General features: G+C 38.1%; 3 protein-coding genes and 1 pseudogene across 8 annotated transcripts; 2 read left to right on the plus strand and 2 right to left on the minus strand.

Annotated features, from left to right (window-relative positions):
* The first annotated feature begins 14,150 nt into the window (after positions 1-14,150).
* On the plus strand, positions 14,151-16,914 carry LOC114267387 (exopolygalacturonase-like). The gene is made up of 6 exons (XM_028208423.2): positions 14,151-14,441; positions 15,018-15,158; positions 15,271-15,447; positions 15,825-16,114; positions 16,215-16,443; positions 16,642-16,914. The coding sequence occupies exons 1-6, from the start codon at positions 14,151-14,153 to the stop codon at positions 16,867-16,869; spliced, it is 1,356 nt and encodes a 451-aa protein (XP_028064224.2). The 3' UTR covers positions 16,870-16,914.
* A 27,671-nt stretch (positions 16,915-44,585) lies between these two features.
* On the plus strand, positions 44,586-75,622 carry LOC114292564 (pantothenate kinase). 2 transcript variants are annotated; one of them, XR_014329076.1, is made up of 13 exons: positions 44,600-44,944; positions 45,312-45,377; positions 47,483-47,549; positions 47,649-47,717; positions 48,059-48,199; positions 57,191-57,319; positions 57,419-57,505; positions 72,538-72,612; positions 72,696-72,773; positions 72,903-72,980; positions 73,986-74,137; positions 75,206-75,268; positions 75,397-75,622. XR_014329076.1 is itself a non-coding variant. In XM_028236553.2 (12 exons), the coding sequence occupies exons 1-12, from the start codon at positions 44,775-44,777 to the stop codon at positions 75,475-75,477; spliced, it is 1,104 nt and encodes a 367-aa protein (XP_028092354.2). In that variant the 5' UTR covers positions 44,586-44,774; the 3' UTR covers positions 75,478-75,622. The 2 variants fall into 2 exon arrangements, 1 of the variants encoding a protein (XP_028092354.2); XM_028236553.2 differs by lacking the exon at positions 73,986-74,137 and having other exon boundaries at positions 44,586-44,944.
* LOC114300911 (small nucleolar RNA U3) lies at positions 49,524-49,710 on the minus strand (annotated as a pseudogene).
* A 10,864-nt stretch (positions 75,623-86,486) lies between the features above and the next one.
* On the minus strand, positions 86,487-111,153 carry LOC114292551 (CMP-sialic acid transporter 2). 5 transcript variants are annotated; one of them, XM_082868145.1, is made up of 16 exons: positions 111,059-111,153; positions 110,822-110,958; positions 110,174-110,240; positions 109,982-110,045; positions 109,766-109,877; positions 109,457-109,536; positions 109,238-109,313; positions 109,052-109,152; positions 108,479-108,550; positions 108,009-108,057; positions 107,712-107,915; positions 107,459-107,580; positions 106,958-107,017; positions 88,205-88,253; positions 86,995-87,089; positions 86,487-86,805 (listed from the first exon to the last, which is right to left on the minus strand). In XM_082868145.1, exons 2-16 carry the CDS (start codon positions 110,852-110,854, stop codon positions 86,754-86,756), a joined length of 1,236 nt encoding a protein of 411 aa, XP_082724271.1. In that variant the 5' UTR covers positions 110,855-110,958; positions 111,059-111,153; the 3' UTR covers positions 86,487-86,753. The 5 variants fall into 5 exon arrangements, 3 of the variants coding, with proteins under 3 accessions (XP_082724271.1, XP_028092338.1, XP_082724270.1); XR_014329078.1 differs by lacking the exon at positions 111,059-111,153 and having other exon boundaries at positions 88,205-88,704; positions 107,874-107,915; positions 110,822-110,977; XR_014329077.1 differs by lacking the exon at positions 111,059-111,153 and having other exon boundaries at positions 88,205-88,704; positions 110,822-110,977.
* Between the last annotated feature and the right edge of the window lie 7,738 nt (positions 111,154-118,891).

The following is a 118,891-nucleotide window of genomic DNA, read 5'->3' on the forward strand; positions in this document are numbered from 1 at the left end:
TAAGGTCATTTTGACATAAATGAGTGAGCCGAAGGCCGTTTTGACAGGAATGTATGGGCCGAAGGCCGTTTTGACGTAAACGAATGGATCGAAGGTCGTTTTGATAGAAATAAATGGACCTAAGATCGTTTTGACATAAATGAATGGGCTGAAGGCCGTTTTGACATAAACGAATGGACCGAAGGTCGTTTTGACATAAATGAATGGACTGAAGGTCGTTTTGATAGAAATGAGTCGACCGAAGGTCGTTTGGACATATATGAATGGACCTAAGGTCGTTTTGACATGAATGAGTGGGCCGAAGGCCGTTTTGACACGAATGTGTGGACTGAAGGCCGTTTTGACGTAAACGAATGGGCCGAAGACCATTTTGACATAAATGAATGGGCCGAAGGCCGTTTTGACATGAATGGAAATCTGAATGGGCCAAAGGCCAGAATGTTTGGAACTACAGTCACTTGATTTGAATTTCATATAGTTATATATCTGTTAAATAGAAATATGAATTGGGCCCAAGGCCGTTTGGAACATGTTGTTCTACATTATTATGTAACTTCTATATTTGATTTGATATTATTCACTAGGCTTTCGCTCATGCTCATTCATGTGTTTGTAGGTAAGCCAAGAGAAGTCCAGACCCAGCCTCAATGAAGTCTGTATGAAACAACTAAGGTTTTGAGAGAGTCAGCCCTTGTGTCTCACGCACGAGACCCGTCTTCGCCCTTTTGTTATGTATTTGCATTTTGTCAGGTTGGCGAAGTTTTGAATACGTCTGTATATAGTTTTCATGGGTTGACTTAGTTTGGATGATCCTGTCTGTATAGAATCTTATGTCATTACACTTTCTGTTGTGAGTTATTAACATATGTACATATGGAATGTTATGGTGTGCATATAAGCACGGCTCTATGGACAAAGTTTTAAATTTGCTTCTGCTTGGCCCCTTTTACTCTGATGAGTCTTGTCTTATTTGGTTTGAGGCCGTAGGTAATCTCGTGATTATTGGCCGGTTATGGCCTTAACCCATAGGGGCGAGTTCGGGTCGTGACAAAGTGGTATCAGAGCACGAGTTAATAACTCACACACTTGTCCAAAAAGAGCAATAAGCATCTAGATAAGATCTATGATGCATTCATGTGACAAATATGAATCTAAAGGCATCAAGAATATGCTTAAGTGTTTCGATATGAACAGTTATGTGCTATAAATCTGTGAATTACCATTTGAATATGTATGCTCACTGGTATATGCATACTTGTGAATCTTTTGTATAAAGTATAATGCAAGTTTAATCAGATGGTGAGTAATAACTCTGTAAAGTCATGTTTAACCTTAATTATTTTCTGATGATATGAAATGACAAGTTCCCTGAAATGCTATGTTTTGTATGAATGGATGATTGTCCAAATTTTCTTTGAACGTAATTGTGGTATCCGTAGCAGAGGCCCTCGCCCAGGGGATATAATACTGTGGCTTATGGTCGTGAGGCCATAGCCTGGGGGAAATAATACCGTGGTACAGGCCCTCGCCCGGGGGAAACAATACCGTGGCCTATGTATGTGATATGTTACCTGGTATCAGAGGTTCCATCATGGAACTTGATATGCTTGACCAACATGATATGTTAGGCTAAAGGAAATACCACACATGATTTGAATATGAAATATGAACTGTTGCGCTAATGTGTACCACAAGTTTGTTTTGCTATAATGCACATACATGAATCATGAAAAGTTGCATATGTGCATTCGGTTCTGCAAATGGGTGTCTATGTGAAATATGACCATGATTTGAATATATAATTACTTAATAAATGTCAGCATGCGATATCTGATAAGTAAGCAATCATCTGTTACGCATGTGGTTAATTGTGTCTTGACGATACATAAAATGAGGATATAACAATGTGCCTATGTGCGAATGTACGCATGTGTATCTGTGTTTATTTTGTATTGGGCATTCCAGTGTTTGGCAAGGCTTAATAAGAATTTGTGTAGAACGTGGATAAAGTTAGGGTATACGAGTTGGCAGACTCTTTCACAGCCCGACTTAATAGTCCGGAAAGAATAGTATAAGGGATGTCAGAGATTTTGAGACAAAAATGTCAGTTGTCATTACGGCAAGAACCTTTGCCACCAAAAGTGTAAGAAACACCGAGGAGTTGTTATCGGATTTTTGGGGTTTGTTGTAGGTATGGTAAAATAGACCATGTGGTAAAGAACTGTCCCCGAACTGAACAAATGTGAATAAATCTTCTGCCTCAGTTGGATTCGTACCAATGGTAGGAATTGCTGATCAAGATAGAGTAATTGCACTCGTCCTAGGAAGTACTTAGAATGCTGTAACTGTTATCCTAGGTATCTGTACTGTTATAAACGAATGCTTATTGTTGATTGATTCTGAATTAGTACATGTATACATCTTTGCTTGGGATATTAATTGATTCAGATTGGCATGTTCTTTCGTATCTGCTGCATGTGTATTTAGATTGGTTAAACCCACAAGATCGAGACCGTATCCCTTAAATGTATATACTCCATTTGAGAAATTTGTGAAATACGTATTGGGATATCGATTAACTCTGCACATACGCATGTACATCTAAACCTATGCTCAGGACGATTTGTTATACTACTGTCCTCCATGACTAAACCATCAGAATTATGACTTTGTGATTGTGTAATGGAGTTGAGTACCCTAAATGATAAACTCTATAATTTTGAGACCATGCATTTTGATGGGTAGAAAATTGACTGGATTATGTGACTATACTGGGCTCGACTCATAAACCTACATTTTGTGACTAATTTGGAACTTTTGTGTAACAGACCTTATCTTATGTACAATCGAGAAACTCTGTTTAATGTGTTACTGTGCACCATGTGCTTGTATATAAGACTTGTTTGGGAATTGCTGTATTGATTATGGTACATACTGCCTGATCTGAATAATTGCATGTTCATGCAACTACCCCCGAATTTATGTAATCAATGCCATATTGTACATGACTTGAAATGCTTTGATATGAACAGTTATGATGAATAATTCTGATATGACTTTGAGAACTGATAAACTTAGGACAGTTGTGAAACTATCAGCCGTGTGCCTAAACAAACGAAGTGAGCCTCACAGAACCGAATGTACCCATTTGAGAAAACTTTTATCTGATTCGGTCCGATAGAACCTTTGTCTGATTTGACCTGATAGAACCCTCATTGGATATAATTTGATGGAACCTTTGTTTGATTTAATCCGATAAGACCTTTGCTTGGGTTGATTTGATTTTGTTAAGGGAAGACCACGAATTGTTCATGAATAAATAACCAGATTATTCTTGGCAGAAAAACTGATAGACCCAAAACTTGAAATCGTTTGGAATGCTTGACTTGTTTGAAAGACCTTTTGTGGGCTATCAACAGATTGATCTAACCATGAACACCATTGAGAACCGACCTTCAATAATTGCGGCATAAGTGTTATAAAGGAATAGAATTGTACAAATCCCGTGATTGGGTGTCTTAAGGAACAATGCTGGTGTGTTGTCATATTCTTACTTGTTTGACCCTATGGAAACCGATGACAACAGATTGATTTGATTGTGAACCGTACTGAATATTTATCCTCGACTAATTAGAATATGTTTCATGTGTTTGCTTCAGCACTATCGAATTTCGGGAAATCGGGTTATAGTAAGTGGTATTGTGTTTGTTTTGATGACATTCTTGAGACGTCCTTTCGTGCTAGGGGACGTTAAGCCTATGTAGCACATTTGTTGAGAAATCTCTTTTGCCACCGACGGTTTTGTACTGGTGGGTTTGTCTAATCGATCTCGAGTCGGCCACCGACGGTCGTGGACGGGTGTGCTTTGATTCCGAGACGATTATTCCTTTGTTTTGTTCGGAATGTCATCCTTTGGTATTATCTAGATGTTATTAACATCCGAAAATTTAAAAAAAAAAAAAAAAAAAACAGATTTGTCCGAAAATGTGTGAATCCAGTACGCCTTGTGAATAACTGCTCAGTGCCATTCTATTCTGTGATTAGGGCTCTGAGGATGTGTAAATTGGGTCTAACATGTGACTGACTGTTTTGGTATTATCTTTGACATCATAGGGATTAATATATGAATTGCCTTCTGCTTTTGGCAACTATGAAATAGTGTGGAAAGACTCGATGGAACAAGGAATTGAATGTTGAACCGAATTGTAAACTGTTGAATGAATGAAGAACATGTGTATTCTATTAGAAGTCGACTGCCTCAGTGTTATTGCATTTTACAATTGGTACTATGGGGATATGAGTTACGTATGTCGTGTGGTTGATCGCTTCGTTGTTATCTTTGTTGACTCGGGAATCAGTGCCTGAATTCACTTTAAATTCCTGAAGACTTTTGATTAACCTTGAATAGCTATAATGAGCTACTGATAATACCGAATCGGATTGTGTATTGTGGAATTATTGAAGAATGAATTGAACTTTTGTGACAAGGGAATGGACTGAACTTCTATGATAAAGTTGGCTGGCATCTGAAATGAATATGTTGGTGACTTACTTTGAAGAGGGCAATTATTGAAATTGTGTCTAAATATTTTCGGTATCTATAAGTCGAAGTTGAACATCAGGTATAGACGGGGCTACTTCGACCTCCCTCTATTTCGGAATGGAATTAGGGATATGTGACTATGAATTTCATTGTGGGGCTACCTTAAGTACTCAAGGTGTAAGTCCCATTTGGGTTATTGTATGAAGAATTACTAAATTCGCTCATTTCCTTCCTGTGACATTTTCATATGATGCTTGTAGACTAGCCACTGTTTACATCAATAAGGTTGCTTGTTGTATGGGGTCCCAGTATCTATTGTTTAGACAGAAATCCTGAAATGTGTTTGAATTCTGTCAAGCCTTCAAAAGGCGATGAGAACTAAATTGGGATTCAGCGCTACTTTCCATCCACAAATCGATATATAATCAGAAAGAGCTATTTAGACTCTGGGAGAAATGCTCCAAATGTGTATTTTAGATCTTCGGGGAATTGGAAAAATCTATCCATCATTGGCAGACTTTGCTTACAACAACGGCTCACACTCTAGTTTCGGTATGGCACCATACAAGCCTTGTATGGAAGAAAAGGTAAGTCCCTGACTGATTGAGAACAGAGTGTTACTCGATTTTGAGACGAAGTAAATGGTTATCAAAAAAGATTGGAACCGTTGAATGAAAGGTGTTCCGAATTGTGTTCGACTAAAGGTAAAATAAGTTTGAGGGACCAAACTTCCTAAAAGGGGGAAGACTGTAATACCCCTGTTCTGTAGTATGCTAATTGGTCCTTAATACGAGTATGATGATGTGTTTAATATGATTTTATGTGCCATTTTGTGAACATATGTGATTTCGAAGTTCTATCTGTTCACCGTAGGAATATCTGTTTAAATAATCTGCTTTGGAAATTAAATTGGAGGCCTTATCGGCCACAAAACCCGAAATCGATTACGCCATTGTGATTGGCATAATTTTTAGAACCTACGGTGAAATTTAATTGGAAATTGATTCGGATCAAAATAATTAGATTCAAAACGATTAATTAGTGCCCCATTACCTTATTATTATTATAATGCCAATAGTGGGTTTTGTTGGGTAAGGGCACTACACCCTCTATTCTCCCTTCTTGCTTCATTTGACTAATTTGGGACTCAAATCAGAAGAGAGTCGGCTGTAGAGAGGGAGAGAGGAGAGAATTGTGCAAATTGTAACTTAAAGCTTGGGAACCTTGAAGATAATCCAAGAATTGTTATAGATTATGAGAATCAAAGCTTCTAGATGAGTAATTCTTGGATTATAGTTTGTAATTTTGTGTGTTCAAGCTAATTGGGTGATCAAGAGTAAGATTGAAATGAAATTGGATTGGTTTTGTTGAATTAAAGCTTGACATATGCATGCATGTAAGAAATTGTGTTAAAATAGCATGTATAAGCTTGAAATACATGATTCAAGTAGAGTTTTGGTTGAAACTCATGTTTTGATCACCATTTGTGTTGTCTAAGTTGAGAATATGGCTAATTCATCACATGCATGTACAATTTATGAAGATATGAGCTTGAATGTATGAATTTGTTATGTTAGAATGAGTTTGATGGGAGATTGGGGCATGCATGTGAATTAATTGTGAATTGAGCTCCATTGGGTTGAGATTTGGGGTTTACATCATATTAGTATACTTATATTTGAGAATTGATCCATAACATACATGATTTGTTGGTTGAAAATCGAATTGGAGCTCAAGAACTCAATCTGGAAAACCCAGATTTTTTTTGTCCCCTTGAGCGGGTTAAGTGCTGCTCGAGCGGGAAAATCGTGCTCCCAGCACTTTTTGCAGACATGGTTCTCGCTCGAGCGGGGAAGTTGACGCTCGAGCGGGGAGCTATGTAGACAGGCCATCCGCTCGAGCGGCAGAGTTAACGCCCGAGCGTGATTTTGATGTAACCAGTATTTTTACAGGCCTTAAATGTCCGCTCGAGCGGGGACCTTATTTTCTGAAATTCTGAAATTGCATTCTGTGTTCTGTTTTCCGTTCTCTTTCACTTGTAAGTACTCTTAGGCATGCATTGAGCATTGTAAATGAGTTAACGAGATAAGAATAAAGCCTAAAGATGAATATGTGAATTAAAGAACAGATTGAACTGTTAGTGACCATTTTGTATTCATGAAATGTGTAGGATCAAGCTCCAGGGCAAATCTACGAGCCGATCACTATGAGTAATATCGATATTTGAAAGCTTAGCAATGTCCAACTGTTTATTCCCTTATAAGCTTTATGAGTTGCTAATTGGAATTGTGGACAAAAGTCTAACATAAACGAATGAATGGACCAAAGGTCGTTTCGATATGAATAAATGGACCTAAGATCGTTTTGATAGAAATAAATGGACCTAAGGTTATTTTGACATAAATGAGTGGGCCGAAGGCCGTTTTGACACGAATGTATGGGCCGAAGGCCGTTTTGACGTAAACGAATAGACCGAAGGTCGTTTTGATAGAAATAAATGGACCTAAGGTCATTTTGACATAAATGAATGGGCCGAAGGCCGTTTTGACATAAACGAATGGACCGAAGGTCATTTTGACAAAAATAAATGGACCGAAGGTCGTTTTGATAGAAATGAGTGGACCGAAGGTCGTTTGGACATGTATGAATGGACCTAAGGTCGTTTTGACATGAATGAGTGGGCCGAAGGCCGTTTTGACACGAATGTGTGGGCCGAAGGCCGTTTTGACGTAAACGAATGGGCCGAAGGCCATTTTGACATAAATGAATGGGCCGAAGGCCGTTTTGACATAAATGAATGGGCCGAAGGCCGTTTTGACATGAATGGAAATCTAAATGGGCCAAAGGCCAGAATGTTTAGAACTACAGTCACTTGATTTGAATTTCATATAGTTATATATCTGTTAAACAGAAATATGAATTGGGCCCAAGGCCGTTTGAAACATGTTGTTCTACATTGTTATGTAACTTCTGTATTTGATTTGATATTATTCACTGGGCTTTCGCTCACGCTCATTCATGTGTTTGTAGGTGAGCCAAGAGAAGTCCAGACCCAGCCTCAGTGAAGTCTGTATGGAACAACTAAGGTTTTGAGAAAGTCAGCCCTTGTGTCTCACGCACGAGACCCGTCTTCGCCCTTTTGTTATGTATTTACATTTTGTCAGGTTGGCGAAGTTTTGAATACGTCTGTATATAGTTTTCATGGGTTGACTTAGTTTGGATGATCTTGTCTGTATAGAATTTTACGTCATTACACTTTCTGTTGTAAGTTATTAACATATGTACATATGGAATGTTATGGTGTGTATATAAGCACGGCTCCATGGACAAAGTTTTAAATTTGCTTCTATTTGGCCCCTTTTACTCTGATGAGTCTTGTCTTATTTGGTTTGAGGCCGTAGGTAATCTCGTGATTACTGGCCGGTTATGGCCTTAACCCATAGGGGCGGGTTCAGGTCGTGACATGTTGTCTGGTTGACTATGAGCTCGGAGTCACAGAAGACTATTACTTCATCTGCTTCTGCTGCTACCGCCAGCTTTAGTCCTGCAATCAATGCTTTATATTCTGCTTCATTATTTGAGGCCTTGAACCCCAATCGGATGGACTGTTCCAATATCTTTCCATCTGGAGATACCAGTACTACTCCTGCCCCCGCTCCTTGCCGGTTTGAGCTCCCATCGACAAACAGTCGAAAGGAGTCGCCAATGTAAATGTTGCAGGGTCTGAGTTTTTCCGTTTTCCTTTGTTCTGTTGCATTTGACTGGGCTTCTCCTTGCTTGCTTGGACATCGTTCACCTCAGCTCAACGGAGCCCGATGTACGATGGATTCTGGTGAGAACTCGGCCACGAAGTCGGCCAAAACTTGGCCTTTGATTATTGTTCTGGGTCTGTACTCCAAGTCATACTGTCCCAAGGCCACTGTCCATCTGGCTATTCTTCCTGTCAGGTCTCCTTGTTGTAGCAAAGACTTCAAAGGGTGTTCTATTAGCACCACAATTTTATGGGCCTGGAAATAATGGTTCAGTTTCTTTGAAACCATTACTAAAGCCAGTGCCAATTTCTCTAAGGGTAGATACCTTGTTTCTGCATCGGCCAGGGTTTTGCTTACATAGTAAACAGCCCTTTGCTCTCCTTTTTCTTCTCGGATTATCACTGCGCTTACTGCGTGTTCTGAGACTGCTAAGTACAAAAACAACTCCTCCCTAGGTTCTAGATTTGAAAGAACTGGAGCTGTAGTCAAATACTTCTTCAGGTCGGCGAGGGTGGCCTCGGATTCTTCTATCCATAAAAAATCTATGGCTTTCTTCACTACGTTGAAGAAAGGTTTGCACTTGTCGAAGCTTCTGCTTATGAACCTATTCAGTGTTGTGGCCCTTCCAGTCAACATTTGTACCTGTTTTGCCGATATCGGGCTCTTTAATTCCAGGATGGCCTTAATCTGATCTGGGCTGGCCTCAATGCCCCTTCTAGTCACCAGGTATCCTCAAAACTTACCAGATCCCACTCCAAATGCACACTTCGCTGCATTGAGTCAAAGCCGATATGTTTTAAGGATGTTAAAGACTACTTTTAGGTCGGCCAGATGACCTTTAGGTTCCTTTGTCTTTACGACCATGTCATCGATGTAAACTTCCACCATTCTGCCAATCAGGTGCTTGAACATCTTGGTTACCAGCCTTTGGTAAGTTGCTCATGCGTTTTTCAACCCAAAAGGCATCACTCTGTAGCAGTACAGACCTTTTGGGGTGATAAACGCAGTCTTCTCCTCATCTGGGGGATACATGGCTATTTGATGGTATCCCCTGTAGGCATTCAGGAAGCTCATCCTTCCATGCCCCGAAGTGGCATCTACCAGCTGGTCAAGCTTGGGTAGAGGAAAACTGTCTTTGGGACAGGCCTTGTTCAGGCTGGTAAAGTCCACGCAGACCCTTTATTTACCATTCTTCTTCTTCACCACTACTGTGTTTGATAGCCATGTCGGGTAATTTACCTCTCGAATGGCCCTAGACCCCAGAAGTCTGTCTACTTCCTCTTCCACTGCTTCGACGTGTATCAACGTCGGTCTTCTTGCTCGTTGGATTACAGGTTTTGCCGACCTATTAACATTCAGTTTATGGCAAGTGACCTCGGGGTCAATGCCAGGAATCTCATAAGGTGTCCAAGCAAACACATCAATATTTGCTCTAAAAAAAGCTTCCAACTCTTTTTCCTCTTCTTCAGCTAAGCCCAAGCCGAGAAGAAAGAAGCGTTCTTCATCCCCCTCCTGGATGAGGATTTTCTTCGGTGCTTCTTCACTCTTCTCGGCTAGCTCCTTACCAACATCCTCTAAGACCTCCACGTCTTCGCCTTCGATCTCTGCCTTCTCTGGTTCTCTTATGCTGCAGGTGGATTTCATCACTGCCATGGAGCAATTCTTTGCCTGCAGCTGATCTCCTCTGACCTCCTCAATCCCATGCTCTGTTGGGAACAGCAATAGTTGATCCAATGTTGAGGCAACAGCCCCCATTGCATGCAACCATGGCCTTCCCAAAATGATGTTGTAAGGGGAGGGTGTGTCGATTACGGTAAACTCTGTTGTTATCTTCCTGATGCCTGCCTGCACCTCCAAGTTGGTTAGTCCCAGTGGCCATGTCGGCGTTCCATTGAACCCGACCATTGGGCTATTGGATTGCTCCACATCGTCTGGGTGAAGGCCGAGCTCCTTGTAACATCGGACGTACATGATGTTACAAGAGCTGCCTTGGTCAGTCAGGATGCGCTTTACTTGGCATTCCCCAACCTGGAGGGATACTACCAAGGCATCATTATGCGAATGCTGCACCGTCTCAAGGTCGGCTTCAGAAAAGGACACTACTGGTCCCTGGCACTCCTGTGCCCGATGTTTCTTCTCCCCGACTTGGTAGACATGCTGCAAGTGCTTCACCTTCTGGGTCTCCCCCCTAATTTCATTTTTGCTGACCTTCGAGTGAATCACATTAATTACCCGAGGTCCTCCTGCTTGTGGTTGCTGTGCTGGGAGAGGTGGAGCTATTATCGCCTGAGGCAATTTTGCCTGTTCTTCCCTTGTTCTGGCCTCATTGACAAGGTCTCTCAGATGACCTTGCCTCACCAGGTCTTCCAAGTATGTTTTCAAGGCTCTGCATCCCTGAGTCATATGCCCGTTTTCATTATGGTAAGCATAATGCCTCCCAAGGTTTCTTCCCATGAATTCTCCTGGTGCCTTTGCTAGTGTTCTGAAGTAGGGTTAATTCTGAATTTAATCCAGGACTTTGTGAATTGGGATTCGAAACACAGTTGTCACTGCCTGTGTAGTTCTTAGTCCTATTTCTTGCTTGTTGGATCCGTTGTTACCTCGGCCTCGCTTCGGCGAGCCGTTTCCCTTTTCTTGCTTTGCCTCCTTGGTCCCCGATGTATCTTCTTCAGCTCTGGCATACTTCTCGTTCCTCGCCATGAGCTCTTCCATGCTTTTTGGCAATGTCTTTGCCAAAGATTTTCGTAGTGGACAGTCGTCTTTTAGGCCGTTCTTGAAAGATACGACCGCCACCTCTTGATTACACTCTGGTATTCGGTTGAACACCTCATAGTACCTTTTTGCATAGGCCATAAGGCCTTCATCCTTACTGATCTTTAGAGCCATTAATGCGTCCACCCTTAATGGTTGCAGCTTGTTTGTCACGAACCTGGCCACAAACATCTCGGCCAGGCCTTCCCAGGTCTTCACACTTCTTTTCGGTAGTTTGTGAAACCAATCTGATGCAATCTCCCCAAAAGATGAGGGGAACACTTTGCAGAGCAACGACTCGTTCCCACTATACAACGCCATTGAATTCAGGTATAATCCAACATGAAAGTTGAGGTCTGACTTACCATCGTATATTTGGAACCTCGGCATACTGAATCTCTTCGGCGCCTCAAATTTGTCTAACTCTATTGAGAATGGTGCTCTCGGTTTATCAGGGAAAGTTACCTTGGCATCGGCATTCTGCTGCTTCCTCTTGAGGTAATCTCTCAAGTCTTCTTTGCTCCACCCAGGAGCTCGGCTATCTCCTGAGTTCAGTCTTTTCGGCATACTACTATCAGCTTCATGGTGGGTCTTTTTCGATCTTTCTCCGTGAGTTGTGTCGAAGCAGAGCGCATGCCCCTGAACATGCCGATGTTCTTTGGGGTCTGCCTCCTTGGCGCGATGCGTCCTCCGCGACTCTTCTCTCCTCGACTCTCCTCGTCCGACCTCCCTTGAAGGCTGGTGAGAGTGTTTTTCACTCCTGGTGTGCTGGGGGATTTCTGGGATTGGTTTCTGTCCTCCCTTCTGTATATTGGCCGCTGGAATCGGCGTGCCCTGCAGCGGGAATGGTGGTTGCATGACATTGTTTTGCATCATAAAATTGATGACCGATTGTAGGTCTGCCAACTTGTTTGCCATCTCTTTTGCCTCTTCATCCCTCCACAGGCATCTATCCTTCCATACCTGGAGGTCATCCTCATTGTAGTACCCACTTCGGTTTGGCTTCTTTGGTATGTCACCATCCTGGCCGACGTCTTTCTTGCTGTGATTTTGGTCACGAGTTTCTGTGTTGCAGTTGTCTCCTTCGACGTCAAGGTCGATAGGTCTGCCACTCCCAGCAGGAGTGTCGTCCCCAATCTTTTCCTTCTGTCCGTCACTGGCCATCTATTCTCCTTTCTTTCCCACAGACGGCGCCAAATTGTGTGAGTGATTTTCCGATCACACTGCCAACTCAGTAATCAACTGGAGAGAACTAGCAAAATAGATGACACTTGGCTGACCTGCAACAGAAAGAGAAGATTCCGGCGGTGGTTCGTCCACCCGGGGGCACTCCGACGATTAAGTCAGTATATCTCTCAAAGATAATCAATAGTGCTAAACTCACTGTTCAGAATATAATTTTCGTACCTTAGACCCATCGGGGGTGCCTCTCTTTTATAGTTACCTCAATCCTAGTCCCCATAGAAGTCTAGCTTCAATGGACTTCTATTCAGTACTTATCCAGGACTCTCCAACAGATAAAGATAAACTCCCTAAGAGTGTTATCCTTATCCATGCTAAAGTCCTTCCTCATTCTAGGATTCTTGTCCCTTATCCACTTATCTCGGCTTCCGATATCTTCGGAGATAACCTCGGCGTCATAACCTGGACACGTGGCACCTCGGCTAACACGTCGGCGTCACCTTGACCACGTGTTGGGACTCAGAAAACATATCCCCGCAAGACCTAAACTACCATAATATTTATAAATAAGACTTTTAGATAATCAACTCTTTATTTTTTATGTTCTCCTAATTTACAAAGTAATTGCAAACATGCTTCCTGTTACCAAGAGAAATTGATTTTCCAACTGCCAAATTTTTCACACATATTGAGAACTACAAGGATAATTAAATTTCTTGTACAACCCATATTAGTATTGTAATATTTTATATATATATATATATATATATATATTTTAAAAAACATTAAAAAAAAAATTCAATGCAAGGAATTACTTATAATTATAATTTCAAATTTATCAATCTTTTTCTTACAAAATTTTTATCCTAATAACTACTTGCAACCCGTATTGGCATTGCATCTCTACACACACTAGTGGTGGATGTAAATACGTTGCATTTACAATTTTACATTAAAAGTTTTTCGACAGTTTGATGATTGAGAAAAAAATTGATTATGAATTTTTAATTGTTTAATGAATGAGAAAAATCATTCAACAGTTATTGGATGTGACGATTATTGGATAAGAAGAATATTCTCGGGAAAGAAAAAAAACAAGTGATAGTGTTCACACCAATTCAAGTGTACGCTTTATAATTTTCTAAAAAAGAATGTAGTGACAGTTGAGAGATTTTTTTTAATTGTTCTTATAACTATTGCTCTTGTGGGCATTTTGAAATTTAAAAAAAAAAAAAAAAAATACATGACATTCACACCAAGTGTGGTGTGTACTTCATACAATAACTAATAACTAGTAGTGTCTACTCAGTAAATCTAAATAATATAACTTTTGATTTTAACTCAAAAGCACACATATGCTGCTAAAGTGGTAAGGGCCTTGTCTTGAGTTCCAATCTTCTCTTTACATAATTTTGGACATTTTCATAAATCAAAATGTCACATTGTATCATCTAAAGACTTCTCTTTGTAATAGTACTAACGCGATCTGTGCCCACCCGATAAATGTGCTATTAAATTTATAAAATATATAGTTTGTTTTTTAATTTAAAAGTATATATGTTATGTGCTGTGTAAGTGATAAAAATGTTTTTTTCTAGACCTAAGGTCTTGGGTTTAAGATATGAAATTATCTGATGTAGGGCGAAGGTTTGATAACTACTGAATACCTATAATGATGTATGTTAGTGGGGTAGGAGAGGAAGTTATGGACGGTTACTACTGTTACTGCTGCTACCTTTGAACTCCAAAAGCCCGCCTGCCTGCCCTTTCAAATTTTTTATATTTTAAAAAAACAGACATAATATAATTAATACTACTGAACTTAATTAGAAGAAACCAGACCACTCCACTCTGTCTCTCTCTCTCACAAGTTACAACTCCCCATTTGTGGAACACTCACTCAGAAAACACACATGATTAAGATGATGAGCATCATAGACATTAGTGCTGTTATCAAACTGCTCTTCTTGTTGCTTATGTTTACCCTCTTTTGTTTTGACGTTCTGCCTGCTGTCCAAGGATTAGGAGCAGATACAGTTGCCGGTGCTTCTTCGGCTTCAGTTTCAGGTTCAGGTTCAGGTATAGTAGTAGGAGGAGGAGGAGGAGAGATCAGAAGCCTACTACATTTACAGCAAAAGGGAAGCAGCTCCTCTACTCTATTCAATGTCAAAAGCTTTGGCGCCCAAGCCAACGGCCATGATGATGATACCAAAGTTTGTTATAATCTCTCTTCTTCTTCTTACTTCATTTCTTTTTTTCCTCTCCGTGTGTTCACTGAGTTAGTGAAATTCCTAGCATTCTAAATTCAAATTGAGAACGGGAACTTCTTTTTTTTTGGTCCCCTTTAACATGCTTCTACTCCACTCACAAATGTTTGTTCTTTTGCCTATTATACTCTCAAATTGCCAGAGGGAGACTGTATAATTATGTTATATGTTTCCAATAAATTCCCCCATTTTACCTTTCATCATAATTAACATTGAAAGATCTACCAACTGAATTTACGACATACTAGTCTAATCCTAACATTCTTTCACATCATTTCAAAATGGAAAATCATCCACAAACATATTATGATCAACTTATGGTTGGCTAAAGATTACATTTAAAGATCAAAACGAGTTTGATGGATTGTTTTGTACATGTGTAGCATTGGAAACCCATAATGTGCTCTAATAGAGTTCGGGCTTGGATGGAATATAGATCGGTTGATCTAACATGTAAGATGTACGTCATGTGCTCATTGGAAATTCTTATGGCTAATGCGCAATTGGTACTTTTGTTTTTAGGCCTTCATGGCAGCATGGAAGAAGGCATGTGGGTTCTCAGGCACTGTAATTCTACTGATACCAAAAGGGACATACCTGATTGGCCCCATTAAATTCACTGGCCCCTGTGAAAATGTATCTTCTCTCATTGTTCGAATGAAGGCAAGATTTTTTAAATTTTCTTCTGCTTGTCACACCTCTCTTCTACTATCATCAGAATTTTGCAGATCAGATTTTTTCGCAGCTGATCAAATTTAAGAAATGAGCTTTGCAGGGTTATTTGAAAGCTACAACAGACTTGTCAAAGTATGGGTTGAGTGCAGGTTGGGTTGAATTTGGATGGGTAGAGGGATTGACCTTGACCGGAGGCGGGACTTTTGATGGCCAAGGTGCCAAAGCATGGCCTTACAACAAGTGCAGCATCGATTCGAGTTGCAAACTTCTTCCCACTGTTTGTTTCATGACCCTTACTCCATTGAATTGCTTTTTCTAATCAAGCATGTTCATAAAATTGCTTAAGAGTTCCAGCAGTAGTTTTGTGGCAAATTGAGTCAGAATCTTTCCATTAGGCCTCTAAAACCTTAAAACACGCAACAGGCATCTGAACATGTGATTGATGTAATTATATTCATAGAGTATACCACTTTTTGCCACATTAGAGTGGCCTCTGAGAAGAACTTCATTGATCAAATAACCTAATAATTTCAGGAACTAATCAGGGCATAAGAACTGTGAAAATCTTGCTGGCGCCATGATAAAAGCCAAAGAGAATTGAAACTTGAGACCAATAAGAAGAAAAGCTAATGATCAAACATACTGTTTTTTCAGAATTTGAAATTTGTGGCAATGAACAAAACAGTTGTTCGAGGCATAAGATCACTGAATAGCAAGTTCTTTCACTTAGCTCTCGTAGAATGTAAGAACTTCAAAGGGAGTGAAATCAATATTTCTGCACCAGCAAACAGTCCTAATACTGATGGAATCCATATTGAAAGAAGCACTTCTGTTTATTTTTCTCGGTCACTCATTGGCACCGGCGATGATTGCATTTCTGTTGGACAAGGAAATTCCCAGGTCACTGTCACAAGCATCACTTGTGGACCTGGTCATGGAATCAGGTAGACATACATATTTATTATTTCAATGTTCCATATATACATAGACTTGGTTTATCTTTTCAATTATACATCTTTGGTGTTTGGTTGAATATCTGTCTAGTGTGGGAAGTTTGGGAAGATATCCAAATGAAGGTGACGTAAGAGGCCTTGTGGTCAGAGATTGCACCATGACTGGGACCATGAACGGCATTAGGATAAAGACATGGCCCAACTCTCCTGATCAGAGCGCTGCCACAAACATGACATTCGAGAACATTGTCATGAACAATGTCACCAATCCAATCATTATTGACCAGGAATATTGTCCATTCACATCTTGTGCTTCCCTGGTAAAGTACTGATCTTTTTATTTATTTATTTATTTATTTTTTGTAAGAGCAGCAAAAAATGGTTGGACTAGCTAGCACAGCTTTGGAACTATTCAATTTTTTTTTTTTTGGGATGAATTTCAAGGTTGAAACACAGATGCTCAGTAGATAACTGGTTGGTTTGGTTTACTAATTTTACTTTTTTTTGGGTGACTGCAGGCACCATCCCGAGTGAAGCTAAGTGACATATATTTTAAGAAGATAAGAGGGACGTCGTCTTCAGCAGTAGCAGTGACACTGGAGTGTAGCAAAGGGATACCATGCCAGAATATATACCTAGAAGATGTCCACTTGGATTTCTTGTCAGGGGAAAAAACAGCCACTTCCTCCTGCAGAAATGTTAAAGTCAAATACATTGGCACCCAAATTCCACCACCATGTACTTAATTACATTAATCAATTGCCTCACCCTCATCTATACCTATATCTATATCAAGCAACGCATCACATGCAGTTTCAGGGTGTCAAATCAAATGATGAAGTCTGTTTAATGGATATGTCTTTTAAATTAGTCGGATTATGGATTTTGTAGATTTTGCACTTATTCTACGCAATACATTATTGTTTGAAATGTATTTCCCATTTTCACTGTTATGGTGCCTGTTTGGTATATGTATGTATGTGTGTGTGTGTGTGTGTTATCATTGACTTGACCAAACAAAGTGCCCACTCCATTTTCTTCTTTTTTCCTTCTACAACTCTTGACTACCGACCACTCTGCATTAGACACCACTACAAACCTTTCCTCCACACCCAAATCGTTTCCTTTTGATCCTTAATCCCTTCTCTACCACCCCCACTCTTGCCCCTTCCCCACCTTTCGTCACTATTGGCACTAAAACTGTCACTCTTTCTACCATTCTCGTTGCTCCCACTACTTCCAATCTCTCATCACTCAACAACTCCCTCCCCAAACCGTGGCCACCCCAACCACCTTCCCTTGTGACCCTACACCCTTTACCTTTACCATTGCAAAACGTATATACATGTGCAGGTGACAAAATTGAGCAGTGTAACTCATGTTACTTGCATATGTGACAATTTTACGGGTGGCTATGGGCGAATGTAACGAGGAAGGGTAAGGAATTGCTGAGTTATATAATTAAATCCGTGACAAATCATAAATTCAAAATATTATATTTAAATTGAGAAATTTTTTTAAAGATCTCAAACATTTTTCATAAAAAATTAAAGCCAAAATTAATATACGCAGCATAATTTTTGGCCTTAATCTTTTGTAGAAGATGTTTGAAACTCACAAAATTTTTGATAACTTGACCCACAATGATAATTAACATTTATCACAAAAAAATACATTTGTTAACAAATTTTTCTTTTTTGATTCAAAAATTGAATATATAGATAAACTACCCCAACATATCCGTCAGGAGTATCGCTCCTTAGCACCCACAGCATATTTGCAAAAATCCCAGACTTACGCGTAGGCTCCCCGCGTACTCTAAATACTAAAGAGTATGTTTAATCTCAATAAAAAACTATAAAAACATAAACCCAAATTTTAAACAAGGTCTTACCACTAAAACCAACCCCTTGTTAACAAATGGAGGCTTTTCCCATATTAAGCCAAATTACCATCTTAATTTCCAAACTAGGCCTAGTTTGGACGGAATTCCCAAACTAGGCTAAAGCGCTATTACAAATCACGCTTTCACTGGTTGGAACAGAAAATTTGTGAAATAGTGAAAGCGCTATTACAATCCACGCTTTTAATTAAGAAAGCGTGGTTACAAACCACGCTTTTAAGATAAATTTGTTTTCTCCGTAAAACGTGGTTTCAAACCACGTTTTTACTGTGCTTATTTTGTTTTCTGAAGAACACGTGGTTCCAAACCACGCTTTCACTGTGCATATTGCCTTCCTAAGAAAACGTGATTCACAATCACGCTTTCACTGTGCATATTTGTTTTGTTAAGAAAACGTGATTCACAATCACGCTTTCACTGTTGATAAATGAAAGCGTGGATTGCAACCACGCTTTTACAACTTATATAAAACCCCCAAGCCCCCTCATTTGCAATCACGTTTTTTACACTTACGTTTTTTTCGACTCTCGCTCTCCCTCTCCCCTCTGCTCTGCTCTCAAACTCTCGCTCTCGCTCTCCCTCTGCTCTCAGACTCTCGCTCTCGCTCTCGCTCTCCCTCTGCTCTCAGACTCTCTATCTGCTCTCACTCTCTCTCTCTGCTCTCTCTCTGTCCGTGGTATGGCATCTATCTCTCTCTGTCTCATTTGAATTTTATGTGTTTATTGTGTTTGTGAAAATGTGAATGTGTGGTTTTGAATTGGTAAAAAATGTTGTGGTTTTGAATTGTGAAAGTTTTGTAGAGTTTTCAATTGAATGTGAAATCATAAATTATGTAATTAGAAATTAGGGTTATGAAATCATAAATGTGTTAGGGTTTTGAATTATGAAATGTGTGGTTAAATGTGTTAGGGTTTTGAATTATGAAATGTGTTAGGGTTTTAAATGTGTGGTTATGAAATTATGAAATCATAAAATGTTAAGGTTTTGAATTGTGAAATCAAAAATTATGCTTGTGGTTTCAGAAATTAGGATTTTGAATTTTGAATCGTGTCTATATTTTTTGCATTGTGAATTGTGAATCCTGTCTATATTTTTTGAAATTAGGGTTTGGAATTTTGAATTGTGAATAAACCAACCTATATTTGTTGAATTGGAAATTTTATTTTTTGTTTGTTAATAAAAGGAATTTTTTTTAATTAAGAATAAAATTATGCGAATTGAAATTCATATAATTGAGAATTGTTAATGTCATATTATGAAATTCATATAATTGATAATTGATAATTGAAATTCATATTATGAAATTCATGAGTTGAGAATTAAGGTGGACTGGCAATTTCAATTCGAGGTCCACATGCTTACATATATATGATCATTTTGTTTCAGAAAATAAGACTGTAAACTGTATGATTGAATTCAAAATCTAAAAATTGAAATGAATCTGAAAAATTCAAAAGTTGAGAGATTTGAAAAAAAAAAATGAATTTGGTGCATAACTGCCCATATAACTGATATAGGGGTATTTTTGAAAAACCCAAAATATGAGACATAAACACCCAGAGAATACTTCTCTTTATAATTGAGAGGGTGATTTATGATCTGGAGTTGGGCCGAGATATCGACCGAGCAAGTTGAAAGCCCAGCAGTGCATTGGGCTGAGATGATCGACTGTTCGCCCAGAGAAGGGCTACCAGAACTTGGGCCGGGCAGAGTTCGGGCTGTGTGTGCCACCCCAGACCGGACAGAAACTGCTCGGCAAGGCAGTGCTCGGTCGGACCAGGATGCTCGGTCCGAGGATGGCCGAAGCCAGATAGGCCGAGTGACCGGCGCCCGGGAAGGCGCGGACATCCGAGGAAGTTGTCTGACCGGCAGAAAGGCCGACCCCAGGAGGCACCTCGGGCTAGGCTTTGCCGAGATGCCGCCTAGCCCGGTCCTCCTCAGTCTTGGCCAGTGGAGGCACCTCGGGCTAGGCTTTGTCGAGATGCCGCCTAGCCCGGTCCTCCTCAGTCTTGGCCAGTGAAGTGCTAGGGTATGGAGCACAGCATGGCACAACAACGGATAGGGCAGCTCGGCTGCCGAGCTCCAGCTGTGATAACAGGCAGTTGAGGTTAGGTGATGAATGGCATGGTTTATGCTGACAGATGGGATAGCAGAGAACCACGTGTCAGGAGATGACTGGGAGTGGATATGGGGCTCAGAAGGTATATAAGCATGTCTGCGCCCCCCATACGAAACACACGAACGTCTCTGTAAGGGATTCTTACACTCAAACACTCTCTCCCTTCTCTTTCTATCCATCCTAAGGTGTGTGCTAACTTGATCGTCGGAGGGTTTTTCCGGCCACACACCGCCGGGTAGCTCACCGTTACTTGCTCGCAGGTGATCGGACATCGACGGAGCTCGGAAGAAAGGAGTACGGGCTTGCCGGAATAGTTGCTCCCCGTACAATTGGCGCCGTCTGTGGGAAGAGGTTTCAGACAAAACCTTGTCTTCCAGGTTCGTCTGATCGCCGTCCATGGCGAACAACGACTAGTTTCCGTTGTCCGCATCAACGGAGCCACCCCGAAGTATACCCGAAGGAGAGAGGGACCTCCTGCCGTCCATCCAATGGCTGACTTGGGGATGCCCACTGGAGGACAGTCAGAAGACGCGCGGGATAAGCGCGGAAGGAGTCATGGTCATTCACGGAGTCCAGACGGTCACCGGCGGAGGAGAGACTCGCACGCCAGGCAACTGGAAAACAAGTTGAGGGACCAAGACGCTGTCATCAGGCGGATGACGGCGGAGATGGAGGATCTTAAGCGGCATGTCAAAGGGAAAGGTGTAGCTGGAGTGGGAGACCACAGTGAGCGCACCCCATCCCGCCGGTCAGGCGATCAGAGTCAGCGACGTACTCAGTCCATTTCCATCACCAGAAGCTACCAGGTTGGTGATTCCGACGTGCATGCAGAAAAGTCTAGCGCGCAAGACAGCACTTACAAACCCTCACGTCCGGCGACGACGTCGAGGTACTCATACTCCGCTCAGTCAGAGGATTTACGGGCGGTCTTAAAGAAAAGGGCCCCCCGCCGCGAAGCTCAGAGGATACCTGCTTTCCAGCGGTTATCCTATGGGGTTCACACTAGTGAGGAGGTCGGAATGCCTCCACCCCGCATAGTAGTTCCACTCTTCGAAGATATGGACTTGGCCAGGCTGAGTGCCACTCCTTTTTCCCTGGAAATTGAGACAACACCACTTCCGGCAGGCTTCCACCAACCTAAGTTCACACTCTATGACGGAAAAACCGACCCTTACATGCATGTGAGTCACTTCCGACAGGTTATGGCCGGACATAGGCGGAATGACGGACTTATGTGCCTAATCTTCCCGTCAAGTTTGGGCGAGCTGGGCTTAAAGTGGTTTGAGAGGTTGCCGGAAGGGAGCATACAAAGGTGGCATCAGTTGGCCGAGGCGTTTGTTACGCGCTTCAAAACCAACACAAAAACACCAAAGGAAGTCGATCACTTGCTAAGTGTCAAGATGGAACCGTGCGACACACTGAAGGCGTACAATTCAAGGTATTGGGAAACCTTCAACGAGATCTTAGACTGCCCGGTCAACCTTGCAATCATGCAGTATAAGCGCGGTCTCCCGGTCGGACATAGACTGCGGGACTCGCTTACCATGCACCAGCCGACCTCCATGGGCCAGCTCATGCAGCGCATCAATGAGCACATCCGTGTGGAGGATGACGCGTCGGCTTCTACCGTGAAAGCCAGTCCGGTCGTAATAGACAAGAAGACAGCAGGCAAAGTGCACGCAGTTGGGCAAGAGTCCAGCCGCTCAAGTGACCGAGCAGAGGAACCAGACCGGGGTTCAAATCGTAAAAACCGGGGTAGAGGACGTCGGAATGACCGGGATGACTACCCCCGAGATGACGTTGAAGACGCAAACAGAAGAATGAAGGCGAGGACTGGCATAACCACGGTCTTCAAGATTCCAATCTATCGCATACTTAGTGAAATCCGAGACGAGGAGTATGTCCGGTTTCCTGCTAAGTTGGGCGATGGACAAAAGGGCTACAATCCGCGGTATCGTTGCACGTTCCACCGGGAGAGAGGCCACCGGACTGAGGATTGTTTGCCTTTGCGACAACACTTGGAAGAACTGGTTGCGGCCGGGCATCTGGACCTTTACATTGATGGCGGCGTGAAACCGAATTAGGCTCTGGTCGATCCCAGGGGACAGGATGACCGAGATGCACCACCACAAGGAGTTATTAATGTCATCCACGGCATCGTGGAACCGGAGCGTATTTGCGAACTCCGGGGCATGATCAAGAAGGCAGAGCATATGAGGGAAGTTTTTTCGGTACAGCCTGCCATCAAAAGGGGGAAGACAGAAGAGAAAGACGTGATTAGTTTCACCTCAAGGGATTTAGAGCGTATCCAGACGCCGCACAACGATGCTCTTGTAGTAACACTACGCGTCAAAGAATTTGATGTTAGACGAATCTTGATCGATCAGGGAAGCTCGGTCGAGATCATGTATTATGATGCGTTCAAACAGCTCAAACTCCGTGAGACAGACTTGGCTCCGGCTACTTCGCCATTGGTTGGATTCAACTCGCAACCGGAGTGGCCTTTGGGAAAGATAATCCTGCCGGTCAAAGCGGGATCCGTGGTCAAGCAAGTTGAGTTTTGGGTGCTGCAAGTGCCTTCGACGTACAACCTTATCCTTGGAAGGGGATGGCTACACGCCATGCAAGCTGTGGCATCAACTTTTCACCAAGTAATGAGATTCCCCTCGGCTATTGGGGCAATCGAGGAGATTTGGGGTGATCAGGTCATGTCCAAACAGTGCTTCGTGGCGGTCAACGGAAGCCGGGCTGCCAAAGGATTCGTTCAAATGATTGAGGGACCGGAGGACCAGGGTGTCTTGGATGATGTAGGCACCAAGGCCGAAGATAAGGTTGTTGAGGAATTGGTTGAAGTGCGGATTGATACCGAGCAGCCGGACAAGTTCTTCTTGCTGGGCTCAAGTCTCACGGCCATAGAGAGGACCGAGATGATTGAGTTTTTGATGGCGAATATCGAAGTCTTTGCATGGTCGCCTTACGACATGCCTGGCCTCGACCCGAATTTTATCTGCCATCACCTCAATGTCTTCCCTGGAGCAAAGCCAGTCATCCAGCGAACAAGGAGATCGGCGTTGCATCACGCCGAGGTAGTTGCCGAGGGGGTCAAGAACCTGCTTGAGGCACGAGCAATCCAAGAAGTGCACTATCCCCGGTGGATCTCCAACACAGTAGTGGTGCCTAAGAAGAATGGGAAGTGGCGAGTTTGTGTCGACTACAAGACAGTCAACCGAGCTTGTCCCAAAGACAGCTTCCCCTTGCCGCGCATTGACCAGCTGGTGGACTTGACGGCTGGGCACAATAGGCTCAGTTTCTTGGATGCGTACCGCGGCTATCACCAGATCGCCATGCATAGGCCTGACCGAGAGATCACCTCTTTCACGACTCCAAGGGGACTCTTCTGTTATCGAGTTATGCCCTTTGGTTTGAAAAACGCCGGGGCAACCTTTCAGAGGATGGTGACCAAAATGTTTGCTCCTTTGCTCGGCCGAACAATGGAGGCATACATCGATGATATGGTGGTAAAGAGCCGACATGAGGCAAACCATTTGTCCGACTTAGCCGAGATGTTTGCCATTCTGAAGAAGCACAAGCTGCGCTTGAACGCCTCAAAGTGTGCCTTCGGCGTGGGATCCAGAAAATTTTTGGGATTCTTAGTCACGAACCGAGGCATCGAAGCAGACCCTACTCAGATCAGAGCCGTGCAAGAATTGAAGCAGCCCAGCTTGGCTAAGGACGTGCAGCATCTGGCCGGGATGGCCGCCGCGCTTAATCGATTTATAAGCCGGTCATCAGATCGCTGCCGCCCTTTCTTTCAAGCATTGAAGTCAAAGTTCTCATGGGATGCCGAGTGTGACCGAGCTTTGGCCGAGCTCAAGGATTATTTGTCTTCTCCGCCGCTGTTGGTTACACCAGAGCCGGGTGAGGAACTCTACCTTTACCTTGCCGTCTCCCAGCACGCAGTAAGTGCGGTGTTGGTCCGGGCTGAAGGAATCAAGCACCTCCCAATTTTTTATGTCAGCAAAACTTTGTTACCGGCAGAATCAAGGTACTTGCCGTTGGAGAAGCTTGCCCTGGCCCTGATGATGGCTTCCATAAAATTGGCGCACTATTTTCACGCCCATACCATCATCGTATTGACCGAGTTTCCCCTCAAGGCTTTGTTTGAACGCGCGGACTTTTCAGGCCGAATTCTAAAGTGGGCGGTCGAGTTGGGACAGTTTGATGTGAAGTTCCAGCCGCGCACCGCCATCAAATCCCAAACCTTGGCAGATTTTGTCGCCGAGTTCTCACCTGGCACTCATCCGGTATGCCCGGTCGACATTGCCGAGGCAGATGATGAGATGCACGCAATGCCAACCGAGGAACAACCAGTTGAATTAGGTAGCGCCGCGGAGTCAGCGCGCACCATCAAAGTTCCCTCAGTTTGCACGGTCATACCACCCGGTGATGTGATGACGGCGTTGTGTATCACCAACTCATCCACTCTGTCCGGTACCGCATCACCAAGGGGGGAAGGAATTGAACCACACCGCTCAGAACTAGATGATTCGCCTACGGACTTGGGCACTCCGAACCAACTTGCTGAGTCCGGTGCCGAATCATCAAGGGGGGAAGGAATGGTTCCACATAGCTCAGAACCTGTGGCCGGCTTCACACCGCAACCTGATGATTCGCCTACGGACTTGAGCATTACAGAACAACTTGCTGAGTCCAGTGTCGAATCACCAAGGGGCACTGAATTTGAACCGGTCAACACCGAACTTAACACCGCACAGCTGAGCAGCTGTGATCCCATTGCCCTTCGCAACTCTCAGGACCCATCTGACTGCTGGAAGCTTTTTGTGGGGGACATGTGGAAGCTGTTTGTTGATGGAGCGTCCAACCGCCATGGTGCCGGCCTAGGTATTGTTCTTATATCCCCGGATGGCCTCACCATTGAACATTCTATCACGTTTGGCTTCCCGGCGTCTAACAATGAGGCTGAGTACGAGGCACTTCTCGCCGGGCTCAAGAGCGCAATTCAAATAAAGGCTGCCGAGCTCCTTGTGTACAGTGATTCACAGCTTGTGGTTAACCAAGTTTCTGGGATTTATGAAGCAAATGATGACAGGATGGCGAAGTACCAAGCTCTGGTCAGGGAACACATCAAGCAGTTTGAGGCAATCAGAGTCCAACAGATTGGCCGGGAAGAAAATAGCCGAGCTGATGAACTAGTCGGCCTCGCTTCCATGGTAGATAGTACTTTTCCAAACCCTCTTTTGATTGACTTTCTTCCGCGGCCAATCATTGAACTCGCCGGGCAGACAGATGTACTCTGTGCCGCGTTTGGTCCCTCTTGGATGGACCCCTTGATTTTGTTCCTCAGAGACCGGACTCTTCCAACCACAAGAAAGAAGCACACAAAATCAGGGTGAAGTCAGAGCGGTTTTGGCTCTCTTCATCTGGCGCGTTATATAAGAAGTCCTTTACTGGTCCTTATTTAAAGTGCGTGCACCCGAATAGTGTGGAGGCCTTCTTGTACGAAATTCATGAAGGCATTTGTGGCAGCCACATAGGAGGCAGGTCCTTGGCCTACCGCGCTATTTCGCAGGGATACTGGTGGCCGTGCATGCAGGCCGACGCACAAAAATATGTCCGCAAGTGCGAAAAATGCCAGAAATTCGCCCATCAGATCCACCAGCCTGCCAGGGAACTTCTTCCCCTCACCAGTCCTTGGCCTTTCGCCATGTGGGGGCTAGATATAGTGGGACCACTGCCAACAGCACCGGGCAACCGGAAATTCTTCATCGCGGCCACAGATTACTTCACAAAGTGGGTTGAAGCTGAGCCCTTGGCAACCATCAAAGAGAAAGACGTGAAGCGATTTGTCTGGCAGAACATGGTCACGCGGTTTGGCGTCCCCAAGATTTTGATCTCTGAGAACGGCACCCAGTTTGACGGTCGCCTATTCAGAGGATTTTGTGAAGATTTGAAGATAGAATTCTACAACTCCACCCCGGCTTACCCGCAGTCCAATGGTCAAGCCGAAGCATCGAACAAGACTATACTGGATGGGTTGAAGAAACGGTTGGAAAAGGCCAAGGGCAAATGGGCTGAGGAATTACCCAGCGTCCTTTGGGCATACCGAACAACCCCGCGACGTTCAACCGGGGAAACTCCATTTGCTGTGGCTTACGGCATGGAGGCGGTCATACCCTTGGAAGTTGAAATGCCCACCCTCAGAACCGAGAGTTTTGAGCCCGAGCTAAATGCCGAGGCTATTGCCTTGGAGCTGGACCTAGCGGAAGAGCGCCGGGAAAAAGCCCTCATCCATGTGGTCGCCTACCAACAAGAGCTCTCCAAGAAGTATAACAAGACAGTGCACCCCAGACCGTTCAAAGTTGGAGATTGGGTTTTGAGGAAGATTATGGGCAACACCCTGGTGCCAGGAGAAGGCAAACTAGGGGCAAATTGGGAAGGACCCTACAAGATCACTGGTCTGGCGGGCAAGGGGGCTTACCACTTGGAGGATTTAGAGGGAAGAGCAATACCCCGGCCATGGAATGCGGCCAACTTGAAACTGTATTATTTTTAAGCTTCTGCTTTCTTTTCTTGTGCAAAAAAATTTTTTGGCTTGCACCACAGCATGTAATTCTTTTTGTCAATTTATAGAAGTAATTTTGCTTTAGCACTTGGATTGTTGTTTTAATGTTACGGACCGAGATGACGTACTCCGGTTGGAAGAGTTGGTGTCTTGTCCAACTTTGGATTCCCAACCGAGATGACGTACTCCGGTTGGAAGAGTTGGTGTCTTGTCCAACTTTGGATTCCCAACCGAGATGACGTACTCCGGTTGGAAGAGTTGGTGTCTAGTCCAACTTTGGATTCCCAACCGAGATGACGTACTCCGGTTGGAAGAGTTGGTGTCTTGTCCAACTTTGGATTCCCAACCGAGATGATGTACTCCGGTTGGAAGAGTTGGTGTCTTGTCCAACTTTGGATTCCCAACCGAGATGACGTACTCCGGTTGGAAGAGTTGGTGTCTTGTCCAACTTTGGATTCCCAACCGAGATGATGTACTCCGGTTGGAAGTGTTGATTTGTTCGACTTTGTTACAGCCGAGGTGGCTATTTCGGTTCATGAATTTGTCTTGTTCTGATGAAATGCTTCGACCGTGTTATGTATTCCGATCGACAAAGTGTTCAAACGATGAGTTATACCGAGATGTTTTGCTGAAGACAGAACTGATTACAACCGTGCAAACACTTGCAAAAATTTGAATTTTTCATTGATAAGAAATTCAGTACAAAAGTGGGGACAGAGCCCGGTTACATCAAAAGTGTTGAAAGCAAAAATACAAAAAAGAAAAGAAAACTAAACTAGGGGGAGAGATTGGTGAACTCGTCCTCGCCAGCATCAAGGTTGATGGTAGGACTGACGTCTTGGGCACCGGGCTCAGCACTGCCGGGCTGCTCTCTGCCTCAGAATCTGTGTCATCCTCTCCATCTTCAAGTCCTTCCTCGGCCTCCGCTTGCAGAGCGCTGAATACGTCGTTCGCGTAAGGCACAAGGTAGACCGGTAGCGAAGCTGGAGGAGGGTTGGCAAATACGTCGGTGTCGGAGCCTTGGCCGAGGTGTTCGCAGGCAGACTTCCAACCTGCTTTGAAGTAGATGTCTTGCGTTGCAAAGACCTGCTTCTTGTAGCTCTCCTCGGCCTCGTTGAAGCCAGCGGTGTTTGCAGCCCGGCAAGCTTTCTTCTTCGACTTCTTTAGAGTGTCCACCTCGGCTTGGAGCTCATCTCATTTTTTCTCGGCCGCATCCAGCTGGCCGAGCAGTCTGTTATTGTCGGAGTTGGCCATTTCAAGCGAAGACTTAGCCCGGCCAAGCTCGGCTTGAAGGCTTTCAACCTGGCTGGCTGTGTCGTTGGCTTTTTGCCTAAGCCGGTGGATGCGCTCCAAAACCAAGTGTTGTTTTTGAATGGCCTGCACAAAGAAGCAAAGTTGATCAGAAAGGGGACCGAGCAGAAAGGGAACCGAGCAAACACTAGTGAAATTTTTAAAAGGAACATCAACTTACCCTGGCCATAGACTTCACGGACGACTTGACCAACCGAGTGTCGGGGACGTGGTCGCTGCCGACCACGTCGCTCGGTAGTAGCAGAGCTTTTGACAGATCAAAGGCGAGCAGATGCTCTTTATCACCCTTGATCGAAGCCGTCGCCAGGATGTCTTGGCCCCGGTGCTTCAAATGTGGGCGCCAGGCCGGCACTGGGGTAGGGGCGTCTGTTGGATGCTCGGTGACAAGCTCGGCGGACGGGTCTGCCCGAGCTCTTTTCCCGGCGCGCCGTGCAGAGGGTTCTCGGCTGGATTGCCCGGCGGATTGGGAGGCAAGGGCGACCACAGCGCTGCTGGATTGACCAGCAGCTGGCGACCGGGTTACAACACTCGGCAGCTCGGCGGATGTGGCGGTGAGAAGATTCTTGATTCTGCTGCGTTTGGCCATCTCTTGTTCCTCGGTCAGGCGGATGAGAGGAACGTCTGGAAGGGTAGGATCTGGAGGTGGCGAAGGAGCCCGGAGGAAGTCAGTTACTCTACTCCTGCGCGGAGCAGAATACCTGTATGTCGGTGTGTAGCCAAGTAATTCGTTGCAATCTCGGCGGGGATACCTAAGCACGGCCCGAATTGCTTCGACGTTGGGAAATTGATAGTTGGCTTGCAAGGCTTGGATTGCTGCAAAGGAAACAAGAAAATCGGTTAGTTACAAGATAAAACGTTAAGCTAAACCGAGCAAGTTTGAATGACTTACAGGAAGAACCGAAGTCCTTGTTTATGAACCAGCCCGGCACCTCGGCTGTTTCGTAATTGCCCGACACCCAGAAAAAATCATCGTCGTGAAGATCTTTATCCGGGGTGCCGGTCACTATTTTTTCCTTGCCCGGTCTAATCTTCAAGTAATATGCTAGGCCGTCACCGGTGTGGCCCATTGTGTATTGCCTTAATATCACGGCTAGACCTAAGTGGGTGCTTAGTCGATTGTTCAGTTCGTGAACGCCGTTGATTATTCTATAGGTATTGGTTGACACTTGTGTGGGTGCCAGCCCGGTGCGACGAAGGAACTCGGTTATAAGAGGATTGAGCGGGAAACGGAGACCCCCTTCGACAATTGAGAGCACGGTGAAGGGGCATTGATCAAGTCTGCCCCAGGGTGTGGTCTCTTCTTCTGCCAGTTCGAGATGAACATCGGCCGGGATGCCGTAGTCCTCTCTGAAAGCAGCTAGTGCGGCCGGAGTATCCACTAGGAAGCGGAATTTCCCCATTGGTGGCCGGCCTAGTGTATCCCGGCTGAGAGGTTTGGCACTGGTTATTGGATGCTTCTCGGTCCTGAGAGCCTCAGGAATGACAGTGGTCCCCTTGGACTCTGCAGGAAAAGGATGGTAAGTGTTAGGTTTGGGCGCGGTCGCGCAAAAGGAGCTGGATTTTAGCTCGGTCATTAAGAGTGCCAAACCACCTCGGTTGTCTACTCTATCTAAGGAGCCCGGTCGCCCAAGCAGACCAGATGTTAGCCCAGTTGAGCGACAAAGTCCTTTTGGTATCTCGGTTTGTGCCGGGGTTGCGACAAACATGTTGTTTGCCCGGTTTGATTGGTTTTTTGGATCAAAATAAGACCGAGAGCCCGGTTCGCCCCAGTTCTTCAGTGTTCTTCAGGAAGACGAAGAACACCAAGAACAGTAGGAGGTTTGAGACGTTTTCTATGGCCTATGCCCTAAGGACTACGTTTTTGTGCCCTAATGTGTGCAATATGAAGGAAAATAGCAACAAAATGAGGGTGGAATGACTTACCAGTGAAGGACAGGGTCGTGTCCCTCGAACACGAAGAATGACAGTCGAGTTTGAGGAGAAGGCTTGAGCTTCAGAATTGTCAGAAATGGAAGCAGCAGTAGGAAGAAATGAAATGATGGGGGTCGTGTATATGTAAGCATGAGACCGCCCAAATTCAAATTCTGACACAGACGGCGGGTGGGCTGCTCGATGACCAATGGCAGCCCGCCACGTGTCCCTATTTATGGCGACGTCAGGACTGAAGCGACGGGTTGAAGAGGGGAAGAGCCAGCCGAGGTACTTTTGGAGAAAAGATGTCAGCCGGGGAATATAACCGGGCAAGTTTGCAGACAATTATGTTAACTAGCCCGGATGAGGTTCGGCGTCTTGAAGACCGGAGAAATGTTATCTCGGTCGAAGTGAGTAATCCCAGTCACGCTTTCGCGGACGGAATTAAGGGGCAATTGAGAGGGTGATTTATGATCTGGAGTTGGGCCGAGATATCGACCGAGCAGGTTGAAAGCCCAGCAGTGCATTGGGCCGAGATGATCGACTGTTCGCCCAGAGAAGGGCTGCCAGAACTTGGGCCGGGCAGAGTTCGGGCTGTGTGTGCCACCCCGGACCGGACAGAAACTGCTCGACAAGGCAGTGCTCGGTCGGACCAGGATGCTCGGTCCAAGGATGGCCGAAGCCAGATAGGCCGAGTGACCGGCGCCCGGGAAGGCGCGGACATCCGAGGAAGTTGTCTGACCGGCAGAAAGGCCGACCCCAGGAGGCACCTCGGGCTAGGCTTTGCCGAGATGCCGCCTAGCCCGGTCCTCCTCAGTCTTGGCCAGTGGAGGCACCTCGGGCTAGGCTTTGCCGAGATGCCGCCTAGCCCGGTCCTCCTCAGTCTTAGCCAGTGAAGTGCTAGGGTATGGAGCACGGCATGGCACAACAACAGATAGGGCAGCTCGGCTGCCAAGCTCCAGCTGTGATGACAGGCAGTTGAGGTTAGGTGATGAATGGCATGGTTTATGCTGACAGATGGGATAGCAGAGCCACGTGTCAGGAGATGACTGGGAGTGGATATGGGGCTCAGAAGGTATATAAGCATGTCTGCGCCCCCCATACGCAACACACGAACGTCTCCGTAAGGGATTCTTACACTCAAACACTCTCTCCCTTCTCTCTCTATCCATCCTAAGGTGTGTGCTAACTTGATCGTCGGAGGGTTTTTCCGGCCACACACCGCCGGATAGCTCACCGTTACCTGCTCGCAGGTGATCGGACATCGACGGAGCTCGGAAGAAAGGAGTACGGGCTTGCCGGAATATTTGCTCCCCGTACAATAATAGTACTAGATATATATACACCTTCATTCAGTATTTCACTTGGTAATACCAAGGTAGGGTTGTATACTTGAATCTGTCATCCATTCTACTATATGAGAAATGGTATTTGTCACCTAATTTATTTCACTATACTATTTTATCCTATAGGTGTATTTATTCAATTCAAGACATTGTGCATATTTAATAAATGGCAAATTTCACTTCAATGTGCATGTGCAAACTACCCATATAATTTGGAAATAACTATAATGTTCTTGTAGTTTGTGGACTAAATGAAGTATACCGTCAGACGTTCAATCCAAGTTAACATCAAGTGTGAAACATGTGCTAGGTCATAAGGGGGTTATGTTCTTATTTTCAAATATCAGAGGTAAATCACACATGGAGTAAAGCAAAGGGGGTTAAAGTCAATTTTATCTTTCAAAAAAATGACAAATATGAATTTCATAATATGAATTTCAATTAAAAATACTAAGTGTATGGAAAGATTAACGTTTTTTCTTAAGTTAAATTTCATGAAACTAATCTCTACTAAATGAAATTATTCAAAAAAAAAATATTTAATTTTGACTCTATTTTATTCAAAAAAAATAAAATTTATTGACTTCAAAATAATAAATGAAAAGATCATGTTCTCTCAAATAAAAGACAAAATTACTATATTAACCTCAAAATACTATTTTACGTATTTTCTTTATTTAATTGTGTAGGTTACATAAGAGATTTAAACATTTCTGGTATCCTTTAATGAAAATAACATTAAAATTTGTAACTAATTATCTATTAAATGGGTTATCTGTGTCAATTTCAAATTATGTAGGTTTGACATAACCCTATTTATTTATCATGTTATTATATAGTGTCATATTTGTGTTTGTGTTGAAAATGTTCAACCCTAACCCCGAACTTCGTGTACGATTCATGTTGTGTTAGAAATTCCCACCTGTAATAGAATCAAAGTAGGTTCAAGTGGAGTGCCTATGGCCTATTATGTGATCAATGATGCTAACAAAATTGACGTTGTTAATTTATAAAACAATTGTAAGACCAATGATACTTTGCAGTTCACATAATATTGGACAATTAAGAAACAACAAGCTCATGAAATGAGTGTAGTTAAGATAAGGATGCTTAGGTGGGTGTTTGGTAAGTTTTGGACAGAGAGAAATAGAAATGAATATACATTAAATGGTAGGAGTAGCACCAATTGAAAATATGTTGAGAGAGAACAAACTAAGATGGTTTGGTATGTACGATGAAGACTAGCAGATGAAATGGTAGAGAAGAATGTAATAGGATCACCGTAAAAGGAAATGTTAGAGGAAGACGTAAATTGACTTGGGATGTGATAGTAAAAAAATTAAACGAATTTATTTAATTTAACCGAGTATATAGTTTTTAATAGTACGAAATGACGAAAAAAGGATTCACGTATCGTAGCCCACTTGATTGGGACATAAAGCTTTGTTTAGTTTAGTTTCGTTTAGTTTATTTCACTGTATTTGGGGTTAGGCACCCAAAATATTATAAAAAATTCTTAGGATTTATTTTCATTTGGGTTTCGCTAAAGGTTTCCCCTTAGTTGTTAACTACCTAAATCCATACTTTATGACATAGCCTATTGCAGGTGTCTGCATATAAGCACATAAGCACTTGTAAATTGTATGTTAGACCGGATTGCACTCTGCCCCTCCAAGCTAACCAACAAAAAAAACTGAATTTTGGGAGGTGTCACATTCTTCCACAACCATTTGGAAAATCAAACCAAACAATTTATTTTTGTCAAATTTATTTATATTTTTTCAAAAAAATCAAAAAATAATTTAAAAAATCAAACCAAACCGCTATAACATGTATTATTTTTAATATACATTCAAAAAAATTAATAATTTTTATAAAAAATATTAACTTTGATATTAGAATAATTTGAAGATATTTCATCATAAAATACTAACATTTAATTTTATAATCTTGTAATAGAAATTTTAAAAAATTTAATGAGCTGAATTTGTAATACATATAATAGCATTATAGTAGAAATTAAAATTTTCTCACAAAACTTAAGAAAATTTGAAAAAGTTTTTGAAATGGGTATTGAACGAAGGGACTCATCGCTACTTCTGCTTTGTGACTGTCCACCACCATTGAAAAGGAAAATCTTAATATTATGTTTTAATAATTTTATTTTGATTTATATAATTAGAAGTCATTATTAATTGCACCGTACCTTCAGGCACGAGCATACACTAGTTATAATATATGCATGAAAAGAGTCTTAAAATATTCTAATTAATAATCCATAGAAATTTCCTAACACTACAACATTTTCTTAGCTTAGTGACATTTGAAAGTGCCACAAAACTATTGTTTTAATGACATTTTTAAGTCTTGTGGCATTTTGAACAAGTTTCATTTGTATCTGTGTCACAGTGGATACTAGTGCCACAGTAGGTACTTGCAAGTACTACTACTCCATCATGGCTAAAAACTTTCAATGACATTTGATGTCATGGTAGATATTATTTGTGGCACTATCAAGCTTTATTAAAAAAAGAGTTAGTGACACTTATAACTGTCATTACACCATCAAGACTAAAACCTTTCAGTGACACTTTAATGTCATGGTAGGCACTATTCGTGACGCTATCAAGTGTCATTTGTGACGATAATTCGTTGCAGAACAATTTGATCCGCTCTTGCGAAGACTCGAACCGCCAACCTCCTGCACCATAAACCTTATACACCACACTCTTCCCACTACATCTCTATAACACCACATGATTATATATGCAACATATATTATTTATATAGTACATACATCCATATTAATACAAAAGTATATGTATAAACATAATTATTTTATTGAACATAATTTATGTAAAATAAACTATTTACTAGCAAAATAAAAAAAGACCACTTTTGGCGGCTAAAAATATTTTTTAGTCGTCAATTCTATACTTTTGGCTAGTAATTGTTTTTTAGTTGCTAAAAAACTTAACTTTTGCCGACCAAAATCGGATTTGGTCGCCGAAGATGCACATTCAGCTACCAAAATTTTGGTCGCCAAAAATTTAATTCTCACTTAGGATTTTAGTTCTCCCGTGCTAAAAATGACCACTTTTGGCGACTAAACTTATTTTTTAGTCACCAATTGTAGACTTTTGACTACTAAAATTTTTTTAGTCACCAAAAAGCTTTACTTTTGGCTACTAAAATTTTGTTAGTTTGTAAAATCTATATAATCAGCGACCAAACTTATTTTTAGTCGCCAATTGTAGACTTTTGGCTACTAAATTTTTTTAGTCACTAAAACACATATAATTAGCGACCAAACTTAGTTTTAGTCACCAATTGTAGACTTTTGGCTACTAAATTTGTTTAGTTGCCAAAAAACTTTACTTTTGGCTACTAATGCTGTTTTGGTCGCTGAAAGCTATACTTTCAGCGATCAAATTTTTTTGGTCAGGAAATTTAGTCGCCACATGTGCTTTTTCCTGTAGTGTATATTGAGTTTTATTTATTTATTTTTAATCATTTACTGCATTTTAAAAATTAGAAAATATATTGGCATTTTTTATTTTTTCAAAAATGTCATTATAAGCTTTGAAAGTTTTTGGCTTAGTGGCATTTCTCAAAATACTATAAAATATTTGTTTATGACACTTTTCACCTAAGTGCCATAAAAAGTAATTTGCACCTACCTAGTGTCCTGACATTTTTTAAAAAATGTCATTGCTACTAAAGTTTAGTGGCATCTGTTGGTAAATGTCACGAACATAATTTTTTGTGTCATTATTTTATAAAATGTCATAAAATTGATGTGACATTTCTTTATTGAAATGCCACTAGAGCCTTATATGTTTGTGGTTCTATGGTATTTTTCTAAAACATTTAATGCCAATTTTTATTTTTGTGGCATTTTCTAAAAACATGACACTAGTGTAGTGTCACTAAAGTGTTAATTTGTTGTAGTGACATTTTTGTTGTAGTGAAGTGACACTTTTTTTAATTGAAATGTCATTAGAGCATTGTATGTTTGTGGCTTTATGACATTTTTCTAAAAAATGCCACCGAATATTCTTTTTGTGACATTTTTTAAGAACATGCCATTAGTATAGTGTTACTAAAATGTGTTTTTGTTATAGTGTAGGTAAGAAGGAAAAAAAAATGGTACTTTGATGGGTAAGCCTGTGTTTCATAATACCAAATAATTGCTACGGATGGCCCAATAAATTCACATGGATAACTATCCAAAATTTACTACATAGATTTAACCAACAACATAAATTTTTTCTCTATTTTTTGGCCATTATAAATTATCTCTCTACTTTTTTTTTTTTGTATGTTTAAGAAAAAAAAAAAGAGTAAATAAATTAAATTTTTTTTCTTACTTTTCAGAACGAGCCAAAATGAACTTTTTGTTTGAATTTCATAACAAAGCCTCTATAACCTCTATTAACTGGACGTGGGTTACTATTTCACATAGGAAATAACTTTGTCATTAAGATCCCTAATGGCACAAGTTTGAGCAAATCAAATTAACTTATCTTTAATTATCCATAAATCTGAAGAATTTGATCACCAGTTTTAAAAAAATTAAGAATAATGTTTGAAACCTCTATTTTATATTGTCCAAATCAATCGAGTTATTTCAACTCAATGAAAAAAATAATAATTTCATACAAAACTTACACTATGATTTAAGATATTTGTATGACTTGTCCAATTTTGTCCAATCTCACTGAATAAGAAAAATACTTGATAGAATGAAGTGTTTTTTAAATGTGTGATATATCTGTCTACTTTATCAAAACACTAAAAAATAGTTCAAGATTTATGAAAAGAAAACAAAATAAGTGTTTTTAAAATTGGTTCCGCTTACATACGTACGATAAATCATTGCCTAAATTAACGGTTGTGTAGAGTCATTATTATTTATTTATTTATTTATTTATTTTGAGTGAATGCCTTTTAAAAATTGATCATATTGAGGGAGGGAGGCCCTTGCTGCAATGGGAAGATTGTTTTATTATGCTAATAATAATATAAAATAAAATAAATCTATTATAATTCGAGTGTTATGGATTCAAATCATAGAAATAATGGGCTTGTTTGGTTTGTTTTTCATAAAAAATTTTGGGAAAATTTCTCTACAAACAAATTTTCAAGAGTAATCAAACCAAACAAATTTTTTCAAAAAAAATCTCAAAATTTTGTTTGGTTACCTACTTTTCAAAATAACTTTCTCTCTCATACACATCAAATCAATCACTTTTTGTAAAGCTCTCTCCCCAAAATAATTTTCTACAACCATTTTTGAAAGAAGGCAAACCAAATAAGTTTGCGTACTTTTTATCTCAAAAACTACTCTACAAACACAAACCAAACACACCGTCTCTGGATACTGAATAACACGCATGCATATATCTGATCTTCCTCTAAACTCTGCCATGACTGTAATCTTTGGAATTGTCCCTTTATAGATCTTGTAAATCAAAATGGGTCACTAGCTAAAAATCTTGTAGTTTTGTTATAAACAAACAAAATTAATCATAAAATTGAATACAAATACATATATATGCATAAAATTTTATAGAGTTTGTTACTATTTTGAAAAATTTTATCCATCTATATACATTTTGTGTACAGTTCTATAACCATTTTTGTGTTCTTAGACTTATTCAAAATCTGAAGTTATTGCTGCTATGTGATTCAAAATTTCTTTTTGGCCACTAATTCAATAAACATTTTTGTATAGGACATCCATACATGTGTATGAATTCCAAAAAAGATCATATGAACAAAGCATATCCAACCTCAAAAAAAATGAGAATAAAAAAAGACCAATGACAACAAAGAATTAAGACAAGAAGTATAGTTAGTTTGATGTTTTTTTTGAATTAAGACAAGAGAGCAATGACAAACAAAGAACCTTCACGCAGAAAAGATAAGAGTCTCCACACGGGAAGTAAATAAAAACGCCACGTAGAGATGAAATCTCAGCTGTTGTTTTATATGAATAAAAATAAGTGAGAAAAAAATGAGAAAATAAACACTAATAAACAAATTGAGACACAAATATACAGCTGACAAAATATAAATTAAAGTAATGTTTCACTTCTACAGTTCCTTCTACCCTGGAAAATATAAATTGACAAAAATGAGATGACTGGTTTTTATAGGAAAATGTCACTTATGATATAAATGTAACTTATAGGAAAATATAAATTGTCTTTTGACTCCCATAACTTCCTTTCACCAAGTGTCCGCCTAAACAAATTCAAATAACGAACACAAAAATAAAAGCAGGTTAATTTACAAAAATCAAATCAACACTGAAATGTTATCAAAACAAATAAGAAGAAACATGGAAAAAGAAAAATTTACATTTACCGTGCACAAGAGCATGATGTTAATCGTAATAAATAATGAAAAAAGCAGAACACATGAGTTCCATAGACAATTATGTCCAAACAAACCAACATTCTTTATGTGTTGTAAGCTTTTTTCTTAAAAAGTTAAAAAATCCAAAACATAAGGTTTATTTTAACTCATATTTTAATTAAAAAATGAATAATGATTGTTGGATTACAATTACTGATTACTTAAATAAAGTTATTGCCTCACAGTAATTGTAATTGAATGATTTAAAATTCATATAATTATTTTAGAAGTAAAATTCGATATATGTATATTGTTGATATTTTAATGTTTATTGTTTCATTAAAGCAAGTATATGGCAACTGTTCCAATTATCTTCTACTGGGGAGGAAATATAATTCGAGATCCCGATGAAGGTGTGTCATATGATGCTGAGCCGAAAGGGATATATGGGGTGCAACTTGGCACCACACTTAGCAATTTGGAGGAGATGTTTATGTCCAAGGTGGCAAGTTACGGGGAAACTGTCCGATTGATCTTCAAATGTAGATATCCTTATCGCCAGTGGCAAGCAACCAATAAATACAAAATATTACCGATCAATGACGATGAGGCGTTGAACACCGTATTAAGTATCGGTGGAAGTTTCCAACCACCAAATTGTTTGGAAGTGTATATTGATAAAGAGGTTACACAATGTCCCAAATATGACACAGATGGATTCTCGTCTGTTCACTACATTGCGACACATGGGATTGACACGACAGCGTTTCAGTCTCCTATGTATGAATCAAATGAATGTTATGCAGTGGGCTACACACAACAGACATTTCAGGGCCATGGTGTAGAATCAAGTTCACGTGGTAGATATGAGACTGAATTTCACAATAACACAGAAGATGTACCCACCTACAGCCATCATACCACTCTAGTTGAAGTTGCTGGTAATATGGCTGAAACGGTGAACTAGGTGCAGTTTGCTGACAGTGACATGTACGGTCCTGATGTCGCCCTAGACAATGATGAGAATGAAATGTGTGATGAAGAAAATTTATTGGGCGGATCAGATGATGATGATGAAGAAGAAGATGATGCCGACGCTCCCGTTGACCTTGACAATGCCCTCATTCCACCTAGACCTGAAATCTCTTTCTATGAAAACATTCACATGGGTGGTGATTTTGACATTAGTAACCGCGATGTTGTTCCCCGTAACCGAATCTGGAACGCTGAAAATCCAGAGTTGGACAAGGGGATGGTTTTCGTTGATAAGAAACAACTCGTACATGCTGTGAAATTGTACCATGCAACAAATAATCGAGAGTATAAAATCGTAACCTCCAAGCAAGACGCTTGGGTGTGTGCTTGCAAGCATGATTGCAGATGGTGGTTGCGTACATCTGTTAGTAGGAAACATGGTCTTTTTGAAATAAAGGAGTATAGGGGTCCTCACCATTGTTTATACCCACGAATGAATAGGGACCACACTAATATTAGCTCCAGTTACATTGCTTCTCATCTTTTAGGACAAGTTGCGGTGAGTATACAAAATAAATGTTTACATATATATACATATTTGTTTGTTTATAGTGTTCACACCAAAATAATCTGACTCATAGGTATTGTCATATGCAGAATGAACCTGATATGCCAATTAAGAATGTCATCGAAGATATCAAAAAGACCATGAACTATAGAATATCATACAAGAAGGCGTGGCATGCAAGGGTAAAGGCAATTAGAATGGTATTCGGGGATTGGGATGAATCATATAGGTTGTTGCCTAAATTCATGCATGCATTACAAACATCTAATCCTGGCACCATCATGCAATGGAAGCATAGATATACCGGAGGTACAACCATTATGCCCGTCTTCCACTTTGTTTTCTAGTCTTTCAAACCCGTCATCGATGGATTCAGATATTGTAGGCTTGTTATAACCATAGATGGTATATTCTTATACGGGAAATACACTAGTGTGTTACTTGTAGCAACGATTGTCACTACCAATGACAAAGTATTACCTCTTGCATTCGCTGTTGTCGACAGGGAGAGTTTGGAGTCTTAGTCGTTCTTCATTTCAAATATCAAGGAACATATTGTCATGGACCGACAGGGAGTGACTTTGATAGCTGATCGAGCTGAGAGTATTTTAGCTGCTGTGAGGCGGCATTGGCTGAATCCCTCGCTCCAATTTGTTGGATATCATCGGCACTGCTTTCGACATGTTTGTAGTAACTTTAACACTAGGTTCAAAAATAAGGAGCTGAAACAACTTCTATAGAAAGCAGGGAGTGCTCATCAACGACGAAAGTGTAATGGTTACTTAGAACAGATACAGGCTATTAACCAAGATGCCATCAATTGGGTTCACAAGATGAATCCTGTGGAGTGGGCCCTTGCATATGACGGTAGATATCAGTGGGGGGGGTATTGACCAGCAATGATACAAAGTGCTTCAATAGCGTCTTGAAAGGTGCAAGGAACTTACCTATCTCAGCTATAGTTGAATTTACATTTCGGCGGCTCGTAAAATATTTTGACGAGATGGGAGACCAAGCTGAAATAGATGTACGAAATGAGTTCCAACACCCTAGAGAGATGCAAAAAACTATTGAGGATGGCATCGCAAGGGGAAATACTTTCAAGTTGATATCGTATGACAAGTTAGTTTGTAATGTAAACTAAATTGTTCTTATTATGTTGTGAAGTTAAGTACACCTAAAAACGTGAAGTTTACATTAAAAAAAAAAATTCCAAAAAATTGTTCTTGGAAATTCGAAAACCGAGTAAGTTTTGGATTTAAAATTTATAACAACTATTTTAATATACAAATTTTTATTCCAACAATATTTTCATACACTAGTCTTCCAAAACTATTGGGTTAAGTGGTTATCCGTGAGATTTGCAAATTTATTACGAGTGATTTCCAGAAAAAATGTAAATAACAATTAATCTTCCATACCTATGGGATTAAATGGGCGTGCATGGGATTTACAAATTTGTTACGATTGATCTGCGGATGGGTACGTTACGACCAATGTTCGGTTGATGTTGTAAATGTTTCCCAAAATATTACAAATTGAATATTCAAAAGTTAATTTTAAAATAATTCTAAATGACAACAAAAATTCAAATAGTCATACTTTTCAATAAAATACAAATAATTGGTCGTAACAACGAATGATGCATAGCTAAGTGAAACATAACATTGCCTACATAAGCTTCCTTTTTTCACACATTGAGTAGTCAAATCGTGGAGAGACTTGTCAGTATATGCAGATGGATTGTCAAGTCATGTGACTTGGTGCACAGGCGTTGGTTTTCTCGATTTTTTGCTCGATTTTTTTATTACAGTGACAACTCATCTCTTATTGATATATGTGGGATTCTCAATTCAGAAAATCACATGACAACAGTGAATTCACTGATCTACCTTACAGTGAGCATGCCTTTATTTTGTTGGTATATGCAGATGGATTGTCAAGTCATGTGACTTGATGCACATGCATTGCTTTTCTCTGTTTTCTTATTACAGTGACAACTCATCTCTTATTGATATATGTGAGATTGTCAATTCAGAAAGTCACATGGCAACAATGAATTCACTGATTTACCTTATAGTGAGCATGCCCTTATTTTGTCGGTATATGCAGATGAATTCTCAAGTCACGTGACTTGGTACACAGTAGTTGTTTTTCTCTGTTTTTTCATTCTAGTGACAACTCATACCTTGTTCGTATATGTGGGATTGTCATGCAGAGGCATTTATTTTCTATGGTTTTTCCTTCAATGTCTTTCTAAAGTCGTTCATAACCAACTATATAAACGACTAAAGGTGAAGACACAACCTTATAACTCATTTCGCCCTACGAAATTATCATTCATTTGTTTAAAAAAATTAGCATGGCTACACGATTCATGGGAGGAAGTGGGAATCGCAGAGGTGGTAGAAACTTGCAAAGGGTGTTAGTTCACGACGAGGAGGGGGAAGGGAATGTGGCGATGCGGAAGACGAAACAACAATACCTATTTTAGATTATGCTTGTGGTTATCGTGATAGGTTTAGGAAGCGACATTTTTTGATGCCCAAGTATTATCGAGTTCAAGGAGGTTCATGTATGGAGCCATCTGACAATCAAACAGGATATGGTTTATCTGACGCTGCTCGTCTCAAGTGGCCCGCAATATTTATACAGCGGGTACAACTGGAAACCTTAAGTCGTGAAAATCAACTTAAGGTGCCAAAAGCACGTTCTGTTGAGATCCAAAAGGAAGATCCTGATAATGTTGATCGACTATGTGAAATACTACAACGTGAGATTTCTCAAATGCGTCGTAGGTTAGCCCGCAATATGCAACTATACATAGTTAAGAAGGATGCCCAGAAGAATAAAACAGAACCAAATGTTACGGCTATCAAGGGTATCATGGAGGATCCTGAACTTGTCTTTGACGCTGAGCTTTCGAATTATTCAGACTCTGAGATTGCCGATTTAAGCGCAAATTAGGTGTTAATGTCTACACTTTGGTAATATTAGGTCATACATTAATATGTAATGTCTGTGTTAGACTAAGGGGGTGTTTGGTGGGGTTTTTTTGAGCCAACTTATGGCTTCTAGCTTTTAAAAAGTTATTTTGGACTGTTTGGTTAAACTTATTTCAAACAGCTTCTGATTCTAACAACTTATTTTAAGTCAAAAAAGCTGATTCTGAGAAGCTGCTCACCCATTGCTTCTGATTATCAGTTTCTGCTGTGGATATGTTAATTTACAGTTATACTCTTAAATTTTTTTATTTTTTATTTTTTTAAAAATAGAAAAGACCCAAATGAACTATAAAATATTATTATTATTTTTTATGAGAAATGTAGACAAATAGTAAATTATAAAAAATAAAAATTAATTGAAAAAGCTACTTCACAGTTTATTTAACAAACATTACTCAGCAACTTAAATCTATAATCCAACAGCTATACCAAACAGATTAACAGCTTCTGATTAAAGTCATAATCTATAATCTGTTAAGCTATAATCTATAATTTGTTTTAACAGCTACACCAAAGAGCACCTAAGTGTTTCCGTAATGAGTTTGTCAGATTGTCTGCCTAATATTTGTCTGTCTAACTGTTATGTTTATGTATTGTGTGTTCTATTCAGGGTGTCAGGATGTATGTATTGTGTGTTCAGTTCATGGTGTCCAGAATATATTTTTGTGGGAGATTTATGTCTGTTCTACCTATGTAACTGAAAACTGTTACATTTGCAACTTTAGTTATGTTGTTTCATGCCTGTATGAGTATTTAGTAAATTAATGATTTTGTATATTATGTATTAAGTTTTATTACAAAAATGTTGACAAAATTTATTTTAGGAGAAATACACATTCTCTTAACTTGTTCATCTTCTCAATCGTGACAACCAAAAAATGTAACCATTATTCATTGAATATAACAAATAACGTTCTCATTCTTACAAAAAATACACTACTAATTGAATAAAACAAATAACATTTCCATTCATCCATTCATTGCACAACATCAGTTTTATGAAATAAGTGAAACCAATTGAATTATAATAACATCAACTCCAACCCAATATTTACATTACATAAGTTCCTGTTCGTAATCAAAATTAAATTACATACAAGTTACATTACATAGCAAAAAATAGAAAAAGTACCATTCGTATGTAAAAAATACATCACCAAAATTTGAGGTCTTTCTCTTATTCCTTCTTGCTGCAGCTCTCGCGGTGGCCTTTGTCTTCTTGGCCTACTCCGCGGTGCTCTTCGCGTCTCACCCTTCGTCATTGTTCGTCGAACTGCACAGTGTGTGGGTGTGCTTCAGACTGTAGAGCATGTATATCACCTTCTAACCCAAAACAAAGGCGAAAGAATTATTTTTTTTTTTAATGAAAACGGCTAGAAAACGGTTTTACCAAACTGGTTTTCTGAATTACATTATCACCTTCTAACCCAAAACAAAGACGAAAGAATTTTTTTTTTTTTTTAATGAAGACGGCTAGAAAACGGTTTTACTAAACTGGTTTTCTGAATTACATTATCACCTTCTAACCCAAAACAAAGACAAAAGAAAAAATATATATATTTAAATGAAAACGACTATAGTAAAGCCAAAATAAATTTATGAATAACTCCTTTTAGTCCAAAACAAAGACAAAAGAAAAAAAAACAATTTACATGAAAACGGCTTTAGTAAAGTCAAAAAAAATTTATGAATTACATTATCACCTTCTAACCCAAAACAAAGAACAAAAAAAATTTACATGAAAACGGCTTTAGTGAAGCCAAAAAAAATTTCTGAACTACATCTTCTAACCCAAAACAAAGACAAAAGAAAAAAAAAATTTAACATGAGAACAGCTTTAGTAAAGTCAAAAAAATTTTATGAATTACATTATCACAAAAACAATGACAACAGAAAAAAAAATTAAAAAAAATAAAATAAAAAAAAATTTAAATGAACAGTAAAAGCGTGGTTCCAATCCACCCTTATTGTAGTGAACAGTGAAAGCGTGATTCACAATCACGTTTTCTTAAGAAAATAAATATGCACAGTGAAAGCGTGGTTTAGAACCACGTTTTATCCAGAAAATAAAATTTAAATTATATGCACAGTGAAAGCGTGGTTTGGAGCCACGTTTTCTTCAGAAAACAAAATAAGCACAGTAAAAGTATGGTTTGAAATCACGTTTTATGAAGAAAACAAATTTATCTTAAAAGTGTGGTTTACGCTTTCTTAATTAAAAGCGTGATTTGTAATAACTCTTTTATTATTTTACAAATTTTTTGTTTCAATGAAAACCTGATTTGTAATAATACTTTAACTTAATTTAAAAATTCCGCTCAAATTAGACCTAATTTAAAAATTAATATGATAATTTGACTTAATATGAAAAAAGCCTCAAACAAATGTGCCCGTTACCTTGTTTTTTTTTCTTAAACCTTGTAATCGATTGTGTGTACATATGCTGTTAAGGCCAAGATTAAAAGACAATAGAGAAGGCAACATTACATTTTCTTCATCCAAAATAAATTTTGCACCGCGCAGAGGCGGAGTACAGAGAGAGAGAGAGAGACAGAGAGAGAGAGAGAATGGAGAGCTCGGGGGAGATGGTGGCGTTTCCGTTACTGACAACACCAATCGAGTCAAACTACAGGGCATGCACCATCCCATACAGATTCCCGTCTGACAATCCTAAGAACCCTACCCCTACCGAGCTCGCTTGGATTGATCTCTTCCTCAATTCCATCCCTTCTTTCCGGTGCCCCTTTTTACTTTTTCTTTTTTAACTTCAACTTCAACCTCATCCTCATCCATCAAAACAAAACCCAACACTTGTTTTACTTCTTTCTTGGATCTGCCATCCTCTTTTCTCTTTCTTTTCTAAAAACCCTTGTTTATTTTAATATATATATATATATATATATATATATATTTAAAATAAAATATAAAAAAATGGATTTTAGGAATTTTTGTGTTGGGTTTGTGTGTGTTCACTTAGTATTTACCAATAATATTAATATGCACTCATGCAATCATATATGAACATTTTTTTTTGTTGGTTTGAGTTTGAGCTCTTCACATATTTTCACATCATTCATTGGTTATTGGCTGGCTTGTATATGCAGAAAGCGAGCGGAGAGTGATGAAACAGTTCCTGATGCTCATATCAAAGCTGAAAAATTTGCTCAAAGGTGTTCCTTCTCCTTACCAACTTCATTTATGCTAGCAATTTAAAAGTTGATAAAATATCATCACTATCACACAATGTATAAGCCCCCTTTCATCAGCAATGGCTATTGGATGCTTAGGAGTCCTACTTTTTCCTTTTTTACTAGTGAACAGTATTGTCATTGCACTTCTCAATATACTTCACAGTTAATTGAGACTATCACTATACATGCTTGTGGTTGAGCTTGTTCAAGCAACTTGGGGTCTGCTTCTAAGATTTGCTGCACTGCATCATTCATGTCACACCCCGGTTTATAAGCCGGTGGATTATTATTAATTTATGATAATTAGGATGACTGAACCGAATAAAGTTTAGTTCAACGCTCCAGCACATACACCCTCAACTCTCCAGTACATGAAACCTCTCAAACTGCCTAATCTTGGCCTATCTAGCTGCTAAAATAAAAAACCTCCCCTCCCACGCTAACAAGTTGAGCCTCTGAAGTGGCTCTCCTCTCTCTCAAACTCAAAGCTGCAGAACCTTGGTTGCCAGCTCTAACACTACCACACCACAACCTTCGCTCTAGCCAATGCGGACTCCATCAAAGGCTTGTCCACCTTTCCTAGCTCAATCTCAAGCTAATGATTCTTCACTCGAGCTTCCATCTAAGACAAACTTTCTCCAAGCCAGCTCACATCAAATTCATGACATTGAAACTCCACCACAACAACACGAGATGACTAGAGAACTTCAAGAGAAGTCTCCGGAGTGAGATCACAAAATCCTCAAAGCATGTCACAGAATGCCTCCAACAAATAGCGTTTTAGAAACACTACCTCCAAATGCATAAAAGTGGTTGGTCTATGATGAAAAATAGAACTCATCCTGGGCAGTGGGCACATTCTCGCCTCGCACTTCATCAAATAATATCTTGGGATCAAGAACCCGTTCCTTGCCGTAAGATCCTAACAAAGATACACAACCATCATCAAGATGAGTTACAATTTACTCGCCGTCCATGACAGGTAAGCACACTTGGCTACCAACACCAACATCATCACTAGTATACTCTCCAAGAACACAGCCGCTACTCTCACCAAGTAATGAATCGATAGAAACTCCAGAAGTAGGCAAAATAGTCATTTGAGTGTCAACTGAAGACAAGTTGATACTCTCACCAAATAGAGGGACAATGGGAACTCCAATAGTAGGTAAATTGCTGGACTGAGCTCCAACCAAAGGAAAGTGATCGGCCTACTCACCATCACCACTCACCTCAAGTCCAACTAAGCCAACCACAAGACTCCCTAATTGTAGCAGGGGAGGTGCAAAAGGCACTCGATCCTCAGACCACAACACAATATAACATCATAATGTAAACCCAAAGTGTTTGAGGTCTCTCATTGCCACCCTCTCTATCTTTAAGTTTGCCTTGGTCTTCTCCTCCTCCACCTCTGGTGATCCTAGGCACTCGATCCTCAGACCACAACACAATATAACATCATAATGTAAACCCAAAGTGTTTGAGGTCTCTCACTGTCACTCTCTCTATCTCTAAGTTTGCCTTGGTCTTCTCCTCCTCCACCTCCGGTGATCCTAGGCCATTCAAATTCTCTCTTACAGCCCAAAATGAATATACACACCCAGTTCACAAGTGTGCATGACCCCTAGGACATGACTATTTTTCTGATTGTTTTATGTGCCGACTTGTTCGACATGTGATGTGAATGGTAAATGCTGGTTAGCTCATAATGGCACTCATTCGGTTGGTACACAATCTTAAATGATGCTTCACTTGCCCACCAAACTTTTATTAACCTCCGTAATGAACACAATAAAGGGCTCAAACACTTTGCTTGGCCAACTCTGGTGTTGTTGGAAACCTAATGACTATCAGAATATATTCTCTGAACCAAGCCAATGCATTAAATATCCTTCATATTATAAGCACACATACTAAATGATCCAGTTGTGTTTTCTAAGCATTCTAGATGCATAACTGCAGTTTCCAATAATATGGAATGTACTCACCTATGTTTATGAGTGGATACTTTTTCCTTAGACTTGAATACCTTGTCATATTTAACCACTTGACTTCATCATTTCTTTGTTCTTCATCTGCTGAAGGTACACTGAAATATTGGAGGATTTTAAGAAAGATCCTGAAAGTCATGGAGGGCCTCCTGATTGCATAGTAAGCCAAATTCCACCATTTGTCCAAATAACTTGACCCGAATGATGCTCTGTCTTAATTGGTAATATTACCTGAATTCATATCTTTTTTCTGTTCTAGCTTCTCTGCAGGATCCGTGATCAAATCCTTAGAGAAGTGGGTTTCAGAGATATATTCAAGAAAGTTAAGGTAAGCGTAAATTTCATTAAAGGAAGTTAATGTAAGCTTAAATTTCACTCATTGAGTCCTTAATTGTCAGCCCAGCTGTTTTGAAATATTGGGGAGACTATAATCCTGACAAGATAACTATTTTAGGTGGCTTGGGCAAAAGTGTAGGCAGTTTTTGAAAAAAAAGCTTGCCAAATCCATTGTAGTGGAAAAAGTAGTGTTGCTAGAATTTATGGAGGGGTGGATGGGGACAATAGCTGGTTCAAGTGCCCGCTAGTGTCTTTTTCTTTTTCTTTGGATCCAAATCATCTCTCTGAGTTTCCACTCAAAGAATGCTTTCTTTTTGTGATCAAATGAACTAGGATGAAGAAAATACGAAGGCAATATCCTTATTTGAGGATGTTGTTCGTCTGAACGATGCTATTGAGGATGGAGCCAAGCGTGTAGAGAATTTGGTTAGAGGAATATTTGCGGGGAACATATTTGATCTTGGTTCTGCACAGGTATCTTATGCTCTTAGCTGGAAAAGTGTGTGAATTAAGAATATAGAACTTTCTTCTTTCTTTTATATTGGTTTCCATTCCGTCACTTTATTATTTATTACACCCAATATAAGTGGCATATTTAATTTGGAGTTAGCAGTTCATCATACTTCATGAGTAGCTATTTTTTTATTTTTGTTAATTTTTTTAACAGTGTCAGTGTATATTGTTTTGTGCATTCATTCACTTATTTAGAACTCGTACAATTTTTACTGAACTTTCTTGCCCTTGGGTTAGGACTGTAAGTGGAGAAACCAGTTTTTTGGTTGGTTTAGCAACTAGTTTCTTCAAAGTTAATTCAATAAAGAAAATAAACTATGCTTCAAAGATCATTTGTTAAATGAGCTGAGTTTGTGTTAGTACTAGCTTGACTTGGCTTGGCTCAGCCGACAAACAAAACAGAATTTGACTTGTGATTGGGGTTTAAGATACAAATATGATGAATTAATTGGTATATTACATGTGCGTTAAAAAAAGTAAGTGTAATAATGTACTTCAATGAAGGACAAGTGCAAAGAACACTCTCTGATAAATAGTGAGTCCAAATTTTTAACACATGGAAAATCAATGAAAAGTAAGCTTTAGAGACTGATTGCAATTGGTTTTTGTGCCTGGAAGGATGGTAGAATTTTGGACTTTGGATGGTTAGTAATTATGTATTAAAAAGTGTTAGAATTTACCTACACCTACCACCACCTACTACCACACCTACTACACCTACCACCAATTTACCCTCACCTACTCCTCACCTACTACCCAAACCCTCTCCTATATAATGAGCCACTCTGATTTGTAATATAACACATCAATAAACATCAATCAATAATACATAAATTGTTACATGGTATCAGAGCCATAAGATTTAGGCCTATACTCATTTCTTTCCGGCAGGCAGCCGGCCGGCAACCTTGCCTTCGCTGCCTGCTGGAGTTTTTTCAACACATACCAGAAACTCTTCTTTTTGATTCGGCTCCTGAGGATTTCAATAGATCTGCGACTCATCTTCTTCGCAGCAACCAATCCATCATCTCCACCACGCCCGCATCTTCTACGACTTCCAGCGCCGCCGCTTCGCCCTCGCAGTCCTCGGCAAGAACGGTTGCTTCGTCGAAGGCGTTCTCCACCTCTCGTCAAGCTCGACTCCCAAGACCTTCTCCAGATCGGCGACACGGAGTTCTACTTTCTCCTCCCTGTTCGGAGCATCCTTGGCGGCTCGCTCGGGCCTCGCCACCATGGCGCCGTGGCAGCGGCGCACCACCACCACCATCTGCCCCACCGTTGACCTGGACCGAGACCACCGCACGACCATCCCTGCCAGTTGACACAAGCAGAGCACGATCCTCTACTGCTCTGCAACGTCCGAGACGAACCAACAGGAGCTGTTAATCACGCTCTGCTCATGCGGTCCTGATTCATCGACCAGACTTTGGTTCCTGTCTCCTTCGCACTCAAGGATACAGATGAACTTTGGTTCCTGATTCTCTCTCTCACACAATATGAGAATGAAAATAAAAATTTATTGTTTTGGTTTAAAATCGGCCTCGGTTTGGGTTTCACACCACCGCCCAAAATTGTTTTTTTATTATAAAGCTTCTTGTGCACTCATTGTTCCCACTTTTGTTATTTTATATATATATATATATATATCTTTTTATTATATTATATTAAAAAAAAAAAAAAAAAAAAAAAAAAACCACCCACGTGGGCTTGTCCTCTTTCACCTCTATTATTTTTATTTATTTTTTTTTCTAAAACCTTTTTTTTTTTAATCTTTTTCAAATACCCATTTTTATTTTATTCTATACTCCACATTCTCCTCATTCTTTTCCCCACTCCAATATATTATACTAGCCTTAATTGATTCCACTGATTTCCCCCACTTCATTTTATTTTTTATTATTATTATTATTATTATTATTATTATTATTATTATTATTTTATTTAAAAAAACAAAACAAAAAAAAAAAAAAAAAAAAACATTCATTCCAGTTTAATTTTTCTGCTCCGTCTTGTCCCTTCACGCCATTCGGATTTGCACAATACACTCATTTTATTCATATCGGGATCCACCCCGATCCACATTTTACACAAAAAAAAAAAAAAAAAAAAAAAAAACAACAACAACAACAACAACAAAAAAAAAAAAATACACAAAAACAACCACAGCTTTGTTTTCTTTTCTGCAGACGGCCACCCACCGACCTACTCTGCCGCCGGTCTCTTCTTTTTGCCTCCGTCCTGGGCGGTCCTTGACGGTGCGGCCTCCGTGTTTCCCACGCCGCCGAGCACGTTCACTCCCCCCTGCTCCTCTACTACAGTATATGGCGGCCCTCCAAATCGGAACATCACGGTGGCCTTCCGCTTCAGCTCCTTGTTTTCTGCCTTTAGCACACTGATCTCTGCTCGCGCATCCTTATACATGCGTTGGAGCAGAGCCAGCTGGGAGTTTAACTGCTGCACCTCATTTGTCCTACTCTGCAGCCGGTTCGACAAGTTTGTGACCGCCGTCATGCTTTCCACACATGTCTTCAAAGTATACTGGTTGGCCTCCACATCCGACTGCACTGCCATTCTTTGCTCCACCGACCGCATCGGAAAGTTCAAAGGAGCAAACTCCGGGGCGCTTGGTTGAGTTTCCAGTGCCACCGCACCAGTTCTCTCTCTCGTTGACTCGTTGAGGTCGGGAAAGAGGGTGAGCACCCCGCGGGAAGACGATGAAGCCATTCTCTCAGAAAACAGAGTGTTACAGAATCTCTTTCAGAGGTTTTTCGCAGCTTTTCTCTGCCTCAGCCTCAGCATCAACCTTGGTTAAATAGCCAAGGCAGCCACGCGCATCGCGCGCCTCTTACCACCAGCCGACAAATGGGCACGCAAGCCAAGGCGCCCACGTGCCTCGCCATCATGTCCGGCACACCTTTTGATGAATTGGGCACGCCTTTTGATGGCACGCCTTTTTATGGATTGGGCACGCCTTTTGATGGCACGCCTTTTGAAAATTGGGCGCACCTTTTGAGGATGCGATTTTTTAAGGGGTCCGACAAGACTCTGTAAACTGTCCCGACATTGATTCCGGTTAGCTCCTTCATGGGTCCGACAAGACTCTGTAAACTGTCCCGACATTGATTCCGGTTAGCTCCTTTAAGGGTCCGACAAGACTCTGTAAACTGTCCCGACATTGATTCCGGTTAGCTCTTTCATGGGTCCGACAAGACTCTGTAAACTGTCCCGACATTGATTCCGGTTAGTTTCTACAAGGGTCCGACAAGACTCTGTAAACTGTCCCGACATTGATTCCGGTTAGTTTCTACAAGGGTCCAGCAAGACTCCCATAAACTGTCTTCTACAACGGTCCGACATGACCCCATAAACTGTCTTCTACAACGGTCCGACATGACCCCATAAACTGTCTTCTACATCGGTATGACACCCCCATACAGTGTCATCTACAACGTTATGACACCCCCATACAGTGTCCTCTACAACGTTATGACACCGCCATACAGTGTCCTCTACACCGTTATGACACCGCCATACAGTGTCCTCTACACCGTTATGACACCACCATACAGTGTCTTCACCAATGGTCTGACACGACCATACAGTGTCTCCTATCCTCTTTTATTTTTTATGTATTTTCTTGTTTTGTTCCTCTCTTCAAACTCAAGTTGGTTAGTTTCTATCCTCCTTGAGTTTGCGGGGGGCTGTTAGAATTTACCTACACCTACCACCACCTACTACCACACCTACTACACCTACCACCAATTTACCCTCACCTACTCCTCACCTACTACCCAAACCCTCTCCTATATAATGAGCCACTCTGATTTGTAATATAACACATCAATAAACATCAATCAATAATACATAAATTTTTACAAAAAGTATACATGTTGAGTTTATTTCAAATAGGAAAAAGGAGTTTTGTTGCTTTTTAGGTGCTGTGAACATTACCTGAGAACAATAATTTTTGCAGATTGAGGCTTCCTTTGTGTGCTATTGTTGTTGGATTGTGTTAAACTTGATTACGCTTGTCCATCAGGCTTATTGGAGGTAAATGAAGGGTACCAAGTGTTGGGTCTTGTGGACCTTGATAAGTATGGTGTACTGAGTCCTAGGTCCAATGGGGGTTTGGGGGGGCTCTCCCAAGGCTTCCTTTGTCAATTTCATGTTGCTTTCGGGTTGTCCTAATTTCTATGCCTATAAATAAATTGGGGAAAGAGTTGTAATTGTTTTCTTGTCATAGTAAAAACAGCAATAGTCGTGGCGCAACCCTATTTTGGGGTAAACCACATAAATCTTTGTGTTTCTTGTGTGTGGTTTCTTCGATTCATTTATTTTTCTTATTTGCTATTTTGTGTCTCACCGATCCTAGTTAGGAAGAGTCGATTTCCTAACACTAAGATCTTGTTTATGCTGTTAAGGGTTTAAAATTGTAGGAAATTGAAAATAATGAGAAAGAAGAAGAAAAAGAGTTATGGAGCACACCTAAATTTCCGTAGGCATCATACCTAGAGTTAGAATTACCTCACAAAATCACAAAAGAGTTTCATATAAGTCATAAATTTTTTAAATCATGTTCTCTATTGAATTAAAAGCATTACATTGTTTTATAAATACTTGAACTCCTAATTCCAAAATAATTGTTTTATGACTTCAAAGTAACTAAGGACTTAGACTTCTAAAATCTTGTAAACATACTAAAAACCATATGTGAAGATCTAAAACCATATTTTTGACCCATGACCCCTGGGTGACCGTTACAACCTATGTCCAAATTTTTTTTGAAACTTCCAAAATACTCCTAAACTAACGTATTAGACATTAAGGCCTCGTTTGGGGAGTAACTATTTTAGCCAAAAAGTCACTATAAGTTGTCACATCACTCTCCCTATTTTTCTGCTCATCTTTTCGTAAAAAATCAAAAAAGTTACTAAAATAGCCTATTCTCAAAGGAGGCCTAAAAAATATATAGAAAATTGACTAAAATCAATTCCTAACCTAAATAGTCGTAAGACTCAACTAAGCCCTATGAAGCACGGGTACTCCAAAAATGGTGCCGTACGAGTACCGAGTACTTACTGGGTGCGAGTACGTGTACTGGTACGGCGGTATGCGTACCAGGTACGCTGAATGCATGCCGGGGACAACACATACCTTTGGGTACGTCGTGGGTACGACATGGGTACGACGAGTTTTTTTTTTTTTTGTTAGCTGCTAGAATTTATTGCAGCCTTTATTATTCTTCTTTCAATTTTGAAAATATCAAGTAATTTATTTCCAATATCATTTACCCATGAGTCATGGTTTTACTCTCTTTTGCATCTTGTTTTTTTTTTTTTTGATAAATAAATTTTATAATCACAGCATCAAGAAGATGCTAAAAGAATACAAAACGAACCCCGCAAAACAGGGACCTAACCAACTAAATCATTAAAAAAATTTAAGATAAGAAATAAATCTGGATTCACCCTTCTCAACACCCAGCTGTACAAAACCCCTAAAAATTGAGACTTAAAACATGTAACCAATTGAGCACTTCCTTGAAAAATCCGACGATTCTGCTCCAGCCAAAGCAACCACATCAAACACAAAGGAGCTAAAGCCCAAGTCTTCCGCCGCCGCTTCCCAACTCAGCCACCCCCCCAACAACGAAGAACCTCCTTGACCTGCTTCGGCTGAATCCACACCACTCCAAACAAAGAGAAAATAAGCACCCACAAATGAGAAGCAAATGGACAATGAATCAGCAAATGGTCCACTATTTCTGCATCCGCACAACACATGTAACACCAATTAACCAAAGTATGATGCCGGCAGATCAAATTGTTAATGGTCAAGACCCTACCAAAAGTTGTTGTCCACGCAAAGAAAGCCCCTTTTGATGGAACACCAGGGACCCACACAGAACACCAAGGGAACTCCCCAAACCAAAACATCCTCCCCTTCTCGCCCAACCTAAACCCCATGTAACAAGGCCAACAAATCCATCAACTGCCCAACCTCTCAATCTTGCGTATATCGACAAAGTACAATATCCCAAACCAACCCCTCATCCCCTCTAGCCAAATAAGACGCCACCAGCGCATCAGGATCCACCACCAAACAGCAGATCAAAGGAAAACGCTCTAGAAGGGAACCTCCCTACACCACTTATCCTTCCAAAACCGCACCTGAGCTCCATTGCCCACCCGAAACTGGACTCTATCCCAAAACTGGACCCTACCCAGCTAAATCCACTTCCACAACCCACACCCAAAAGAACCCCCCACCACCCTAGTACACCATTCTCCTCTCCCCAACCCATACTTGGAAGCCACTACCCTGCGCCACAAGTGATCCCATTCCTGGGAAAACCTCCATAGCCACTTACCCAACAAAGCCAAATTAAACCTACACAACATACACACCCCCAAATTAATTGGGAGCAGGTCTGTTGCATCTTGTTTTAAACAATCAAAAAAGAAAAAGAAAGAATTATATAACTTTTTAGACAAATTATTCTCTTTTTAGTTTTAATATTGAAATTTTGATTTATATTTTGGATGTTTACCTATAAATTAAAAATAAATAAATAAATAAAAATAAATAAATTGATGTACCCCAGCTGTACCTGTACCTGTACCCTACTTTTTAAAGAATTTTCCGTAAGGGCATACCCGTATCCGTACTTGCACCCATGCTTCATAGACTAAGCCTAAAAACTTGATTATACATGTTTTAATTGGGTAAGTGATATCTTGATTATTTACAACTTTTGTTGCTTCCTTGAATTTACTTCCTTTTATGGTTTGCATAAAAAATGATGTAGGATGACTGCAATACACGCTCTCATACTAGTAGTGAGCCTCAAGTTTATATATGATTGTAGTGCCGATTTTATTTGTAGCGGAAAGATGCGCAAAAGTGTAGGGTTGTTTAGGGGTTTTATTGGGTAAAAATGTGTGTGTGTGGGGGGGGGGGGGGGGGGGGCGCTGGGGGGATTCCTTTTATTTTCCTGCTATAGCTCTGTTTGAACTTCCATTAGAGAATTGTCATTCTTTATTTATTTTATTTTATTTTTTCTGGGTAGAGAGTTATCATTCTTACTAATGAAATACATGTTTAAGCAAATGGAACTTTCACCATTCGCTTAATATGAAATGAGGGGGGAAGAAAGTTGTTTGCTTGACATAAACTCAATTATTCTGTTTTTAACTGGCAAATTGGCATTCTAATTCAATTTACATGTCTGCTGCACATTGGCACTCTCATCAGCATTTGGTGAAGTGCATGGTTATTTTGATTTCATTTTCAGTGTTGCTGGGCCAGCAAATTTTGTGGGTGATTTTTCCCTAGGGAAAGGTGGCCTGTTGAATTGTAATTGCTTTTTGCCTGAGTGATTGGTTTCTGAATATCGTGTCACCCACACCCAATAGTTTTAAAGTTCATGTGAACTTTAAAAAAGCTTTTATATTATTTTTTGGCATTACCAGTATATAATACTTACCATTCTAACTGTTTGTTTGCGGGGGTGTGAAATGAGCCAAACTAGCTAGATGCTCAAGCTTGGCTTGACTAAACATAAACTGTAAGCTAGCTTAAGCATGCTAAAAATCTAACCGTCTTGGTTTGGATTGGAAGCGGTAATTACGAGTGGTATGAGTTTTGGTGCTGTTCAGGGGCTGTGAACAATAGCATGAGAATAGTATTTGTGTTTATTTTGGTTTATCTTGATTTGCATGATTGGTTGGTGCACAGGTTAGGCTTGCCTAGAGTGGTTTAATGAGTGAAACAAAGGTTGGACAGATCTGAATTAAGCTTTGAAAGGCTTAAAATTGCAAGAGAAGAAGAAAAAACTCTAGGCCTCGAACCTAGATTTCCAAATGCATCATCACACTTACTCTAGAATTGCACTACAAAGTCCCATAAAAACATAAAGGTTTTATAAATTCTCTATACGATGTTGTCTATTGAATTAAAAGCATCACATATCTTTATATATAATCTTTAGGAAAACTCCTAATTCCAGAAGAACTATTACTCCGGTGTGCAGAAACTAAGGACTTTGACTCCAAAAAACCATATAAACCTCCTAAAACCATATTTGAAGATCCAATACCATAAGACCCGTGGGTGGCTCTTACAATCTATGACCAGACAATTTTGACCAGTCAAATGGTATCTTAAGGAATAGGACAGGTAACATGCCAGCATTGTTACTTATCTGAAAATAGCTGTAACATGTTAAGATTGATTCATATATTCTCCTCTGCTTCTGCTTCTTGACATTCTTGTTATTTTATTTTGGTCATCTCAGAAAACTCTGTTGAAGACCTCTATTTTAACCTATATCTTAAAGGGGGATGCACCAATAAATCCCAAATTAATAACTTATATACTGTTTAGTCCTAAAAGTTTTCTTATAGACTGAAAGGTCCCATTACAATGTTTCAAACATCAGATTAATGTTTCGAACAATAGATTTCGAACATCAGATTAATGTTTCGAACATTAGATTCCAAACATCAGATTAATGTTTCGAACATTAGATTGATGTGCAAATGGGACTAAATGGAGCATAAGAAAACTTTTAGGACTAAATGGTTCAACTTTTCAGAAACTAGGACTTATGGGTAAATTTTCCTATCTTAAATGACTAGAAACAATCTTTGTCATCTTTTTGAAGGCATCATTATGTAATGTTTGTTGAAAATCTTTTTGAAAAATTGTCTTTCTACAGTACCATTTCACCCAGATCTGCATCAGGATACAAGTGGATTTTCAAAAGTAATATCTATTTTGAAGAACCCAAAAATCATCTCTTGCAATGAAAGTGTTTAATGTAGTTCTTAAGTGATTGTTATTAATTTTTATCTGTAGTGCAAAATATTATGGGGATATGTTTAATGACAGTTTCAATATCACTTTATTTTATTGAAATTTTTCCCGCCCCTCTTTTATCTATTCTTGAAGCTTGCAGAGTTGTTCTCAAAGGATGGAATGTCCTTTTTGGCTAGTTGTCAAAATCTTGTCCCTCGACCATGGGTGATTGATGATTTGGATGCTTTTATATTAAAATGGGGCAGAAAATCTTGGAAAAAGGCAAGCTCCATATGCAAGTTGTTTTTAACTATGACTGTCATTTAAAAAGAAATATGTTTTTTTTGCCTACACTAACCAGCTCATTTTTTTTGGTGGTAGGTTGTCATTTTTGTTGACAATTCTGGTGCAGATACGATTTTGGGTATATTGCCATTTGCAAGAGAGTTACTACGACGTGGAACGCAGGTTTGCTTCCAAAACCTTTTATTTTCCTGCCATGCAGCTAATGTATCTGTTTGAACTTCCTTAGAGAATTGTCATTCTTTATTTATCTATTTATTTATTTATTTTCTGGGCAGAGAGTTATCATTCTTATGTTTAAGCAAATGGAACTTTTACTGTTTGCTTAATATGAAAATGAGGGGAGGGAAAAGTTGTTTGCTTGACATAAACTTAATTATTCTGTTTTTAACTGGTAAATTGGCATTCTAATTCAATTTACATGTCTGCTGCACATTGGCACTCTCATCAGCATTTGTCGAAGAGCATGGTTATTTTCATTTCTTTTTCAGTGTTGCTGGGCCAGCAAATTTTGTGGGTAATTTTTCCCTAGGGAAATCAGCATTTGTCGAATTGCATGGTTATTTTCATTTCTTTTTCAGTGTTGCTGGGCCAGCAAATTTTGTGGGTAATTTTTCCCTAGGGAAAGGTGGCCTATTGAATTGTAATTGTTTTTGGCCTGAGTGATTGGTTTCTGCATATCGTGTCACCCAATAGTTTTAAAGTTCACATGAACTTTTACAAAGCTTTTATATTATTTTTTGGCATTACCAATATATAATACTTACCATTCTAACTGTTTGTTTGCTTGGGTGTGAAATGAGCCAAACTGGCTAGATGCTCAAGCTTGGCTTGACTTGACTAAACATAAACTATAATCTAGCTTAGCTTGCTAAAAATCTAGCCATCATATCCTTAGTCACCTAATCTATGTGACCTGGGTGATGGATGATGCTCTAATTTGTGGATCAGTGAAGTGGCATGAAAACAAATCAAATCTGTGGTCCACGGACCCGTCGATTCTTGTCGTCAAATCAATCAGATTCTATTTTGAACTATCATTTACTGACACGTTTAAGATACCCCAAAATGCACCTTCTACCTTCCAAGAACTCTAGCATGAAGATTTGAACCCATAATTATTAAAATGTGACTGATGCACTCCTGTAGGTAGATAGACCATTCTTCCATTTGAGATCTTATCTCAAGTATTTTTAATTTATCCCATCTCAAATGCATTTCCTTTGTATGAAGTTATTAACAGCAGAAATGGTTACTTTTCAAAAGTTATTGATGTATTTAAAATAAAATAAAATAAAAATTATGTTAAAATGTACCAAAACCTACCACCACACCTACTCTACCCACTTCACCTACTCCACCTACTACTCCACCTACTACATACCTACCTCCTTTAATCTTCTATATATAGGACTCATTGTAAACACAATATACATCAATCAATATATACATAATTGATTCTCTCTCTCTTTCCCTATACAGTAATTCTAACATGGTATCAGAGCAAGGTTAAGAACCTAGTATTTTCGCTTCACCGGCGGGCGGCAGCCTCGCCTTGGCCGCCCGCTGGACCTCTCATCTTCCAACTAATACAACTCCTCCTCTCTCTCTTTTTCTCTCGGTGTGCAGGGGAGGGAGAACAACCCCACAACACACAAGCTTCCTCCCTCTTGCTAGTTTTATGTTCAACAGACCCAACACACCATGCCCTGATGCACAACACACATATCACACATACCGCATGTTCGGCTTTGTCGGCATCCCCGTCACCTCCCTCGCCAACCGCGCCGTCGCTCTCGGCATCTGATTCATCGCCTTCCACAACGAGCAGTCCGCCGGTTACGCCGCCTCCGCCTACGGCTTCCTCACTGGCCATCCCGGCATCCTCCTCGCCATCAACGGCTGACCTATGTGATGGCTCTCTTTGTTGCAGTTGTAATGGTGGGTTCGGTTGAGTCATCAAGGTATGATGAGTTGTTTCAGCAACAAGACCGTCGGTGGTGGTGATGATGCCTTCAACACCTTCTTCAGTAAAGGCGGCTGCCGGAAAACCAAACGCTCCAAACGCTGGGGCAAAGATGGTCTGTTTTCCTGAAAGCTTCTCCTATATGGGTTTCACTGATGTGAACACTGTTAAGATTGGAGAACCTCTTGATGGACCAATCATGAAAGGGTATTGCTCTCTTGCAAGGGAGTCAAAACTTTGGTTGTCACTAGGAGGATTCCAAGAAAGAGTATCTGATGATGAGCACCTGCGTAACACCCATGTTTTAATAGATGATGTTGGCAATATCAGGAGCACTTATTCAAAACTACACATGTTTGATGTGGATATTCCTGGAGGTGCAGTATACAAAGCGAGCAGCTTTACAGAACCAGGGAAGGATATTGTTGCAGCAGACAGCCCGTTAGGACGTGTGGGCCTGACAGTTTGCTATGATATGAGATTCCCAGGGCTTTATATTCATCTCATATTTCCACTTTCAAACCCACAATCCTTTGTTTTTAATCAACCCACTATCTCTCTCTCTGGTCCCTTTTTCTCTCTCTCTACTCAAGGATCCACCACTTTGTCCACTTTCCAACCCCTTCCTTCACCTTTTGCACTCCACTCACCATATATCTACCGATTCAGGGGACAAAGCATATATATCTTTTATTATTATAATATATTACCCACACTATTATCCTTCACTCACCCTATATCTACTGATTCATCAATATATATATATATATAATGATTTTTCACAAACCTTTATTTTATTTTATTTTTATTTTTTCTATCTTTCTTTTTCATCAATACTTCCATATTCTACAACTCAGTTGGTGAGTATCATCATTTTTCCATTCTCTTATTATTTTATTTTATTTTTATTCCAATACCAAAAAAAAAAAAAAAAAATCCATTCACAACCAACTCGTTTTCATTTCACAAACTTGTCATTTCTTCATGCCGGGATCAACCCCGATCACCATTTTACACAAAAAAAAAAAAAAAAAAAAAAAAAAAAAAAAACACACACAAGATCATCATTACAACAACAACAGATTTGTTTTCTTTTCGGCAGACGGCCACCCACCGACCTACTCTGCCGCCGGTCTCTTCTTTTTGCCTCCGTCCTGGGCGGTCCTTGACGGTGCTGCCTCTGTGCTTCCTAATCCACCAAGCACATTCACTCCCCCCTGCTCCTCCACTGCAGCATATGGCGGACCTCCAAATCGGAACATCACGGTGGCCTTCCGCTTCAGCTCCTTATTTTCCGCCTTTAGCACACTTATCTCTGCTCGCGCATCCTTATACATGCGTTGGAGCAGAGCCAGCTGGGAGTTTAACTGCTGCACCTCATTTGTCTTACTCTGCAGCCGGTGCGACAAGTTTGTGACCGCAGTCATGGTTTCCACACATGACTTCAATGTATACTGATTGGCCTCCACATCCGATTGCACTGCCATTCTTTGCTCCACAGACCGCATCGGAAAGTTCAACGGCGCAAAAACAGAGGCGTTTGGTTGAGGTTCCAGGGCAACCGCACCAGTTATCTCTCTTGTGGACTCGTTGAGGTCGGAAAAAAGAGTGAGCAGACCACGGGAAGAAGAGGCCATGTTCTGGGTAGCTGGACGGGAAGAAGAGGCCATGTTTTTTGGGTTGCTGAGTGTTTCAGCGAAGCAGCGATTTCCGACTGGTACTTTCAGAGAAGGATTGGTTACAGAGTGTTTACAGAGTATTTCAGAATGCAAATGTTCGGCGGTTTCAGACTGGTTTGCACAGCCTCCGCCTCAACCTTGGTTAAATAGCCAAGGCAGACACGTGCATCATGCGTCGCTCGGCGCTCGACGACAACATGGGCGCTCCTTTTGATGGCACGCCTTTTGATGGCACGCCTTTTTATGAATTGGGCACGCCTTTTGATGGCACGCCTTTTGAAAGATTGGGCACACCTTTTGAGGGTGCGACTTTTTAGGGGTCCGACAAGACTCTGTAAACTGTCCCGACATTGATTCCGGTTAGCTCCTTCATGGGTCCGACAAGACTCTGTAAACTGTCCCGACATTGATTCCGGTTAGTTTCTACAAGGGTCCAGTAAGACTCCGTAAACTGTCACAACATTGTCTGCTACAACGGTCCGACATGACCCCATAAACTGTCGTCTACATCGGTCTGCCATAACCATACAGTCTTCTACAACGGTCTGACACGACCATACAGTATCTCCTATCCTCTTTTATTTTATGTATTCGTCTATTTTCTTGTTTTGTTAGTCTCTCCAAACTCAAGTTGGTTAGTTCCTATCCCCCTTGAGTTTGCGGGGGGCTGTTAAAATGTACCAAAACCTACCACCACACCTACTCTACCCACTTCACCTACTCCACCTACTACTCCACCTACTACATACCTACCTCCTTTAATCTTCTATATATAGGACTCATTGTAAACACAATATACATCAATCAATATATACATAATTGATTCTCTCTCTCTTTCCCTATACAGTAATTCTAACAAATTATTTTTATACATATGCTTGCTTTTCTGTTAAAATGATCAAGTTCAGGTCAAGCCGGCTTTTCAGAGCAATAAGTTTTCTTTTTCCAAGTCCTGAAACTCAAAATCCGCAGTATTATTGGCCTTTCACTTTGAAATAAAGTAATGATTGTGTAGTCAGAATGGATTAGAAACATGAATTCATTCCATCACCTGTCTCATTTCTTTTTTGAAAGAACTAGACCTGTCACGTCGAAGTGTGACATGGGGTATGCTGTGAGTTAAGACAATTGCTACAATGAATTTGATTAGAGATTTTCTACATCTCTGACTCATTATTCTCATAAAAGTAGGCTTTTATTGGCCACAAGTTTTACAGACCATGAGAAAGCCTTTTCTAGATAATGTATTCCATACTCTACTATAGCATGCCCATAGACTTAAATATATTTGCCTTTTTTACCATACCCGCTAGGGGTGTGCACGGGTTGGTTCAGCCCGGGTTTACCCTTAATCCGGCAACCGAACTGACATTATTGAGTTATGAAATTCCTCAGCCATTATCGACTGATCTATCATTCGAAATCGACCAAATGAAAATAGTTGGTTTTTTGGTTGAATCGGTCAATTTCGAATATTTAACAGAGAAGGGAGGTAAAGGAAAAAAATTGAAAAAAACAGAATCATAGATAGATACAGATATGCGCAAATCAAATGTAAAAATAAATAAATTACAGATCTGAAAGTGGAAGAAAAAAATAGTGAAAATGGGGAGAAGGGGAAGATTCGCCATGCAATCGCCACGGCCACTACTCATCACTCCTGCCATTGCCATTGCCATTGCCGCTGCCGCTATCGGTGGCAACTATTTTTGTCTGTTACCATCGAAGAAGGGAAGAACGAATACAGAATAGAAAAGAAGAAAAAGACGAATAAATGAGAGAGATTGAAATAGAGAGCATGTCTTTGAACATCAAAGCAAGGGAGACGAACAATCACTTTCTGTGTTGATTTTAGGGTTTTTGAATTTTTGAAATAAGAATATCAAAGAACATATGAGAAAGAGAGTGGGGGGGGGGGGTTGAAAGAGAAGTGGAGACGAGAGGATTAGGGTTAGAGAGGGGGAGATGAGAGGGTCAGAATGGGAGAGCGCGGGAGGGTTAGAGAGAGAGGAGCATATAACAATGCATTAATGGAGAGGAAATGAGTTGCAGAAATTGAGGAAATCCTTGGATAGACAAACATTGAAAAAGAATAATTTTTGAAAGAGTAAAAGTCAGTCTAATATTTATGGAAGAGTGCAGGCTTTTGTTTATGAAAAATGATGATAACTAAGGACAATAGAAAAACAACACGTGGCTACAAAAAAATATAAATATATCGGTTTGGTTGGTTTCAACAGGTCTGATATGATCAGATCTGCACTCCAAACCGGAAACCGAAAATTATTAAATCTTTCAACCACAGCCGACCAAGATGATTTTTGAAACTGCCCGCAGCTGTCTGGGTTCAGACAGGCCAGTTGGGTGGGTCAGGTTTTGTGGGCCTGTGCACAACCCTAATACCGCAAGGTCATTTGATCTAGGGGTGTTCACGGGTCTGTTCAGCTCGGGTTTATCCTTTACCCATCAACCGAACCAACACCTTCGGATTAAGAAATCAGTGATCTGTGGTCAACCGAAGTGTGGTTCGAAATCAACTGAATTAAAGAGGATGGTTTGATGGTCGGTTCGGTCAATTTCGAAAATCTAAGTAGGGGTGAAATTTTTGTGTAAAATGTTGAATTGAACTCATACTCATACATATACATATACACACATACATCTATGATAGTGTCACTACCAACACCATCGCCATCGCTATCGTAATCGTAGATCGTTGCCATTGTTAGCTACCTCATCTCCACTGCAACCATCACCATCAAAAAAAGTGAAGCACATATGAGGGAGAAATGAGTTTGTCTCTCAAAGAAAGAGATGAAAAATGAGAGAAAGAGAGGCCAGAGACGAGAGTGAAGAGAGAGAAGAAGAGATTCTTTGACTTTTGGTCTACCTAGGGTTTATGAGAGAAGAAAAACGAGAAATAAATCTGTGAAGACAATAAAGAGAGAGAGAGAGTCATAATTTTTGGTCTTTCTAGGGTTTATGAGAGAAGAAAAGAGGGAGGGGGGGGGAACAGACAAGAGTAAAGAGGGAATGACTTTTCAATTTTTAGTCTTCCTAGATTTATGAGAGACATAAAGTAAGAGATATCTATGTCTTTGGAAAGTGAAGTCTGTCTTTGGCAGACCACTATGCATACTCCCAAGGCAAATATATAAATATTATATACTCATTATTTTTTCGGTCGGGCCGGGTTTAAATATGGAAAATCCGTTGCCGACTGTGAATCTGCGAAATTCAGTGCAGAAGAACTGCAGCCAACTGTTCTTCTCTTCGAAACTGTTCGTGGCAGCCCGGGTCAGTACGGGTCGGACAGTTTGGGTGGGTATTCGATTCATATGAACAGCCCTAATTTGATCCAAGCACATGATTGCCCAAGGTAAGATTGTTTCAAGTGAAGTTGAACACCCAATCTAAAGTTAGTCTGTTGTGTCTATTGAAGAAGCTCTAGCTGAGTTTCCTAAATCATGTTCCTGTGCTGAACTTGAGCTATTTGGCTCAATTTTTTATGCCTATTTGTTTTATTTCCAAAACCCACACTTGATCAGAGATAAACGCAACACATGAAGCAACGTGGAGTTTCAGATGGTAATATTATTGTTTTAGTAAAAGATGTTAATGAAATTCTTCTTTCTTTAATTTTTTTCTTTTTAATTTTTTAATTTTTTAATTTTTTTTGTGAGTATTTTTGGGCTAGGGAACTTGGAGTTTTTAACTTGTAAGCTGTGTTTCTTGTACACCAACAGTACCAAAATTGTGGAGAATCAGTGTTTCACCTATTTTTGTCTTAATTGGGATTTGTGTTTCCTTCTATCCATAATAATGATTGCTTGGTACCTCCCAACTATTAGAACTTATTTATGATGATCACTGTGTTAACTTCACAGTACTTGCGATAAAATTACCTTCGGGGAATCGATCAAGTTTGAGTTTTGGTGGCACATTATGTTCGTAATCTGGAGGTTGTCATATGGTTGTCTTGTAGAAGCATGGAGGAAGACTCTTCTCTCTCTCTCTCTCTCTCTCTCTCTCTCTCTCACACACACACACACACACACACACACACACACACACACACAAGCGCGCTCAGAGAGAGAAACAGATAAGAGGCAAATGCTTTTCATATAGGTGTAAGTTCCTAAATATTTTGTATATTCGACTGAATAATTGATACAAAAAGTACATCACTTATATAGAACTCTAATCCCTAAGCCTAAAAAGGAAATACGAATTACATAGAATATTTACATAATCACAACCATTTCAAATTCCTAAAATACAATAATTCCTAAAAATATAGACAATGTAGGCCAATGTATTCTCACACTCCTGCTTAAATTCAAGGTGTTTTAGCAGAAAACACTGAGAGTTTGTCAAAAAGAAGCTGAAACTTAGTGGTGTGAGTCTTGGTAAAGAAGTCAGCAAGTTACAAAGTTGAAGTGACAAACGGAAGCAAGATAGAGCCAGACTGCTGATATTGGTGGACGAAGTGACCATCAATCTCAATGTGCTTCGTTCGTTCATGAAAGACAATGTTATGGGCAATTTGAATAGCACTTAGGTTGTCACAATAGAAGAAAGGTCGGGGAAGACTGAGGGACGCCCAAGTCAAATAAGAGACCACGAAGCTAGATAATTTCAGCAGTAGAACGGACAACAACAGTTTGTTTCTTGCTTTTCCAAGAAATCAGAGAATCACCATGAAACATACAGAAATCAGAAGCAGACTTGCGATCATTAACATCACCAACCCAATCAGCATAGGCCACCAAGTCCAAGGAAGAAGTAGAAGATAAGAGCAAGCCTTGAAAGATAGTACTGTGAAGATAGCGAAGAATTCGAATCAAAGCAGCCCAATGTGTAGAGCGAGGAGCAGAAACGAATTGACCAATCACATGGACAACATAGGCAAGATTAGGGCAAGCAACTGTCAGATAGACTAAGTAACCTACAAATTCTTGATATAAAGTAGGATCTTCTAGAGGAATACCATCAGTAGTATTGAGCTTTACAATAAGCTCAATGGGGGTATCAGAAAGCTTAGTGTTAGTAAGACCGGCACAATGAATAACCTCGTTAGCATACTTAGCCTGAGACAGAAAGTAGCTCTTGGGAGAAGAAGCTACTTCAATACCAAGAAAATACCACAATGGGTCCAAATTCTTCATTTCGAAGGTACGGAAGAGCTGCTTGATCTTAGAGATAGCAGCAAAGTCAAAACCAGTGATGATCATATCATCCATATATAGTAAGAGGGCAACAAAACCAATAGAGGTGTGGAGGTAGAGTTGTGGGTGCAAGGATGAAATCCAAGCTCAATAACAGCTGTTTGAAAGCGATCATACCAAGCATGAGGAAATTGTTTCAAACCATACCACATCGAAGCCGACAAACTTGTCCAGAGGAACGCGGAAGACCAAGGAGAGGACGCATGTAAACCTCCTCAATGAGATGGCCATTAAGAAAAGCATTCCTAACATCCATCTGATAAAGAGGACAATGACAAACAGCAGTGACAGAGATCAAAGCGTGGACAATAGTCATCTTGGCAATGGGGGCAAAAGTCTCCTCATAATCAATACCATACTCCTGGGAGAAACATTTAACAATCAGGCAAGCTTTGTAGCGCTCGAGAGAATCATCAGAATGAGTCTTGACTTTATAGACCCATTTGCAACCAACCAACCAAATTTTTACCAGCAAGCAAAGGAACCAGCTCGCAAGTAGCAGTTTTTTGCAATGTAGACAACTCATCCTCTATAGCTTGAATCCAATTAGGGTCCTGACAGGCCTCATTGTAAGATTAGGGTTCTGCAAAAGAGTGAATAGTTGACAAAAAGGTGCAATAAGTAGGAAAAAAACATGTTTTAGCAAAATCAAGTTTGACTACCTATTTATGATTGTGAAGGAGATACTTACGATGGGCAAGATCAGCGTCGTCAAAAGTAGGGGATCAGTAGCAAGAGCAGAGACAACTGGTGAAGGAAGAGCCTTGCGACGAGAATAGACTAACAACAGAAGAGACAAAGGAGTAGGAAGGGGTGTAGGAGGAGAAGAGGGAACAGACTCACGGGATTCAGTAGGAAGGGACTCAACATGAGGGGTGGTAGGAGAAGAAGGAATAAGCTCAAGGGGAATAGTAGAGATGTACTCATCAAGAGGGACCTCAGAGATAAATGGATCAATGCGAACCAAATCCTCTTTAGAAACCAAAGCAATGATAGGAGGAAAATGAAAGTAAGACTGGCGTTCAAGAAAGGCAACATAGTTGTCAAATCGGAAATCGAAATGTTCTTGTACCAAATCGCGAATCGAATTGAATAGTGAATCGTAAAGATTTAGTCATTTTAAAAAATTAGATAAAAAAACATATCTACAACTTAAATATTACATTTATCTTACAAATATGAAATATTTAGACTAAAGTCAATGAAAATGTTGTTTGGTTTTTTGTTGTGTTATGTTATTTTTAGTGATTTTTTTTTTTCATATTTTAATTATTATTTTTTAATATTTAGATGTACCTAATTTAGGTGTGTACTTGAAAGGTAAAATATTTGTGATAGATTCTAAGGAAAAAAAAATCAATAAATACAAAAATATACTAAATTTTTAGATGTATTTAAAAGGTAAAAAAATATATATACAGAAAAAAATAAATTATCAACCATTCTTTAATCTTGATGAAGAGAGCAATTAAAAACTGAAAACTCCAAATTCCAACACCAATAGCACAGTGACAGCAATAACAGAGATACTAAAGTAATAAAAAGGCTCAAAGTGGGCAAACTATAAACTATTCAATTCAGTTCTTGTACAGTAAACAGTATCGTATGGAGTTTGTGGACCAATAGAAGCTCAAAGTCCAAGCACAACACCTCAAAAAAGTTTGTTGAAGCTTCAAGATTTAATTAAAGTTGAAGGCGCAAGGACCCAACATCAAAAGCTACTTCTTCATAACTGGAGAAAGAAAAAAGAAAAAGAAAAAAAAATTCTAGGGTTTTGTTGTTTGAGAGTTAATAGTCAAACCAAAAGACAATGGCATTATTATATAATAACTTAAAAGGTCTTAGAAGACCTAGTCGATCTATTCACTAGCAAAATAAAGCAAAAAAAATACATCAAAAATCAAAGAAATCCATTCGGGTCCAACCGGTTGCGAGTTTACCTGTGATTTTCAAAATCATGTGATTCTGCGATTCTTACAATTCGATGATCGAATCAGCGATACATGTGCGATTCATTGCCATTTACGATTCTCTTTACCAATTCGTATCAATTTGTATGTGTATTGAACCCAAGGTTTTAAAAAGCGGTTGCGGTCGCCGTAACGATGGCGGTGGCGCAGTTGCAGTTGCGGTTGCGGTTGCGGTTGCGGTTGCGGTTGCGGGGTGTAAAGGCCGTAGTGTAACGGTTGAGGTAACCGGAACCGTGAATTTTTTTATTTTTTGCACAATTTGAAACAAACTTACGGATACGTATATTTTTTTTCCATGATCATATTTATTGGGTTAAAAATAAATATTGATCAATTTTTATAAATTTTTAAGTATGATCTAATATATTTCATATTTTTAAATTACTATAAACTGAGTTTTTTTCATTTTATTTTAATAATTAATGACTTTATATTATACAAAAAATCAATCACTAACTATCATATATAAGATAAACAATGACAAAAGTAAAAGAATAAATAAAAGCCTAAATATATATATACATATTTTAACCAACCCAAATAGATAATGACCACACTCATTATTATTATTATTATTTTCAAACAATATATAGATAGACACACACAAACAAAATGGTTGAGTGATAGCAGCTGAATAGAATAACATAGGTCTTACAACTTCAACGAATCAATAACATGTTCTTCATCTTCCCTCTTCTCTCTTTCTATCTCTTGCTTCTCCATTTTCTCTCTTTATCTTCTCTCTTCTCTCTATCCCTCTTCCCCCATTTTCAACTTTTTTTTGTGTGTTTTTTGGAAAGAAACAGTTTGGAACCGTTACGTAACAGTGCGTAACAGGCCGTTACGGCTGTTACGGCACCGTTAAGACCGCTACGGTAGCCGCTACGACCGACACACCTATGAATCTCAGTCACACTGCAAAAGCGGCCGTAACGGGTGGCGGTAACCGCCAAAACCGTTCCGTAACGGTTGCGGCCGCTTTTTAAAACATTGATTGAACCGAATCGTACGATTTGAATCGCGAATCGTATGATTCTAACAACAGAGAAAGGCAACATGGCGGGAGACGTAAAGGCGACGAGAAATAGGATCATAACAACGGTAGCCTTTTTGAGTAAAACTGTAACTCCAAAAAAACCACAAGATATACGGAGCACTAAGTTTGGTCTTATCTTTTTAGGAAAGAAGTACAAAACAAGCAGACCCAAAAACATGAAGGAGGGAGTAATGGGGAAGTTGAGAAAACAAAGTCTTATACGGGGACCGACCAGAGAGAGAAACGCAGTAGTATGAACTGCTTCACCCCAAAACAGAGCTGGAACAAAGGCAGAGAGAATAAGAGACCTAGCGGTTTCAAGGAGATGACGGTGTTTATGCTTAGTTCGACCATTTTGAGCGGGCACATCAGTACAAGATGTTTAGTGAATGGTACCCATGGTAGCCAAATACTCACAGAACTTAGTTTTAAAATATTCCCCACCCAAGTTAGAACGTAACAATTTAATAATAGACCCAAACTGTGTAATGACCATAGACTGAAAAATACGATATATCTGGAAGAAGTCAAATTTATGAGTCATAAGGTAAACCCAAGTATAGCGAGTGTAATCATCAATAAAAAAAAACATAGTAAGCAAAGCCCCCTTTAGTGAGAACATGAGAGGGTCCCTAGACATCAGTATGCAAAAGAGAAAATGGGATAATAGAAATAGAAGTATTTTTATTAAATGGTAAAGCTATCATTTTGGCAAGTTTACACCTCTGACATTTAGCAATTTAACTAGGAGCAACTTTACCTATAATCCTAACTGGGGAGGTGGACAGAGGAAGATGCAAACTTTCCACCACATGGAGGTCTCCAACTCTACGATCAGTCCCAATCTGCTTTTTGGACTGTCGATCCTGCACATAACAGACAGAAGAAGAAAAAATAACATCATAACTGGAAGCATCAAGTTGACTAATAGAGAGTAAAGTAATAAATAATTGAGGAACATAAAGGACAGATGATATAGTGACAGTAGACATAGCAGAGGATTGAACAGACCCAACAAATAGGACAAACATGTCAGACTCATTGGCAATGTTAATAGTAATAGGAAAGGGAGGAGAATAACAGTCATGAAGTAAAGAGAGATGAGAAGTCATATGATGAGAAGCACCAGAGTCAAAATCCAAACTAAATGGAAAATATCTGAAGAAGAACCAAGCAAACCTAAATGAAGAGAGGTGAGAGCGGAAGCAGGTGAGGATGGTTGGGAGGTAAACTAGATATGCTGAAGCTAAGCAATTCGAGCACTCAAGGAAGCCAAGTCAAGATTTGGAGGCGGAGCAGATACAGTATAAGCGGCTGGAGGGCTAAAAGGATTCTGAGTAGGAGCTCAAAACACTGAGAGTGCTGAGAAGTCGCACGGCTCCTTCTTTGGACAGTTGTACTTCCAGTGGCCCTTCTGATGGCAGAAAGCACACTCATCTAAAGTCAAAGGCCCTTTTCTTGGGTTTGGTGGAGGCCTGAAGAGGTGGGGTCAATAGCAACGGAGGTTTGGCAGGAGTCAAGAAGACAGATGGAGACAAAGTCTGACTAGCCATGTTAAGACAAGTTTCCTTGGAAAGGAGTTCACGAACAATAGCATCCACAAAAGGAAGAGGAGACTGGTGAAGGATGCCATCACGGATAGCCTCATACTGAGAGAAAAGAGCCGTTAAAAATTGCATCAAACAACCCTCTTCCCGAAACTACAGATAGGCATCTAGTACCTTAAGACTAGACGGTTCCATGAGAGCAATTTGATCCCAAAGTCCCATCATCTCAATGTAGAAATCCTAAATAGACTGATCTTGCTGACGAGCACTCTAGATAGCTATTTCAAACTCATACCGTCTGCCAAAGTTGGACTGCTGATAAACCCCCTGTAAATAGTTCCAAACCTCCTTGGCAGTAGTATATTTGAAGAACGTCACCCCAACACGATCATCCACAGCATGATCATCCATAGCATTATGAAACTAAGTCAGAACTTGGGCATTATCACAATCCCTAGTGTCACAGGCAGCCTCATATCCATCCTTTTTTGGATCCAATGGACAAGAAACAAAACCAGAAACATATTCCCATTTTATTGACCAAGCAAAAAAAATTCATAACAGTGGACCAATAAGCATAATTGGCTCCAGTAAGTTTGCAAGTTGTAGATTGAATTATGTCGTCTAACATGGTGACAATATTATGAAAAAATTATAAAGACCTAAATGAAATGTACTAGAACCAGTTAGGTCAAAATTATAATAACCAGAACCTAGTTAGGTCAAAATTATAATAACCGGAGTTTTGACCCAGTTATCCACAAATATCAAATAGAGAGAGAACCTGAAGCCGAGACGAGAGAGAGATAGCAAACCAAGAAAGGACTTGAAGCCGAGATGAGAGAGGGAGATTGCAAACCAAGAAAAGACTTGAAGCCGAGACGAGAGAGAGAGAGAGATCGTAAACTAGGAAAGGACTTGAAGCCAAGACGCGAGAGAGAGATCGCGAACCTGGATGTCGCGATGCTGAACCAGAGGGAGAGCAGGCTTGTGCAGGGGAGAACGACCCTTACGAGAGAGTGAAAAATGAAGACGAACCAGAGTAGAGGGTCGCGACTTCAAACCAAAGATTAGAAGGATGTTGCAACTTCAAAGAACCACAAAGAAGGCCTTCACAACACAGGGAGGACTTCGACCAACGAGTTCGAATGAAACCCTAGCTTTGATACCATATAAGTTTCTGAATATTTCTATATATTCGACTGAATAATTGATACAAAGAGTACATCACTTATATAGAACTCTAATCCCTAAGCCTAAAAAGGAAATACGAATTACATAGAATATTTACATAATCGCAACCATTCCCAATTCTTAAAATACAATAATTCCTAAAAATATAGACGTTTAGGCAAATATATTCTCACAATAGGTTGCTTTTGCATGAATTATCTAGCATGATGGTGCATTGTTGCTGGGAATTTGTTCGTTTTGATTTTAAACATTTGAGAGGGCATTATCTTCATTTTCGAAAGTACTATCTCATGTAATTGCCTGGTCTTCTTCATGTCCAATATATCTTTTTCACTTACGCTATGTTTGATTGGAGGATTTGAGAAGGGATTTGGAAAGAAAAGGGGAAAAGGTAGGTGAAATGTAAATAAAATAACTTTACATTTCGCCTAGTTTCACACACTTTTTCCTTTTTCCTTTCCAAATCCCTTCCCAAACCCCCCAACTAAACACAGGCTTAGATTGCAGTATGATATGCTCTTTAATGTGGTTGGTTGCTTTCTTGAGCCCATTTTAAATTGTTGCTTTTGTAATCCAGGTTGTCTTGGCGGCTAATGAGTTACCTTCTATCAATGATGTTACTTACCCTGAACTAATTGAGATTTTATCGAAGGTAGTAAACAATTTTCTTTTGGATGTCTGTGATACTTTCAGATTCTTGGTTTGACTTTGATATGTTAATTTTTAATTTACCAGTTGAAGGATGAACATGGGCAGCTTATGGGGGTAGATACTTCCAACCTTTTGATTGCCAATTCTGGTAATGATTTGCCGGTAAGAAACGTAAAATGCTCTAATTGGTAGTCTCAAAGGTTAATTTGTCCTCTCTGACGTCATGCGCTGATTGGAAGATCTAGATTGTAGTAGCTCTGTGATTATGGCCCCACTCCTGCTCATCTGCAGGTAATTGATCTCGCCAGAATATCCCAAGAACTTGCCTTCTTGGCAAGTGATGCAGACTTGGTCATTTTGGTAGGAATGGTAAGTGCTCACCATAACAAAGAATTATTAATATATTAAAGCTCATTTCATTGTTGACCTTTGTTTATCTCCTTCGTTACTTCTGGCCTCAAAAGTTCAGTTCAAATTGAATTACAGCACTAGTTGATCTAGACAATACTAAATTCTAATATTCTGACTTGGATCAGCCAGCCTTCTGCGTTTTTGTTAAAGGTGATTTCATAGAATGTTTGGCGTCATTTTGGGCATTTGTATCCCCTCCTTTTAAAGGAGTCCCTTTGTTCTTGATCTCTAGGGATGGGGCTGCTGTTTGCCTTCCCTAGGGCTATGAGTTTTGTGTTTTTGTTTTGCTCTTTCTCTTTCTCTCTCTTTGTATGAGGACTCTTTGTCCTCTTTACTTTTATTTTTTAATAAAATTTTGTTGTTGCACAAAAAATAAATAAATAAATAAATAAATAATATTGGTTACCATTCAAGTGAATCAAAGTAAGTTCTTGTACATAACAAAGACATGAAGACTGCAAGAATTCATCTACATATATAAATGATTTTAGAGAAAATTTTCAATTTGAGAATTTTGTGACTGCATTTGATGGTCTTTAATGCAGTGCAATCCTTTACATTGTACGATCACATTCCCAACTTGTGCAATGATTGAATTAAATTGTTAAAAGTTTTTTGTTTTGTTAAACTCTTTCTCAAAAAGAAATTATTTCTAGGATGCTTGTTGCTAAACCAATGTGAAACTTGTTGAGAACTCTTGGGATACCTTATTCATAATTTTGGATAAATGTGTTGAAGTGAAGCTCTAGTAATTAAAATCACAGATTAATCCACTTTTAAAAAAGGCTGAATGTGGGATCCTTTTTCTTTACTTCTGTTGTATGTTGGTTGGTAATTCTTTTGACATTTAAGGTTTCCCCTGTAATCTTTTATTGCTCCACTTGGGTTTTTGCCTGTGTTTTGAAACAACTTGTAGTTATTGAGCCATAAGTCCTGTTTTTTATTTTCCATGTTTCCTTTCAGAATCTGCTTCTTGCTTATTCCTTGTGAGAAATTCACCTTCTCAAGTAACAGCTGCCTGCATTGTCCAACTCAAGTGAATCTAGTGCCAAAAACCTTATACAATGGGGGATCCTAGTGGATGCTAAAACAGAATGAGAAAGCAATATTAACAAGTAGAAATGCCGGCTCCATTATGTACTTGTAGTTATTTTTATTAGCTTTAAGTATCTTTATAGTTTGTGTTATATATTACTTTGCCACATATTCTGGTCAAGGATAAAAATAAGGTCCTATATCTAAAGAAACTTGGTGGTGGTGTGACAAGGTACAAGCTGTATTTAAAACAAAATAATAATAATTTTTAAAAAGTGATAAAAAGAATAAAAATGAGGAAAAATCAATAGATATAATTGAGCTAACAAGGAGGTTAAAAGGACAATTAAAGATGCTAAGTTAAAAAGCATACGGCAATGTTTATGCTAAATTAGATGGTAAAGATGGAGAATTGTTTTTTTTTACAAACTTGCTAAATTGAGAGAAAGAAAAGCTAGGAACTTTAATCAGGTTAAATGTATAAAAAGTGAGAATTAGAGGATGTTATTGAAGGATGAGGAGATGAAATAAATGTGTAAATTTATTTTGAGAAATTATTAAATGAAAAACATTTAGAAAGCACAAGAGGAGAGGAATATGGTATATCTTATGGAACTAGACAACACAAGTTTTACTGTAGAATAAGGAAGCTTGAGGTGGAAGTCGCACTGAAAAATATGAAACCATGCAAGACTTTAGCACTTGATGGTATCGCTATTGAGGCTTGAAAATGCCTAAGTGAGGAGGGGATTTGCATGCTACAATTTCACGAATTGAAGATAAGTTGAGAGAGAACAGACTAAGATGAGTTATATGATCACTATTAATGGAAATACTAGGGGGGCTAACATGGATACACAACTTGAGGGTAAAACAAATAGATGCAGCAGTAAGGAAGCATGACATGATCAATGTTAACTGAAAAGTTTTTTTTTTGGTTTTGTGTGGGGGTTGGGGGCAATTGATTGGGATACAAGACTTTGGTTTGGTTCTATCATAAGATAATATGGATATTATTTAGAAGTTAGGCCAGGACATTGATAAATAATTAATTTCGAGTTTCTAACTTCTTATTATGTGGATGGACTTGGTTACTGCTTGTATATGGAATTTTCCACAAACTATATTATCTTCACTTCTTTTGGCAGGGTCGTGGAATCGAGACAAATCTTTATGCTCAGTTCAAGTGTGATTCCCTTAAGATTGGGATGGTAATGACTTTTTGTTATGTTCTTTGTTTTTTCTTATGATTTCAGTTACTTAATGCAGGAATTCATTATTTTTTCTTGCTTTTCTTTTCTTTTTTTGGCTTATCTTTGCTCCTTTATTCTATATACAGGTGAAGCATCCAGAGGTTGCCCAGTTCCTTGGGGGAAGGCTTTATGATTGTGTTTTCAAGTACAATGAAGTTTTGAGTTAATTTTTTATTCATGTTAGTATTTTGGATCTAATTACTTAATTATTTAAAACACTAAACATACGAAGAATGAGGTTTTAGTTACTTGTGTAAGCTATTTTTGCCACTGCTGAAGTTGTATTTTAATAATGTGGAACATTTTTGCCAACATCTGCATACATGCTGTTCATGAGAGAGATTTGATTGACTAGTTTATACGTGGGACAGAAACCTTTTTGCAGTTGTTTTAAATGTTTTATGCATTTGATATGGAATTTCTCATGTTATTTTTACCATTTCATTGAGGGGGTGACATTTTGTAGATCAGTTCATTTTGGTGGATAATAATAGTAATTTTGTTAATCCCATCACACATACATGGGCCATTTCCATAAATAAGCTAAAATAGTACATGAATTCCCAAACTAAGCCTAGTTTTGAAAGAATTTCCAAAATAAGCTAACTCGCGTTTCACAATCGCGAGTTCAACAATTTTTTTCCCGTTTCGCGTGAAAGTTGGTAAATTTTAAATTCGTGATTACGAAAAGTGATTTTGATTAAGAAATCACGGTTACAAAATGCGATTTTATCCAAAAAAAAATTTCTTTTAAACTCGTGGTTCTAAACCACGATTTTATAAAAAAAAAAAATTTCTTGAACTCGCTATTTCGATCCACGCTTTTTAACCAAAATCTTTTCTTCTAAACTCGTGGTTGTGAACACGAGTTCGTTTACATCACACACCACACAGCCACACCACACACTCTCTCTCCCTCTCTGACACATCACTCACACACACATCACACTTACATCAAAATAAAATAAATAAATTTTAAGAATTAAATAAATATAAATAAATAAATATATTATTGGAAAAATATATTTTTTTTTTCAAATAAATTTTTTTCAATTGTTTTTTTAATTAATTTTTTTCCAATTAAATTTTTTTCTAATTTAATTTAATTGGAAAAAAATTTAATTGAAAAAATATATTATTGGAAAAAAATTTAATTGGAAAATATATTATTGGAAAAAAATTTAATTGGGAAAATATATTATTGGAAAAAAATTTAATTGGGAAAATATATTATTGGAAAAAAATTTAATTGGAAAAATATATTATTGGAAAAAAAATTAATTGGAAAAAAATTTAATTGGAAAAATATATTATGGGGAAAATATATTATTGGAAAAAAATTTAATTGGGAAAATATATTATTGGAAAAAAATTTAATTGAAAAAATATATTATTGGAAAAAAATATATTATTGGAAAAAAATTTAATTGGAAAATATATTATTGGAAAAAAATTTAATTAGAAAAAAATTTAATTGGGAAAATATATTATTCCAATTAAATTTTTTTCCAATAATATATTTTCCCCATAATATATTTTTCCAATTAAATTTTTTTCCAATTAATTTTTTTTCCAATAATATATTTTTCCAATTAAATTTTTTTCCAATAATATATTTTCCCAATTAAATTTTTTTCCAATAATATATTTTCCCCATAATATATTTTTCCAATTAATTTTTTTTCCAATAATATATTTTCCAATTAAATTTTTTTCCAATAATATATTTTTTCAATTAAATTTTTTTCCAATTAAATTAAATTAGAAAAAAATTTAATTGGAAAAAAATTAATTAAAAAAACAATTGAAAAAAATTTATTTGAAAAAAAATAATATATTTTTCTAATAATATATTTATTTATTTATATTTATTTAATTCTTAAAATTTATTTATTTTTATTTTGATGTAAGTGTGATATGTGTGTGAGTGATGTGTCAGAGAGGGAGAGAGAGTGTGTGGTGTGGCTGTGGCTGTGAGTGTGTGGTGTGGTGTGGTGTGGTGTGGTTTGTGATATAAACGAACCACGAGTTCAGAAGAAAAGATTTTGATTAAAAAGCGTGGATCGAAATAGCGAGTTTCAAGAAATTTTTTTTTTATAAAATCGTGGTTTAGAACCACGAGTTTAAAAGAAAAAAAATTTTTTGGATAAAATCGCGTTTTGTAACCGCAATTTCTTAATCAAAATCGCTTTTTGTAATCACGAATTTAAGATTTACCAACTTTCACGCGAAACGAAAAAAAATTTGTTGAACTCGCGATTGTGAACCGGGAGTTAGTACTATTTTAGCTTATTTATGGAAATGGCCCCACATACATAGCACTTTTTTGTCATCCTTATGCAAAATGATGAATGCTGGACAGACAGGGTCGAAATCCCCTTTCATTGTTCATATTAGTTTTGCAGTTCACTGGAATAAATAAATAACAAAGAAAAAGAATGCTACGACTGTTTTTTAATCTCATTATGAAATTGAATGCAGTGGAGTGGTCATTTATAATAATCGTTTTCTTATTATGGAGAATGAATTATGTTTTGGGACAGTTACACTGACATTGTGTTAGTGTAAAATAATTACAAGTTAATAAAAAAAAATTATAACTTTTTATAATGTATTTTATGTTTTTGTAATTATTTTTTCTTGATTTCACAGTCAGGTTATTTTCCTATATGATTTTATTTATAATAAGTGATAATGAACATCCTATTAAAATAATCATTTCATTTTATTTTTATTTTAGTAAATCAAACACTATCAATGTTTATTTATCTGATTATTGATAGCATGGGATTACTGAGAGAATTATAATGTAAGTTACATTCTAGGATTGAATGAAATAGAGAATATAGTGAATTACACTAGTAGTCTCTGTAATCTAAGACTTATGTCACTTTAGTTCATGATTTTTCAATTGTTACACATTTGAATTTAAATTTTGAATATTGTTTCAGATAAGAACAACCAAAGATGTTTCCAATGCAAATGGTTCATTTTAAAGGCAAAGTTGTCGTATAATTTATTTTGTGTGAGTTAACTTATGAGTGATTCTATTTACACCACTAGTTTATTTTTTGAGAAAATATTATTTCGCCTTCCAAACTTTCCTTTTTTAATTTGACCCTTAGACTTTGATTAATATCAATTTTACATCCAAATTTTTAAAATTTTGATTAATTTGACCCCTGTCGTCACATTCCGTCTACAATTTGACGACATGTGTTGATGTGGAGGGTAAATTGTTTTTAAGGTATAGTTTGGGGGGTAAAATGAATTTTGGTGTCACGTCAGCACATTTTGTCCAATTGTAGACGAAATGTGATGGCAGGGGCTAAATTGATCAAAATTTCTAAAATTTGGTTGCAAAATTGATATGAATCAAAATTTGAAGGTCCAATTGAAAAACGTGTGACAGTTTGGAAGGTAAAATGATATTTCCTCTTATTTTTTTACACCTTCCATCTCATTACACCACTAAAAATATGCGATTCTCATTACACCCATTATACTACCAAAACTAACCCCAAACTAAAAATTTTTCAAAACCTTTTTAGTTTTGTCCCTTGCTCCGATAGCTTTTGGTAATGCAATGCTAAATAATTTAAATTACTCTAGTGCCGTGTTACCAAACAAACTAATTTTTTCCAACCATTTGTTATCATTCGATTGGATGATTTTACTTTACTTAACAACAAATAAGTTGGAACTCATTTGTGGAGTGTCTGTTCAGTGATACATTACTATATAAATTAAAATATTCCAGTGTCATGTTGCCGAACTAAAATAAATTTTTCCAGTCACCTATCGCGTTACATGCGTTGTAAATTGTCTTCATTGTCGTCGCATTAAAGACATATATTCGTTTCAATATAATCAATATCTCTTTTGGTCGCATCATATTCTTTGACATGTCAACTAATAAAGATGTTTCCTTCTCAGATAATCTACCACCAAATGAGTGTCCTTTAAGATGTTCAGCAGCCGGATGATTATACTTACATTACTACAATGAATAGAAGCATAATCCTTTCAAAAAACAAAAATAAAAACAAAATAATAATAATAATAATAATAATAATAATAATAATAATAATAATAATAAATAAATAAACTGGAAATGCATGGTAATGAGTAACTGAACAAATTAAAAATATTTGGCATTGGGTTACTGGAAATGTATCTTTTATTTAGCAGTGGATTACCGTACATATATTTTTTGTTCAACAATGTGATTCTGTACTATTTTATTTTATTCGATTTTGACACACCGAACAAAAGTCGAAGAACTCTCTCAAAAAACGAAACAAAAGCTTATCAAAAAAATAAAATAAATTAAAAAACTCATCATTTCACTTTTTTGATAGTTCTTCACTATTGTTTCTTCATCCATTATTTTTTTCTATGATCAAAATATTATAATTCTCACTTTTTAAAAAGAGATGTAACAGAGAAGAAAAACTGAGAAGGGAAGAAGAGCAGTAGGGATTGAAGAGCATGGGGTATAAGGAGATAATAAAATATATTTAATTTTAGTCTTTTGTCCTTGAAGGTGATTTCACACATAAGTAAAACTGACAAAAAAAAAAAAAAAAAAAAAAAAGGGTCTCATATAAAGGGTGTAAATAAGTAAACTAGTGGTGTAAATATAATCACTCTTAACTTATATATATCGATTGAAATGTAATAGGTTTTTTTTTAATGAACAATGCTAGAACTTTCTTGGTTATAAAGTTCTGTTTTGTTTGATTTTCAAAAAAAATTCTAAGAAACTAAAAATTAAATTTGTGAAAAAAATTAAAAACACATTATTTTTATATAATTTTATCTTTTGGATGGTAGAAATAATTTTTTTAAATATTTTTTTTATTTATTTTCGTTAAATTAATTTCTATTTTTTCAAAAATCAAATACGGCGACAACTTTGATATCATTATTAAACTAATTCATTAAATCAAAAAAATCAAAATTAAAAATATTTCATATATTAAACATATTGATTACACATTAAAAGTCTAATGACTATCTATTACATAATAATCATCAAAAAATATTTATTAACAACAAATACAACCATCTATTACATGATAACCATCTAAAAATATCTATAAAAATAACCACCCATTATATGATCATTATCCAAACACATACTAAAAATTAATTTGGTAAAAAAATAAATAAATAAAAATATAAAAGATTTATTATTTTTATATAATTTTAACTTTGGTGAGTAGAAATAATTTTTAAAATTTTAAAAATAATTTTTTGACATTTATTTTTGTCAAACTAATTTATATTTTAATCAAAATGGTGACTTTTTCCTTGAAATAGAGCAACAGTGTCTTCAATTGTCTTTATTTGGAACAAGATTCAAAATTTAAGGTTAAATTTATCATACTTAAAATTTTAGAACAAAATTTAAAATTTAAAGTCCAATATATTACAATTAAAATGTTAGGAATTAAAGTAACACAAATTTCAAATTATAGAAACTTTTAGTGTAATTCGCCTTAAAGAATATAGGACAGGATTATAAATAGTATTATGGCATTTGTGGATATTGTTGTATTATGTTGGGTTAGATTTTGTACGATTGGATAAAAGAAGACTTTTTTTTTTTTTTTTTTTGGAGAACATATAATGTAGTTATATTAAAATAAACAACATGTATAAAGATCAAGAAAAGGAAAAAATATCATAAGGGACCAAAAAAACAATCAAACAACTTAACAAGAAATACAAATTACAAATAATAAAAAAAATAAATTCGCAAGACAATAGTTACGATTCAGGAAAAATCAACGATCTACTTAAGATATGATTTGGAAAAGTAAAATTTGCATAATGCATCAAACAAACCAAGCAAGATCTGCATCAAACCCTCATCGCTGCCCAACTTTGCTACCGTTACTATCGAATTTCGGATATCATTTGAAGCTAAAGTTGAATAGGAAGAATACCCACAATAGTATGGGAGAAGGATTGAGAGAAAAGGGAACTATTGTGGGTGTCGAAATACAAAAAATCTATGTCGAAATTAGGAGAGAAATTCTCAAAATCCTCTTCTTACACATAAAAAATCTAGATCTACACCTTGAAAGTGTTTGAAGAGCTCGCCAAAAAGTCACTGGAGGGGCGGCAGAAATCACCCAGAGAGAGAGGCTCTTCGCTCCTCTCCTTTTGGGTCTCAACTCGATAAAGGAAGATTTAATAGCTTCTTCAACCAAAATGTCATATCTTAGGTATCCACTCAATTAATAATGTTTGACATACCAAAGAATGTTATAAATTATTTATTTATTTATGTATAACTTACATTAAAGCTTCGTTTATTTGAATGGAAAATAATTTTTAACAATATTTGGTAGTGATGGTCGTGAGACCAATATAGAGGCGAAGGTGGTGGTCAGGTGGCATCAACGGGGAGAGTAGTGGTGGTGCTAGAAAACATTTTTTGTTGATTTTTATTTTTCATTATACTAAAACCCAAAAAATGTGAAAAAAAAACATTTTGTAGAAATTTTTTTCTGTCCAAACAAGAAGAGTGTAAGTATAGATAGACCTCCAAAAAAAAATAAATTTTAATGTTTATTTCAGTTTTCACAATTTTTATTTTTATAAGAATAAAAAAGTATACTATGAAAAATATTACATATGTTAATAGAGTAAAATAAATTGAAGTTGAAGCTAAGGCAGGAGGGTGTTTTTTGAAGTTTTTAGAATATAATGAGATAATCGAGTTGTCATGGATCATGTTACAGTTAAGTCGCTATAAATCTATAACATATAATAATTTTTTAAGAACTAAAATTTTTTAATCTACGCGATGCGTGTGCACGTGCTGCCAGTATTTTTATTTTACTTTGTGACACTGCTGGATCCCAGCAGGCCCCACCTCCACGTGGGGGGCTCTGATTGCGAGCCAAAAAAAAAAAAAAAAATTTCAACCAATCAAAAAATAATGAGAGTGGCGGGGTCTCAGCATTTTGGGGGTATTTGTTTCAACTTTTCAGACCTAACTTATGTTTTTTAGCTTTGAAAAAATTATTTTGGACTGTTTAGTTAAACTTATTTCAAACAGCTTCTGATTCTTATTTTAACTCAAAAAAATTGATTCTGAGAAGCTGTTTACCCCTTGCTTCTGATTGTCAGTTTCTGCTGTAGACATGTTAATTTTTTGTTCTATTCTTAAATTTTTTTATTTTTTATTTTTTTAAAAATAGAAAAAGACCCAAATGGACTATAGATTATTATTATTTTTTTTTTTAGAGAAATGTAGACAAACAAAAAATAAAAATTAATTGAAAAAGCTATTTCACAGTTTATTTAACAAACACTACTCAGCAACTTAAATCTATAATCCAACAGTTACACCAAACAGATTAACAACTTCTGATTAAAATCATAATCTATAATCTGTTAAGGTATAATCTATAAGTTGTTTTAACAGTTACATCAAACAGGGCCTTTGTGTGTGTGCGCGCGCCCCGTGATGCACATTACACACATGATTACCAACCAACTATTTTTTTTCACCGGTATAGTAAAAAAAAAAATATTTTATAATTGAGTAAATTATAAATATAATATATTCTTTGAGATTTACTTAAAATACGAATTGCCCTCTATGATTTGAAAAATTATAAATACCTCTCTGTTAGAATTTTTTATTTAACAAAATTAATTGAAAAATTAAAATTTCTAATTGTTCACCTATACAATAATAAAATTATCTGAATTATTAATTAAAATATAATTTTAACATTATTAAAAACGGTTAATTAACTTGATTTTTTAATGAATAACCTATTTATTATGAAATTAGAAACCTTATGAGACATAATGTAATTTCTAAAACCACATGAGGTAATTTGTAATTTAAGTAAATCTCGGAAAGTGTATTTGTAATTTACCCTTTATAATTTGAATAAAAAGCAAAACATTAAATAAACATTTAAAAACAAATCTGATGGGAGGAAGGAATCAGGATCCCCTCATTGCATTTTCTCCTTATATTTCCTGCTTGCAGGGCCATTGGGCCCACTTTTAGGCCTAATTTTGATAATCTAAACCGTTCATATTTTAAGATTTGTTCAGTATATTATACCTGTAAAAAATCAAATTGATCGGATATTAGAAAGCATGTGTTTGGAAAACTGTTTATTAAATTCTTTAAAAAAATAGTTTTCAGTTCAAGTTTTCCGAACACATGCTTTCTGATATCCGATCAATTTGATTTTTTACAAGTATGATATACTGAATAAATCTTAAAATATGAACGGTTCGGATTATCAAAATTGGGCCTAAAAGTGGGCCCAATAGCCTTGCAAATAGGAAATATAAGGAGGAAATGCAAGGAGGGATCTTTATTCGGGAGGAAGAGGGGAAAAACTAGGGAAATTTGGCTATAAACCCCCTTTACCTTTCTTTCATTGTTAAAAGGACTAAGAAAAAAATTATACTTTCTAAACCCCTTCATAATTATAAAGTATTTTATAAAGGACAAAATTTATTATTTAAATATTTTATTAGACTATTATACCCTCAATTAAATTTTCCCATCTTCTCCACCCACTCTCTCTCCACCTTCTTTGTCTCTCTCCTCCCTCTCTCCCTTCTCTAACTCCTTCAAGCTTCAGATCTAGAAGCTCAGCTACCGCCTCTAGAACTCCTACGTCGACCTTGCCAACGTCGCCGGCGTCCGATCCTCTTCATTTGCTCCCTCTGGCGAACACGCCAAGCTCCGTCACGTCTCCGCTGATTTGCTCTTCCTATGTATATGTGTATGTATGTATTTATATATATGTGTGTGCATGTATGTATGTATATATGACTCATACATACATGTGTATATATATATATCGGTAAATGAGTGTATGTATGTATATTACACGATATTTTTTTTAAAACACAGATCTGAGTTTTGAATATATATGTATATATATATATATATATATATATATATATTTGTGTGTATGAGTGTTGCTGAACACATGTATTCTTTGAAATAAAAAAATAAAGAGATATTTGGATGTGTTCTTCGAAATGGCAACCTCAATCAAATTATGATTTTGTTGATATTTAGATATTTTTGTTTAGTTTTCGATCCGTGTGCTTTGTGGTTATATATCCTTGTAATATAGATTTATGTTTTTACTAGTTTTTGAATTGATCTGTTCATACTCAGCTTGTTTAATGGATGATCGATCTATTAAAATGGATGATCTATTCAATTTCTCTCTCTTTGATAAGAATATCTCTAATAAGAATTTCACACAGAAATTTTACTAATCAGAGTAAAGTTTACTCTGAATCAAAGTAAAATTTTACTCTGGTTAAAAAATGTTGATTTGCTTAAAAATATAAAATTTTATTTTGAATCATAGTAAACTTTACTCTGAATTTTTACTTTGGTTAAAAAACATGTTAATTTTCTCAGCAACCAAACTATATTTGGTTTTCTTGTTATGTTTTTGTAATTTTCTCAGTAACCAAACACACAAGGTTATTAATGCATAACACTTAGTGTGATTCAAAGTGGATACTCTCCTTAGATCATGGTAAAATTATACTTTCAAAGTAAAGTTTACTATGATTCAAAGAAAAATTTTACTCTGGTTAAAACCATATTAATTTGCTTAACGATATAAAATTTTACTTTAAATTATAGTAAATTTTACTCTGATTCAGAGTAAAATTTTATTCTGGTTAAAAACATGTTGATTTGCTTAATAATATAAAATTTTACTTTGAATCATAATAAACTTTACTTTGAATCAGAGTAAAGTTTACTATGATTCAAAGTAAAATTTTACTCTAAAATATACTGTGAAGATGGCTTAATAGGAGAGCTAATAGATATGAGGGTAATATAGTAAAAGAAACAAATTTTAAAATATTAAGAGATTTTGAAAGTACTTATATAATTCTTGTCAATTTAAAAGATAAATTAGACAGTGAAGGGTCTATCACCAAATCTCTCCAAAAAAAACTACACCTATGTTTTGACCTTAAAAATAAAAATCATAAAAAACCAACCAAGTTGCAGGAGGTGGCCTGGTGGTATAGGCACTGCGTCTCCTGCCGCAGTTGGTTGCATGCCTCCTTTCCTTATTTGTGTAAGCAAGCAAGGAAGCTTTATTAAAGATGTACTCTTAACTTTTATTTATTTATCAACAATGATACATATCATTAAAAGTGGTGCTTTAAAACACTACTAGTGAGTTGACACATACTTAAAAAAGAAAAATAAATAAATAAATAAGGTCGCAGTGAATTAAACCCACTACCACATCATTACTGCTACCACTAATTAGTGGTCTCAACCATTTTCTTTTATTTATTTAGGCTGTATCAATATCTTCGCACGGAAGAATTATGTTATCTTTTAAAAATTTAATTATATTGATTGTTTTATGTAATGCATAGAAGAAATAATAAGTATGTAACTAATAAAATCGTAAGAACATACAACATAAAATATGAGATGTACTCCTGTGATTATTTTTCCGTTTTACAGAACAAAAATGACACAACGGTGTAGCAACCACTATTGTTGTCAATTCTTATTTATTTATTTAGCTAGTGTACTATAGTCAAATTAAAGAACAAATGGTAAATAATTGAGACAATCACAAAATAATTGTAGTACATTAAGAAATCTTTTTTGGTGCAACTTTGATCCACAAGAGAATTTGCCATGTATAGGAAGGACTTTCATCATACAAACATCACACTTGCACCATCATAAATATACAATTATTTTTGGAGTTTCAGGTCATAAATCTATTTTCTAATCTTTTAGGGCATGTTTGATTGGAAGGATTAAAGCATGGGATTAGGATTATTAATCCGTGGGCCCAATCATCCTATGTTTGTTTTGACATTTTGGTTTAGGACTATTAATCCAATGGATAATTAATCCAACAAATTTTGTAGGATTATTAGTAATAGGGTAGGGGTGGGATAGTTAATACTACACTAATTTAATAGGATTATTAATACCTCACTATTAGTATTGTGAATCAAACATGGCCTTAGACCATTAGATCCAAGCTCTAACCTCTTTGGACTAAAAAGACACAATTTATCCAAAATGATATCTATTGAAATCAACCTATTTGTCTATCTATTGAAATTCACCAACCTATCCATCTGTTGAAATGTCGACCAGGAAAATATATATATATATATATATATAAAACCATTGTATTAACCTTCAATGTTCAACTGTCAACACTGCAAAAAATTGTTTTCTAGAATGTCAAAGATATTACATTAAAAAAATATCTTCATCACATGCCTATCTAAACCAAGATTTGAACTAGAAATTCAAGAGAATCAGTCCAAAAACAAATCAAAAACAAAAAAAGTTTTGCTGAATATTAGCCTCTACATTGACAGCGCAATTTGGTTGGAAGAAAGCAGGTTGGAAGAAAGCAGGTCCTCACTATCTTTGCAGCTTCCCAATGGAGTGTAAATATACCGAGACAGACACAACGCTGCTTCCATCATAATAACGGGAGAAAAAAAAAAGTTAGTCCCAAAGCATGTCATGAACATGGCAGGAGTGAAGAGTTGAGGACACAACATTGATGTCCATATGCATCAAAAAACATCAAACTTGTGACCAGAAATTTATTGAATAACTAAGAAAAAGGCTTGGACATAATAAACCTAGAGGAACTTACGTAGAGCCAAGGAAAAAGGGGAGGGAGAGATGAAACCCAAATAGAAACACAGAAACAACTGCTGTCAACAGCATCGCCACTGAAGTAGAATACACCTGCAAGATTCAATCCCAACAGCTAAGCAAGAGATTCAAATAAATTGCATAATGCATGCCCTTTTCTATAAAATATATTACATGATAGACCTGATTCAATCAATGAATCCAACATTTTCACAGATCCAAACAAATGGATGACCAGAGAGTTAAGATTGAGCTGACAAAAGCAGTAACAACTTAGTTATTTCTGCAAGGAACTTACGTTTGTCAGACTGACAAACTACAAAATTGGAAAACGGCAACATGATATTATTTCTATATGCTTGTAAATTTTTGTTTGTGTAACATGAATCCACCCTATAACAATTTTTTCATGTTAAAAAAGAAAAAGAAATTATGAATGCTGGACAAGGTCTCCTGAACAAACCCCCTTTCATTGTTCATTAGTTTTCAGGTCGCTCCATCAAAACTCTCAGAAACCAATAGCCATGCCCTGTCCTTTGTTACTTGTGATTCTTTTTTCCTTAATACTTTCTTTAAGTTGAGGCAAGAAGCATAATGCATGTAACTCAGTAATCAAAGTAATATAACATGCCGCTTCTTAGTGTGTACTAAAACAAGAAAAATATAAGGATTTGACTGGAAATATAGGAGAGTTCCCAATGTCAAAAAACTTTGGATTGCAGAATAAACCCAAAAACAGAGAAAGGAAAATAAAAACCAAATAAATAAAACCTTTTTTGGACAAATACAATATAAAAAATTCGTAAATTTAGTAGGAACCTGACAATCTGTTAGCCTAGGTCCCGACTGCTGCCAACAGGTTTTCAAACTACGGTTTAAAAATGGTGGGGAAATTTCAAGTTTTTTCTCAAGCATTCAAACTAAAAAGCATCAAGTTGCAACTCGCATCACCCCCAACAATGTAGGTATATGGTATAGAACCTTCTCTTGTAAGTTGCAAATCAGTTTGGAAACAAATACCATATCAAATCATACGCTGAACTGACAAATTAACTATTCCAGCCAATATCCTGGTTCTATTCTTTGTATCATAAAAAGAACAAATGTTGCTGACCTATGCCCAAGCATGATTCAGCACATTATGCAGGCACAAAATAGATGAATTAATACAACTATGATTTAATGCAAAGTGATATTCGTAGCCACACCTTCACAATATTGTCAGCATACTTCATGACCATAGAGACAGCAATGCCACTGCATACATAACAAATTAATTAGGGCTGGAATAAATAAAATTTGAAGCTAATGCACATTTATTTAACAGCACAGCAGAGAAGAGAACATCAATGAATTTCTAAATACATAAAATATGACATTAATTTTTAGTTTCCAATGAATAATAACTGCAGGATATTTTGTTTATTTTCAACAAATTAAGAAACTGAAAAAAATAGAAATGAGAAGCATGACTGCCACAATACATTTTGCAATATTTAAGCCAAAATTTGGAAGCTTTTAAATGTCTGCTTGCCGGAAACATTCAATTAACTAGTATCATGAATCAACTAAAAAACAACTGAAATTGATTGTGTGGAGGTATTTAGTCAAGTCAATTAAAACTAAAAAATAAGAGGAATGAAAAGGATTCATCCACTCAAACTTAACTTTCAAGTTTCAGGCACATTGAAGTTGAGCCATCATATACCTAAATTTAAAATAAAAAATAATAATAAATAAATAAATATAAATAAAAATAAATAAATAATTGTTTGTTTAGCGAAGTTAACACTATAAACTTACTTGGAAAATGTTAAGGGGGCAACAACATTGACTACAGGATTATGCATTATGGATAAGTTAAAAAATAAAATAGCGGAGAGTTCATGCTAGAGACCATCTCAACAATCAAAGTCACAACATAACTGATAGAAATGCTAACATAGGTGAAGAAAACCATTAATGTATGAGACAACTATTCATGGGCTCCTAACATAGTCCAAGTTGGAATGTATAATGAGGCAATTTAGGGTTAGGGTTTTGGAGGACGAAGTAGAGATAAGAGAAAAGAGAGAATTTTATATATCTGGAATTGAATTACATTAATTACATCAGCCAAAATATATATACAAACCCTAACATAATGATACGACCATCGTACTCTCAACTTATGTAAATATTAACAGAAGAACAATAAAATAGAAAATAAGAACTATTCTAACACTTCCCCTCAAACTGGAGCATAGAGATCAAACATGCCCAGCTTGGCAGATAAACGATGAAACAAAGACCGAGCCCAAGGCTTAGTGAGAATATCACCCAATTGATCTTCAGAATGAACATAACGAGTCGCAAGTTGCTTGCGGAGTAAGAGATCAAAAATGAAATGGCAATCAACTTCTATATGTTTGGTTTGTTCATGAAACACGGAATTGGTGGCAATGAAGATAGCCGCCTAATTATCACAAGACATGCACATAGGAGTGGGAACAGAAAAGCCAAAATCCCAGAGAAGAGACTAAACCCAGAGCATCTCAAAAGCAATATGAGCCATAGCACGGTACTCAACCTCGACACTAGAACGAGCAACAACAGTCTGTTGCTTGCTACGCCAAGTAACAAGATTGCCACCAACAAAGGTACAATAGCCGGAGGTGGAACGACGGTCAGTCTTATTACCAGCCCAATCAACATCATTGAAGCCTGTGACAGACAACGAGGAAGATAGGCAATAGAGCAAACCCTGACCGGGAGCACTCTTCAAGTACTGCAAGATTCGACACAGTAGCAAAATGAGGTTGGCAGGGAGAGCATGCATAAACTGACTAACCATTCCCACGACATACGTAATATTGGGACGAGTGACAATGAGATAGATTAACTTCCCAACCAACCGACAATAACGACCAATATCAGGAAACAAGTCCCCGGTTTCACCATCAAGTTTGACACTAAAATCCATGGGAGTATCACTAGAACGAGTGCCTAAGAGGCCAGTCTCTGTGAGAAGGTCAAGAACATACTTCTGTTGTGAGAGAAATAAGCCCTGAGAAGAGCAAACAACTTCAATGCCAAGAAAATACCAAAGATGACCCAAGTCTTTGGTGTGAAATTATTGTCCCAAATACCGCTTCAAATCAGCAATACCAATGAAATCACTCCCAGAAATGGTTATGTCATCAACACAAACAATAAGAACAATACTCCCAGTAGACGAGTAGCGAACAAAGACAGAGTGATCAAAGGTGGAATGGCTAAAACCATAGGCGATCACAACAGCACTAAAACAATCAAACCAGGCACGAGGGGACTGCTTAAGACCATACAAAGCCTTCCGCAATCGACAAACAAGATGCTCATGACCGGAAACAACATAGCCTGAGGGTTGATCCATATAGACCTCCTCTTGGAGATCACCATGAAGAAAGGAATTCTTGATATTAAGTTGATATAATGGCCAAGACTTATTAACGGCGACTGAGAAAAGGATCCAAACAGAGTAAAGACGAGACACAAGAGAGAAAGTCTCCTGGTAATCAACACCATAGGTTTGTGTGTAGCCTTTGGCTACCATGTAGCACTTGAGCCCTTTAAAGCTTTTGGTAAATGTATTTGAACCCTTTATTTTATTTTGGGAATCTTTGGTGTTGTTGTACCTCAGTTTTGGAGGTGTGCAAATTGATTTAAACTTGTTGGGATTGCTCGTTCACGCTCGTTCGCGTTGAAAAGTTGTTTAGAAACTTGAAAATCATGTTCTGGGGTTGACACCGGTCTTAGCGGTGTCAACACCTTCTCTTTTGCTTGCCATAAGGGTCGACACCAAAGCTGGGAAGGGTCGACCCTTGTTCTGAATTTGTTCACTGCATTTTGGTGTCGACACCAGCCTTGGTGGTGTCGACACCTTCACTTTTGGTTGGCCGCAAGGGTCGACACCAAAGCTGGGAAGGGTCGACCCTTGTTCTGAATTTGCCCACTGCATTATGGTGTCGACACCAGCCTAGGGAAGGGTCGACACCTGCAGTGCAGTCACACTTAGTGTTCCAGATTTCTTCGTTGGTGTCGACACCTGTGTTGTGAAGGGTCGACACCTGCGACTTTTTCCCAGATTTTTCTCACGTTTTGGACCTACTTTTTGGGGATATTTTGACTAGATATTTTGAGTTGACTTTGGAGCTTATATCTATTTTTGACCTAGTACTATATAAAGGCCCTCACTTAACCTTTTCTTTCACTTTTTCTTTCCTTTCCTCTCTCTAAACCGTGAAACACCTTCTCTCTCTCTCTCAAAGGGCACTTTTTACTCAAAGATCCTTAGATCTACTTGTTTGGAGACCTCTACTCACCTTGCTCCTTTGAGATAAAGTGTAGAGCTTGTCGAGGGCTTCATTTTGATCGGAGCAAAGCTTGGTTTCTCTTCCGTCGACTTTTGGGTTTTTCTTCCTTCTTCCCCTTCTAAACTTGAGGTAGGGATTTCCTACTCCATTCTATAAGTTTTGTTCTAAGTTTTGGTATTTTGATATGTTGGGGATACTTTGGTAATTTTGGAAAAACCCCTAGTTGTTATAATAAATTAATTTATATAATTAATTTAGGAAAAATTGGGGAATTTAGTTGAATTCATGGAATTAATGAATTTATTGATTAAATGGAGTAGTAGGTTAGTTTAATCACTCACCTATGGAAAATGTTGGAATTATGTTAGTTGATACATTTATTTCCTGTTTAGAAATAACTGTTTTGGGCTATCGGTGGAGGATAGTCGTGATTGTTGTAGACATTGCATGTGGATTAGGAAAAACTGAAACTAATCACATTGGTTAAGTCATTGATTTAGACTGTTGAATTAATACAGAAAATACATGTATTGATTGTGTGTTGTATATGACGAGTGTTTAATACATTGTATATGCATTTTTGTTTGGGAGGAGATAGGGGATGTACTCCACGGTTTAGGGGAAGATAGGGGATGGACCTCTAAACCGGATTTTGTTTGGGAGGAGATAGGGGATGGACTCCATTAGCATCACTTTTATGTGTGCTGATTTATATAGAAGTGTTTTATTGATACAGCACTAAAATGTGTATCAAACTGGAAGTATGAAGTGTTTTGATTTGAGCTTGAGTCTCATTTGTTTGTTGACATTGGAAGAATGTGAATATGATATATATATATATAATTCACTATTGTAAGTTTGGCCAGGTTCTGAGCCATATTGATAATGTTGGAAAGTGAAACGTGTCGTTGACAATAGTGTCATGAGATGGGATAATGATGTAATTGATTATCTTGGTTAACCATCTATTGAATGCTATTGTTTTATTCAATGCTTATATTTGGTTTAGTATATTTCTACTGGGCTGTGGCTCACCCTTTATGGGAACATCATTTTCAGGTTCAGATGATAAGCTACCTCCAAGGACTTAGCTTGGAAGGACTTGGATTTTGAAGACTATTTTCAGTTGTTTGCTTTTATTTGTTATTACATGTAAACACTCAAGCCAAGGGCTTAACTTGTAGTTGAGTTAGTACTCATATTTTGTGTCCAAGTGTTGGCTTGGAAAGATGTAAGCCCGTAGGGCATTTACTTGATGTTACGTGTAATGCTTTTCAATAAGAATACTCTGATGAATGGTATAATGGTTGGTTTTCTTTTATTAATGCATGTTAATGTTATATATATTATGGGTTTATTTTGAGGGCGTTACAACTTGGTATCAGAGCGTACCAGGTTTGAAAACTTTGGGTACGTGGGAAGTGATTAGTATCACAATGGGTTCGTCTCGTTTGATAGAGACTTAGCGTAATGTTATATGCTTATGTGATAACATGTTTATGTGATTATGTGGGTATGGAATGTAGTTTCTAGGATGTTGATTGGCCCCTTGAGTTTCTAGTAGTCTTGTTGGAAAGGCACTTGATCACTGCTGCTTCCAACCGGAACTATAGTAACGCATTGGGACTATCATTATCCGGGAATGAAGTTCGTAGGTGCTTATGTGATTATGTGGAATGAATTATTGTTGTCCAATGCATTAGGACGCGAGTGTTTAGTTTCGGCACATTTATTAATGTGCTAACGTCTTTGTTTCCTTTATTAGGATGTCAGGACGAGGACGAGGACACGGTAGGCGTGGTAGGCCGGGTAGACAGGAGGTGCCTGTGCCAGAGGAGATTCCGGCAGTACAGGAGGGAGTTGGCCAGGCCAATGTGGCCGAGCCAGTAGGCCAGCAGGCTATGGGCGCTCTAGCCCGAGAGATAGCAGGGGCATTCAGGGAGTCAGTAGGCATTCTCAGAGCTGAGAATCAAGCTCAGGTTGTTGTTGCGGATGCAGGACCTTCCTTTCTGAAGAGGGAGTTCTTCCGGTCTAATCCGGAGGAATTTGTGGGTGATCCTAAAGAGCCGCTTAAGGCAGATGAATGGCTCGAATAGACAACGAAGACGTTTGAGATGCTTGGCATCGAAGACGAGGGGTTGAAAGTGACCTTGGCATCTTTCCAGTTGAAGGGGGATGCGGGTCAATGGTGGAAGTTCACTAAGTGTCGTATATGAGGTACTTGGGAGGCTTTTGTGAATGCTTTCCAGGAGAGGTTCTTATCTCCAGCAGTCAGGGAGAAGCTGAGAGACCAGTTTTGTCAGCTTAAGCAAGCGAGTTCTTCTGTGGCTGAGTTTGAGGCTGCATTTACTAGCTTGTCCAGGTTTGCACCTGAGTTGGTGGCGTCTGAGGAACGCCGCTGTATTGAGTTTGAGAAGAAGTTGAGGCGTGGACTCAAGCTGCGAGTTGGGGGAACTATGATTCGGGATTATGGGCGTATGGTTGATGCTGCAGCACATATGGAGATCATGATGCAGGAGGAGGAGGAAGGGCAGAAGGGCTTCAAGAGGAGTCAGGATGGTCAGAATGATGGTAGGAGACAGAAGGGTTTTAATCCTCAGCAGTCTCAGAGTAGCTTTTCTAGATCGACTTTTCCTGTGCCGAGTGCTAGTTCGGGGAGAGGCAGTCAGGGAGACATTACCTGTTTCAAGTGTGGCCAGCTGGGCCACAAGTCTCCAGTTTGTCCTCAGAGGGGAGGAGTGCAGAGAGCAGCATCATCTTCGGCTCGATCTCAGAGCCAGAGTCAGGGTAGAGGCCAGCCACTCTCGTGTTATCAGTGTGGTCAGCCGGGGCATATGAAGAGGTATTGCCCGCAGTTGGGTGGCACACCTGGTGCATCTGGTTTGAGGCCGATTCAGGGTCAGCAGCCAGCTCAGTCGGGTCAGGCCTCGAGGGCCAATCAGGGGGCTTCATCGTCCCAGTCGGTGCAGCAATCTTATGCTCCTAGGGGTGAGCAGGTTGATCAGAGGTCGTCTGGGCGCGTGTATGCTGTTACCGCGCAGGATCTTGTGCCGGCACCATCAGTTGTGAGAGGTACCTTCTTGTTTTGCAACTCGGTTGCTAATGTTTTAATTGATACGGGAGCATCTCATTCCTTTGTGTCTGCTGCATTTGCATCTGTTTTGGAGTTGGAGTTAGCACAGTTAGCATCTCCTATTTGTGTAGTGTCACCTCTTGGGGGTGAATTGATTTTGAAACAAGGCGTTAAGGGTTGTGATATAGAGGTTGATTATCATAGAATCCCATTTTCCTTTGTAGTTATGCCTATGAGGGGTTTCGATGTTATTTTGGGTATGGACTGGTTATCATCATATCGGGCTGTTATTGATTGCTACCGCCAGAGGGTCACTTGTTGTACCGTGAGCGGAGAGTATTTTTATTTTCTGGGGGACCAGGTTGGTAATGTGTTGCCACCGGGGTATGTTCCGCGAGGACGGAGTGAGCTTAGTGGTCTACTTGCTAACCATTCAATTAGTGAGGATGATGAGTCTCAGATTGTGTTGCCAAGGGTGGTTTGCGAGTACTCGGACGTTTTTCCCGAGGATCTTGTTGGTTTGCCACCGCATCGGGAGATTGAGTTCTCTATTGACCTAGTGCCCGGCACGGCGCCGATTTCTATGGCACCTTATCGTTTTGCCCCAGCCGAGTTAGTTGAGTTGAAGATTCAGCTCCAGGAGTTGCTAGATAAGGGCCATATACGTCCTAGTGTTTCGCCGTGGGGAGCACCGGCCCTCTTTGTTAAAAAGAAAGGTGGTGCTTTGAGACTTTGTATAGATTATCGGAAATTGAATCGGGCTACGGTTAAGAATAAGTACCCTATGCCTCGTATAGATGATCTGTTCGATCAGTTGAAGGGTTCCCGTTGTTTCTCGAAGATAGACTTGAGATCGGGTTATCATCAGTTGAGAGTCAGGGAGGAGGATATTCCGAAGACGGCATTCCGTACACGGTATGGCCACTATGAGTTTCTGGTGATGCCATTCGGGCTCACCAATGCACCGGTAGTTTTTATGGATTTAATGAACCGGATATTCCGGGAGTTTTTAGATAGTTTTGTGGTCGTCTTCGTGGACGACATCCTTATTTATTCACCTTCTGAGGAGAAGCACAAGGAACACTTAAGAGTGGTGCTTGAGTTACTTAGAGCCCATAAGCTTTATGCTAAGTTTGGGAAGTGTGAGTTCTGGCTAGAAGAGGTCAAGTTCTTAGGCCATGTAGTTTCTGGGGAAGGAGTGTCTGTTGATACATCCAAGACTGAGGCAGTGCAAGATTGGGCACAGCCTAAGAGTGTGTTTGAGATCCGCAGTTTTCTGGGGTTAGCTGGGTATTATCGCCGGTTTGTGAAAGATTTCTCCAGATTAGCTTCGCCTTTGACTAGATTGACTCGGAAGGGAGTCAAATTTGTATGGAGTGAGACTTGTGAAAAGTCGTTTCAGAAGTTGAAAGTTAGACTGACCACTGCTCCAGTATTGATTATTCCAGAGAGAGGGTTGGGTTATGCAGTCTATTGTGACGCCTCACGAGAGGGTCTGGGTTGTGTGTTAATGCAAGAAGGGAAAGTAGTTGCCTATGGCTCACGTCAGTTGAAAATTCACGAGCAGAATTACCCTACGCATGATCTAGAGTTAGCAGCTGTGATATTTGCCTTGAAGATTTGGAGGCATTATCTTTATGGTGAGAGGTTCGAGGTGTTCTCGGATCATAAGAGTCTGAAATATTTGTTTACACAGAAAGACTTGAACTTGAGGCAAGGAGGTGGATGGAGTTCATAGAGGATTATGACTTTGAGTTGCATTATCATCCGGGAAAGGCCAATGTAGTGGCCGATGCCCTTAGCAGGAAACCTGTTGGTGACATAGCTGGTATAACCATCCGAGAATGGGAGATGTTGGGTGCACTTGGGGAGTTTGATTTACTTTTGGGCAAATCCGTTGAGGCTGCGGCCTTGTTTTCTGTTGTTGCACAGCCTACACTTGTGACTCGAGTGTTAGAGGCTCAGAGAGGTGACTTTGAGGTAGAATCTCTTCGTGAGAAGATTTCCAGTGGGAAGGTTGAGAAGGGTTTGACGGTGTATCCCGACCTGAGTGTGAGATACCGAGACCGTCTGTTTGTGCCGGAGTCTTGTCGAGAGGAGGTACTCCGAGAGTTTCATCATTCACGCCTTGCGGTGCATCCAGGAGGCACTAAGATGTATCGGGATTTGGGTCGCCAGTTCTGGTGGCGGGGTATGAAAAGAGATGTGGCAGCATTCGTATCTAAGTGCCTTACTTGTCAGCAAGTGAAGGCCGAACATCAGAGGCCAGCGGGTTTGTTGCAACCCTTGCCCATTGCCGAGTGGAAGTGGGAACACGTCACTATGGACTTCGTTGTGGGCCTTCCGAGGACTCAGCGGGGTAGTGATGCTATTTGGGTGGTTGTAGACCGGTTGACTAAGTCAGCGCACTTCATTCCTATGCGCGTGAGAGATTCAGTCGATCATCTGGCCGATGTATATATTCGGGACATAGTGAGGTTACACGGGGTTCCAGTGACGATCGTCTCAGATAGAGATCCTCGTTTTACTGCCAGGTTGTGGCAGAGTTTGCAGAGTGCCTTAGGCACTAAGTTGACCTTTAGCACGGCTTATCATCCTCAGACTGACGGGCAGTCCGAGCGTACTATTCAGATCCTTGAGGATATGCTTCGAGGGTGTGTTCTAGACTTTAGTGGGTCGTGGGAGAGGCACTTGCCATTGGTGGAGTTTGCCTACAACAACAGTTTCCAGTCTAGTATCGGTATGGCACCATTTGAGGCCTTGTATGGCCGACCGTGTAGGTCTCCAGTCTGTTGGGCCGAGGTGGGTGATGCACCCTTGTTGGGTCCGGAGTTGGTGAGGGAAACGACGGAGAAAGTTGAGCTGATCCGTAAGAGGCTTGTTACAGCACAGAGTCGTCAGAAATCTTATGCCGACCGTAGGAGGAGACCTTTGGTGTTTGACATGGGAGATCACGTCTTTCTGAAGATATCACCTAGACGGGGTTTGTTGAGGTTTGGGAAGAGCGGGAAGTTGTCCCCTCGGTTCATCGGTCCGTTTGAGATCCTTGAGAGGATTGGCGAAGCTGCTTATCGTTTAGCTTTGCCGCCACAGCTGTCCGGAGTACATGACGTGTTTCATGTGAGTATGCTTCAGAAATATGAGCCGGATCCATCACATGTGTTGAATTGGACCGATTTAGTGGTTGATGAGGATGTCTCGTATGAAGAGAGACCGGTTCGGGTCTTGGATAGGCGGGACCAAGTTTTGCGAGGCAAAACCATCCCTTTGGTCAAAGTTTTGTGGAAACATCACGGGGTGGAGGAAGCCACTTGGGAACGTGAGTTGGAGGTCCGAGAGAAATATCCGGATCTATTTGTGGATGTTTGAGTATATGTTATGTATTTTGTTATATTATTGGACCTTAAGAGTATTGAATATATCTAAGGTTGTAAAACATGGTATATGCTTTGGTTTAATGGAAGTATTTTGAAACTTGCCTCGAAATGGAAGTTTAATGTAACATGGCATATGTTGATTATTATTGTTGGGATTGGTTTAATTGTGACTTTAAATACTTGCTTTAAAATTTCGGGGACGAAATTTCCTAAGGTGGGGAGGTTGTAGCACTTGAGCCCTTTAAAGCTTTTGGTAAATGTATTTGAACCCTTTATTTTATTTTGGGAATCTTTGGTGTTGTTGTACCTCAGTTTTGGAGGTGTGCAAATTGATTTAAACTTGTTGGGATTGCTCGTTCACGCTCGTTCGCGTTGAAAAGTTGTTTAGAAACTTGAAAATCATGTTCTGGGGTTGACACCGGTCTTAGCGGTGTCAACACCTTCTCTTTTGCTTGCCATAAGGGTCGACACCAAAGCTGGGAAGGGTCGACCCTTGTTCTGAATTTGTTCACTGCATTTTGGTGTCGACACCAGCCTTGGTGGTGTTGACACCTTCTCTTTTGGTTGGCCGCAAGGGTCGACACCAAAGCTGGGAAGGGTCGACCCTTGTTCTGAATTTGCCCACTGCATTATGGTGTCGACACCAGCCTAGGGAAGGGTCGACACCTGTAGTGCAGTCACACTTAGTGTTCCAGATTTCTTCGTTGGTGTCGACACCTGTGTTGTGAAGGGTCGACACCTGCGACTTTTTCCCAGATTTTTCTCACGTTTTGGACCTATTTTTTGGGGATATTTTGACTAGATATTTTGAGTTGACTTTGGAGCTTATATCTATTTTTGACCTAGTACTATATAAAGGCCCTCACTTAACCTTTTCTTTCACTTTTTCTTTCCTTTCCTCTCTCTAAACCGTGAAACACCTTCTCTCTCTCTCTCAAAGGGCACTTTTTACTCAAAGATCCTTAGATCTACTTGTTTGGAGACCTCTACTCACCTTGCTCCTTTGAGATAAAGTGTAGAGCTTGTCGAGGGCTTCATTTTGATCGGAGCAAAGCTTGGTTTCTCTTCCGTCGACTTTTGGGTTTTTCTTCCTTCTTCCCCTTCTAAACTTGAGGTAGGGATTTCCTACTCCATTCTATAAGTTTTGTTCTAAGTTTTGGTATTTTGATATGTTGGGGATACTTTGGTAATTTTGGAAAAACCCCTAGTTGTTATAATAAATTAATTTATATAATTAATTTAGGAAAAATTGGGGAATTTAGTTGAATTCATGGAATTAATGAATTTATTGATTAAATGGAGTAGTAGGTTAGTTTAATCACTCACCTATGGAAAATGTTGGAATTATGTTAGTTGATACATTTATTTCCTGTTTAGAAATAACTGTTTTGGGCTATCGGTGGAGGATAGTCGTGATTGTTGTAGACATTGCATGTGGATTAGGAAAAACTGAAACTAATCACATTGGTTAAGTCATTGATTTAGACTGTTGAATTAATACAGAAAATACATGTATTGATTGTGTGTTGTATATGACGAGTGTTTAATACATTGTATATGCATTTTTGTTTGGGAGGAGATAGGGGATGTACTCCACGGTTTAGGGGAAGATAGGGGATGGACCTCTAAACCGGATTTTGTTTGGGAGGAGATAGGGGATGGACTCCATTAGCATCACTTTTATGTGTGCTGATTTATATAGAAGTGTTTTATTGATACAGCACTAAAATGTGTATCAAACTGGAAGTATGAAGTGTTTTGATTTGAGCTTGAGTCTCATTTGTTTGTTGACATTGGAAGAATGTGAATATGATATATATATATATAATTCACTATTGTAAGTTTGGCCAGGTTCTGAGCCATATTGATAATGTTGGAAAGTGAAACGTGTCGTTGACAATAGTGTCATGAGATGGGATAATGATGTAATTGATTATCTTGGTTAACCATCTATTGAATGCTATTGTTTTATTCAATGCTTATATTTGGTTTAGTATATTTCTACTGGGCTGTGGCTCACCCTTTATGGGAACATCATTTTCAGGTTCAGATGATAAGCTACCTCCAAGGACTTAGCTTGGAAGGACTTGGATTTTGAAGACTATTTTCAGTTGTTTGCTTTTATTTGTTATTACATGTAAACACTCAAGCCAAGGGCTTAACTTGTAGTTGAGTTAGTACTCATATTTTGTGTCCAAGTGTTGGCTTGGAAAGATGTAAGCCCGTAGGGCATTTACTTGATGTTACGTGTAATGCTTTTCAATAAGAATACTCTGATGAATGGTATAATGGTTGGTTTTCTTTTATTAATGCATGTTAATGTTATATATATTATGGGTTTATTTTGAGGGCGTTACATACCAAGTGAGCCTTAAGCCGCTCAACAGTCCCATCAGGAAGATACTTAACAGTATAAATCCAAAGACAACCCATAACATATTTGCCAAAAAGGTAGAGGGATAAGTTCTCATGTCTGATTCTTATGAAGGGCATGCATTTCCTCATCCATGGCATGCTTCCAACCAAAGATAGACATGGCCTGCTGATAGGAACGAGGAATGGAAATACTAGACAAGTTACAAGCAAAGGAGTGAATACCGAGAGAGAGACGATGATAAGAAACAAAATTAGGAATAGGATGTTGAGTGTAAGTACGGTTACTTTTGCAAAGGGCAATACGACAATCATCAGAGGGCACGTCGGCAGAAGGAATAGGGGAGTCAGGAACCTTAAACGCAAGGGATGAACTGGTCGGGCCATAAGACACAATGCAACGAGCTTGAGACTGTTGATAAACCTGCAAATAAAGGGTAAAGGTGATACTGGAGGGAGAAGATATAGAAAAAGAGAAGGAAGGATCACAAGATAGAAGAGAGGGGTGAGGGTGGCGGGCTCCCCCTTACAACAAAAAAGAAGATCAGTAGATAACTGTTGCCCAGAGGATAAGAAAAGGGGGGTTCACTCAAAAACGGTAACATCAGCACTAACAAAGTATCGACGTGATTCAAGATGATAACACTGATACCCTTCCTGAGTACGAGAGTAGCCTAAGAACACACTTGCGAGCACAAGGATATAACTTATCCAAACCGGGGTCAAGAACATGGACAAATGCAATACAGCCAAAGACACGAGGTGACAAGTGAAAAGGAGACAATGTGGGATATAATTGATAATATGGAGATGCGTATACAACACTAGAGGGCATGTGGTTAATAAAGAAACAAGCGGTGAGACCCCAAAACTGTTTAAGAACATGCTTATTAAACATCAGTGTGCGAGCAACATCTACCAAATGACGGTGTTTTCGCTCCGCAATACCATGTTGAGAAGATGTATGAGAACAACTAGTCTAATGAATAATACCACGAGCATCACAAAAAGTAGTCACAATAGACTGCACATATTCTAAGGTTATCAGACTGAAATATCTTAATATGTTTCCCAAATTGAGTAAAGATTTCATTATAAAATTTAGAAATGATAAAAGGCAAATCAAAGTGCTATTTCATTAAAAATAACCAAGTCATTCAAGAGTAATCATCCACAAAAATAACAAAATATAAAATATAAAATAAAAAAAATCATTAATAGTGGAAATTCTAGAAGGACCCCAGATATCTGTATGGACAAGAACATACGACTTGGACACACGACTAACACTACGACTAGGAAAAGAACTACGGTGATGCTTTTCAAGTTGACAGGCTTCACACTCAATTTTAAAAACATGACTCAAACCAAGAACAACTAACTTGAGCTTGGCCAAAGAGGGATGACCCAAGCAAAAATGCCACTAAAGAAGAGATATAGTAGTGCTCAAAACAGTAGATGAAGGATGAGGAGAAGTCTCAGTGTCCAAAAAGTATAAACAATCCTTCTCATGCCCTGAACCAATTATCCTCTTGGTCTAGTGGTCCTGTAAAACACATGAAATGGAAGAAAAAGTTATGGAACAGCAAAGAGCTTGAGTCAATTGGCTAACAGAAAGCAAGTTAAATGAAAACTTAGGAACATAAAGACTAGAAGATAAGGAAATGGATGGAGTGGGATGAAGAGGACCTTGGCCACTGACATGTCGAGAAGATCTATTAGCAAGGATAATAGTATGATCAATAGGCCAAAAAGTATCAAAAAGAGAGGAATTACCAAAAATATAAGAACTAGCACCAGAGTCTAGAAGCCAAGGCTGAGTAGACTTGGTCACACATGCAACATTACTTGAACTAGCCATAGTAACAGTAGAGGATGAAGGCAGACTAGGCCAAAGAGACTGGACAAGAGTGATAAGCTCATTAATCTGAGTAGTGAGAGTTTTATGAAAATCCAGTGGAGAAGCAATAAAACCAGTGGAAAACACAGTTGATTATGAGGATGGAGCATCCATAACCTAATGCACATGATCAGATTTAACATACTTCTGCCAACACCAAGGTTCAGTATGACCTTAGGAACCACAGTGAGTACACTTGCAATCACCATGTGTACGGGAATTAGGTCCACTATTACCACCAGGTCCAATACTACCGCCTCCACGGAATCCACCACTACGGGAACCACCTCCACGAGAACCCGAGGACCAGAATAAGAGGCTCGCTGTGACAACCCTCACCACTGTTTACTGATAATACCACTGATTACTGCTAAACTGTGACTGAACATGATTAAGTAACTGATTTGACTGACATTCTGAACCGATTGATTGAGTGTATTAGTTTAAACGCATTTCTATCTGTTTGACTGTTAATTAGTCTATTCATGTTTTAAGTTTGAACGGTAAATTGAAGGCCTTATCGGCGGTCGAATCTGAAATCGATTAATGTTTTATGTTAATTAGAATTTATATGATTTTATGGTAGATTTGATTGAAATGTGATTTAGAATAATTAAATTAGATTAAAAAGTTATATTACATCAATTTGAGTTATTTACCAAATTGCCATTAGTGGACAATGCTAGGCCATCTATTAGTCTTGATTTACCCTGCTTGGCATCACTCTTCATTCATCTTCCTAGAGACAAAACCGACTAGAGAGAGACGGAGTTAGGAGAGAATTGTTTCATCTAGAAAATTTGCTTGAGACTTAGAAGATTTGAAGGATTCATTGCATATTGAGCTTCCATTCTTGAAATTGAGGACCTAAGGTAGGAGAATCATCTTCTTGAACTTGTATTTAAGTTGTATCTTGCATGTTTCATGGAAGTTTGGTGATTAGAGTCTAGAATTGGTTCAAAATATTGAATTGAAGCTTAAATCATGCATGCATGTACATGTTCTAGCATTTTGAGGTTGTTTTCATGGAAATTGCTACATGCATGTCCATATTCTAGCTTTGGTCCATGAATTCAGCATGTTTTTGGAAGGATTGACTCATTTGTTCTTGTATTAGAAGCTTTGAAGTTGATTAAATTCATGCATGTTGCATGTACATCATGTTCTTGAAGTTTTGTTTGGAAATGGGTTCAATTGAACTACCTTTGGGCTTTGATTTTGCATATTGATCTTTGAAAACATGTCATATTATGAGTTTTAAAGTGTTTTTCAGAAAATTAGCCCAAAAAGATCAAATTTGATGCTTTAAATGTTGAGTTTCATGCTTGGAGACAAATCTAGAAATTCCAGATTTTGGATCCACGCTCGAGCGGGGAACTCCACGCTCAAGCGTACACTCTGATTTCATGCAGTCCGCTCGAGCGTGGAAAGTAACGCTCGAGCATGAAATGCGTGTATCCAGTACTTTGCATGTGTTTACAGTCCGCTCGAGCAAGGGAATGCACGCTCGAGCGAGGACTTGTGTCTCACGCTCGAGCGAGGGTCGAGCGCCCATCAAGCGTGAATTTCATGCATCCAGTACTTTTGCACTGCTCGAGCGAGGAAAGTCACGCTCGAGCGTAGCTCTTTTGTCTGCATGTCCGCTCAAGCGGAGAAAGCCACGCTTGAGCAAGACCCCTGTTTTCTGAAAATCTTGAAAAGTGGTTTAAAGTGCATCTTTGCATCCTCATTTCATCCTAGGCATTCCTAGGCCATGTTTAAAACATCTTAATGAGGATATTGATGTAGAACCACACCGAGTCAAGTTAGGGACTAAGTCATTGATTCCCAAGTGTGTAACTTAGTGTGTGTTCATTCTGTAACTGTGTAGGGTTGGCATCCGAGGACGCTCACTAGCCTATCTGTAGCCCAGAACTCTGTGAGTAACAATGTTATAAAGATATATTCAATCATAAATATTTTCTGAATGATCAACTGTACTGCTTTCTGAAATGATATTTCTTACTGAATGAATGCTTGTCCTATTTGCGAACTGTATTCGTAACATCCATAGCAATTTATGGTTACTGTACTGTACTGCTACTGTCACAGAAATCTCTGTCGGTTCCCATGTTTGGAACCACTACTGTTTACTAATATGATGGCCATCAACTGACTGTTCGGTCTGTTAAGACCTACTGTACTATTTGCTATTGGATGTACCACTTATGACTGCTATGATCGAATAACTGATATACTGTTCAAATGACTGTTTTAAATACTGAAAGGACATTCATTCTTAACCTCTTTACGCATATGTTATTCACTGGGCTTTAGCTCACTATTTATATATATATGTAGGTGTCCAGGCACCGGATCGAAACTAGGAGCGTTGGGTTTAACTCCCCTTTTTGTCAAGCCAACCACTATGCCTCACTGAGAGGTTCCAAGTCCTTCAAGCTAGGGTTTTTTGGGGTGTTTTAGATTCATCCTTTCTGTCTCTGTTTTTGTATAGATTGACTGTACCTGTACTGTCCTGTACTATTCTAATAGGGATTAGGTCCCTGTCCTGGATGATTGTATATGTATGTATATACTGTTTTGGTTCTGAATGTGAATATGTATGAAAAGTCTTTTTTTTTTCATACAGACTGTCACAGCTCATTGGACATCTTTTATTACTGTTTTGCCTTCCGCCAGCCCCTATACTCTGTATTACTGTTATTACTGTTAAGCAGGCCTTCGGTAATCACGAATTACTGGCCGGTTACGGTGCTAAACCTATAGGAGCGGGTTTGGGTCATGATACTCGTGAACCAGAAAAGCCATAAAAATCCCTTGCGAGTAGACCCCCAATCACCATCACTAGAAACCAAGACAGAAGAAGCCAATGTAGAGGACCCAGATGGGGGTTGAGACTAGCCCAAAGAAGAATGTAACAGCCAAGAATAGGCATTAACAGCAGACGATAAAGTCTCGCTAGTAAGAATTTGATTCTTGAACCGCCTCAATTCAGGATCGAAGCCAAAAAATAATAAAGCTATAATAAATTCCTCCCAATATTGCTTTTGTTTGTTCACGTCAGTAGTGAAGGATTGATGCTTCAATAACTGATCCCACAAGGTCTTGAGACTACTGTAATACTCGGGAAGTGACCGGCTAAATTGGCACATTGCAAAAATTTGCTCATATAACTCAAACCTAAGAGACATTACTCTGATTCGGAAAAGATTCAACCAAGGAGTCCCAAATTTCCGTAGAGGTATCACAAAATTTCACAGTAGTAGCAACAAGTGGTTCTAGACTATGCCAAATCCAACCCATAACACAGGAATCCTCACTCAACCAATCATCATAGCCTTTAAATCCTCAGCAGGTGGAAGTTCAATAAGAAACAGTGACTTCTTACCATGTAAGAAAATCTTAACTGCATGAGCCCAAGCCAGATAATTTAAACCATTTAATTTCTTAGTGGTAATTGACTTGGGTATTTCATCATCCTTAATTATAGAGGATTGAGAAACAAGTCTTGGTTCAGCCATAATACCAAAGGAAATTGAAAGAGCAACCAGAAATCTCAGCAGAGCAGAAAGAAGCATCCCACGTAGCAAACCAACAACAATCAAGCAACAAAATAGCCCAATAATAGAGTTCCAAGTTACAGAAGCAATTCAGAGAGAAGTCTGCCTATCAATCGAACAGGGAAATACTAAAATCTACACAAAAACTCCAAAATGCACCACCAAATCACAAAGCAACACTCAAGGATGATAAAGTATCCATTTTCGGCTCCCATAGAAGGTAACCTAATAGGTAGAAATCGCAGATAGTTTGCACAATCGCAAATCAAATAAATGACACCAAATAACTCGAAAAACATTCAAAAATACAAAACTTACATCAGATGGTCCCAAAAAATTCTGGAAAAATCACCATTAATCTCAGGGAAGAGAGGAGAATCAATAGGTATCAACTCGTCCGTACGTATTGTGACATCATGATGACATCATCATTCAAAAGATGACGTCAGCACATCGCTTTTGCCTCAAAAGAACTTCAATAGTCTGATAACCACTAGACAAGGATGGATTGCTACTCTGATACCAAGTTGGAATGTATAACGAGGCAACTTAGGGTTAGGGTTTAGGAGGAAGAAGAAGAGATAAGAGAAAAGACAGGGAATTTTATATATCTGGAATTAAATTATATTAATTACATCAACCAAAATACATATACAAATCCTAACATAGTGATATGACCATCGTACTCTCAATTTAAGTAAATATTAACAGAAGAATAATAAAATAGAAAATAAGAACTATTCTAACAGTCAAGTCAGTGGTTGTCACATACACTAATCTTTCTTATAAGAGTGGAACTATGTTAATTTTTTTTTTTTTTTTTTTTTTTTGCATCGACCTTAATGAAAATGACTTTCCTATTAGGATCACATTTGATTTCCATACTATAAATATATCATGACATGGTACCATTTTACTAAATAACTGAATGGAAATTAACTTGCTTGGAAATTTCATGCCACTTAATGGTTCAGACTATTGTACTACAATTTTGGTATAGTTTCCATTAGAACTTCTATTTTTCTTTACCTTTTTTTTTCTTCTCATTTGGATATTTATTCTTACTACAAGTTATGTCTTTTATTCAGATGCATTGCACAGTTTATTGTCTACAAATGCTTGCCAACCATGCAATCAATAAAGATATCCTGAAGCCTGTCTGACTACTCTCCTCTCCACACCTAAGAAAAATATCTGAGCTAAAAAAGTTTGAAGCAAAATCTGGATAATTCACCAAATTCACATTCCTAGGGAAGTGAATCTCTTTCAACAAAGAAATTTAGGAATTATAAAGGAAATAAGCCATTGGCGGATGATATTAATCCACAAAAGAGAACAAATTACCTCAGTGCATGATTAAGAATCATGAGAGTTGTAATTAATGAGTATCCATAGAAGAACCCCCTGTAAGAAAAAAATGATGAATCCATCTAAGCACTGTTACAGGACAACAAGACTTGACAAGTGACAAACCAGTGATAGACAATCATTTTGAAAATGCATTGAATATGCTAACATATGAAGGCAAGCTAGAAAGGAAAGAAAAGAAAAGGGGGGGAGCGAATGCAACTATCATCCTGTTTTCTCTCTAAGAATTGACCATTCAGTTATGATCTAGTCTTCTCTAAAAGTTCCAAGGCAAGAAAGATGGAAATTGTACTATTTAGGTGCATCAGAGCAGGACATGTGTAATTTTATTTAATATATTAAATATACTCATAGGACTACATGATGCATATGTGACCCACCTAAGGCTGCTACATGTTGAAGGTGAACTCAAAAACTTTATAGAGGTCATCATAGTCAAACATGAGCAGAATTAGAAGCAAAGTATTTCGAAATTACTTGTTCATGACAGCATCAAAATCTTGAATCAGTATTGCAATAGCATTGAAGCACATTCCAAAGACGTATAACCAAAAGTTCTGCACATTTATGTTCCTCGAAGGGCGTTTTTTAATTATAGCCTGCAGAATAGAGATAGAGAAGCAAACCTAGTAACTATAATGACTATTAAAGTACTCAATTGAGAATTCCAAATACTTTCTTTTCAGCATAGCATCAATCAAGACCCTCTTTGGGGAGTTACTAACTTAACTATTTTCCAACCAAGATCAACCAAATTTCTGATCATATTGGCTGAGCAATTCTTTTTTTGGCACAAATTGGCTGAGCAATTCATTTGAGCACTAATCATGCCTTGAACAAGCACTGCAGTTCCAGACAACAAAAGAGGCAGATAGATGCTTAAAGAATTTACCTCTGTGTAAACTCCTGCAAAACCACTTAGAAGTGCCATAACCTGCAATTGTTAAAAGGAAGTATCAAGCGATAATAAGAATCAAGCTTTTCTCTTCAATTGAGGGGATTAAGCTTAAAAACATCAACAACTCACAATGGCCATCACCCAACCTTGAAAAGGAGTTTGAAGGACTCTATCAGAACTGCACAAACAATCTCCTTTTGTAAGAAATAGCCAATAATAAAGAAAAATAAATAAATTATAGATGATATCCTAAACTACAAAGCAAGGAACAATGTCCCTTTGTTCTCAACCATGGTAACATGAATAAAGAAACTGATATATAATTCAAAGTCATTAAGAAATACGCTTAGGTATAAGCAGAACATCAGTAATTCAAAGATTTTCATTCATCACTTGGTCACGAGCCAGGGCCTGCATATCATGGATACTCATCGTTCATGCCAGTCCAACTGAACCAATCCAACAACAGCTTTAAAGAAATTTTCAAGGCCAATGTTCCAAATAGACTAGTAAAGCAATGTGTTTTAACAAACTCTGAACAAAGCAAATTTGAAAACCCATCAAAAACACAATTAAAAAATGGCCAGGATCACTCTTACGAAGAATTAAGTTGTGCTGTGGTGCACCCTGCACATAATAGAATGAAAGCAGCCCATTGAATCTCGCTTAACCTGAAAGAGAACACAATATCTAATAAGTGTCTCAGTGGCCTTTTCATTTGGTGTTTCATCTCAAAGAAACCTTGAGGATTTAATACTATGTTCTTTGCAATTACTCAGATTAACATTAGTAGCTGAGTTTACTTCTCCTTGGTGGATAAATAGCCCAGCTTGTGGATGCTTTCATTCATGTTAGTCATGATCGCAAAAAATAATGTCAACATGGAAACCTAATAAAAATGATAAAGAAATTGTTCTTGTTCAATTTTTCCCTTCTCTCTTTTGTATGAAGACCATAATTTCCTGACATTTTAGATAAAGCTGTTGTAAAAGTAGTTTAAGCAAGTTTTTGCGATGTTAGTAGATTCTATTCAAACCGTTCCTTTTCTTTTAGAGTCAGCATTTCAATAGAGGTTATATTATGTCAGAAATAGTGTCCTACCCATGATGAACTAAATTGGTTGGTGCCTTCAAATTTGGATATAATTCTTATTAAATGGCAGAAGGACTTACTTCTTCTTAAGAATGATTCGGTATAAAACACCAGTACTGATAATATTCAGGTTCTTCAATATTTGATACCCCGGAGCATCAACATAAGCAAAAATGTAATACTGCAAGAAAAAGTCATGTTTTAGAAACCAATAAGACCAAAGCCACTATTGCCCATGAGGCAAAAAAAAAAAATTTGTAACATACCTGAAGCAAATTTTTTACAAGATAAAGTGCTGCAGGTATCGGGTAAACACTAACTTCATCCAATGTTGTACTCAACCTAATAGTATGAGGACATGCATAAGTACAAAGATTTAACAAAGTAGATTCACAAATTCCTGAAAACTGAGGGGCAGAAAAACACACTCACACATACACACACAAATGGGGGGGTGGGGGGATTGAGATGCAAAAACAAATGACCTGTTATCATCAGTAACACCTTCATTTCTCCATATTCTTACCAAGGCTGCAAGTGATAATGCACATTTCAAAGCCTCTACCTAATATTCCAAAAGAAGGAAACTGAAGGTCAACTTCAAATTCTGTTAAGATTTATCCCAAAAAAAAACTTCAAATTCTGTTAAGATCAACTCTACCACCATCTTATCCTACTACTATAAGATGAATAATCATAAAGACAGACATTTTGAAAATGTTGTATAAATGTTGCTTCACGGTTCACAACATGCCCATTTAAATCATCTCAAGTGGAGAATATTTTGCCCTCACCGAGAAATTTGCAGTTGTAACACTGTACTCATACTTTCCAGCTCTCTTGGACCAGACAATAAGGATCGCCTGTGAACTTGTAAGAAGAGTCAATGCAAGTGTAACAACTGACCTATAACAATAAGAAAGTATTGTCAATGAGACTATTTTATTTTGCTCTGTTCTAGCCAATAGATGTGATGTACTTATTAGAATTGAATGATAGGTAGGCCTTACTTGAGCTTCCATTTAGATCGTTCACTAAAGCTGCCTCCCAAAGTGGCCAAATTAGTAGCAGGAACTGCAAGATTAGCAGTTATCATGATGAGGACTAAGGAATGCAGATGACATGGAAAGCACGACAGATTACCGAATTCAAGTGACTTCTGCATCAATTTCAAGGTCAAGCTTTTAACAAAAATAACATACCGCCTGAAAGAGCTTTCCCACGTAGGTTCTCTATATCATCATCACCAATTGGATCCACATCTTTATCCTACAAGAACCATATTATTATTATTATTATTATTATATATATCATCAGTGCCAGTGGACGTACAAAAGCACAAACTGAAACTGAACTGAATGCTAAAAGTAATCAGCCTTGTTGAAATGGAAGACAATCCACACGGAATCCATCTTCACTATTCCAAGTTTCTTAGCGCAGAACACAATGCATACAGACAGAATGTGAAACAATTGGACAGGTGATGTACAAATAACAATTCTTCCAAGGAAGGACAGGCAAAATAATGGAGCAGAAACGCTTTTTTGCATATTATATTTAAGAAGAAGAACCATAAAGAGTAGAGAAGGAAAAGGAAAATGAAAATGACAATCAAGGAATCAATTTACCGCTTCGTTTGTATTATTAGTAGATATCAGAAATCAATACACGGGCAACAAAAATGCAAGCAAACTCAACCAAATCTAAAAACTACTTCAAATTGTGGAAAACAACTTAAACAGTATCGAATTGGATCTGAGAGAGAGAGAGAGAATCAAAATGAGACTTGAGAAACGTTAGATACAGTTTTTAGGGTTTATTGATTGATTGGTGTACAAAACTAGCAAAACCTGATGATGATCTTTGATTTTCCGATACTCCATTGAGGGTACAGATGATCTTTGATTTTCAATTTCCGAATGCCGACTGTCAGCTGCACTGCACTGCTTTATAAATTATAATTCTCTGCACTTTTTCTTTCTGTGGTCTGCTTAATAAATCAAACAAGATTATTTAACAAAATTACACTCACTCACAAGTATACTGTTTAATTTCAAAAATAAATTAATTAATTAATTAAATTATACGTTAATTAACGATTCTAAACAAATGATCAAGAATCCCCTGTCCTCCCTTTGTTGAGTTTTTAAAGAGGGGACGGCTTCCCTACCGTCAACCAGGAATGGTGGTTTTGGCAAGTTGATTTGTGGTTAAAATAGTTACAAAAAATAAAATAAGGGTTTGTTTGGTAACGGTTTATTGGGCTTTTTTGGCTCAATGAGTCATAAAAGACAGAATAGGCTCATGAGTCACAACAGACAAAATATCCCATCTAACCCCATAATCATTACACTCTTCTCTCACAAAAAAATCAAAAAAGTCAAAAAGTCAAAAGCTCTTCCCAAACTAAGTTTTTGAGCCCATAATCATTACACTCTTCTCACAAAAAAAATCAAAAAAGCCAAAAAGCCAAAAGCTCTTCCCAAACTAAGTTTTTGAGCACAGGCTCATATAATCAAAAAAAACTAAAAAGCCAACCCACTTCTCAAACGGAAATAAAATATCATATTCAATTCATAATTATTACATTATTCTTTCAAAAAAAAAGTTAAAAAAACTAAAAATTCCTTCCAAAACCAAACTTTTTAGTCCACCCTAAAATAGTCAAAAAGTTAAAAAACCAACCAACTTCCTAAACGGAGGCATTGTTAGATTCGTGGAGGTTTATCATAAGTTCTATTTCGATAATTCGAATCATTTAATATGTAAAACTCATCGAGTATTATATTCTTAAAAAAAATCATGTTGGTCAGATATCGATAGTTATGTAATCAAAGAAGTTTTATATGAAAAAAATAAACGGTAAAAAATAAATGGCTTACAAAAATCTTATTTGATCACATAGCTATCGATATCTAATTAACGTAATTTTTTACAGGTGTATCGTATTCGAAGAGTTCTACACGTTGAACGATTTTGATTATTAAAATGAAACCTGTGATGGGCTCTCATGGGTCAAACAATACCCTCCAGTCCGATCATGGACTAGAGGGAAGCCATTCCTTTAAAGAGGGCTATCACTAGCATCACATTAATTATTTTAGACTTCTTTAGTTTTTTTTTTATTATAATAATAATTTCAAATAAAATTATTAAAAAATACATCAATAATTTTGAAACACTCCATCTCACAATTAAGTCATACACCCACTATATCATGAGTTAAGGTTTTTTAAAGCATCCATCTTCATCACCGCTGATCCATCTTCTCAAAATCCTACCTTTAAAACCTACACATTCTCAAAATCTTGAAAGCCCTTTGGCAGCAATATTCCTGCGACAACGGTGGTAATCATTTGATTATGTACACTTTTCTAGTAATGACAATGAGTGAACGTTTTTCTAACAACCACAACTCTCTATGAGACGAGATGAGTACAACAATAAAAACTCAAAAGATGTTTTATAGCTTTGTGATATTCTTGACTTAGAGGAGATTGACCTTATAAGGGTAAATTCCTTAAAAAATTGACAAAAATAATAAAAATTGTTTGTCATTTTTTCAGGACCGAACTCCCGAATATGTGATTGAAATTCAAGAACTGTAACGACCCAGAACCGTATACGATGATTACCAGTAATTAATTATGTGTTAGTATGATTTAATTGAAGATTATCTGTTGAACTTAGAAAATACCTGTTGAGATTACGACTTCGGGACTGAAATTGATGACCGTAATGGGTTCAGAAAACGAAATTGAGCACGCCTATGTGATACCGGGAATTTTTAGAGCCATTTGGGAAAATAATTGAGAACTGAGTTTCGTCTGATTCGTTAGGCCATGTTTGGCTCAAAGTTTGGCACAATTGTTTATAAATGATATATAGATAAGTATAAGGGCCTTTATTGACTCTTTGACTCAAAAACAAAATAGAAGAAAAAAATCTGGAAATGAGAGAGAGAGAGAATTCGTGAGAAAGGGGAAGAAGAGGAGGAAAGAGAGAGTCAAGCTAAATCTTCTACAATTAAGTGATTAAGGTAAGGATTCCTCTCTAATTTCCTGAAATAAGGTTGATACATCAATGATCTCGTGTTAAATAAGAGGATTGAAAGGGGAAATATGTTTAATTTGAGCATGCATGGCATGAATAGATGATTTATGGTTATATTTGTCATATTTTGAGGAAGAACCTCCATGGATTTAAGAATGAAGCTTTTATGCTCAAGTTTATGATTTTCTATTTTACTCCAAGATTTGAACTTCTATTGTTCCATATGGGTTTTGATTTGAAGTTTTGATGTTGATTTAAGATGGGTTTTAAGTGTTTTGGGTCTTGGATTTCATAAATGTGGAAAGTGACTTTGTAAAGAGGAGAATGAAGCTTGGAAGAAGAACCAGAAATTCGGATTTTTGCTCTGTACGCTCGAGCGGAGGGAAGCCCGCTCGAGCGGTGAAAACAGCCTCCCAGCAGTTTTGGGACTTTTTACAGTACGCTCGAGCGGCCAAAGTAGCGCTCGAGCGGGAAGGCCTTTTTCAAGAAAATTTTGGGGAAGTTGCAGACTTGATTTTAACATGTTAATTGCATCATTTATCATCTTATGAACATGAAATGAGTATGAATCAAAGTAAAGAAAGATTAGAATGAACATGAAATGAAGTAAAGGAAAGAATGAAGTGCATGAATTACAGGATTTAATGATAATGTATATTGAGAAATGTGTGATATGTTGATATTTGCAGGTCAAGATTTGAAGGCCGTGCATTCGGTTTCGGAAACCCTCTGTGAGTAACATTTCTGTAAAGATATGTTATCATGAACTATGTTTTAAATGTATTACGTTATGCTATGCTTTGAAATGAGAATGTTTTCCGTGAATGAATATCCTGATTTGCGAATCTAGTATGGCATCCATAGATAGTTGGGTCATGGGGGCGGGAACATGCAGGCCCATGTGTCATGAGTCATGGGGAACGGCATGGAAGGACAAGCCCATGACTAGTTACGAGATCTCGTAGACTGTTGACTGATAGACTGTTATGAAAGGTTCTGTGCAGTATGCCATTACGTATGTTCTTATGATGACTGATATATGTTTATGATTGATTTATTGTGGATTTATGAAAATGTCGGACTTCGTTCACTAACCTATTTACTATTATGTTACTTGTTGAGCTCTAGCTCATTGTTTGTAATTATGTATTATAGGTGAGCATTCTGGAAGTCAAGCCTAGGCGGGTTCTCGAGCCGAGCCGTTGTTTTGAAGCCTAACAAGTGTTTTGTGTGCTCCGAGTCGGGGCTAGGCCTGGAAGGCCGTTTTGTGAGCTTTGTCTTGTTGTATCTGTGGCTTTTGCCTATGTGTTGTATATGATCTTTTATTGTATGTGATGTAATGTAGTGGGTAAATTAACATTTTTGGCATGTAATGTATGTTCATATAAATGCACAGCTCTTTGGACTATTAGTGGTTATTGTTTTCGCTTCCGCGAGCCCTTTTATTTATGTTTTGTATAGCAAGGCCTGTGGTAATCTAGGATTACTGGCCGGTCTCGTTGCCAAATTTCTAGGGGCGAGTTTGGGGCGTGACAGGAACACAAGCCCGAACGTTGTTTATTTATTCAGGAATAAGTAACCGAACATTTCTTATTTGTTCTGGAACAGATAACTGAAGCAACAACCGATGCAACAACAGAAGCAAGCAAACAAATAAGGTTGAACCGCCCTTGGGTGGTCAAGTGGTGGATAAATTTTTGCCCAGTTTTTCACAAAGAGCATACAAGTACAACGAGGCCATAGATGAATGACAGAAAACTAACTAGAGAAGTATGAAAGTAGATTGTGTTGTGTGTATAAAAAAGTTAAGAGAAAAAGTGGATTCTACCATCGTGAGTTTTGTTAGAGTTTTAGGAGAGAGACTTTTTGGCATATAGGGCGTGTGGAGGTGTGCATTTGACTGGGTGAAATGTTTTTACAAAGATAATTTTGGTATTGTTTAGGAAGAGAAAAAGAAATTTTAAGTGTTTTTCAATTTATAAGTGGGGGTTCAAAATAATTGATGGAGTGTTAATATACTCTTTTTAAATTTTGGTTTAGAATATTTGTTAAAACTTCTTTTACTATACTTAAAAAATAAAAGATATATATTAAAATAATGAAGGTATTTTCTTACCAAATTATTATTATTAATTTTTAAAAATAAATTCTAAAAATTCAATTAAACATATTGTGGACAATATTATTTTAGTGATGTGCTGAACTTACCCAATTATGTTTTTATGATACTAGCATAAAGCATGCAAGATTCATAATATTATTTTAAAATTAAAGTAGTAGAAATTTTTTAAAATGTATAACATATATATATATATATATATATATATATATATATATTAAAATCAACTAATTTCAAATACTTATATTGGAGCTACATTGAAATAACGTTTATTTTGAGCTACCACTAATGTTCCAATCCAATTATTAAACAACAATGGCATATGCCATAAGGAAATTGATAGAAATTAAACAAATAATAATAACAACTTATATTACAAAAGTTGTAATTTTAATCAAAGACAATTACATTCCTTCTTACAAAAATTTGTAACTGTAGCCAACTCAATAAATAAAAAAAATATTTTTGTGTATAAAATAGGATTAATTTACCTTTCTAATCCTATGAAATAACTAAGTTGAAGCTGGATCAACCGAGGAAGTAGTGTTTTCGGGCCAGACCATGGCCCAAAACTGTGTTACTACTACTTACTAGCCGGGCAGGCAGCCTAGTAAGTAAATTTTCACTTGAAGTTGCCGAACGGACCCCACACGACTCCTCCTCTTCCTACACACAAACGAATATAAACAGCTGTGCGGTGACCACTCATCACACCACCCACCGACGGCGTCTCCCCTCCCTCCTTTTTGTCGACTCTTCTCCCTCCTAATTTAATTTCCCTCTCTCTTTCTTATTTTATTTTTCCCTTTAATTAACACATACATACATACGCGCCACAACAACCACCTCCCCGTCAACATCAAGAACAACCCCCTCCCTCCCATTCTCTCAACCTCCTCTCAACTCTCTCGCTTCACTTTCTCCATTCATTCGTTCATTCATTATTCCATGAGCTTTCAGATGCGGAGCTTGATGCCTTCCTCCATGCGCAGCGGCGCCACAACCACCAAACAACAAGGAGGACTACCAGTTTCACAAACTCACTCCAAGCAGCAGCAGCAAGAGCAAGGCCTCCGCCGCAGACTCTCCTCCCTCTCTCTCAAAATCCAGCCCTCCCCTGAAGCCGCCGATGCTACTTACTCATGGGTCCTTCGCCGATCCAAATCTGTCTCCTCAATGGGAGAGTACGCCGGAAGTTCCATCAGGAAATGGTGGGATTGGGGATGCGGTTGGATCCTCTCCAGAAAGCCCACCTTCGCCAGAGATCTGGAGATGAACGAACAAGAGACTGCTGTTCTGGGCTGCCACAGCAAGGGTAGCTGGAGACACGTCTTCTACAAGCTCAGAAAGCTTCTAGTCCGCCCTCATCATAACCTCCCTCAAACCTTCAGGTACGACTCCGTTACTTATTCTCAGAACTTCGACGATGGAATCGGAAAGATCAACACCAGATCCCAACTTAATCATTGATTCATTTGGGCATCCATATCCATCAATCAATGTCGTTCTGGAAAATTAACATCATCATGTCTTCGTGGAAAAATAAAGCTGTAGATCGTCTCAAGATCAAGCTCACGTTTTTGTATCTGCCATATCGTTCGTTCCTTCCTTCCTTCCTTCCTGCTTTCTTTCTTTTATTTTTTATTTTTTAAATTTTTTATGTTGATGATGAATGGTGTTAATTGGGGGACTTTTTCATTAAGGGGGTGTTGTTACTTGTTAATTGTATGTAAATTAGATGTAAGAATTTCTAATACGTAAATGTGGGTTTGTTTAGATGTGAGTGGTTCTAAGGATGTCGTCGGGGCTCCCAAAAAACAAAAAAAAAACAATTGAGTGCAATATTTTTTTAAATACTAGTATGTAATTTCATGATTAATTTCTTCATTTATTTGAGTTTAGTCTCTCTGCAGTTTCTCTATTATGTACTATGAGACTTTGATTCAATTGAATGTTTATTATTGTCCGTCTACTATTTCTTGCAAATAATTCTTTGTTAATTTTGTTTTTTTCTTATATTAATTACTCACAGAATTTTGATTTTTTTGATAATCAGGATGTTAATTAAAGCTCTTCATTGCATTTTATGAAAAAAGAATTAAAACAAGATTAGAGATAAAAGGACTTGTCCTGTTGTCTGCGTGATAAATAAAGAGTCTCATTGTTGGCTTCAAGCATTTTTAATTTTTAATAAAGTTACATCTGTATATATGAGAAACTCAAAAAAACAAAGTTGTAGTAGTATCAATCTAGCTGTAATATTATGGAAGAGTCCATTAAATCCTATCTACCATGAATTTAGATTTTTGAATTTTGTAAAAAAAAAACAAAAAATTATGATAAAAAGAAAAAGATTAAGATACAAAGGGAATATACTTTACATTATTAGATCTCACCCACCATCTCTTAGCATGGTAGTGAAAGTGTCGGTGCATTATATTGATACACCTTCATTTCAGCTGGTTATTCTAAAATAAATAAATAAAGAAGGAAAAAAATGAGTAAATAATGTGTGTTTGGAAAATTGTTATTTTAATAAGTTAAAATTTTTATATTTAAAAAGATCGTTATATTTTTTTGTAGTTAGATGTAATGTTTGTGAAAATAAAAGTGAAATAATTATGAGTTTAATGTAATATTTTATCTTATTAATTATTTTAATATATTTTATCTTATCAACTATTTTAACTTATTTTATCTTTAAGTAAATTTTAACCCAAAACATCCTTCCCAAACACCCCATATATAGCGTGTGACCACAACAAAAAGAGGGACACGATGTTATGGTGTTGCATGTGAGTCATGAATTGACACCATAACTCCATATGATGACAACCGACAACTGTATAATACCTACAATTGAGGGTCCGAGCAGGGCCGGCCCTAACTTATTAGGGCCTAAGGCCCAATTTTTTAAATTGAGCCTTCATATATCATTATTTAAAAAAAATTTATTTAGATAAAAAGATAAAAATTTATTTCTATTGCATTATAATTTAACAAAATTTAGATAATAAATATATATATATATAATAGTTGAATTTCAATTAGTTGAATCGAATTTTTATTTTTTAGCTTACCAATGCTATAAGAACTAAAATTAAGTGGAGATAAGGATGCAAATTTTTTATACAACTCAAGCAATATATAAAATTAGTAAGTTAAGGTTGACTATTTTTCAACATGAATTCAAGTATGACACGACTCAATAATATGAATTATTAGTTATATATTTTAATGTTCACTAAGGGAAGTCATGATAATTTTTTAATCTTTTATTTAACTCCATCTAACCGAATAAAAAAAAGTATGTAAAATAATAATTAAGGTTAATATCTTTTTTTCATTTAAGATTTTTTTTTTTGTTACCTACTTTAAAGTCAATCTAGTAAAAAAATATAGTAATAAGGTACAATTTTTTTAATTAAAAAAATGCAATTGAGTTAAAATCAAATATTCTATGAATAATTTCATTTAGTAGAAATAAATTTTTATAAAATTCAACTTATAGGAAAAATTTTAATCTCTCTATACACTTGCTAAGTTAATTTTAACTAAAAGTGAAAGTTTTCACATTAAATATCAATCGGACACAAATCAAAATAAAACCATACGATAATATGATAATAAATAAATTGAGTTAGTATTGAAGTACTTATGAAATGACACAATATGATACACTTCTTTAATTGAAAATCCTAAATTTTATTCAAAATTAAGGGCCCGAAGCGACCGCCTTAGTCGCCTC

The sequence above is a fragment of the Camellia sinensis genome, chromosome 5, assembly GCF_055761805.1.
Source record: "Camellia sinensis isolate YWXY chromosome 5, ASM5576180v1, whole genome shotgun sequence".
In the NCBI taxonomy this organism is placed as follows: domain Eukaryota; kingdom Viridiplantae; phylum Streptophyta; class Magnoliopsida; order Ericales; family Theaceae; genus Camellia; species Camellia sinensis.

What these genes read in the sequence shown, in the direction of transcription:
- LOC114267387 (XM_028208423.2), top strand. Translation starts at nt 14,151, where the DNA reads ATGATGAGCATCATAGACATTAGTGCTGTTATCAAACTGCTCTTCTTG. An exon ending in CTCTCATTGTTCGAATGAAG is followed by an intron (nt 15,159 to 15,270) that starts GCAAGATTTTTT and finishes TGAGCTTTGCAG; the next exon opens with GGTTATTTGAAAGCTACAAC. An exon ending in GTTGCAAACTTCTTCCCACT is followed by an intron (nt 15,448 to 15,824) that starts GTTTGTTTCATG and finishes CTGTTTTTTCAG; the next exon opens with AATTTGAAATTTGTGGCAAT.
- LOC114292564 (XM_028236553.2), top strand. Translation starts at nt 44,775, where the DNA reads ATGGAGAGCTCGGGGGAGATGGTGGCGTTTCCGTTACTGACAACACCA. An exon ending in TGGTCATTTTGGTAGGAATG is followed by an intron (nt 72,981 to 75,205) that starts GTAAGTGCTCAC and finishes TTCTTTTGGCAG; the next exon opens with GGTCGTGGAATCGAGACAAA. An exon ending in ATTCCCTTAAGATTGGGATG is followed by an intron (nt 75,269 to 75,396) that starts GTAATGACTTTT and finishes TTCTATATACAG; the next exon opens with GTGAAGCATCCAGAGGTTGC.
- LOC114292551 (XM_082868145.1), bottom strand. Translation starts at nt 110,854, where the DNA reads ATGGAGTATCGGAAAATCAAAGATCATCATCAG. An exon ending in TTGTAAAAAATTTGCTTCAG is followed by an intron (nt 109,153 to 109,237) that starts GTATGTTACAAA and finishes TTTTTCTTGCAG; the next exon opens with TATTACATTTTTGCTTATGT. An exon ending in TTGATCTTGGTTGGAAAATA is followed by an intron (nt 107,581 to 107,711) that starts GTTAAGTTAGTA and finishes TCTATTCTGCAG; the next exon opens with GCTATAATTAAAAAACGCCC.